This window comes from Lissotriton vulgaris, unplaced genomic scaffold (assembly GCF_964263255.1).
Source record: "Lissotriton vulgaris unplaced genomic scaffold, aLisVul1.2 SCAFFOLD_4143, whole genome shotgun sequence".
NCBI classification, from domain to species: Eukaryota; Metazoa; Chordata; class Amphibia; order Caudata; family Salamandridae; genus Lissotriton; species Lissotriton vulgaris.
Window position 1 is genome coordinate 56,298 of NW_028247276.1, and position 127,153 is coordinate 183,450.

Sequence of the window (127,153 nt, forward strand, 5' to 3'; positions counted from 1 at the left end):
TTTTCGTCGAACATGGCTGCCAAGTCATGGTAAACCTCTGGTACGACTACTTGGGTGACCACCCCTATACCCAGCAAGGGTAAGGAGTGTGCTTGTACCGTACACGCACCGGACGGTTCATCACCTGGATAACAGGAGGCGCTGCAGTGGTCCGAGTCAAGGGTTATGACCCTGGACACCCAATCGATTCGGGGTTGTGGTTTACCAACCAAGGAAGGCCCAATATGACCTTCAATTGAAGAGCATCAATCACGTCGAAGCCAATTGTTTCTTTGTGGTGGTTAGCTCGGACCATGACCATGTCTTCCGTCTGATGCCGGATGAGGCCTGATGTGAGGTCCGTTCCGTTAACCGCCTTGACAGTTTCCGTTTTTTTCTTTGATATTGTGGTCATTCCCAGATCCTGTGAGTATTGAGTGTCGATGAAATTTCCGGTGGCTCCGGAATCCAGAAGAGCGGTCACCCGCCATACCTTGCCCGACTGATTGCTCAACGATACCTCGACACCCACATGATGGCTTCCATCAAACACCACAGGGATCGCCATGTCCCAGGAGGACAAACCCAGTAGACGGACCCCTTCATCTACTGGGTAGCTTTGTTTCCCGTCTTCTCTCCCTTGGACACGGGAAACGCAAAGGGTGTTCTTCCTCTGGTACGTGTAGTTTTTACCAGGCATTCCCTAATGAAGTGACCACTTTTGCCGCAATACAGACACTGGTTTTGTTTCCTCCTCTTTTCCCTTTCCACACTGGTGAGGGGACCCCTTATGCCACCTATCTGCATGGGATCTGGGGTGTTGCTAGAGGCAGTGGTGTCATCTCGGCTCTTCTCTGTGCTTTTGTCCCCGAAGGGCAGGAATCGGTTATCACCTCCTTTTCCTCTTTCAGTCTTCCTTTCTTGTATCTTGTAGTTCACCTTGACTACCAGATTGATAGAAAACCCAATCTCTTCAGGGGGGTCAGGCATTTGTGATATCAGATCCTTAAGCTCGTCACGTAGACCCCTGTAGAAGACCGATACCTTCTTGGTCTCGGGCCAATGGGACTCAATCACAAGCCTGCTAAACGTGGTAAGGTAATGAAGCAAGTCGTTGTTGCCTTGTTTGAGATTGAGTAGCTTGTTGTCAGCGGCCTGAACGAAAGTGTGACGGGCGAACATTCTATGCATCGTTTCCTTGAATACCGGAAGGTTGTATAACATGGGGTCGTCGTTTTCCACCAAAGATATGGACCACTGGGCTGCATCCCCGCCCATGTAGGAAAGGATGAAGGCTGCCTTTGAGGCGTTGTCCGGGAAGGCAGTAGCTCTGGCCATGAAGTGCAGATGGCACTGGTGGATGAACACGCTATACTTGGTGCTGTCGCCATAGAAGCGTTCAGGTGGTGCTAGCTGCACTGGGTGAGGTGTGACCACTTGTATCGCCGTGTCCGGGTTGGAAGCAGACGAGGACCCTCCGAAGGTGAACAGTGGTGGTCGTAACAACCCTTCCTGCCTAACTCTAGTACTCGGGGAGGGACCCCAAGGGCCTGTAGCGCCTGCCACCATTGGCTTTGTTTGGCCGTCATGTAATGGCCCAGGCTAAGGTTCTCAGCCTGCTTACTAGTCAGCATTGCCGCTATGTCTTGCAGGGATATCTCTGTGTCACTTATGTGGTCCAGACGAGATAAAACGTGTGGGCTTCGAATTCTGTCAGGTACCCCACAAGGCTTACCTTTGCTTGTGGAGTATTCTCTCAGAGACGACAAGAGCTACCGCCCCTGCACCCACCTAACCCTGTGGGAGAAATGAAGCACCCAACCGGGATGAGATGGAGCCAGGGGAAGGTAGCCGATAATAATGGGTTGCTGTCTTGGGGCAGACGTGGAACGTCTCTGGATAAGAGTAGAACCGTTGACACCAACTGGAATGGGACAAAGGGACACCCAGTTAGAACGAGAACCACATCTCCCACTCCAACGCACGCCTCTACACACATACAGAAAAACAACTACCTGGTATTGAAGGCGTCCAGCCTCCAGGCGCTGTCTTTAGGGTTTCTAGTAACCCCTCCTTTAGTCTGCGCTCCAGCGTGGAGCGGTACCCCCCAAGGACTGTGTTCCTGAACTGTTAGGTAAACCAAAAATAAAGCGCTCCTGCGCAATGAGGAAATCCCAAAGTATACTGGTAAGCAAGCGTTCCTGCACGATGAGCAAACCCCTCAAAGATAGCTGGCAAAAGGAAAGGAATGTGAAGCACAAGGAAAAGCGCCCCAGCGCAATAGTTATAATCCCTGTACCCAGGCAAATGAAAGCGCTCCTGCGCTATGAAAGAAAACCAAGGAAAGCGCTCCTGCACGGCTACAATACTCAAAGGAAAGCAAGCACTCCAGCGCGATATCAATACGCAAGTACAACGGCAAAGGAAATCGCTCCGGCGCGGCTACAATACTCAAAGGAAAGCAAGCGCTCCAGCGCGATATCAATATGCAAGTACAACGGCAAAGGAAAGCGCTCATGCGCGGCTACGATAAACAAAAGAGAGCAAGTGCTCCAGTGCTCCTGCACGGCTCGAAGGCGTTGCTCGAAGGACGTTCGCTGGACAGCAGAAGTCCTCCAGTACCTGTTTTGATGCGAGTCTCCTAGCAGTTCGCTTCAACAGGAATGTTCAGGATTCGAAGCGCCGATCCGGGCGGAACCGCGGTGGTTATGCGGAGTCCCCCGGAAGCGCATCATCGGAGGAGGCGGACCCTCCGCGAGGCTAGACCGCTACTTGACTTCAGAGCGGAAGTGAGGACGCGGCGTTCTGTAGGTGTGTAGGAGGCGCCGTACGGCAAAAGCCGCGACCTGACACCAACGCTTTCCCTACTGTTGCACTCTCTGGAGTGGGAATAGTAATTTTTACCCCTACGCTATCCAACGCCTTCCCTACTGTTGCATTTTCTGGAGTGGGAATAGTCATTTTAAGTCCTACACTATCCAACGTTTTCATTACTGTAGATTTTTTTGGACTTTGAACAGTAGTTTTATTTATTTAACTATTTAATATTTTTGTATTATTTTAGATAATGTACTATATAATTAATTAAAAAAAATATTGAAAGTATATTACATTTTTTAAATTTATTAAACATAATTATTTACTTTTTATTTATGTTATTGTTTTATGTGTCTAGATGTATTTGTAATTTATAATATTTTTTATCAATTTATAAGTTATTAAAATTATTATTAAAACGTATTAAGTATATATAATATATTTTATGTCTATGTTTAATTAATGTTTTATTATTATATATGTATAATTTATTCATTGTAAACATTATTCAATATTTTTTACTATGTTTATTTTATGTATAAGTATTATTTACTTTATTTTACACATTTTTTTCAACAGAAAAAACCCGATATTGTTAACATCGATATTTTTGTGTCAATATTTTTGCACTTACCATGTTGTAGATAGGATGTCGATATTCTTGCCTTTGATATTCCTGCGTCAATGTTTCTGTAGGTCGATATTTTGTAGGTCGATATTCTGTCAGTGATTCGACTGCAAGAACTCTATTTTTCATTATCAGACAAAACTGAGTTCTGAGATGTGGAAATGAGTAAGATGTATCTTTCAAGTGTTCTTTTCTCCTATGCATTCAATAAAGGATATTTAAAAAAAAAATCAGACAAAACTGAGTCAATACGAATTGGAAAAGGGCAGTCTTGTGCAGATTGATTTAGAATTGAGTTGAATTAACCAAACAGAAAGGAAACAAAATCAGGCTCAAGTCAGATCTTGAATCACTATCAGGAAAAGCCGACAGGGAAAAGGAGCTGTGATCTTTCACAGCTCTCTGGATAGCACATACTCATCGGTGGACCACATACCTATTCGGAGTGTGGTCTGGCCATATTTCAGCCATGTCGAACCTGTACTAAGATTTTATACTCTGTCTTTACTTTATTCTTCCCTTCCATTGCAGAATGTGCTTGTGGGTGGTTCTGTCTTGCTGCCAAATTCCATTTTTGATGCTATCAGCATTTTTGAGATCTCCAGGGAGTAGTACTGCCATATACCAGCAAATATATTGTTCAATGCGGCTTCTCATGCTTTTTAACTATTCATTCTGCTTAACTTCACTATGGATAGTTTCTGAGACCAGGAGTATACTTAAATACGTGTTGATTTTTAGCTAACTGCTTACTCTACCAAATAAATTAGTCCACGACTTTCTGTCCTTCAATGGTGACTCTGGTGACTCTCCTCTCTTGACCTCTAAACATATCAGAGGATCCAAGAAGAGACATGTCTGACCAAAACAAGCACATCCCAATCGTGTAACCAATCTTCCCACTAAGTTCCTCCATATGGATCTAACTGCTGTTAGGCTCTACTTGCACAGGAGCAGGACAGCCACACTACCTGTTCTTTGTGCTCAATGCCATAGGGAAATGACACATTCTGGACTGCAGGCCCAGAAACACACATTTGTCTATCTTTTCACAGTATCCTCTGCCATAGCAAAGTACGATAATGTAGAAACATACCCAGGCAAAGCTGCCCCAAAGATATCGAACTCTCTTCCACCGGAAGTACGAAAAAATATCCTCAACGACGGCTTTCAAAGTGGGAGCTAAAAGATTCTTCATGAATAAATTCCTACCTTAATTGGGCTACGTTCACTTACTCGAAGTCACTCATCCTGCAACCATTGATCATGATTTGATACTGCTCTTCTTTACAGCATATTGTGATCTCCTGCCTAGCTCGCTATATACTTGATTATTGTATTGTCATCATTTTAGTTTAGTATTACTGCCCTGATGTCATTTGTCCCGTAATTGCGATCATTACTGTTTCTTACTCCTACTTGATGTCGATATTGCATTTATGTTCTTCCTTCCATCTTAATGTAAAGCGCTCTGATATCCTTTGGGATCTTGTTCACGCTATGCAAAACCTTATAAATAAAATAAAATAAATGCACTCCAGAATGTCTGGCTCGCGAAGAGGGAACCTATACACAGTCATACTATATCTCATTCTCATGTGCCATAGTGCCCCTGACACTCATATTAGCGTAGTAATTAGATTCCCTCCAAACCTTCTTTTAGGCAGGGACACTGCAACCCTCCCAATGTGGCAGTGACCATACTCGTGTTAGAGGTGCACCCAGCAGTGATTATTATTATTATTATTATTACTTTTATTAAATTTTATAGAGTGCGTAGTCACCCGTGAGTATCCCAGCGCTAGGAACAATTAACCAGAGGGGAGTGAGGGGCAAGGAGGAGTGGTGGGGATTTATGGAAAAAGGAAGGTTTTCAGCCTCTTTCTGAAACGTAGATAGTTGGGTTCTGTTCTGATCTCGCGGGGTAGGGCGTTCCAGCGACGTGCGGTATGAACCGAGAAGCGTCTTCCGCCCGTGCGGGCCTTCTTGACTCTGGGGATGGTGATGAAATGTTCCTGCTCGGAACGAAGAGCTCTTGGGGCTTTGTAAGGTGTGATGAATTTAGCTAGGATCGGAGGTCCTTTGTTTTGCAGGGATTTGTGGGCCAGGCAAAGGGCTTTGAACTGGACTCGTTCCCTGACCGTGAGCAGTGGAGGAGCCTAAGAGCCGGCGTAGCTGAGGCTCTGGCGGGTGTGTTGGTGACGATCCGGGCAGCCACATTTTGGATCCTCTGTAGCCGGTAGCAGTGATGCATTGTGAACCATGAATGCTAAATTTTTCAAGTGAGCAGATTGTGGAGTAATGTCCCCTACAAACTCATTTGGGTGTACAACTATATATTTGACTACTATCAGAGAATATGCCACATTAGTTTGCATGCATTTACAACGCATGCCATTACAACGAGTTGTTATATCGCATACCTTCATAACGCAAGTCGCAACAACGACTTACTGTATGGGGGGCGCTGGATGTTGGAATAGTATAATTTACTATTCCAACTCCAGTCTGTGCAACAGTAGGGAAGGTGTTGGACTTTAACCCCTTCACTGCGGCGGCTATTCCGCCGCAGTGCTAAGGGGGAGGGGCGGCCGCATGCTGGTGACGGAACCGCTCCGTCATCAGCCGCGGTTGGGCTGTGCTCATGACGGAGCGGTTCGGTCATTATTATTATTATTATAGAGACTTTTGTAGCGCGCTCTGTTACTAAGAAAATAGTATCCTGGCGCGAGGTGGGTGAGAAGCAGAGCAGAGTGAATCCGGTGAAAAGAAAGGAGTGAGACCCTATACAGTGATGTTAAAGAGGTGGGTCTTCAGTCCCTTCTTAAACACATTAATGGATGGGGCTGTTCTCAGATGAAGAGGAAGGGTGTTCCAGGCTCTCGCAGCTCTGACAGAGATGGATTGGCCACCAAGTCTGCTATATTTAAACTTTGGTACAGATTAGTTGATCTGAGAGGACGGTTGGGAACATATAAGGAAAATCTTTTCCTCAAATAGACTGGGCCGGTTTGATGGACAGCTCGATAAGCGAGGACAAGGATTTTAAATGAAATCCTGTGAGCAACTGGGAGCCAGTGAAGGGTGCGGAGAGGTTGACGAACACTTGAACTTTTTGGAATGTTAAACAAGAGCCGTACAGCGGCATTTTGGATAACTTGGAGACGGTGGATCAAGAAGGCTGGTAGGCCACAGAAGAGGCCATTCGCGTAATCCAATCTGGATAGTATGAGGGCGCGAATGACAGTCTCCTTGGCCTCTCTCGGGAGGAGCGGGAAGAACCTGCGTAATGTTTTAAGTGTGGAGAAGCAGATCCCCGTGAGTTTTTTTAAGTGATCCTCGAATCTGAGGTCATTGTTAAACCAGACTCCAAGGTTTTTTGCGGGGCCTCCGATGGATTTGGGGCATGGTAGATCGGCAGGCCAAAGAGAGTCGCCAAAGTTGTCTGGGGAAAGAGCCATATAGCAGGATTTCGGATTTGCTTTCGTTACATTTTAGTTGGGCGAGGGCAAGCCAACGAAAGACAGATGATAGGCAGGATTGGGCTCCAGACGTATCCAGGTTGTTTTTAGGCCATGTGAACAGAAGTTGAGTGTCGTCAGCGTAGGCCATTATTTTTGCTCCCAGCTGTTCGGCAAGATAGATGAGCGGGGTCAGATATATATTAAAAAGCAGGGGGCTAAGGGTAGAGCCCTGAGGTACATCTGTTGCAAGTTTCTTGGGAGAGGAGGCAAAGGGCGGCATCCAGACTTGCTGAGATCTATTGTCTAGAAAAGACGTTAGCCAGTCAAGGGCGGAGCCTGAAATGCCTATGGCCGCTAGTCTGGTGAGGAGGAGGGAGTGAGGGAGCTCAATAGAACGCCCAGCGCAGTCGCGGAATCGCCCGCGCAGGCGCGGCGGCCGTGCCATGACGGAACCGCTCCGTCATCAGCACAGCACCACCGCAGCTGATGACGGAGCGGTTCCGTCATCACCATAGAAAGGGTTAAACACCTTCTCCCCCCTACAGCAAGCCATTGTTCCAACTTGCGTTGTAATGGTATGCGATGTAACAACGCGGTCGTTGTAACAACTGCGTTGTAATGGCATGCATTGTCTCGCATACGTGGAAACGATGTTTGCCCTATCAGTGATCTTCAGCTGAACATACAAACTATGAGGCCATATCAATGGGTCAAAGTCTCTGTGAGAATAAGCCAGCCTCTGAAAGTAAGTGCTACCCTCAGTACCCTCATATCACCTATTGGGTGTTGAGCTCTTAGTGTTGACTTGCTGACTATTGCCTTTGTAAGAAGCTCAAGCTTTTATGCCATGTTTCCCACTGATTTGCTTAAGTCTCTGTGTGCATCTGCCTTGTCCTAAACACTGAATGCTTCAACGCTCACCTTTGGAGCAAACCATGTAGTTTGAGCAGTGGAACGGATGTGTAGGATTACAGCCTAGGCCTGGATGCTTAGTATAAATAAAACGGAACAGCTATTAAAATTGAAATGATATAGTTAACAGTGTGTAAGTAAGGCGTGCCTAGAACTTGTCAAAGTTAGGCCCAGTTCAATGCTTGCATGCAACCTAAAATGTCCATTAGCACTTCCTTATATTTGAAAAAGTTGTATAATAAACTGAACTGCTATTTTAAAAGTGAAGCTGCAGCCAGTCTGCATGCTTTGTAAACGTGTGGACTTTCAAAACCTATTTCTTTATACCTTCTGGAATTCTGGCTTGATTTCCCTAGAAAGACTCATCTATTACACTTAAATTCACCTTATAATACCTGATCCAATCACTCTCAAAGATGGGAGTGGATTGGGACTAAGAACAGGTTCAAAGACTACATGATTTAAGAATTCTCTCAGTCTAGTAATGGACTGAGAAGTGGTGACACCTGCTTTATCTTATATCTCTGGACCTGAAAGTTTTTCTGAGGGTCAGGGATGCGACCTGTTGCTGATCCACAAGGGAAAAAAAGGATATAGGATAGGATTAGGAGAAGCTTGTCTCTTGTGAAACCTCTTTCCTAAGAGTTTAGTATAGAAGATGCAAGGAACAGAGACAGCTGTATCTAGCAAAACACAGTGAGGGGAGTGGTGACTGAACATTTCTCTGTGAATTGGACTTTTGATGTGACAGATAAGAAATTACATCCCTCATCATTTAGGTATTTAATAATCAGATACTGTGACATGAAAGGTTTATCTGAGGGTCAGAAAGGCTGGTCTCTCCCTCACCCACAATGACTGAAGGATCCAAGGACTAACTACGGGAAACCTTTCTGTTATGTAAACTCTTTCCTGAGGGAGAAGTATGGAAGATCCAAAAAACAGAGACAGCTGCATCTGTCTGGAAGAAATCCACCAAGACTAACAGTGAATGGACTTTTGGCTGTGGTACTGACTAAACGTGTAGACAGCCTTTTTTCCTAGCAAATAATAATGTAGTTGGCACCCCAAAAATCAAATTCAATGATAGGTGCATATTAGAAATTTGGATTCTGCAGGCAAAGGTATGCACCCTGTCCAAGCAAAAGCCACAATCCTATTCAGGGTAAGCTAGATACACACTAAAAGATAACTTGTGCTCACCCTCTGGTAACTTGGCACAGAGCCGTCATAGTTATCTAAAGAGGCAATGTGTAAAGTACTTGACAACACACACATACAATAACACTATGAATACACCACAAAAAGACTCCACACAGATTTATAAAAATAGGTTATTATATTATAAACAAAACACAACATAGAAGTAGAGATATTTAATTTTAAAAGAATAAATGCAGTAAATCGCTTAGAAGCAAGTAGCGCTAAAAGGTTACTTTAGGTCGCGCTGGACCGGGGTAAAGTCAAAGTTCGGACCGACCTTGTGGAGGCGTAGGCTGGTTACAGGAGCTACGCAGGCCCCGGTGAACAAAGTACCTTTCCTGGTCGCAAGCAACAAGATGCGTCAATCTTCTCCAAGCAGTCAAGGCGATGTGTCAGTTCGGGAACATCCTTTACAACGCAACTTTTACCACGCAGTGCCTTTACGACGCAACTATTACAACGCAAACCATTACAATGCATTGCGCTGGGGGGCGCTCTAAGATAGGGAATAGATTTAATTTACTATCCAACACCTTCCCTAGTGTCCACGGGGACTGGAGTTGGAATAGTAAATTAAACTATTCACTATCCAGCAGCCCAAAGCCCTATGCGTTGTAAAGGTTTTCGTTGTAATACTTGCGTTGTAACAGTATGTGTGGTAAAAGCATGCGTTGTAACGTCATACATCCGTCAGTTCTGAAGACAGGTGCTGGAGTGGAGAGGCGTCAAGTGATGCGCTGGATTCTGCAGGATGCGTCAATCTCGGGAGGCAAAGCATTGGTTCCGATGTGATACGCTGATTTTACTACCCCAACCGGGTCGGTTCTCGGTTCTGTTACACACAAATAGGAGATGCGTTGAAATCCGTGTTGGAAGTATCTGGGCCACTTTCAGTGAGCCTGGCACAGGAGCAGAGGTAGAGACTTTGATTTCTCTGAGTCTCAAGCAACACGAGGCAAGTCAAGAAGCCCTTGGAGTTCATTTGAAGTGAAGGCAGAGTCCAGCTCTTCTTCAGGAGAGTCAGCAGGCAGGAAGGCAACAGACAGAAAAGTAGGCCTTCCAGATCAGCAGTCTAGTTGAGTCCTTTAAGCAGCACAACAGCTCATCTGGCAGGGCTTAAGTTACAAGTCCAGGAGTGTCTACTTTTATGGAGTCAGAGACCCAGTACTTATACACAAAAGTGCCTTTGATGTGGGAGGTGACTTTAAAGCAGCACTCTGAAGTACACAAGTATCTAGTTCAACCAAGTCCTGTCTGCCTGTCTGCCTGGATACCAGGATATTTGGGGGAACCAGTCCTCTCTGGTAGCCCCTCCCATCCATCCTGCCCAGGGAAGGCCATCAGAATGCAGAGATACATAGATGGATACTCAGACACACCTATTGTTCCTGTGTTGTGGCTGTCTAGAGGGAATGCACAAAGTATAGCTGTCATCTGTCCCAGACGTGTAGTGGAGATGGGCTGTCAGGCACACAGAGCAGTAAGTGCAGAGAAATGTCCAATTTCTAAAAGTGCCATTTCTAAAATATTGATGTTAAGTCCAACTTCATCAGTAGATAGGTTTTATCAATACCATTTCCAAACATATAAAACATGAAAAAACGACTCCTCTTTGATCAGGAATTACAGCTTAAACGTGTATTAAGGAATTCCCAATGCTAACCTATGAGAGGAGTAGGCCTCACAGTAGTGAAAGACGAAATAGGCTGTTTGTCACTACCAGTAGTAGTAGCTATCTAACAAACTGCAACGTCCTTTCTAGTAGTTGTGCCTTTGCTGGTCTACCTTGGGTATTAAGGCAGCAGAGTGTGGTAGGACACGACTCTGCGATCCTAGGATTTAGCAAAATGCTGCTGTCACTGTTCAGCTATTCCACCAGAGCGATATCAGGTTGGGTTAAAATTGATCCAGACCCCAAGAGGGCGCAGAGGCTGCCTGGTTCCTCATCATTGCTATAGGACGAGAAGCGTGTGCACTGACATAACAGACATTGATAGCGACAGATACTTAGGGTAGTAGCTCAATGGGTTGAACTCTGTATGTAGGACCACCTCTGCTGATTCAGTCTTTCATATTTCCAAGAGAAGTAACAGGAGTTTCATTGCATAAGTAAAACACCTACTATGCAAGTGCCAAGAGGTGATTAATAATACGGCGTGTCCTGTATAAAAAGGCAGCAGCTCATTCAAACATGCTTATTCCTCTTTGCAAATAGTTAGTCCTCCATGTGTGACTGGTACAAGAAAGAATCTAATGCGAGAGTTGCCATTTGGATGAAATCTAGCTGCAAAACCTCAAACGGATACGTTGGAGGCGAAAAATGACCAGCGGGAGTTGGGGTTCCCCTACCAGGGTTGTATTTCAGGCATACCATACAGTTCTTGACCACATTCTCTGCACATTTAGGGATTCCACCATTTTGTCATACTGGAGCCAACAACTTACAAATCCCTTTCACACTGATATGAGCCATTCCCTGAGCCATTGTCACCACTGCAAGCACATACACATCGGGTGACAACCATCTCTGATGCTCTGACAATTCGATCCAACAACCATTCGCATCCAATTTACCCTTACTTTCTCTCCATTCATTCAACTCTTTCTCTATGGCTTCAGCTTGAATAGACTTCACACTCTCAATCGTATCTTCACACATACCCACAGAGAGCGGCAGCGTGGCCCAGAAGGTCATGCAGCCCCTCAGCCCCCACACGCAGCGCTCTACATTACCCTCGAGTAGGTCCGCAGCCGTGTGATAGATGTGGACCCCAAGGTATTTAATGCAGGTAGGTTCCCAGGCAATCGCCGGCCGATGGTGCGGCCGAGTGGTGCCCTCCCGCAGCGGGAACAGGCTCGTCTTGGTCCAATTACCCTTCAACCCCGATATCCCCCCAAACCGCTCCACATGGCTTCTGCACCCTCTAACTCCGCGACCTCGTTGTTCAGGAAAAGCAGTAAGTCGTCGGCGTACAGTGAGATGAACTGCTGCCCATCCCTCGCTCGCACCCCAGCGAAATACCGTCCCGCTCGGGCTTCAGCCGCTAGGGGCTCAATTGCTAACGCGAACAGAAGTGGGGAAAGGGAGCATCCCTGTCGGGTGCCTCTCTCCACTGGATACTGGTGGGATACCGTTGTCCCGATTCTCACTCTCGCCACTGCCTCCGCGTAAAGAACCTGCGTCCACTGGATATAGCCGGCGCCTAGACCGAAACGTTCCATGACCGTGTATAGATAGTCCCACTCTAGGTTGTCAAATGCCTTTTCTATGTCAACTGAGAGGACCAGCGCGGTCCCGTCCTCCTCACCCAGACCATCCATGAGGCGGAGAAGTCGCCTAATGTTAATCGTGGTGTTGCGGGCTGGTATGAAACCGTTCTGGTCTTCGTGTATCAGACCCGACATGTGCGGTAAGAGCCTCACCGCCAGAATGGAACTCAAGATTTTATAGTCGGTGCTGAGCATGGAAAGCGGCCGGTAAGACGCGGGGCTGTTGCTTTCCCTGCCCGATTTCAGGAGCGGCACCACTATTGCTTCTCGTATAGACTGAGGCAGGCGGCCAACCTCCCTGGCCTCCTTATAAACTGTCTGGAGGCGCGGCGCTAAGATATCCAAGTATTTGCTGTAGAATTAAATGGGCAGCCCGTCTATCCCCGGTGACTTATTGCGGGCCATTTTCTTCACAGCCCTCCTAATCTCACCTAGATCAATGTCCGTCCCCAGTTCCTTCGCCTGCTCCTCCTCCAGCCGCGGCAGGGTTAAGCCGTCCAAAAGGCCTTGGCCGCTCCCCCCCCGGTCACCTAGGGCACTTTTATATAGGCCCTCATAATACTTTTGGAAACCGTCTACTATATCTGCCTGAGTGTAACGCATTTGGCCATCCTCATCCTGCATATGCAATATGGGAGAGCAGCGTTTAGTGGGGTTCGAGAGCCATGCCAATAGGGTGCCTGATTTATCCCCCTCTACATGGGATCGCAGCATGTACGTTCTATAGTCAAAAGCGCAAAGCCTCTCCACCTCGGCCGCCACCGCCTCCCTAGCCGAGCCGACCGCCTCCTGGAGATCTGGACGGCAAGGCCGCCTCCTCTCTGCTTCCCTAAGTCTGGCGTCCGCTCTATCCAAGTCGCCCATCAACACCTTCCTCGTGCCTACGTACTTTGTGATACATAGGCCCCTCATCACTACTTTAAAGGCGTCCCATTCCGTAGCCCTAGAGGCCGTTGACCCCTCGTTGTCAGCGAAATACTGGGTCATCCCCTCCTCCAGGGCCACACCAAGTAGGGGGTCCTCCAGAGTTTCCGGTCTAAGTTTCCAGGTCGGCACCCTGGGCGTCTCAGTCACCCAGGCCAGCCGAACTAGGAGTGGGTTGTGGTCCGAGATCGTTCTCGATAGGTACTCCAACCCGGCAACGGCGGCAGTACGCCCCGAGAACACAGCACCGCATCCAATCGGACGTGGAGGTCGTGGAGCCCGGAGAAGAAAGAATAGTCACGGTCAGTTGGATGCTGCGCCCTCCACACGTTTGTCAGCTCCCAACTCTCCTGCCATTCCCGCCTACCCCTAGTCAGTCGGTGTACCGGGGAGTCCCTCAGTGGCAGGTGGGATCTATCCAGGGTGGCGTCCGCTATGGAGTTAAAGTCCCCCCCAGTAGGATCAGGCCCGCTAGGGAGTGTGCCAGTGTCCCCGACAGTTCCGCAAAGAAAGCCAATTGGTCAACATTCGGGGCGTATAGACTAGCCAGAACAATGTCTCTGCCCCTAAGCTTTGCCTCCACCACCACGTATCTCCCCTCCTAGTCTATCAGCTGGCGTGTGAGTTGGAACGGTGTGCCTGCCCTGATCCAAATCAAAACTCCCCTAGCATAGGCTGAATAACAGGTGTGAAAGAGCTGGCCCCTCCACCTCCTCTGCAGCGCTGCTCACTCCTGCTTCGTGAGATGTGTTTCCTGCAGTAGTGCAATATGCACCCCCCTCCGCAATAAAAAGGCATGCACTTTGTGTCTGCGCTGCATTGTGTGTAACCCCCTCACGTTCCAGGTTATGCAGTTCAAAACGTTCACATTAGTCATTGTCCCATTGGTCAGAACGATGTCTTCCCTCCAATGCAAGTCCCTCACCGATGGTGGTTCCCTCCCAAACAAACCATGACCTCCCAATTGTCCACCCCCAGCTTACCCAGGGTCAATGGTGTTAAAGAGATCAAACAAACCCCAACTGTGCAACCCCCCTCCCCCCCAGAACAGGCCCCAATACCAAGATATCAGCTCGCATCCAAACTCCCGCACCTGATTGACCCAGGTTGCTACTACACAGCCGTAACCGTGGGTGCCTTAAGGGCCTATGGAGCGAGGCCTTGGCCAGAAGGGAGCTACGCCGCCCATCCCCCCGCCCCTTCCCCAATCCCCCATTAACTGTTCCGGCTATGAGCCCAGTGACCTTCCCCAGCCCTCATGTCTGCCAGGCCATGAGCCCCCGTCCAGTATCCCATCCGTTACCCCTCGCCTGCAGTGTGCAAATCAGACATTCAGGATCTCCTCCGACGTCTGCGGCGTCATCAATGGGCCCTTGGCATGATGGATCTCAGACAGGTCCGATTCCGACCCTGAGGCCAAAACATGCGTGTCCGTGTCCGTGCCTTGTTTGGAGCCGGAACCCCCAGCACGCGCCAGCTTCTCCACCTCCAGCAGCGCGGCCCTCCGTTCAGCTTCGGTTTGTGAGGCCGTCGTCTTGCGCGACCCATGCTTCCGTTTTCGCAGTCTCTTCGACTTCCGTAGGCCTGCTGATGAGTGCTCCCGCTCCTTTTCCCTTCCCTCTTGGACCTTGGTTCCATCCGTCCCTGCCTTATAGGTTTCCCACCAGTCCCAAGCGTCCGCTGCCGTACTGAAGAAGAGTGTTTTGTCATCCACCACTATTCGGAGCCTAGCCGGGAAGAGCAAGGAGTAGGAAATGCCCTCGGTGCGCAATTCCCTTTTAATCGTTAAGAAGGAGGCTCTTTGCCTTTGCGTTTCAAAGGTGAAATCAGGAAATAGCGTAACCTTACTGTTCGTGATCTGAAATGGTTCAGCGTCCCGGGCTCTTTGCAGGAGCAGGTCTCTGTCCTTGTAATGTAGCAGCTTGGCTATGATCGGTCTGGGCGGCAGCCCTGGCTTGGGAGGTCCAGACGGGACCCTATGCGCTCGTTCCAATGTGAAAAAGGGCGACAGCCCCTCCGGTGCTACCACAGTCCTGAGCCAATTGTCAAGATAGGCCACCATGTTTTTCTCCCCCTCATTCTCCGGCACGCCTACTATTCGGACGTTGCTGCGTCGGCTCCTATTCTCCGCATCTTCTGCTCGCCTCTCTAAGGCTTGAATGCGGTCTAGGGCATCCGTGAGTTTGCTCTCCAATACTTTCAGAGCGGGCGACAGGTCCTTCAGCGTGTTCTCAGTGTCCTTAACCCTGTCCTTCAGCTTATCGTGGTCTGCCCGGAGTAGGCCCAGCCCAATGCTACCTGCCCAATGTCGTTTTGCAGCGTGCCACGCGTAGCCATTATGGCCTCCAGGATGCGGTCCTGCAGCCGCTGCAGGTCCGTGGGTTCAACAGGGTCACCCTCCGCTGCATCCGAGGTCGCTGTCCCCTCCACCTTGCTTCTCGGTTTCCCCATTGTGCTCAGGGTCTCGCTGCAGGCGTCTGTTCGGTGCCCGGCGCCCCTCTTGGACTTCCGCTGTCCCACGGGCCCCCGATCTGTGGTGCAGTCTCGCTGCGCGGCCGCCGCTGCCCCTCCCGCGTTCGTTGCTGAGTCCCCTAGGGCGGTATCGGGGGTCCCGACTGCCCACCCCGTCTCCTGCCTTCGGGGACCGCTCTCAGCTCGCCCCTCTCCGCTGGACTCGCTGTGTTTGCCTCCTTGCTCCAGGAAGCTGCCACCAGGCAAATTCAGGGTCCCCCCGCAGCTCGCTGGCAGGCCGACGCCGCCTCCCACGGCTTCCCTTGGCCTCAACCGCCCGGACTCCTGAGCGGCTCTTACCCCCTTCGGCTGATCGCTGTCCGCTGGGGGGCGAGGGCGCCGGCCCCTCCTGCTCGGTTTTTTCCGCCCCCGGCCTGCTGTGCGGTCCCCTCCTCTCACCTTCTTTCTCGCCGGGGGGGAGGGGGGTCCCAGGCAGACTCCGGTGTTCGGGGCTCGGTCCACGCTCTCTTCCTCCCGCAAGCACAGGCGCCTCCGGGCAGCCGTCTCCCTCAGCGCGGCCTCCTGCGTCACGGCGATGGCCGGCCCCTCCGACCGAAGCAGTGGCAGTCTCCAGGTCCGCTGGTCCCTCCGGTCTCGAGGGACGCCTATCTCCGGTCGCCTCTCAGACGGCGGCCGTGTCCGACCGCAGAGCCGCGTTGTAGTGGGCAGCTGGGTCAGTCTTAGCGCCCTCTGCTCCACATCGCGGCCGCCATCTTGATCGTCTCCTCCCTCCGGCTCCGGCTGCTTCGGTGTTTGGCGGCCGTACTCGGCCAAGCAGCCCTTGCAGCGGCTCCTTTTGTGCCCCGCAAGCCTCCGCGATACGCCCCCTCTGCTCCGGGGCTCGCCTGGGCTCCTCGCCGTCTTAATCAGGATAAACGAGGGGAAGAGGCACGGAGCTCTGGGCTCACGCCGCCATCACCCTCGGCGTCCAAGCCACGCCCCAAGTTAGTAGTCATCATCATCATCAACTATTCAACTAATTGGTCCATCGACCAAATAGAAGGAAAGTTGATATTAAAGATTAGTTTTTAAAGGGTGTCTCATTTGAAAGAATAAAGAGAATGAATTGTTCTAACATATAAATTGACTCCAGCGCATCAGGGATTCTGGGTGAATGTGTATGGGCCATTGTAGTGTTATGTTGTTGAGTATTGATCCCTGATCTATTATTGGTTTTCGCGCTGGACCACTATACTATACAATTACATGACAGGCCATACCAAACCATACAATGAAAGGCAACACCATGCCATAACTTAACATACTATATAGTGACAGACCATACAATACTATACAATGAATGACAAAACATATTATTCCATACACGGGTAAAAATAAAAATCTGGCTAGACCAATAGATTTCGAATAGTCGCGGCCTTTAGGCTTTGCTACTGCTTGTCAATTTTACAACCTCCTAAAATGCAACCAGCCTCCATCGACTTTAATTCAAACCTTCATCACCCTCCTAAAATAAGTTATCCTTTATCCACGTTACAGGGATGCCGTTAAGCACCGAACTTCACTGTCATTCCCAAGCTGCCGGTGCAAGGTGTTGGCTGGCTGCATTACACAGCTGTCGTATCTGCTGTGACTCGAGGCGGCGGCCTGGTAGAAATACACAAAGCGCCAGCTGCACTGGGCTGCGCGGCCACAAGATGGCGCCGCCGCTGGCGCGCGCGAATGCCTGGGTTGCATCATTGAGTGACGCACTTGACTCCGAAGAATAAAAGGAAGCGTTGGAGACTGGAGCTACCGTTGGTCCATCCCGCAGCGCCGCCCGAGCTGTCATCTCTGTCACCGGCTCTCCCGCTGCTCACTCGCCCTCGCCATGTCGGGCTCACTCAAGAAGCGCCACTCCGGCCCGAGCTCTGAGGAGGGCGACGGGCCGGCTACGGAGAAGATGCTGGGGGAGAACGGCGGCCCCGCAGTCCAAACGCCGGGCACCAACACGGTGGAACTGAAGCGGACCATCACGCTGATGAACGGCGTGGCCATCATCGTGGGCACCATCATCGGCTCGGGCATCTTCGTGACGCCCACGGGCGTGCTGCGCGAGGCGGGCTCGCCGGGGCTGTCGCTGGTGGTGTGGGCCATATGCGGGGTCTTCTCCATCGTGGGCGCCCTCTGCTACGCCGAGCTGGGCACCACCATCTCCAAGTCTGGCGGCGACTATGCCTACATGCTGGAGGTGTACGGGCCGCTGCCCGCCTTCCTCAAGCTCTGGATCGAGCTGCTCATCATCAGGCCCTCCTCGCAGTACATCGTGGCGCTCGTCTTCGCCACCTACCTGCTCAAGCCGCTCTTTCCCAGCTGCCCCGTGCCCGACGACGCTGCCAAGCTGGTGGCCTGCCTCTGTGTCTGTAAGTACCCGGGGTGAGGAGACAGAGGGAGCCACATCATACCTTTAGGCATGAACAATAATGCTTTGAATGAGAATATAGAAGTGCAGATACCCACTATTTAAAGTACCTGCCTGCTCCTAAAAAGTGCTGCCACTCAGGACCGGACAGTACCTGCCCACTGAAAGCACTGGGTATGAAAGGTCATAACTGTGATGTGCACCTCGGGGCCTAGGGAGCAGGAAGGCTACTAGGATGGCACAAAGTGACACACGTGGATTTACACACACTAGTCAGACAGGCACACGGGGTTGTGGTGCTTCATAAGAGGGTATATGTAGAGGCAACTGGGCGAAAAAATGGAGGCACATAGATGGACATAGTGGTACGTACGTAAGTGGGCATGTTGGAATAAAATGCTTGTGCAATTTGGCACACAGTCATGGTCATGATGTGGCCTATCGGGCCAAGGCACCACACAGTGAGCGATGATGGTGCACGTAATGAGAGGTGGTGCTGAAGCACATGGTGGTTTCAGCACCCACTGAGGACGACAGCTGTTGGGTGCAAAGGTGCATAGCAAAGACTGGGGGGCTACATAGTGTTGGCACTGGAGAAAACAGTAGGTTAGAACTAAAGGCTACACAAGGGGGAGAGGCAATGAAAGGTAGCCAAAGCACATGAAGTGGCGGGAGAAGGGTAAGAGAAAATTGAAAAAAACAGCATTACTGAACGCAGGGCAGACTGAGGGTATGGAGGGCATACAGGTGGCATTAAGGGTTACATATGGCGAATGGACATGTACACTGGTTGATTTAAGAGCATCAGCTGGAAGGTGTCTGTATGACTTGTAATCTAAGACATTATCACAGTTGTTGGTGTTTGACTTGATAGATTGAACGGGTTGTTTGCGTTCTGCGTTATTTAGTCTGAATTTGATACTTGTGTTGATACGTTTTTCTTTTAGCTTGACAAGCACTAAGTCTGTGTCATTAATGTGCCACTATTAGCCACACCCACTACTAATAAGCACCGAATGGGATTAACTTTAAACTTGATGATCCCCTCACCAGCTGCCACTCTAAATGACAGCTATGCATCCATCATCCACAGATGGAATCACTAATATATGCGCACAGCACCTAGAGACGTGGCACCCTATATTGTGCTGTAATACTATTATAGCTCACACAAAAGTATCCGCCTTATGACTTTAGAACTCAAGGATGGAGTAGGCTACCACTCGCCTTCCAATTTACACAGCCCATGACCCCCAAAACATCGTTTGTTGTATTTAAATGGGAGGCGAAGAAAGCAGAGAGAAAATTCTTCTGTATTAGCAGGTGTGTCCCCGTTGCCATCGACCCCTCAAAAATCCCTTGGATAAATCCTCTGTAGTCTGTAAATGGGGGACTTTGTATTTAATTACACTTCACTTTAATTAACTCATACATGTACCATAAATCTATCCTGGGGGTAGATTACATTCTGTCTGTACATCGTTCGTTCATGGCGAAGGGGGCTTTTTCTGTGTTTTGGCCGTCGAAAAGAACATTTTAATTGTATTCCCGAAAACAAGAACGCACACACTTGGCACCTGATCTCTTTCCTCGTTAATAAACGCAATCGATTCTACACAGCAGCGCTATGTCTGTTCTTTCAAACAGCACATGGAAGACGCGTGGTTCCTTCTATAATATATTCTTCTGTTCCCTTCCTTGTTCACTCAGGCCCACGTGGACGTGCGCGGCCTCATTTATCACCAATACCATTTATGTGTTGTACTGTAGGAAATCCGGTCTAGGCCGGAAAACCTGCTTTACTGGAAATATGGCCCCGTCTCTTGCGCATTCTCACAGGGGCTGGAACAAAGAAAACGTATCCAAAGCATGGTCTGGGGTGAAAGCATGGAGGGAGATTGCATCACCTACTGTCCTGGAACCCCCTCTGTTTGGTCTGAGAGACTGTATCGCTAGATTCGTCCTATACACAATCTTCCCTCAATAGTGCTTGTTCTTTTGCTACAAAGGCGCTCGCAGGTGCCAACAGAATATATTTCTCATTGTGCTCTGAGTTGAGAGAAACGTGTACTAACTAACGCTGCATATTTCGAGTTATGCAGCTGCCTCAGGCGCGCGCAGGGGCGAGGAAGACATACATAAGAGACATTTTTTGTGTGCAGTCGAATTCTGTCAGGGGTACGTGAGGTAATTCAGAGTCCCGCCGTTTAGGGTATTCTGCCTGTAATGGGATCTGCGGTTCTTTGCAAATAGATTTTTGCCGTGCAGTTGAAAAGTGGATGGAAAGAGAAGTGAATTCCTTTTCTTTCCCGCAGACATTTGAGGTTTCTTTTACCTTTTTCCTAAGTAACTTGCTACCTCCCCCACCTTTTCAAAAAGTGAGGATTTGTGGATGTCGAGATTAGGAAAAATCCTGTACATATAGCTAGTGCTTAAAAGATTTCAGCTTGACAATGCCATAACTATTAGGGGCTTCTCTGTCTAAGCGCTGTTCTTTTGATGTCGAATATCTTGGTAATGCCTGTGCTGTTGCCAAAACAAATCTGACTGTTGTAGTAAAAAAAAATCAGCTGAGATCGACGTGTCTTTTCTCTGTCAGTAATGATGCATGCTATTCGTGGAAAGAATGGTGTACAGGCCATTCCCCAAAATCTTGTAAAAAACATTATTTCCCCTTGTGTGTAATTACCAGGATACCGGTAACGTTAATTCAGTTATGGGGTGCTGTCTAGCATTATACTAGGCTATTGCAAAAAGAACAGAAGATGGACAGAATACTAAACAAATCAAACATTCACCCCAGTCACAGTTCTGTGTTAAATCCATCTCTTTTTGCTCGCCATTCCAGTTTGGACCCAGCCATTTGACCCTGCGGCCCATGTGAACAATGCAGCCTGAACTGCCAAGTCGGGCCCCCCCTGGACCAGAAATAAGCATCCTGGGACCTGTTTCGGGGTATCACCCTTCATCAGCCAGGCAAGCTTCAATCCGGTGGAATAGCGAGCATGGGCCCCATGTCTAAGCATACCCTTCCCACTTGGGGTGCCAATTCATAATTATGCTAAACAAATCAAACATTCACCCCAGTCACAGATCTTGGTTAAATCCATCTTTTTTTGCCTGCCATGGGGGATCATATTTTTGTGCTGCCATTATACTATGCCACAATTCCGATATGGCCCATCAGAATCATATCTGTGGCAGTACCTCAGATCTGCCTTTTCAAGCAGATGTTCTAGTGAGATATTACTGGGATAAGTGAAGAATTCCCTGGAGACTAAGAGCGGAACTAACAATTCCCCTGGAAATTACTCATTTCTAAGGGAAACCTGAGGGTTCCACTTTTAGCTCGCCTCCCGGAGTTGCCAGTTAACCCCCATCCAACCATCAGTAACACCATAAGAAAGCCGAGGACCCATGAGAAGGTAAGACGCCACTTTGAAATCTTCGTATTTCAGGAAGGCTGCAAAGAAGGTGGTTGCAAAGGAGTGCTCTTCTGAAGTGTTTGTTAATTGTTCATCCAGTTTATCTCTTGCTTGGTGACGTTTAGTGGCACGGACATCACGCAGAGTTCACATTAAAGACGCCCCTCTCTTTTTACTGCACTCTTCCCTGGACTGGAAGTGTGAGTTATGATGCAAGTTTTGATATAGATTAGCACGTTTTCTTGTTTGAGAACATTCCACTGATATCAGTGCAGGCCTCTGAAGTGTGGCAGGCTAATCGTGCATATATGATTAATGTGTTTTTTCTTGATTTTGAATACACACTACCCAGTGCAGTGCTTTAAATGGAAATATAGAAGTGTAGGTTCTCACTATTTAAAGTATGTTTGCTCTTGAGAAGTACAGATTCTCTCCCATTCAATGTAGTGCTGAGAAGTGCAGGTACTCTTTCAAATTAAAGAGGTGCAGGCAGGGCTTTAAGTGGTCTGGGTCCTGTGGGTGCTCAGCACCTGTTGTTCTAAAAAGCAGATGCTGAGACGGGTCTCTATCGGGTTCTCCATTTTTGCCCTCACCATCAGGGTGAAAAACAAATCTTAACTCTAAAGCAGCCTCACCCTTCACATAATTTTTTGTAACTTCAAAGAGACTCATTATAGTACTTTCACATTCTCATCATTTCAGAACTGAAGCATGTTCAATCTATACTTATACTTATAATATAATAAAGAGAGAGCCCAAACCTTTGAGGCGGGTAATCTCAGGAACCACAGCACCAATCACAACACCCAATACAGCGTTGGAAAGGGCAGTTGCAGCAGAAGGACATAGGCTATGCAGACGCCCACCATATACATGTAAAAGGTAAAAGAACAGTGTCAGCAAAGTAGTCCCTTGTGGGCGTGTCTGCGTTGTGCTGTGGGCGTGTGCTGGGGGCATGACAAACGCTGGGCGCGTGTGGTACGTTCCGCCCTTCATGCCATGTCTCATATCGTGTGTTTTGGGCGTGTGCTGGGGGCGTGGGCGTGTGCGGGGCGCAGGATTACGGGAAAAAAAACGAGCGTTGTGCCCAATATTTCATTGTTTTTTCTTCCCAGGTTCTGTACATTCCAGCTCCGGGTGTGCTTGCCCCGCGCTCCCCTTTACACCCTAAAAACAAATTCCACCCTGCTCCCTTTAAATACCCCTGCACCCCATAATCATAACCCACCCTTACTCCTTAAAATACCCCAACACCCTTAAACACTAACCCATCTTAACCCTATAAATATACCCTGAACCCCAAAACCCAAACCTATCCCTAAACCCTAAAAATACCCCTGTATCCCAAAACCCAAACCTAGCCCTAAACCCTAAAAATAACCCTGTACCCCAAAACCCAAACCTACCCCTGAACCCTAAAATACCCCTGTACCCCAAAACCCAAACCTAGTCCTGAACCCTTAAAATACCCCTGTACCCCAAAACCCAAACCTACCCCTGAACCCTAAAAATAACCCTGTACCCAAACCTAACCCTTAACCCTAAAATACCCCTGTACCCCAAAACCCAAACCTAGCCCTGAACCCTAAAAATAACCCTGCACCCCAAAACCCATACCTATCCCTAAACCCTAAAACTACCCCTGTACCCCATAACCCCAAACTATATCTGAACCCTTAAAATACCCAAACACCCCAAAACATATACTTCAGTACCCCAAAACCTATACCACCATACCCATACTTACCTTATCCAAACATTTAAAAAAAACATGTTTTTACCATTCATGCATTTACAACGAATTTCGTTGTAAATGTATGCGTGGTAAAAGCATATAAAATGTAATGCCATGCGTTATAATGGAATTGCGGAGTCATGGTACTTTCGTAATGAAAGTATGCAGAGTGATGGTATGCGGAAAGAAAGTTGCGGAATAATGGGTGTTTACCCTCCCCTGGTAAGTACATTGGTGGCACGGCGGCCCACATCTCCAGCAACATACTCATATTTTTTCATCACCCATTTGAAAAATGCACAGGTCTCTCTCATTGATGGCCAGCACCGACATACACTTTTAGACACACCTCCCGCCACAAGTTCTAGAATTGCGAACTTTAGAGCTGGGGAGCTACATTCAAATCTCAGCATCAGCTCAACATCCTGTGATTCCAGGCAAATCGTTTTGTCTCCCCGTGCCTACCACAAATTAATGTGTTCTTCTGTAATGTAAATTGTGCTCATGCCATGTTGTCGAGTTTGCGCTATATAATATTGCAAGGAAAAATAAAGTAGGGAAACTTGAGTTCACACACTACTGAACGCGCACTCTTAAGTGCATCAGCAGTGCACTGTGAATCGGAGCGTTTCACAGGCCTGTCACAGATAAGAAATGCTATCAAAACGAAATCCTACAAAACAATATACTACTGGCCGGCGGCAATTCATACCCGGAGAACGTCGGGACGGGCTGCTAGTACTATATACAATGAAGCTGTTGTTGTTGCTTATTTATCTTATGCAACTAATAACCAATTGACAAAGCTGAGAGTTCTGTCTTGTAGATGTAATGTTACTTGTTGTATTATATGTCTGAATGCAATGACTGATGAAGCAAAATACCAGTGGGTCGGCACACTATGTTAAGCACTGTTTTTTAGCTTAGGTGTTTTTAAGCCACGCCCTTAATTACATCAACCACGCCCCTTTGAGAGACCCCATCAGTTTTTCATTCCACTTACAGTCCTGAGTGCAGGTACTCAGGACCAGACAGTACCTGCTCATTTAAAGCACTGACACTGTGCCTTTCTCCAGAAAAGAGTTATATGCGGCATGGAAGAGCGATTTGGGCCGTTGTGTGTGTTTGTGGGAGGTGGTGGGGGCGGGCGATTTTGTAGCTTCGCTATGGTGTGCTAGGGCGAGAGGGTATTGGAAGAGTATATAATATCAGGCATTATATTATCAATTGTACTACAAACTGTGGCCTATTAAATGCCTGTTTCATAGCGTCTGCGTTTGCAAGCTGGGATGGACTATTGCTGGCCATGTGCCAATAGCAAGCGTTGGGCTCCAGCAAAGAACATCTGCCTTTATTGGTGGGCACTTGAAGCTCCAATGGCACCACTGCGACCACTTCGGGATTACAGATCGTCAGTGGCAAAATGAGCAGTGATTCTTGTGAGGGCGTGTGGCAAACTCTGCCTGTGGGACTTTTAAGCTACGAGACCACCCCAGCATCATTGCAATTACGATTGCAACAATCAAGATACAAGAAGATTGTGAACCAGTGTGTTAAATGCACAAACATAAGAGGGAGGAGCGGTAGGTACGGCATCCGTTGGACACACTCGTACCCTGGCAGTATGTTTTTTTTTTTTATGAAGTCTATTAGTGTTTTTGTTTACGAGTGTGAGCTCCCCGTTGAATCTGACCTTATATGTAGAATGGTGGCAGCTCTTCCGCTGCAGGAGAGAAATCCGATAGCTTAGGTATCCCAAAACAGACAGAAACTTGGCAGCTTATTTCTGAAAACCGTCAGACTGAGTAAGAAATAGAGGCTGGGTGTATAAAAAAGCAGGCAGACACACCATGGTCATGTTGTGGATGACCTGTGCCTCCTAGAACGAGCTGCCCCTGTCAGGCATCGCCATCTGCTCTCAGCTCGCCGCACAAAGCTCCATCCAGACAGACGTGCAGCCATTGGATTGTAAACAGCCACCCGGCCATCTTTTCCGTACTGATAATTCCAAACCCGCACCCCTATCCGCCAGGCCTGTAGGACGTCTGAATTCGATTTGAAATAAAGATTGATTTGGGATTTTTACAACTTGATAGACCTTTAACAAATTTAATGCCACCAGACGGAGTGTCCTGTAAGGGCAGGGGTTATTGTGAAATCACATCAGTGGACTGTAATCAATTATAAATAGCAGAGTATTTTTATCGGGGCAGCTGACTCGTGCCAGCCGTATAAACTTTCTCCAGCGGGTTGATTTATGATGTGTTGTATAGTGATTCATTCGAGAAAACGGCAACAAAAATGTGTGCAGTAATTAATGAGAGTAAGAGTGGCCAGTTCCCCAGGCAGCTAAGAAACGTGTTACCTTATTCTTTAATATGTTGGCTACAAGGATGTTGCTCACCGTGGAATGGGAACAGTCTCTATGTCATTGCTAGTTTAAATCTGGGTGTGATTGTACATGCGCTCCAAGGCACGCGCTACCATCTGTTACACACATCTCTTAGTAATGGCAAAAAACACTGTGTGAAACGTCATTCTTAAAACACCGAGGAACTGACGATATGTAGTTGTAGCCTAAGTGCCTCTATGACGGTGATTGTCGCCGAGACACTGCCCAGCGTGGCAGGTTGGTACTTCGTTAGGGCCACAACACAGTAATACTCTGGCAGCGAGAAAGATTTCTGCGCACCAGTGCCCGTTTAGGGATGGAGGTTCACGGTGGCTTGGAAGAGGGCCTACTCCAGTGGCAACAGTACACCCAGAGTCACTCTGACAGGAGAGGGGGAGTTTCAGGCCCTGTGTGATGAAGAAAATAAGAAAGCTTTTAGTCTCAGAGACAGAGAGAATCTCCAAAAGGGATGTTCTGCTGCATCATGGCGAGGGATACTCCCAAGTATGAGTGAAGGGTCTGTAGCTGGTGTGTGACACGTGACACATCGTGACTCTTGAAGGAGAAGTTGGCGGGGTTCCTCTATGTTCAGGTGTGACGAGAAGCTGCTGCAGTTCTACACGTGTCATGAGAATCATTTCAAGGAAAGAGACTCCTTACTCTTGCGAACTCGCTGCTCTGTATGTGGTGCAGCACCCCGAGGCTGCTTTTAATACAATTGTATGTACAAAGCTTGTGTGTGTTTAGCATATTCTCTGAGGCTAATGTAAATCACACGAGATGTCCCCATTCGCACTTCTCTCTATTTCAGTGTTACAGCGTGTTCTTGTAAAGGGGATTGAACACAAAGAAACACAAATACATAAAGAAGTAGTCACATCAAGAACACGAGAGGCCAGATAATGATTATTCCACGCAACCTGGCCGAGTGGGAAGTGCAGTCTTTACCATGGGTACTAGACCACGTCGCCTCTCGTGGCATTTCACAGGAACTGTATACATTTAATTGACTGGGTGTTGCGAATAGGAATATACACTGAAAGGGCCATCATATGCATCCCTCATATAATCTCAAAACAAGTGCATATAGGATAAACAGTAGGTAGTAAAGCCACCTGACGTCAATAGCATGTAGTAATTTACCAAAAAAGAAAGTAATTTGAAAGAAAATATTAGATCTATGTTTTTCAAGAATTTTCTTCCACTGCCATATAGACAATGTCCAGACACATAGCTGGAGTAGGAGCTCACCTGGTGAACTTGTGCTGTGTAACCTTAAGCCAATTTATTAGAAGTGTACAACTTGTCCTTAGGAGCCCTGTGGTGTAAAAATTATAATTGTGGGTTTTCCCAGTTCTGGAGACGCTTGCCTTATGTGATCAGGTTGTACTTGCTTGGAAGTGGGCTAGCCCAGATTCTGCCGCGTGTTAGTTCTTTTGCAAAGCAAACGTGACTTCTTCCACGCAACTGATGAAACTTAAGTGGAAGGGTAGGAAATGTGTACCTTTCAGATGCCACCATGCTGTGTGTAGTCTAGACAACGGCTTGCTGATGAGAAGTAAACCGAACCCCCAATGTCTCTTCTGTGTAGAGACTGTAATTCTGGAAAGGGTTTTGTGTCCTGGATACCTCACCTGCTGTCGGATGCCCTAGTATACCTTAATCTATACTGGCTGCACACTGCATACAGTTAGCACCAGTTGTAGGTCCTGTTGCAGCAATTGTGTAATATTATGCCGGCAGCAGTGCAAGGGTGACTTTGACTAAACAGTTAATCATAGCGTGAATTTCAGAGATTGTGATGTTTTGTAAGCAAAGTTGACATCCATTCAACTGAAGTATTGCACTGGAATTTGTTGGGACTTTTATCAACATAGGTTAGTATATAAGGCTGGTAGAGAATGGTAGTGTTTGACATTTTAAACAGATGCAATGCCTGATCCAGCTATGGTAGTGGCATCCTGCTCTGTACTTTCCCACACAAAATAGTATCCCGATTGATACTGTGACGATGCTGCAACCTCTGCAGATGTTGCATAACAAAGTACAATCAACGTGTGTGTGCTGTTATGGGGCCATTTTTATGCTTGTATAAAGGATTCGTATGTGTATGGGCGTACAAGTGTGTGTGTGCGCGTATATATATATAAGAAGCGCTGGGGGAGACTTTTGCCTGGTATGCTGTTTCTTAAGGACTTGCTTGTCATATATATATATATATATATATATATATATATATATATATATATATATATATATATATCCTTGAGACTAGATACATCCTGGAACTTAACACCAAAAATCCAAATGGCCTCAATGACAGGGAAGATCTTTACACCTGTCTCTAGGATCAATCAGTATGCCAATGAAGACCTGTCCGGATATATTAGAAACTACATGTTCCCTTTAAGATGTTTCCACATTGTACATATGATGAATTTTTTGAATTTTTTAATATTTGCTTTCAGTATATGACTGGTTCATATTTTAAACTTGGAATTATTTGTTTTTTGCACTTTATTGCCAATTTTGCACTTTCACATTAAGCGCTTTATATGTCTTGGGCAGACATTGTGACCGGCCCACTTGGGCTCTATTCAGAATATACAAAATTATTGTGTCATACCTATGCTGCTAATTAATATTTGAGCTATTGTTTTTAAATTCTTACACAATTGGAAATATTAGATCTCAGCACAAAATAATGTACACAGATAAATTTATTTACCATGTACATATTCTTAAGTGTTCTTTTTCTACCGATTTGTGTATTTCAAACATGCTCTATTTTTTATAAAATCTGTAAATTTGATTTTATTAAATGTGTATAATGATCGGGTAAAAATTTTAGTGTTCCATTTGGGCACTCTCGTTCTGATTACATAAATGCAGCATTACCATGTGTAGTATTTCTTCTGTTGTTATGACACAATTCAAGGCACTGTCACTTTAAAAGTCCTGCTCAATGTTACGCAGTTTGTCATGTGATCAAGCCTCCCTGGAGGCGAAACGCGTCATGGCGGCAGCGCTGGCTTTATTGGATTAAATCACCTTTTCACCAGCACTTCTGGGCCGGCTCTTTGTTACTTTGTATCCGGGCATTTTGTGCTTTGAGTGACAAGTTTCGCTATATATATATATATATATATATATATATATATATATATATATATATATATATATATATATATATATATATATATATATATATATATATATATATATAATTAATTACCTATCGCCAGTAGGTATATATAGTTAGGATTTTTTCCCTATGGGACTTTTGAAAATTCTATGTCTAATAACTTTGGTGTTTGTGGACGGAATCGGCTGAAATTTTCAGGAAAATGGCACATTTTATTTCTGAGCAGCCCCTGAAAATTTGGTGGGGTTTCGTCAAGGGGGGGCTGAGAAAAAAGGGGGGTCCCAAAACGCGTTTTTCCCATTCATTTTTCCATAGGGCGGTTGGACTCACTTTTAGCTCGAACGGCTGAATGGATTTGCACGAAACTTGGCAAAATTGTAGGGACTGTTAGCCCGATGTGCCTTTGCTAGGTCTCAATATATGTGCTCCAGTAGTTTTTGAGAAATTAACGTTCAAACCAAGATATATATCTGTAACAGCGCTCCGGGCAGCGATCCGGTCCGCTTACTTTTCGCGAAACGGAACTATGTTTCCTGAGGGTGGGTGAGGAGGCTGATATATGTTGATACATCTCTTCCAGCGGCTGTGCGTGAGCTTTTTTTTTTTTTTTGCTGCGTGACAGTCCGGAGCGGCCGCCATCTTGTCTCTCGGTAGGATCGAGAGAGAAGAAAAGGTGAAAAACTAAGGGGGAATTTAATGAAAGGGGGCAAGGTATCCCCCTCTTGACCCCCTAGGAATGTTGTTGGGGTTATTAAAGGGTCCCGTGGGGAAAATAAAAAAAAAATGATTTTTCACGGTAGAAGCGCTTCACGGGCCGCGAACTGGGCCGCAAACTGGTAGCGAAACGGGAATTCGCCATTTTGTGCTTCGTTAATTAAAGTACTAGGTATAAGGGGGTGCGGGAGACATATCCTAATCCCCTATGTTTCCTGAGGGTGGCTGAGGAGGCTGATATATGTTGATACATCTCTTCCAGCGGCTGCGCCATCTTGCCTTTTTTCGAATGCCACAATTTTGTCGTGCACGGCAGCCATTTTAGATGCCAGGCTGGTTCCAGGCTATCACCTAACCCTGCGGATGTAGTTTATGGCCCCAGCTGTAGAGAATTCAGACATGCCAATCCTCCTGATTCAGGCGTGTGAGTACTGATTTCAGTGCTAGTCTCCCGCCTCCCGATTTCTGCAAGCAAAAACCCGGGGGCATATTACGAACAACTAGCGATAATTTTTGTCTCTAACTTGTTTAGAGACAAAAATTATCGCCGCACATCGGCGATTTTTATCGCAGATAAACCTTGCTATTATCGCAGAAAAGTCAGCGATATTCATGTATTATCGACCTAATGCTCTTAGCCATGTTATCCACCTCCCATTGGATAACATGGCTAAGAACTGCTCAGGGCAGGTGTTAGATTTTGGAGATATTCGCGCTTAGCGCGAATATCTCCAAAAGTTGGTAATAGAAGGTAGCGATGTTAGGGACTGTTTCCAGTCGCTAACATCTTGGCACGCCACTTTGCATGTCATTAGTGATAAGTATCACTGACATGCAAAGCGGGGCCCAAGATGGTCGCTATCTCCTTTTAGCTGTCACTAACTGGTGTTAGCGACAGCTTGATAATAGGGAAATAATTTTATCTCCGCTTTCATGGTTTTTAAAGCCAAAAAAGCGGAGATAAACCCCCTTGATAATATGCCCCACGATTCCTTGGGGGTTTCAGCTGACAGGGCTTGGTATTGTGTTACATGGTAATTTTTCCATGAAACGTCAGAGGGTCGATGCAGGGGTTCTAGAAGAGGTGATAAACCATTTAAGCCTCATGAACAAGCGCATGGTCTTTTAAAGATTTGTGAAGTACTCAGGGCGGCGGTGTGTGTGTGCCCTCTTTCAGGAGCGGGCGGGGGGGCACTGCCAGCAACTTGCCAGGTCAGGTAGTGTTCAACACGTGCATCACCCTTTCTCTGCCTGCTATTGCGCTCCATGCTTCGGAAAGGTAAGAAAAAGAACGTGCATTTGAGTTTGAAATGTCCGATCCTGCAGCAGCACACTTCCATAGCCCACACATGACAATAACCCGATTCAAGGCCCCATTCACCCGTTTTTAAAAAAATAGATAACACTCCAACAAAGTAAGGTTATAAAACTTTATTAACTACTAACTTTAACAAACGGAACAAAAACTAAAAACATTTAAACATTTCTCAACACAAAAAGCAACAATGGTTAGAAGCTGTCTTTTGTGCGAATAGTCCCAAGGCAGCACAACGTGCAGAGTTCTGGACGGCACCCAGGTGATGTCGCCTGGGTGCCGCACTGGTTTAGGGATCCTACAATGCTGCTCCGAAAATTGGCGTGGGGCGTCCCGGGTGGGGCGGGGGGAGGCCTCGTCAGTAGCGGTCTGTTGTGCGAATAGTCCCAAGGCAGCACAACGTGCAGAGTTCTGGACGGCACCCAGGTGATGTCGCCTGGGTGCCGCACTGGTTTAGGGATCCTACAATGCAGCACAGAAAAACAGCGTGGGGCGTCCCGGGTGGTGCGGGGGGAGGCCTCGTCAGTAGCGGTCTGTGTCCAGTGTCACATGGCTGACACAACATGTACGACAGGCACCCAGGTGATGTCCAGTAAACTGCCGCACTGGTTTTGGTATCCTACAATGCTGCTCCGAAAATTGGCGTGCGGCGGCTCGGGGGGGGAGCGTGGGGGAGCCGGCGTGAACGGGCCTCCCCAGGTGGCGGCCATCTAGCTGAGTTGCGCTCGCTCTTGCGGCCACAGCGTCTCGCTCACCATGTTGTTGAGTTGCTCCCACTCTTGCAGTGCAGCGATAGGCGGCTGCCACATGGCTCTTAAAATGGCGGACAGCTCCTCGGTTTTAGGCCTGGTCCACTGAAATGGCCCTGGGACACTTTGGAACTCGGACGCTTGCCTGCTAGGGCTTGGGCTCCATTCTCGAAAAGCGTCCGCTCAGCCGTGAAGATTGTATAAAAGTCTTGGGGGCCCCCGACTCCCGCAGGCTTCCGGTGGGGAGCGGCTGCCATGATTGCTCGCGGAATGACCACGACGGAGCCACGAGATGGTGGTGCTCTCATGCTGACGCCAGCTTCAGTCTGAATGATCCAGAAACAAGGTGGGGCTTTCATCGTTTGGGAAAAAAAAATGTTCTAAACCAATGAAAAGTGTTATTTTTAGGTCATATGACCAAGCCTTCCATCTTTAGGAAACCAAAAGTAAAATGAACCAATGAAAAGTTTTATAAACAAGTCACATGACCTGTTATGCGACATAGGGCTACAAAAAGCGTAGAAAATCCGTTGGCACGTGAGGCGGCGTCAGTAGCGGACCGATGTGCGAATAGGCCGAAGGCAGCACAACGGGCCGAGATCCGGATGGTACCGAGGTGGTGTCCAGCAAATTGCCGCACTGGTGTGGCCATCCTACAATGCTGCGCCGAAAGACGGCGTGTCCAGCTGAATTGCGGTCACTGTTGCGGTACAGTGACTCGAACGCGCCGAGATCCGGATGGCGCCGAGGTGGTGTCCAGCAAATTGCCGCACTGGTGTGGCCATCCTACAATGCTGCGCCGAAAGACGGCGTGTCCAGCTGAATTGCGGTCACTGTTGCGGTACAGTGACTCGAACGCGCCGAGATCCGGATGGCGCCGAGGTGGTGTCCAGCAAATTGCCGTACTGGTGTGGCCATCCTACAATGCTGCGCCGAAAGACGGCGTGTTCAGCTGAGTTCCGGTCACTCTTCCGGCACAGTGACTCGAACGCGCCGAGATCCGGATGGCACCGAGGTGGTGTCCAGCAAGTGGCTGCACTGGTGTGGCCATCCTACAATGCTGCGCCGAAAGTCGGCGTGGGGTGCCCCGTTGGCTTATGAGGTGATGTCAGTAGTGGACTGATGTGTGAATAGGTCGGAACCAGCACAAGGCGCCAAGATCCGAATGGCAAGTCCTGGATGTTGAGTGCCTCAGTTGAGATTTCTGAGCAGTGCTTGTAGGACTGTCTGAAGCTTATTTGCACCTGCTGCAGCTTCACTAGGTCCGGCGGAACTTTTTGCCTTTTCCTTTCTGCTTCTTTTCCTACAATGCGTTTCATCTGAAGACACGACCAGGTCCCTGAATGTGTGCAGGGGGACGCTATTGATTGAATGAACGCGCCGAGATCTGGATGGCACCGAGGTGGTGTCCAGCAAATTGCCGCACTGGTGTGGCCATCCTACAATGCTGCGCCTAAAGTCGGCATGGGGTGCCCCGTTGGTTTATGAGGTGATGTCAGTAGTGGACCGATGTGTGAATAGGTCGGAACCAGCACAAGGCGCCCTGCACTGTTGAGCCTTTTTCAATGCCTGTTTTTTGTTGTTTCCCCTCCATCAAAAACAAAACAAAAATACAAGGCGCCAAGATCCGAATGGCAAGTCCTGGATGTTGAGTGCCTCAGTTGAGAGTTCTGAGCAGTGCTTGTAAGACTGTCTGAAGCTTATTTGCACCTGCTGCAGCTTCACTAGGTCCGGCGGAACTTTTTTCCTTTTCCTTTCTGCTTCTTTTCCTACAATGCGTTTCATCTGAAGACACGACCAGGTCCCTGAATGTGTGCAGGGGGACGCTATTGATTGAATGAAAATGGCGGCTTGACACAAAGCTGACTCAAGCGTTACTGTTGGTGCTATACAGACAAAAATTGGTTTTCAGTTTGTACATTCTTCAGGTTTTTTTTTTCCATCCAAGTCTGATTGAGAGTTTGTAGAAAAATGGCTTCAGATTTTCCACATACTACTCTTCAACATTCTTCCTAAATGTAACAATGTGAAACTCACTAGGAGAACGGCTGTTTCTGTTTCCTTTCAAAATGCTGCCACCAATATTTTCTGAATGGAAGACACCATCTTGTAGCATAAAGGGCCGAAAGGGGTTCTGGTCTGGCCGATGGTTGGTGGAGACATTTTGACTATATCTTGGACCTGCCCGGCCTCGCCCAAAATGGCGCCGGTATAAATGGGACTCGTAACTCTTTGCCCGCAAATGTATATCTAGAAAATGTTATTGTAAGTGGCCCTGTCGTATTTTAATTACAAAATGTACGTCCACCGATTCCGCAACTGTTAGACACCTTTGTTCTTGTCACCTAATGGCCCGCTCGTTACGTTCTTCTACAGTGTAAATGTCTCCTCATCATATACGATTTCAGTTTGCTCCGTGGCCGGCCCACGTGGTTATAGGCCCGTATTTGTATACTGACATTTTCACAATAAAGGTTTTTAAAACAAAACACGGTAGTAGTATTTTCATTTGTAAAGTTTTTACTTTTAGTGACTGTTTTCGAATCAGTAAAAGGCAAGTGAAATAAAGCAGTCCAATTACATGACGGATAAAAGGTATAATATGTAGGAACGCAGTAAAGATAAATGGTCAAGGGCAGTTGTGTTTTTCATGTCTGCAACATAAAGTGATCGATAAGAATCTGATAATCAGGCGTATCGGCGACTAAGACAGCAGGCCGAATCTCTTTTACTCAACGGCTCCGTCATGGAAGGAAGAAACGCCCTTTTTCTCGAAAAAGGAATATATTTTACTTGCAAGACAGTTGTAAATTTTCCGGGAAAGTACATTAGCCTGGAATATTATAACATATGTTTGAAAAAAAAATATTGTTCGAAAATAATAAAAAGCGTAATTTTTAGGTCATATGACCAAGCTTTTCATCATTAAATTAACAAAAGTAAAATGAACCAATGAAAAGTTTTATTAACAAGTCACATGACCTGTTATGCTTACGTTACGCGCTGCGCGCCGCGCCTCGGATCACTTCCGGGTGCGCTAACGCGGCGTGTCATAAAACGCATTACGCGACAACGTAGGTCAAGAATATAGTCTAAATGTCTCCACCAACCAGCGTTCAGAACACAACCCCTTTCAGCAGTCCAAAAAGTTCTGTTAAATGACAACAGAGGGGACAGGCAACAAGAACCATCAGTCAAAGAGGGGAGGGCAAGTTCTTCTCTTCCGGGTCATGTTGGGGCGCTACCGGAACTGATCGAATTGGTAGTCTACAGTGTTTCTGGATGTTTCAGACTAAAGCTGGCGTCAGCATGAGACCACTACCATCTCGTAGCTCCGTCGTGGCCATTCCACGAGCAATCATGGCAGCCGCTCCCCACCAGAAGCCTGCGGGAGTCGGAGGCCCCCAAGACTTTTGTAGAATCTTCACGGCTGAGGGTACGCTTTTCGAGAATGGGACCCAAGCCCTAGCAGACAAGCGTCCGAGTTCCAAGGTGTCCCAGGGCCATTTTAGTGGACCAGGCCCAAAACCGAAGAGCCGGCCGCCATTTTGAGAGTCCTGTGGCAGCCGCCTATCGCTGCACCGCAAGAGCGGGCGCATCTCAACTACATGGTGAGCGAGACGCTGTAGTCGCAAGAGCGGGCGGTAAACAGCTGAATGGCGGAAGAGGCACAGTGTAGCAAAAGCGGGCGGAATGGCAACTAAAACGATAAAGGGGCGCCCCACTACAGCTTGTCTTCAGGTCAAACGGATTGTGGGACAAGGTCCAGAATTGAAGAGTCATCAAAAGGCAAAAAGTTCCGCCGGACCCCGGGAGCCGGCCGCCTATGTCGGGGGCGATCTCTGGCTACACCAGTGCTATAAGACTTGGGGAGGGTGTCGGAGCCAAGCGTCTTCTCCGAGTCCATGGCCATCACACCGCCCCTCAGGGGCCTCCGTCAAGCTGTTTAGGAAGGTAACATATCACATTGTTTTCTAATGCAGTCAGGTCCACAAACGACACTCACTTACTTTGAGAATAGTGAAGCTGCAGTAGGTGGAAATAAGCTTCAGACAGTGTTACAAACACTGCTCAGAACTCTTAACTATGGCACCCAACATCCAGAACTTATGCTATTTGAGAATGGTAGTGACATCGAAGCATCTCAGGGACCAAAACCATTAACGTACTTTCACGTATGAAAATCTTACTTGGGGAGGGGGCAGGAGCGAAGCGCCCCCTCCCAGTCAGCGCCACCACACCGTATGTTGAAAATCTGAAGCCATCGTTCTACAAAGTCAACCAAACTTGGATTGAAAAATCTAGAAAAATGTACAAACTGAAAACCAGTTTTGGTCTGCATAGCATCAGTAACAACGCTTGAGTCAGCTTTGTGTCAAGCCGCCATTTTGATTCAACAAAGCACAGGCATTGAAAAAGGCTGAAATTCAGAACTCTAAACTATGGCACCCAACATCCAGGAGCTTGCTATCCGGATCTTGGAGCGAATGGCGAATAAAAGAATGGATATGAAAACATCGAATATTACTAGGAAGGAGTGGGAAGCAATAAAAGCATTGCGTGATGACAAAACAATTGAAATTAAGCCCTCAGATAAGGGCGGGAACATTGTCGTTTTCAGCAAAGAGAACTATGAAAAGGAATCACTCAGACAATTGGGAGACAAGGAATGCTATTCCATGGTAAAGAGAGAACAATATCTAAAAAGTACAGTGGAATACAGCAAACTATTAGATCAAAGGAAAAAGGATGGCATGATCAGCCATGATGAGTACTCCTTCCTTGTATGTGATTCCCCGGTTCTTCCCACCTTCTATCATCTGCCAAAGATACACAAGAATGCCAAAAGACCACCAGGGAGGCCGATTGTCTCGGCAATCGGCAGCCTACTTGAGAACACCTCTTGCTTCATCGATGCATTTTTGGCTCCAATTGTGAAGGATCTACCTTCATTTGTGAGAGACACCCAGGATTTCCTGCGTATTATGGACAATGTGACCTGGGAAAGTGATATGTTATTAATAACACTTGATATTGTAAATCTGTACACGTGCATAGATCATGAGCAAGGACTGTTGGCGACAAAATGGTTCTTGGACAAGAAACATGAAAAATACCGCACACATAGTGACATGATTTTATGCATGATTCGCTTTTGCCTATACAATAATTTTTTCTTATTCTCTGGTCAACTCTACAGGCAAACAAGGGTAACTTCCATGGGATCGTGCTTCTCCCCCAGCTACGCAAATTTATTCGTGGGTTGGTGGAAGAAGCACGAGGCCTGGGGAGGGAACAATGAAAAGTGGCAGGACAGAATATTGATGTGGACTAGATACATCGACGATCTTTTTATTGCATGGCGCGGAGATAGGACCTCGGCCGAGGATTACATCTCCGCTCTTAACAATAACAATCTGAACCTGAAATTCACAAGTACAATAAGTGAAGAAAGTGTATGTTACTTGGACTTAGAAGTGTTTGTGGATAAAAATCATCTCCACACCAGACTTTACAGAAAGCCGACGGCCGGCAATGCTATTCTGCATGCGGCCAGCCACCATCCTAAAAGTCTGGTTAGTAACGTACCTTATGGCGAATTCTTGCGCCTAAAAAGGAACTTTTCAGCGGATACAGATTATAGAAAGGCCCAGAGTGATGCGAGAAGCAGATTTCAAGTGAGAGGCTACTCAAACCACTTATTAAATCAGGCAGCCGCTAAAGCAGATACCATCGGGACCTTCTGTTGGTTAAGGAAACGCAAGAGGAAAGCGATCAGGTCAGAATGATCACCACCTTTAATGAAAAATCAGGTGATCTGATGCAGGCTTTCAAAAGAAACTGGCACATATTAAAAGCAGAACACCTTAAAAAGATCTATTTCCGAGAGACCTTTGATAACATATCGGAAGTGCCAGACACTATCAGATCACCTAGTCCATAGCCACTACACCCCCTTGAAAACAACTGTAACCTCAAATAATGTCACTGGATTTTTCCCGTGCTTACGATGTAAGGCCTGTAAGCATAGCCAAAAAGTGAAAGAATATCCTGGTAGAACAGGAGAGAGTACACCCAACAGAAAAATTATGAAACATCTCAACTGTAATTCTGAGTATACAATATACTGCTTGGAATGTCCTTGTAAAAAACGATATATAGGCAGCACCATTAAACCAACAAAGCTCAGAATTCTGGAGCATATGCGGGCTATCGCGAACAATGACAAGACCTACCCGGTAGTCCGCCATTTTGCCGAATTCCACAAAAGCAATAGAGATCTGCTTAAGTTCTACTGCCTTGATCAGGTCATGAAATCAGAACGCGGTGGTAACAGGGAGAAGACACTGCGTATAACCGAGTCGAGGTACATCTTGGACCTTAAAACGAAGGCGCCATGGGGCCTGAACAATGATGAAGAAATGTGGGTTCATTTGTAGAAAAGATTGAAATATATTCTGAAAGGTAATAGTGTACATATGAAAAAAGAACTCTCTCCATACACCAATTATGAAAATACATCTGTTCATATTTGTCTATGCTAGCGCGATCCCGTATGGGAACCATACCAATATGTAAACACCTGTATCATAGGTGATCATAGCCCATACAGGGCCTCACAACACAATGGGAAATTAGAAACAACTGATGTAAAAATGTAAATATTCAAACTAATAATAGGGGATATACCCCCAAATAGTTGATTTTGAAAAGCAGAAAATAATTTCCCTGTTTCTAAAATGTAAATAGAAAAAATGATCATGATACAATATATGAGTGCACACCATAATATTTGGAAGTTTGTCAAAGTCACTGTTTTTAACTTTGCACTTTAAGCACTTTATTTACAGCCATTTGTTCCAAATGTAAATAGTTGTAAATACTACACTATAAGATGGCCGCCATTTCCGTGTTGAACACCATCATTTATGTTCATGAAATGAATTGTAGCGGCTGGTTTAAAATGGCTTTGGAATTACTGCACAAACTGACACTGACGAAGCCAACCGGCGAAACGCGTCTGTCAGGGGTGAAGGGGGGTTTGGAATGAATACATTTTGAAAAAACATCTGAAACATCGGAGTGCTTGCCGTTCTTCAAACCTGCATTGGTTCGATTGTGTGAATATATATATATATATATATATATATATATATATATATATAGAGAGAGAGAGAGAGAGAGAGAAGGAGAGGTTTGTATTTGCGGATAACAAAGTTCTAAAACAATGTGGTGGTCCAGAACAAAGTGAAGAGTCTCTTTGGAGTTTATGACTGAACATTGCATGTCATAGGAGTGAGTCAAATAAGCATTGTTATTCACCCATTAGCAAATACAGTGCTTTATTTTATTTATAAGGATTTATTTAAAGGGGAATGCTATTGATGGATAGAAGCTTTTACCAAGGCGCTGGCTTGTATTTTATTGGAAGCTGATGCATAGAGGTTTGGTGGCTCTCCTTTCATTATCTGTTTCTAACTTTCCTCTTTTATTCTTGAAACTTTAGGGGATGAATGTTGGCCTAATCTGTTTCATGCAGGCATCTCAAAAGCTGATGTCTGCTTGAGCAACCAGCAATCTTTTCAACCATGAGGGCTCCCAGGAATCCAATGCAAATCGGAACACTTTGCCACTCAGTCAAGATGATCCTGATGTCACTTGCACACCCCTTTTCCTCCCTACGTTCATTGTACATATTTTGACACTTTAATCAACCTATGACCCCCTTCCCCTGTTAGGAACTGCATACTCACTGTGTTTTGACTTGCATACTGCTGTCTTTAGCCCACATACGTGTGAGCATAAAAAGTACTTTCCCAATTCAGTCATAGTTCATTGGCACATGAAAGGGTGGGCGACAGGTACAAAAAGTTATTTAATATTTAGCACAGCTGTGTTGCTCACTCAGCCTTTTGTCACTTTGGTGGCCATTCTATTTATGTAGACATCTTAATTTTCAAGAGATAATGTGTTTTGTTTTAGGTTTTTTTTAATGACCTTTTTCTAGTTAAGTTGATTTTGTAAAGTGCATTGCTCCACAACCAGATTTTGAAATATTGGGAGCCATTAAAGGCTCAAGCAAGTACCGATTTAGGAGTCTGTATACTTGGGCACAGTATAAATATAGCAGCAAAGCACTGGAACGGTGTACATCGTCAAAGGCAGAGATACAGTGAACCAATGGTTGATAGGGTAGCTGAGTTCTGACAGCAGAAATGGACTGTTACTGCTTTGTGATGTAGTATTCTTTAAAGCGTTATATCTTCTGCTATTTCCTAAATTGTGGTAGTCCTGATGGATAAGGAGATGTCATTTCCGGGTCCTGGAGAAGGGCTGTTGTCTTATTTTTTTCTTTGTTGCATTTCTTAGTCTGTAGTCTCATGGTGTCGTGACTGTTCGTGTTCCGAGAGGTATTCAGATTGTCTGCCAGAGAGGCAATGGCATCAATCTTGATGGCATTGTAGATGATGCAGCTGTTTCTGACGATGGTGCAGGACAGAAAGGGGAACCACTTGAGTTTCGTCATGTTGGGGTTGCATGGTCCTATTTTCCCATCTTTTCAGTCCTCCGGCTGCGACATTTGGCCCTTTGACGATACCTTGACGAAATCCTGACATTTTAATATAGGCTGCAGGTATTGAACTTGGCCACATAATTCAAAGAAACGTGTGAGGGATACGACTTGGGTCGACTATTAAATCTGCAGTGACCCATGATGTTACCCTTAATGCTGTTTTCATACTGGGACAATAATCTGACTTACAAATGCCATACGTTGTGACTTACTCAAGCCGTTGTGATCCATTGTATATTCGCTGGCATGTTCCCTTATGATAAGGAACATTCAGATTTCAGATTATATCTAATTATAATATGGACCGCCCCTTATGAGAGTTTCGGTATACATCTTCGCAGTTAACTATTATTCTTATTGTATTAATTTGATATTCCACAAATCCATATCTTCTTGCTTCCCCATTACCTAGAGGAAGTTGGTGTGTACGTTTTGATATGGAATAACCCCATTGCAGATGGGAAACAACTTATAGACTACAGACCTGGCTATCTACTGGCCCCTTGCCTATTGAGATCGACTTTCCCCACATTTTTAGCGCCCTGAAGAGGTCCGCTTCAAGGACGAAACGTGTCGGCTGTGTCGTTGTGAACAAGTGATGATCGTGACTTTGTTTTTTAAAAGTTATTGATTTTGGAATAAAACGAATTTTGGAAGAACATCCGTGTTGGAAATAGACTTTATAATTGTTATTCCCTGATACTTATATGTGGTGCACTTGTGCTTTAGTTTTAAATTGTTAGGTCCCCTTTGGGACTTGCATTGTGACAGTGGGTGCGATCCAGTGTGCACACATAGCCCCGCAAGTATAGATGGGGTTAGAATAACAGGGATAGCAGCTCAGGTGCTGCTGATTAGAGGGTTCCACTGTCGGGCGTATCCGTTTACATCTTGTTTCTTCAGCCCCTTGAGGCATATGGTGGCGTGTAGGACACCCTTAGGTTGACAATCTTGGAGTCAGGAAAGCCACAGAGCAAGGTGTTACTGCCATCCAAATACAAGCTTATGAGGACATGAAGGGCAGTTCTGAAGTCATTTTGTAATAGAAAGATTTTCACTTTCTTTAATGGGAAAGCTTGCTCACGCTGTTTTATTTCTTCATGATGTATTACTTCAATGTGAGATCTGTGTCCAGGGTCAAGTGACTTTGCATAGGACAAAAAATGGATTTCTAAACCCATCCAGGTTTAGACATGGAGTTACTTGTTTGTCGTAGCAAATAGCAGGAATTCTGTTTACATGGGGATTGAGCTCCAGGTAAGACCTGGATGTCCAGGTCTGGACAAAGCAGAGACAGTGTTTGAGACATGAAGTGAATAAGACTATGATGTAGAGTTGAGTGTAGTTAGCATGTTGGTGAATGTTGATGCTTGTATTGGTGAGTAGAGTCTAAACTAAAGGATCTCTGTGTAGATGTTGAAGATGACTTGTGACAGGATGGAACTCTTGAGGGTGCGGCAGGTAATAAGGAGCTTCATGTACCTGTAGGGGCCCATGTGAACAAACTAGTGTTAGTTGATTAGGTGGGAGGAGACTACTGAAGAACGTTGCAATTGAATCCCATTTGAGAGTTTGTAGTGAGGGTGTAGGTTGTTAACAGTAGCAAAGGAGGCTGACAGATCCAGTAGTGTCAAAAGACATGCCATCTTTATCTATTGTCAAGAGGGTGGTAAACATATTCCTTTGTGTGGTAGCCCATCTATATTTACCTGGAGTAAAGGCTTAGAAACGTAAGTATAGCCCACCCTCCCCCCAACTAAAGCTCACTTTTGTGGCAGACTTTGTGGTGCGCAAGCTCTAACTGGACGGTTCCAAGAGATAGCGTCAGATGCCGACATTGTGATACTCCAGTACCACAAAATATAATATGGCACATTTGAAATCTTTCTCTGCTTCACCTATAGAATTTCAAAATATTTTGATTTTAGAAATAAATAATACTACAAAAATGTTTTTGAAGCTACAGTTGGATTTTAACGGTGCATTAAAACAAATAACACAGCACAATACAGATCATAAAACACAATTTTCTTGTTGCTTCATGCTTGGAACACGTCCACTCATTGAAAAAACCCACAAATTGGCATTTTTGGGTATGGAAGAATGGAAATCTGCAAAACACAACTAGGTTACTGCTGTGATCACCATCTCAGGTTAACCTTTTTTGCCATATTTTATAGAACATATTATTGGGTGGTTCATGCACTTGCGCTGCTACACATAAAAATAGATGCAAGCATAACTTCTTCTGCTGTAATCTGGTGACTGGACTACGGCCTGTGGGCACGAGACTATGAGACTCTGACTGTAACTGCAAGATAGAATACACCAAATTTGACATTCAGATGACCATGTGTAACTGAGCAGAGAACATTGTTTAAGAAATGACTTACTTTTAGCTTACTAAACAGTGTAAGCTATTATAGCACAGACTTTTCAAACTATATCACTACATATTTTTGTCCATTTCTTCTATAAAGTTATATGGCCTTGCACACTTTGAAACATTTGTGGTGGTGTCAGCCCCTTGTGTGCTGTGCTGGTAGACCAGTGTAACTGCAACAAATGATGGACGGAATGCTGACTGAATCAAACTTTCTTCCCCAGTCAAGAGATCTGGGTCAAATCCATTGTTACCTTGCCCACAACGCCACCCCAGTTTGGACCCAGCCATATACAAATCAGTTTTGACCCTGTGCCTCATGGGAAAAGTCCAGACCGCCAAGCCAGGTCCTCCCTGGATCGGAAACATGGACCGGTTGTGGGGTATGTCAACCTTCATCAGCGAGGCACCGTCTTTGATATGCATCTTTGGTTTGCTACTTCTTTCCTACCCAGCTGTGGCATGCTCAGCTCCTCTCGAGTACTTGTTCTGTAGGTGGTTATTTTATTTCCATTCTTCTTTCCCTCCATTCTGCCACTTCGCCCCCATGAACTCATAGGCCTATTGCCCATTCCAGTGATCCACCCTCCCATCTCAGACTCCAACACAAACTAGTGCGCCATCTTCTGGGGTCTGGTAAATAGAGGATGCCCTGTGGGTGAAAACGTGGGGCTCTCACATTGACTGCAATCTGGAGCACACCACAGTCGACATCCAGATGACCATTGTCAACAGTATACTAATCGGCTACTGTGATATCTGGGGTTGCACTATATCCACTACTGGGTGTGACCATGGTTATCTTTGTTTTCTGCTGTAGCTTCTTGTGAGTGGACACCATAGACCCTCTACCATGGTACTCTGATCATCTAAGGGATGTGCCATCTCTCTCTGTGGGTGAACCCCGTTATACCCACTGCTGTCATACCTATGATGATCCTTGGTCTGTCCCTTAGCTGCTTAGAGATTGACTCTATCACCATACAGCCATGCTGTTGTTGTCCTGATTCAGAGGTTACACTGCCTCCACTTCTGTTTCTCCCGTTATTGCCATGCCTCAGGTTATCCTTGGGCTGTGCACTCTCCACTTCTCAGTGTGCACTTCAGGCCCACAACTGCCGTTCCCGGATGGATCCGCCCCTGTTGAAGCAGCCAAGAAGTAAGAAACTCAGTAAGGTAGTTATGATTTGTATTTGTAAATGTGACTCTATCCCTCTCACATTTTTAAATCACACACCGTGCCTTAGTGGGTAACGCTCTCAGTACACTTGTGAGGTGCATGCAAATCAACATTCTTTCCACAAAGATAACCTGAAAAAACAAAAGTCCTACCATCTGAAGAGCACTCTTGACCTCAGAAAGGGCATGCACAATACAGTAGAACTAGTATTCAGTTTAAATATTTACTTCGTATCCCATAACATGGGGTTGCATGATTCTGTTACAAATCTCACAGTAACAAGATGTAAAAGTAATAATAAAGGTTCCCTTTGTGAGGTAACGAGGCGTGTGTAGTACAGTTCTTTCAGTGCTGGGGGAAGCTGTCCCTTGTCAGTGAGGAAGTTAAAGAAGGCCGCAGCGTTCATTCTCTCTAAATCTGTATCTCATTTCCCAGCCCCTGTTTCATTGTGATCACCCCGCCTCTTGGATCTGGCCATATCCCTGCTGCTGTTCGTGCGTGCGAGTTAATCAGTCCCATTCATGCCTGTGCGGCCTTATCTCCCCATAGCAGAGTGTCTGGCCTCGGAGCCTAGGGTGGGAAGACTGGCACATCAGGTTTCACGGGCTTGGTCCACGCCTGTGTCCTAGGCCGTGCTGCGTCGAGCATTACAATCATACACCCATTCAAGTCGTATACTTACATTTTATCTCACTTAATTGTTCATTTACAGCTTATTAATTATAAACCAAATAAATATTCGTAACAAAATGTTTACATAATAAACACGAGTTTAGTGTAGTAGATGAAGTCTTCTAGCGAATTAGTGGAGGGGTTTGTGTTTGACTTCTAAAGGCCATCTTTTACCACTAGACTTCATGCACGTCGAACAGAACATACACGTTAGTTGCAATGCTCTTGCTTAATATTTAATAGTGCAGGAGTGCTGTGAAAGCGGTCTTTATCTTTCTATCCGTCTTGCTATAAGCTTGGTCAATATTTAAAACAGTTTTACGGACTGGCTAACCTGCCTATCAGTGCTACGTAAACAAATTCGTGCTCCGTGTATTTTGCAAGCCACCAATAAAAACGGACAGGGTTTACATGCCTTTTCTCGTCGGTACCATAGATGTCTGTCCAATGCTTTGAATGGAAATATAGAAGTGCAGGTACTCTCTATTTAGAGTGCCTTTCTGCTCATGAGAAGTGCAGGCATTCTCTCATTAAATGCATTGCAGTGGTGCTGGGAGTGCAGGCACTCTCCCTTTCAAATTAAAGAGGTGCAGGTGCTCAGTGCCAGACAGCACCTGCCTATTTGAAGCCCTGGTTCTGTCACAGTTTGAAATGGCTGGTCCTGCCGATCCCCGGTTCAGGCGTGTGCAGCTTCCTCCCTCTTCGTCATTCGACAGGGCTCGCCAGCCAGAGAAGCACCTATTCGCCTCCTCCCTGCCCTCCCCTCACACACCCCTCAATCCTGCTGATGCAATCTGCTCCTGCTCTTTCTGCATGGTGAGTCACGGCAGTGAGAGTAGCGTCGGTGATTCACGCATGCAAACTACACGGTGTCGGCAAATACGAGATGCAGGAAGTGCCCCAGGCAACCACTTCTGAAGGGCCGAGGAATGCCAGAGGACGCTCTACCCACGAGAAAACTAACCAGGCGAGGACGAGTGCGTTGTCAGTACAGCAGCAGACCCGACAACGCCCCGAAACCGCAGCGGCAGCGTGGTTTTAGACTGTTTCGTCAAATTTTTCTGGGCCTAAGAAGGAAGCTTCTGTGTGGCCTTGGCCAGTGGTTCACACTCCAGTGGTGAGGTAACTAACTGGCTGTATAGAACAGTTGCACATTTTAGCTGCAAATCTCAGTGACCTGGCATGTTAGAACGGATTACGTTTTAAGTCCCTCTGGTAACTACAAGGATGTGTGCCTTTTTGAGAGAAACCTGAATCACGTGGTTTTGTCTGTTTTTTTTTTTAAAGGTACCTTGTGAGTACATAGTGGTGTACATAGTATATTTGATGCCTCGTTATGGTCATCTGCAATCTTTAAATGTCTATTACCTTACATGAACTGCGCCACGACCTGTTTAAGAGCTTTCCCTCCCTAGGGAAGCCTTACTTTACAAATTAATGAAGAAACTAGGAGTGGCCCAAACTGGCTCTGGGAGTGGCCCATAGTGGCTCTCGTGAATGGTATGGCCATGAAATGTGTGTTAAAATATCTGATCTCTCGGCCTGTTGGCAGTATTTGTGCGCTGACGTTCATACCCAACATCATGCACATCCCCAAACTCCAGCCTTCCCTGGACTCATATTTCTAGCTTTGGCCTCGGTCAGCATCCCTTGTTCGAATTTCATGACACTGCCAAACGCCACTACAAATGCGTCCTCTAAGTGCTGTGCTCGCCCAGTGCACGTGTAAAGGTTACCACCTCCATCACCCCATCCCAACATAACACGGGCTGCCCTCTATATATCAATCTTTTGCTTTCTGAGCTAGGTCTACGTTATAAAAAAGAAATAGACCAAGAAAGCAACGCATGGAAACAGGGTTAAAGCTGAATTTCTGAAAGTGACAGTCTTATCTTAAAATGTACACGGCACTTGTGCTTGTTTCTCTACATTCTTACTCGAAGAGGTGAGTTCAAAAAACAACATCAAAACAAAGACCCACATTTGAATCCTTTGAAATGTCTTATTAATATTTCTCTTTGTGGGCCAATGCTGTTACTTACATGCTTGTTTATAGTTAAACGTGCAGGGCTATTGGTTGTCTTTGAGGTGTAGTTGAAGATCTTACAAATCTTTATTGCCACTAGAACATTTTGTGAGGTCGTCTTTCAGAAGTCCAGAGTTAGCTAGGTGAGTAGGTATAGCACCCGCTTCATAGATAGATCTTTTTGTAGCCTGGCACTCCCTGGTTGAACGCCAGCAGCAGCCTCCAAGACTTGGCTGTCCAAAATCTATAAAGCAAGTAGCACAGATTTGTGCACTAATTGATAGTGGACCACAAACCGCTACAAGATTACCAGTTTACAACAGTTAAGGGGATTTAGGGTATTGGGCAGTTTGGATGGAATCTCACCTGTTTCTCCAGTTCACCAGTGGAGTGAGTCTGGGTGATTTTTGTAGCCAACTCACGCTCTGCAGGTGAACCAGAAAAAGGATGGATTTCATCCGATTCTTTTTTCTGCAGTTGTCTTCACCCAGTCATTATATATATGTGTGTGTTTTGGTTTCAGATGGCCTTTTTGTGCCCTAGGTGGTAGAATCAGGTATCAATAAGGAATCCCTGGATTCCCTGGACTGTCCAAACCCCAGACCAGCTACCACGGTGTGCAGAGAGAAGTGATACACCCCTTTCAGTATTTTCTTTTCAGACTCTCATGCTTTCCTCATAATTTGAGCAGAAATCTTTCAGTCTGATGGCATCTCTAAAGAATGGATCATGGCAATGCTTTATAGTTCCAAGCCCCCCCAATCCTTATTTTCCCAACCTCGAATTAATAGACGTATCACAGATTGCATCAATAATGAAAATCGTCATGGCTTGTAGACTGAGTGCAGGAGAGTAAGTTCATCCTATACGTAAGTGAGAGAAGTTTACTCCCAATACGTCCTAATATTACAAAGCAATGAGTGTGTGCAGGCGGACATGGATTATCACCAGAGTTATTGTCCATTGATTTCAGTAGGATGGACCATTGTAAATTAGTACCATAATGACTTCTGTTTAACCCTTTTTTTTTAACCGTTATGTTTGTTGCCCAATCTAGGTAGCCTGCATATTGCAATGTCTTCATTTTTCCCCTGACATTGTCCTTGTAGTGAAAGGCTAGAATTTTTAATTGTTAAGCAATTCAAATCTGTTTAACTGAGTGTGTGAAGCTACAGCTGGTCTTATTCCTGACATCTGTGTAATGATGGCTAACTTGTCCATCTGTCTAAAACGCATTAAATTGTTAACTGTCTAGAGAGAACTGTGCAACATCTTTTCGGTCTGAATGTTCTTTTTCGTCATTGCGATGGAAGATGAATATTGATGTAAACAAGAACATGTTTTGCTGCAGGTCTTACATTGCCAGTGGCCTTGGCAGATATACCAGTTCTGGCCTTGAGAAAGGCTACTTCGACGTTTAAGCAGAGCCATCGCTTGCTTCCAGCCCTCGATGTGCTACAGCATTACACACATGTCGTTCCTTCGAGATCCTTTTTATCAGGTCTTTTATTATCAGCGGGCTCTTCTTTTCACTCCAGGCTGTAATTGCTACAATTCATTTATGGGAAACAAAGTCCGCAAGATAATGGTATGGTTACAAAAACATTTCTCTATGCCCATTTAAATGTCGAGTGTCTAATTTGAAAGCGTAAGCATTTTTAGTTTTAAATGCTGCATAATTTAACTCATCACGTTCCTGTGGTAGAAGACCTAAGAAAGGAGAGATTAACTTAAGCAAAGTGTTCGAACTTTGTTCCCTAAGCTGAGGGTGATGGCCGATCAGCTGAGAAAGATCAGCCACTCATCCCATGAAGACACATCTATGGAATGTTAAGCTGGAAAGTGTGCTTAGGGTCTTTCGGGAGGTGTGGATGCAGAAACATCTGTCGGAATTCACCCTCCACAGACACTGGTGGTGACAAGAACTTCAATATTTTGCAACAGAAAAAAATTGAGCATTTTACAGAAATTATGCAAAAACAAGCCTCGAAATACATTTGTTTTTCCTAGCATCTAGTTGATCAGCAAGCAGTGATGCAGTGTTTGTGGGACTTTTCTACAGTGTAAATGGTTTCACAAAGTTCAGGTTTGTTCAATACCACCTGTGTTCTAACCTATGGAAGGGCAATAATGGAAATTAAAGATGATCAAGCAGAGGTAACAACATAGAGTGCCGAGTCAAGGGTGTGGCCTCACTCTAAGTGCCTGTTTTCACCAGCAAAGCCATTAAAATGTTTAGTATGTAATTAATGTCAGAAATGTCATTCAAAATTCGATTCAAGATTTAAAAAAAGTATTTCTTTAACATGCAGACGTGTGTCACCTTAGATTATATCATTGCCTTGAGTCATTTATTAAAAGTCATAGTTTTTATGAAATATAAACGTAGAAACATTCACTCTTACCCACTCACTGATTGGAATGCTATTTGGGCACTAAGAGGCAAGTCTGCTGTTTTACACCCTACATGTGTAGACGAGTTTCTTATTATATATGGAGGAACTTTATATTGTGTTAAATCAAACACAAAGTTTTTTGTACAGCACAAATCCCGAACTCACACATTTGAAACTGTTCTTATACTCAGTAATGAAGAAAAAGGCAGGAGCAGCCCATGCAGGTAAGAGCGGTGGGGCCTGGTTTGGGGGGGATTCGACTGACTACCATGAGGGAAAATTAAATAAATAATTAAATTTCCCTCATCGGCGTCTTTCAACCCCCCACCCACCTGGCCCCACCGCTCTTACTGCATGGGCTGCTGCTGGTAAAAGGAGGCACTGTAAAATAAAATGTTTATTTAGGATTACACAGTTTGGTCAAGCAGGGAACTGGTGACTGATTCTGTTTTTTACGGTTTCAAGTTGTGCAGCTCACCTAATAGATGGGTATCTGTTTCCCCCTTTCTTGTTTTACATCAAAGGTTGAGACTTTGTCTTTTTCATTATTTGCCCCTGAGGTTAAATGGGTGGCAGGTAGGAACCGCATGAAAGATTGGCTCATTTTGGTTTCACAGCTCAAGAGGACCTCGAGCTGAGGCAGTACCATATATCTAACTCAAGCCTTCACAAGCTCCCCCCCCTAATGAAAATCCCACCAAAACAGGGGATTCTCGTCCACTCTACTCTTTCTCACTGCCCTTTAATATTGACGACTAAAGACGGACACCCCACAGGGTGATCCTCATCTGGCTGGTCTGGCATGCAGTGGTGGCAATGCTTCCTGAACTTGTGGTGGAGTGGCAGCCCGTTCTGATGACTGGCCTGCCAACATATTTGACAATGTTGCACCCAAAAAAGAATGTCATAGCAATGATTTTAGGGAGATCCGCAAAGTTGGTTCTAACAATTTACCTTTACTTTGCAGATATAGGGCCAGTGTCGTGTTATGCTGGCAAAACGTCACCCTCCACCATGTTTCTGGTCGAATATCTGACAGTGATTTCTCCCCCTATAGTGGCTCCTCGAGTGGAGAGCCAGCCCCTTAGTGGAGAAAATTACCACTGAAATAGTTGAAAACGTGTGATTCCTCATCCATATTGACCAACATTAGTTTTGTCATGTAAGCCTAAATCGGACTGTTAGCCTCACACCTTCATTTTGATCGATTCATCTTGCAGCATTATAACCCAATCTGATTATCAATGGCAGTGGCGTCCTGTGTGGCCACAATATTAAAAGAGGCTGTGATGATTTGTGTATAATAAGCCGTCAAGAGGCCTTCTCGAGATCTTGTGTCCTTGCTCCTTTTTTCATTACTAACCAATTTGTTTTAATTTTTGTTTTCTCCCTTTAGTGACGCTTACAGCGATCAATTGCTTTAGTGTGAAAGCCGCCACCCGTGTTCAAGACGCCTTTGCAGCAGCAAAACTGCTGGCCCTCGCCCTCATCATTATCCTAGGCTTCGTTCAAATCGGCAAAGGTAAGAATTACTAATTTCTTACATGAAATAGTTGCAGGATACACATTTAGTGTTTCTTATTATCAGTATTTGAACTGTGGTGATCTTCAATGCAAATCTCAGAATGGATTACTTTGTTATATAAAAACCTGGAAACACAGAGTCCTGGAGACATGACTTTAGCCGTGTGTTCACCCTATCAACTTATGCAGTTCTCCAGAATCAGCTGTCCCCTTTATAGGTTCGAGATCACCTCATTAGCAAGAGCCTTAATTTATTACCTTCTGCCTTTATCTCAGTCTCACCTCGAAAGGAATGTCACGTTAGCATTGACAAGACTGCTAAACACATTTAAATACCCGTCCAAAGGCTCTTTGTTAGAAAGCTTTGACATATTAGAAGCATCAGTAGGGCTACAAAACACTGCATGCTTATTGGAGCCAGACGCTACACATGGGGTATGGGGAAAGAAAAGATGTTGAAAGATAAAATAGCTGATAAATTGTGACTAAAAACTTTGGAGGAGCTGTGCTATTATGTCGTAAAGGTCTTATAATGGCGATGATTGTTAATCAAAGACACACCAGTTTGATAAGTGTCCTTCTCGTTTAGACACCTGCAAGATGGTACATACAGTTGGATGTTATGAGAAGGCGTGGTGTTTAATCTGTCAGATAACTCTTACATTCTTGGATACATCAAAGAAGGTGTCCTGCTTTGTCACTAGTGATTATTTTGTATTGTTTGTATATAGCTCCCACACTGACTTAAGGTGGCTTCTGACCGAAAGATGAGGTCCAGGTAACAACAGAAACAAATCTAAAACATTTACGTGTTCATAATCACATTATCAAAAAGTAAAGGTTAGCAATTGAATAGTAGGCCAGTGTTTTATTCTTCCAGATAACAGACCAGGATGTCACAGAAAGCTTTGGTTGAAAAATATGCGTTCTGTGATCTTCTTTTTGAGTATCACTGAAGAAACCTCCAAGGTAAGTAAAAGAAGGTGAAGGAAATGGGTGGAAAAGGAAAGAAAGAAGAAAGGTTGCTCCATTACTCTTCTACTCTTATTCACTAATTATGTAATGCAACATTTACTCTCCCTTAAACTACCTCTGGCAAAAACTTAATAACATAACATCAGTGTAAGGAAGGAGTTGTGAAAAGCAGCGAGTCTCCTAAGACCCTCAATGCTGCCCGGCGCAGGATCACCTTTAATTCACCTTGGATTGGCTATCAAAATAATGAGGCAGGCACTGGAAACTGGAAGACAAGAAAAAGGTTTCTTTCTCATGCGGAAACCACGTCAACTGAAGACACCGGGATGTCTCAGGGAGGTGTTCTGCTGGAAACTGCTTTGGCTCTTCCTTTTATACAGGTTTGACACAATGTATTTGTTTCATTTATCATGGTTACAAGCTTGGAGTCTCCGCTCCGGGCAAGTTGTCACACAAGCCCAACATTGTTTCATGAACATGGTTACACAAACCCAACATTAATTCTCCTCCCACCCAGGTCAAAACAGACAATTTAATCTTGCAGCTGGACCTTGCTTCAGGGTCTAAAACACGTGAGACCGGCCAGATCTAAGAGTCCGTTCTGTTGATAAAAACAGGTCCCATTGTTGGCAAAAACAAGTCTTGCTGTGTGCAGTGCAATAAACCATGTTTGCAAGAGTCTGTTTGGTATTTGGAACCTGTTTGTGTAGGAGTGTCCATGGGTTTGCCTGTAAACTGAGATGAGAGGAAAAACGAGTTTGTGGCAGAAAGTGGTGTTGATGTTTGTCGTGGCAATAGTTTATAGCTCCCAGCTCACATACAAGGTTGGTCAGAGGGATGCTAGTAAAGGCAGGGTGAAACAAAGGTGACCAACGGAATACAAAATGGCTGCGGTCGGTCAGAATGACTGCAGTTTATGTCCACGTAGGAACTTCCATCCATCAGACAAGATGGCGCAGATAATGTTCATGAATGTCGTTTTGCTTTTAACAGAGTGATGAACCAGCATTTGACAACTTTAGTCTGTTAAATCTCTGACACGCAATAGCCTCTACACACTCCCTGAAACTACCTCGGGCAAAAACCTAATGACATCACAATTACATAACATTAATGATTAGAAGGAGTAAGGTTAACCCTCTGACATGGGCTAGCCACTACACATTTTGTCACCCACTGAACCACAACCACAGCCATTGATATATCTTAATATTTACACTCTCAAACAGCCTTCCCAAAATATTGCAATTTTGCAAAAAAATTGTGAAATTGGCACGTTTGTAAAAATACTGCTATTTTTACAAAAGTGCCTGCAAAAGTGGTGGGGAAAAAACTGACCCTCTCTTTACTTGCTCTACACTGACGGTGAGACAGTAAAAGGAGTGTGAGGCAATAGTCTAGCAGAGGTGTTAGCTTCCTCTACTGTGTGCCTTTGAAATGTACAGAGCCTCTCTCTCTCTCTCTCTCTCTCTCTCTCTCTCTCTCTCTCTCTCCCTCTCTCTCTCTCTCTCTCTCTCTCTCATATATATAAGAAAAAAGAACATTAAAACGGAGCAGTCACGTTATCGGACAGTTCATATTATTGCAGCAGACGCTTTTCAGCAAGATAGCCTTTTTCAATGCTAGTCATTTTTTTTTCATAGACCACAAATTAAACACTCATGTCCAGCTTCCCATTGGACAGTTTACTTTCAGGCGAGTAGGAAACAGACTATTTCTTCTTTTACTCTCTTGTAATAATGTCCGCCATCTTGGTAAGTCTCCATACCCCAGTCTCTCAGTGAGGGTAGCTGCACACCTTTATAGACCTTTTAGTAAAGTCAGTTACTTTAGTAGAAACAAGCTTGCAGTTGCAATCATTTTATAAATGTTCACTCATGAATTGTGGAAAATGTGTCTGTTTCTTTCCCTGCCGTGCTCTGACGTTTCACAGGTAAGTAACCGTAGGAACTGGTTTGGTAACCAAGAACCTTACATTTGGTAAGTGTGACCTCGTGCCAACAGGCACTTAATCCATGAGAGTCGGTGGCGGTTCTGACGGATTCATAACAGTTTCTCATCAAGTGCCACTTCATCCTGCCGAACATCTTGCGGGCGGGTGCATCCTTTCATGGTAGTGACCACCATGAAAAACACAGGAACACCAAATCGGAGCACTCATGGTATCTGACAGTTCTTTTTATAGTTCTTTTTATTGCGGCAGACGCATTTCAGCAAAATGGCCTTTTTTCAAAGCCATTCATTTTTTGTTTTGCATGGATCACAATTTACACTCATGCCCAGCTTCCCATTGGACAATTTACTTTCAGGTGATAGGAAACTGACTATTTTCACTTTTACTCTCTAGTAATATTGTCCGCCATCTTGGTATGTCACCATTGGCATTGAAAAAGGCTATTTTCCTGAAACGTGTTGTAGGAGAGTAGGGTCTGCTTCCTATGGTCACCCCCACCTTTTGCTGTGATTTTCTGTTTTTTCGACTTTAGTGTGGCTGTGGGCCTGCTAATCAGACCCACAGCCCAGCTTTTCTCTCTCTAAATTGATACCATTTACCAGATTGGGTCACCTTTGTGAGTTCCTGTATAGTGTACCGTAGGTACCCAGTGCATAGGTGCATCCAAGGCCTACCAGGGGCTGCAGCATGTATTATGCCACCCCTCGCTGGCCTACCAAACTGACACCACAGGCTGATCACTCAGCTGGGGTAAGGTGGTGTAATCACCCCTTACTTAGATATAGTATACCTATATCTATCTTATATATAGACACATATGCACCTATAAGTCACTCCTATGGTAGGCCTCGACAATCCTGGAGGCAGAGTGCTTGGTTTTATGTGAGAGGGTGCCCTAGCACGAGCTGAGCCCCTCTGCAGATTTCGGAACCATCTCCTTATAGCTGTTCTATGATATAGCCATACCATATACTCTTACGTGCATTATAATCCTTGCGGTTAATGCTAACTTTGGTTTGGCTTTATCAAAACATGTTGTGTAAGGTGTCAAACACTTTGGAATACTACCCCCCCCCTGCCAATTCTGGTGGCGGGGGTAGCATTCCACACTTCTAGAGGGAAAATACATGTATGTTACTGCTTACCCGGTTAAAGTTAAACAGAGCCCCAGCATCACAAAATGGATGCTGCTGCCATAGACACAAGTCTGACCTCCTGCTGCTGGACGAAACTCTGGCAATCGAAGCCTTGACAATAGATTTCCTGTCCAGGGAGGTGCCAGCACCTCCCCAGGCAGGCAGATGTGCATTGGGACAGGGAGGGCTGCATCAGCAGATGCTTTTTGAGACACTGCCTGAGGCACACAAGGTGCTTCAAGCATAGCCCGGTTAAAACTAGTTGCTGGGGCACTCCAGCCCCAGCTCTGGCGTGAAACTGGACAAAGGGAAAGTGGTGTAACCACCCCCTTCCCAGGTCCACCCATAGGAGGGACATAGGCAGGTAATCCAGCCCCTTAGCTTAGTATAATTATAGGAGCTGTGTCCCCAGGACTTTAGATTATCCTGGAAAGAAACTTTGATACAGAACTCTTGGACCTTCGACATTCTATTCTGACTAGAAGACCGAAGACATCTCCCTTGTGGTCAAGGAGTAACCACCCTGTGCAAACAGGCACCACCAGTAACTTGCCGGTCTGCTTTGTCGACGCTCCCGCCGGAACCCGAAGACTCAGCGACACAGGAACTGGACTCTCAGACTTCTCTAACTCCGATCCACAGCAAAGCTAAGACCCTTGGCGGACCCGAGAGACGTGGGACCGGACACCCTGGACATTCTGCATTTTGCTAACTGCTCAACTACCAAGGTACCCTCGCAGTTGTGCATTGGGGTACGAGAAGCCCCAGACCCGAGCGCCATTTGCACCGAAGCCCAGCCCTCCACACTCCACGAGTGCCGCGTGGGGCCTGCTCTTGCATTTCAGCTTGACGCGTCTTCCCGGTTCCTTGCCCGTTGGCTAGTGAGCCCCCTGAAGACTTTTCTTTTGAACTAAACTGCTTTCCTGGTTGCGCCAGGCTTGCTCCAGCTTCCCTCCAAAGGAGAAGCGCCACAGACCTTGCTGGTCTGCAACAGAGCCAAACTCGACATCCTGCGTGGGTTGCGTTTGCCAAGGCTTGTTGGGTCCAATCCGGATACCGACACCGCAGTCAACTAGATCCTTTGTGGGACAGCTCTAATCCAGCGCCTGGTCATCGTAGATGCCTCCTGGACCTCGTGGCTGAAGAGACAAGCTCACCTTCTTCACCTGAGATCATCGTGACATCGCCTGGTTCCTTCTTGGTTCCTTACTGGTCACTGGTTAGTGACCCAGACTCTGTCCCCTCTGCTTTCAGGTTCTTCACATTACCGATCCACCCTTGGATCCACCCGGACACATTTCCTCTGGGCGCCTGCAGCACTTCTTTGCAGATCTCCATAAAAAATGACGACGAAACCCGACACGAAAAGACACCTATGCACCCGGCTTCCCTGGGTGAGGTAACACGAGTACTCCAGTGCTCCCATGGGTCTTGACTCTCGAAGTGTCCTAGTTTAAAAGGGTTCCATCCTAGTCCATCCGGAATGGTCCGTAAACAGTAACTTTGTAACTTCTTCGTTTCCCATTATAAGTCAATGGTAACTTGCTACTGTGTTTTTACACTGCATGCGTCTCCTGTGGGCCTCCTACTTCCTAGCCTTTGGTTGTTTAGTGTAGTCCCAGCGATTCTACAGGCCCCAGGCCTGCTGTCTAACTCTCACGCAGTTCTTATACTACTTCCTTAGTATATGGTTTGTGAGGCCCCTAGGGCATACCTGTATTTGTGCAACTTATCGAATGCTAATTAAGTAACTTGTGATGTAATTTGACCTCTGACCTCATAAAGAGTGCAGAGGGGTCATGTTAGAAATAAATACATATATATTTGATATATACCTTGTGTGGTGTCCTTTCATTTGGTACTCAAGGGATTATAATTGGTAAAACAGCTTGCTTCACATGTTCTCTGAAGTCTTAGCCTATGACTGCTGGTCCATACTACCACTAGGATAGCTTGTCTATAAGGTTGACTTTACAACCACCATCAATAAGGGTCGATTAGACTGGTGCAAGGTGCCCACTAGAATAGTGGACATCATATGCCAGGCTAACTTCTCACACATGTCTGCAGCAATAAAAAGAAATGTCAGATACAGTGAGTGCTTCAAATCAACATCCAACCTTGAGAAATACAGAGTCTTAGCACATGATCCATAGCCCTTGACGTTAGCAAATCCGCATTCTATCAAAGCCTCAAGACATAACTTCAAAACAAAATCACCCACAATTTCTTGCACGCACATTAAACAACATACTCCTCCCTCCACTATCAACCATTCACCTTATTAAAGCATCCAACACATCTTGCACACTATTTTGGCCTCACACCAGGTGTTCTGCTTTGCCTACTATTTCTTTTTAGGTTTTGCCTAGCCAATGCGTACGAAGTACGCATGCGCTAGGAAAAACAATGATATCTGTGTGTGGGGACTGGACCGTCCCCACTCTCGCATTGGCTAGCTCCATAAATGGAGGCTAGCCATTGGGAGAAGGCTCTGTCCGTCAATCTCGGACCAGATTCGGGGGCGTTCCCGAGAATTTTTGGCTTTTGGCTACGTCACGCTACGTCAGCCGAAAGCTGATTCTCGGGAACGCCCCCGAATCTGGTAAGGCACTAGTGGCACCCCGAGCGCTCTGCCGCCTCCTACTACGGTGCAAACGCTGCCTCCCTGATTGCCGCCGCTGCACGGGGCCGAGAATAACTTGAGGACCTCGCCGGGGCCGCGGAGAGCAAGAACGAAGGAGCTGCCCTCCCATTGGCTGAGGCGGTCGAGCCCCCTCAGTGCAGATTCGGAGGCGTTCCCGGAGGCGTTTTTGTGTTTTCTTCCGTGGGCGTGGTGTTCGTCTTCAAGATCGTCATCAGCGATCCGCGAGGGAGCCCACTCCTCGGGAAACTTCGCCGCCCGCCTGCCTGAGCTAGAGACGGGCCGCCGCGCTGCCCGTGGCGACCCGGAAGTGACTAGCCGGCCAATCCTAGCGCGGCCGGCCGGAAGTACCCCCCCCCCGACCCCCCCTCCCCCCCCCCCCCGCAGCCCGGGGGAAGATGAAGACGGCAGCCCAGGAGAAGAAGTATGGCGGGGCTCCCGTGGCCTGGAGGGAGCCCCAGGAGAAGCTGAGGACGTTGCCGGTCTCCCATGCTGAAGAGGGAGACCGGAGAAGTGCCAAAGAGATTGCCGCCGTCGCAAGGAGCCCCCGCCAGGACGGTGGCCCACACGGGGCTCCAGTGGCCTGGAGGGAGCCCCGGGAGAAGCGGAGGACGTTGCCGGTCTCCCATGCCGAAGAGGGAGACCGGAGAAGTGCCCAAGAGATTGCCGCCGTCGCAAGGAGCCCCCGCCAGAGTGCCCGGTAAGTTAAATGGGCTACAGAGCGCAGCAGCACCACCACCAGAGGCTTGGGGCTCGGAGCCGCACCATGATGGACCTGGGCGGCTGCCGCAGGAGACACCTCTGCGAGCCCCTGCTGCCCCCCGCCCTGCTCTGCTGGGCCCTGCTGCTGCTCTGCGCCCCGGAGAGCTCCGCGCTGGCAGACTTCTCAGGTAAGACCCTCTCTGCTTCCCAGCCTGTCCTCTCCCAGCCTGCCGTCTCCCAGCCTGCCCTCTCCCAGCCTGCCCTCTCCCAGCCTGCCCTCTCGCAGCCTGTCCTCTCGCAGCCTGTCCACTCCCAGCCTGCCCTCTCCCAGCCTGTCCTCTCGCAGCCTGTCCTCTCGCAGCCTGCCCTCTCGCAGCCTGCCCTCTCGCAGCCTGCCCTCTCGCAGCCTGCCCTCTCGCAGCCTGTCCTCTCGCAGCCTGTCCTCTCGCAGCCTGCCCTCTCCCAGCCTGCCCACTCCCAGCCTGCCCACTCCCAGCCTGCCCACTCCCAGCCTGCCCTCTCCCAGCCTGCCCTCTCCCAGCCTGCCCACTCCCAGCCTGCCCACTCCCAGCCTGCCCTCTCCCAGCCTGCCCACTCCCAGCCTGCCCTCTCCCAGCCTGCCCTCTCCCAGCCTGTCCTCTCGCAGCCTGTCCTCTCGCAGCCTGTCCTCTCGCAGCCTGTCCTCTCGCGGCCTGCCCTCTCCCAGCCTGCCCACTCCCAGCCTGCCCACTCCCAGCCTGCCCTCTCCCAGCCTGCCCACTCCCAGCCTGCCCTCTCCCAGCCTGCCCTCTCCCAGCCTGTCCTCTCGCAGCCTGTCCTCTCGCAGCCTGTCCTCTCGCAGCCTGTCCTCTCGCGGCCTGCCCTCTCCCAGCCTGCCCACTCCCAGCCTGCCCACTCCCAGCCTGCCCTCTCCCAGCCTGCCCACTCCCAGCCTGCCCTCTCCCAGCCTGCCCTCTCCCAGCCTGCCCTCTCGCAGCCTGTCCTCTCGCAGCCTGTCCGCTCGCAGCCTGTCCTCTCGCGGCCTGCCCACTCCCAGCCTGCCCTCTCCCAGCCTGTCCCCTCCCTGCCCTTTCCCAGCCTGTCCTCTTCCAGCCTGTCCACTTCCAGCCTGCCCTCTCCCAGCCTGTCCCCTCCATGACCTTTCCAAGCCTGTCCTCTCCCAGCGTGTCCACTTCCAGCCTGCCCTCTCCCAACCTGCCCTCTCCCAGCCTGTCCCCTCCCTGCCCTCTCCCAGCCTGTCCTCTCCCTGCCTGTTGTCGTGTCAAGGTGGCAGCAGGCAGCAGGCAAGAGCGTGCACTTCGTCCCCGAAGTAACAGCCCTAAAGCAAGAAAGAAGTACGCCCCCCTCCCACCAATCCCTGTTAGGTAGTGGAAACTGTCCAAACTGGGGTGCAGACAGCCCCTCTCACCTTTCGGCCTGGTACCACTGCACCAGCCGCACTACTTCCCTACTGACCGTTCTCCACTTCAGCCCCGTCTAAATTACAATTCCTGCTTGTGACCCTTTTGCCTGCTTGTGCTTGTTTTCGTGACCCTGTTGCCTGCTTGTGCCTCTGTGTGCCCCTGTTGCCTGCTTGTGCCTCTGTGTGCCCCTGTTGCCTGCTTGTGCCTCAGTTTTCGTGCCCCTGTTGCCTGCTTGTGCCTCAGTTTTCGTGCCCCTGTCGCCTGCTTGTGCCTCCGTGTGCCGCTGTTGCCTGCTTGTGCCTCTGTGTGCCCCTGTTGCCTGCTTGTGCCTCCGTGTGCCCCTGTTGCCTGCTTGTGCCTCCGTGTGCCCCTGTTGCCTGCTTGTGCCTCCGTGTGTCCCTGTTGCCTGCTTGTGCCTCCGTGTGCCCCTGTTGCCTGCTTGTGCCTCCGTGTGCCCCTGTTGCCTGCTTGTGCCTCCGTTTTCGTGCCCCTGTTGCCTGCTTGTGCTTCCGTGTGCCCCTGTTGCCTGCTTGTGCCTCTGTGTGCCCCTGTTGCCTGCTTGTGCCTCCGTGTGCCCCTGTTGCCTGCTTGTGCCTCCGTGTGCCCCTGTTGCCTGCTTGTGCTGTGTGGGTGTCTGTGGAAGGCTCTGTGTGGGTGTGTGGAGGGCTCTGTGTGGCTGTGTGTGTGGGGAGCTTTGTGTGGCTGTGTGTGTGGGGAGCTTTGTGTGGCTGTGTGTGTGGGGGGCTTTGTGTGGCTGTGTGTGTGTGGGGGCTGTGTGTGGCTGTGTGTGTGGGGGGCTCTGTGTGGGTGTGTGTGTGGGGGGGCTCTGTGTGTGTTTGTGTGTGTCATTTGCGAGAGATAAAGCTAGTGGCATTGTAAATGACAATGCCATTTATTTATGTTAAAAAAAAACATAAATAAAAATAATGTCAAGAGCAATCCCAATAGCTCTAACTTTAACAAAGGCAAAACCATTGCATTGTAAATGCTTGTTTACTATTCCCTCACTCATCGGCATATACCCACCCAGCTTCAAATCTGCAGTGGTTCTACCTCTGCTTAGAAAACCTACAGCTGATCCTTTCTCCCCACAAGGTACCATCCAGTACCTCAACTAATTGTTTCCTCTATATACCAGAACAATGTTCTTCAACTGCGTGGATTTTTATCTTTCCTACCACAATCTTCTAAACACTCTTCAATCTGGCTTACATAACTTTCATTCAACTAGATCAGCACTATGACATGTAACTAACTTTATAACCACTGCTCACCACAACCTACTAACTTACATCGTAATTCTTTTCTACTTTTCTTAAGCATTCAACACCTACTCTTCTGTCCTCTTTATGTTCACCTAGTAATGCTGACAAGGCACACAACTGGCCCACTTCGTACTTCTTTGATCGATCATTTTCTGTTACACTGAGCTCACAGGCATCAACACCCAGCTCCCTACCAGACCTAGTCCTATTTTCGTCTCTAGGTGATGCATTCTCCTCATTTGACTTCTTTTATCACATTTACTCTGATACCTAAATGTTTTTCTCCTTTCCTGAGTTGCATACCACCTCCTGTCGAGCATCACTGACTCCCTCACTGCAATCAGACAGTAGGTATCAATATGATCATGAATGTAAAGCTGTCAGTTACTAAGGTCATCCGGTTTCCCTCTTTAACAGCACAAATCTTTCTTACAAGCCCCATCTTTATTCCTACTTCCTTCAAACTCCCAACTTTCCATCTCCTAGGTATGTTGCACTTAATTCTGTGCTACATAATATCTAGTCCTCTTCCTATGGTGCGTTAAAATTGCACTGAAATTCACCTGTTGCAACTTGAGAGAAAACGGTGATCACTCCCCACCTTGTTTGCAAATAAGTTTATTCTCATATCAGAACATAGTACTCCGCCGCCCTACTCCTATTGATTAGCGCACACTCCTAGGATACTATGGCTAGTTCTGTCTTAGTAGTAGTCAATGCCTATGTTACTGTCAATGTTGATCTTATGAATTAGCGCAATTCCCACAAACTACAACTGTTATTGTACGTAAACTATGGTAACTATTCCGTCCTAACTCGTCTACATACTGCCGCCAATGCGGTCTAAAACTGTTCTGATCTAAATGTTGATGCTATAAAACCCTTAAAAAATCAATATAATAACACAAAGAGACACAACAAGGAAGACAAGACTCAAAAACGTTGTTAGGTAAAGAAAATACAATTAAAAATCAAGGAAGGGTGGAACTAAATGGGAAAATAATATAGAAGGAAGGAATTAAAAAAGAAATAAAGACAGAAAATAGGAAAGATAATGAAGATCGAATCGAACTGTAATGGTTAAGCGGACGGACAAAGGGCCAATGTTTTGGGAACCTTGTCGGTATGTGCTCTAATAGTTGAATAGTTTGAAACATATTTCCAACCCTTCTCATGCCCTCCAATAACAAACCCCTGAATCGGGGCACTGTATTCACTGGGCTAACTTAATTGCATAGTCAGCAAAAACTGATAGAACGATGGACCCTTTGTTCAACGAGATTATGTTATTAGTGAGCCAGGATAAACTAGGTAAAAGAAGGGGAAAGTCCGTGGGAAAAGAACGCCAACATTGGGGTTCCTTCCACTCACTGTCAGCAATGTAAAGCTGACACAAAACATAAATGATTTTAAACACTTGCATAGGTCAGTAACGAGGGCTTACCATCGGCCTTTTTGAACTGAAGCATAACGGCCAACGTATTTTGTTGGGAAGGAAAAAGTTGCTACCCTGCATAGTATAAGTCTGTGCTGTTGCAAACCTGCAGATATGGTCTGGTTTGAGAGTGCAGCTGTCGCCAGACACTTAGATGAGAATCACCAGTAGAAGGGCTTTGGCACCTGTCGCATGTTAGGAGTGCGGAGTACAAGATTTGATTGTGCAGAAGTTGTGCACTTGCTCTGACAAAAAAAACTGCTTCTTGCTCCCAACGGATTTCTCCTCCCTCAAGATGGACACTGAATCAAACGTAATAACTTAGTAACACCTTGGAGGAAACATGTCATTAAATATTTTTTTTCCCAAATCAAAAGTACGGATACCTCAGTCTGGGTTGACTTCTAGTGTTCTTGTGATAGACTGCTTTGCATGACATGTTTGCTGAGAGCACACAGACTGTGTCACCCAAACTCACAGCCACCACATCAGACCTGTGCTGCTCTCCATCCCTGGAGCTACATCACAGTGCAACCCATGGGTCCTCAAATATACTTCCTCCTAGCTGTGCTGTCTGCAGTGGGAACTAGGATAGTGTCATCAGTACACAAGTGTGGCTGCTGATCAGCATGGCTAAAAGTTTATGGCATAGAGGAGAGTGGGGCAGAGTGTCATAGAGTGGTGTGTCGCTGCACCATAGATTGCAGTGGTGTAGATTAGAGTGGTTCAGAGTAGACTAGAGTTACCTAGAGTGCAGTGGCATACAGTGCAGTGATGTAGAATAGCACAGACAGTTGTGATGCAGAGTAGAGTGGAGTAGGGTAGAGTGGAGTAGGGTAGGGTAGGGTAGAGTGGAGAGGGGCCGAGAGGAGTGGTGCAGAGTGGAGTGGTGCAGGGTAGAGTGCAGTGGTGTAGAGTACAGTGGTACAAAGTAGATTAGAGTGACGTACAGTTGCATAGAGTGGAGTGGTACAGAGTAGAGTGTTTTGACATAGAATGCAGTGGCGAGGAGTGCCATGTTGCAGAGCAGAGTGCTGTAGAGTAGTGTGGAGTGGAGCAGCATGGAGTGGCATAGAGTGGCTTGTAGTGGAGTGGCACAGAGTGGATTGGCGTAAATAGATTGTTACAGAGTAGAGTGAAGTGGCATAGAGTGCAGTGGTACAGAGTAGAGTGGCATAGAGTAGACTGATGTAGATTTCAGGGGTAGAGTGCAGGTAGAGCACGGGCATAGAGTGCAATGTTGCAGAGTAGTGTGGCTTAGACTGGAGTGGTGTAGAGTGCAGTGGTGCGAAGTAGAGTAGAGAGGAGTGGAGTGGTGCAGAGTAACGTAGAGTGCTTTGACATAGAGTTGTAATAAGAAACAATGTCCCACTGGGTATCAATGAAGAAGGCAGTTCAAAATTATGCATACAATACGTATTACAAAGGAAGGACAACAGGGAGTCTCAGTACATTTTGTGATAGGGTTATTAATTATCAATTGCATCAAACACGGGAAGCACAGTTAAAAGCAGCACTGTACATGAAAAGACATCATGAAACAACCCAAAGAACACTTGGTGAAAATGTGATGACGTAGTGATGGTGACGACGCAAGTGAAAGTGAGAAAAACAGCGTGGTCGGCGCAAAGTGATAAAAACAATCAATTAAAGGCTTTCACATTAAGTATGTGCAATCAGACAGGTTGAATTTGAAATGGTGATAAGCCTATTGGTAGTGCGCCGTGAGATTGCGCTGTTGTAGTCGACGGCGTTTCGATCCTCTGTAAATCGGGATCCTCTTCAGGACAGGGTTGGCGTTGAATTAAGGTGCTGCATAAGGAGATAATTTAAGATTAGGGGAAGGCAAGAACCGGAGGCTAAATTGGACGGTGGGAGTGTGCCGTGTGAATTGGCATTTTTATGGTTGTCACGAAATTAGAAGGAGAGGGGGGGGGGGAAAGGAAAAATTATATCAACTAATTAATTAGGTGAGGCCTGTGCGGGATGGCATGCTGTAATACGTGCTTAAGGAGGGTGGTATTCGAGCGGAGGTAGTGAGGGGGACGGGAGGGGGGGGGGGGGGGGGCGGGGAGGAAATGGGGGGGGCGAAGGTTAGATGAGACCAACCTGGTAGATAGGTGCATCGACAGGATCCAGGGATAAATAGTGGGTCCAGGACCTAATACACACTGGAGGTGTATAGTGATTGCAGCGCCTGAAATTACACAAGAGGGTGCATCGATCAGTCTTCGGGTTTTAGACCATCGGTTGGAGCAGGATGACACTGAGTGTCTGATGCCGGCGAGTTTAGGGTCGGTTAAATGAGTACCTGAATCGCTGGAGGCAGAGGGCTCGATTCCGATCCGGTAAAATGCGCTCCGAATCGTCGTACGGAGCAATTTTCCCCGTACGATTCGTACCCGTACACGTCCCCGTACGTACGACGAAGTACGATCCGTACCAGGAGCCAAAGACCGTACGAGTCGTACAGGACTCCGTACGACTAAAATATCCGTACGAGTCTCACTCGGAACCCGCTGTACGTGACATCGCTACGGTTCGCGGCTGGTTTTTACGACCCAGCAAGTACGATTCGTGTCGGGTACGCAACGTACAACCCTTTTTTTTACGGGAGCTGGAAACAGCCGTAAACGCATAGTTCGCGCCGAAACAAGTACAGAACGCCCCCCCCCCCGGGGACGCCGCGTACCCCACATGTGCGCCGGGGTACGCGCCGTACCCCTGCGATCATGTGGGGTACGCGGCGTACACCCAGCGTACATGGGGTACGCACCGTACCCCATGTACGGTGGGTGTACGGTGCGCACACCATGTACGCTGGTTGTACGCCGCATACCCCACATGATCGCAGGGGTACGGCGCGTACCCCGGCGATCATGTGGGGTACGCGGCGTACGGTGTGTATGTGAATGAGCGCTTTTCCGTACGAATCGCCCTTACCTGACGCCGACCGTACGAATAGCGTCCTGATCACCCGGTCCGGATCGTACTCGCTGGGTCGTACTGTGTGTTTACGAGTCGTACGGCTACGAATACGAATCGTACGGGGGATTTATTTTACCGGATCGGAATCGGCGCCAGAGTGTATGCAGAGGGGAATGGTGTAGGATAGAGTGGAGTCATATAAGGTGGAGTATGCACCATTTCAATTGGAATAGAGTGGAGGGGCTAGTGGGGGTCATAGGGGAACAGGAGGACGGATGGATGACAGAAACACATAAAATACTTTTACCCCTTGGCTGCTGGGGTAATTCCCCCGCTGTGCTGGGGGGAGTGCGCACAGCACCCCAGTGCTCGTGTTGAGCTCAGCTCGTCATGCAGCACGGTGTAGCTGTGCTCATGACGAGTTGAGCTCGTCACGGCCACACCTGTTTCTTTGAAACGCTCAGCACAGCGGGGGAATTAGCCCCGTGTGCGAGCGTTTGGGCCGTTATGACGAGCTCAGCTCGTCATGAGCACACGGCCACCGTGGCTCATGATTAGCTGAGCTCGTCATGAGCATGGGAGGGGTTAAAAAAATGTACCTGCTCATCACCCCCCTCTTCACTGCAGGCACAGGCTCCTAGAGTCCACTACGGCCAATCCTGATGCTGGTTTCATGCTGCTAAAAGCAGCGTTGGGATTGGTCTGAGTGAGGATGATTTGCGCTCACATTTAGACTTCGAGCCTGTGCCTGCTCTCTCCCACCCGGCAACGCAGCAGGTTGGAGAGAGCTTCAGTCCGCATGAAGGTTTGGCCAGCCAGACTCTCATGCGCCCAGAATAGCAGTGCAGAACACTCATCTACCAGCCTGTCATCCCCCTAACCCCACACCCAAGATTCGGCTCTGAGACCAAAAATAAAACGCTAATTAACAAGGGTTCATTATCGTTTTATTTGACATTTTTTTGGCTGCTGGCAGGTGGGGCAACTCTCTGCCATTTTTGTTTCATGGGGCTTTGGACATAGGAATTTAGAAGCTCTAAATGTATCCTTCGCTGGTAGGGAGGTGCACGGAAAAGGGGAAACAGGCATCCTATTGCCTTGTCTTTGCCTCTGAACATTAGCAGCCAATAAAATGACAGACACATTCACAGTAGAAAGAAAAGTCTTTCTGACACAAACGTAGAGAAAATTACTTGATAGCTGAGTTATGTCTCCACCTGCCAGGGACACAATCATGTAAACTGTGACACACAACAGACAAGGTGCTGCAACCTGACTGCAGAGGATAGAAATTTCGGCACCAGCAGTAAAAAGAGACGCCTCTCTCCAACTGAAAAAAACATACCATGAAGTCGAAGAGCGGCTACAAAATGGCCGCCGACCATTTGACCATATAGACAGTGATAGCAAGAGATGTGCCTTTTAAATGACTACACCAATACAAACATACACAAGAGAGGCGCCTAGAACTAACCATAGAAATATAGTTAGTAACAACGAAAGTGATGCCTCGACATGACCATAGAAGTTATAAAGAACATTGATACAACAAGTATTGGCAAAGCCAGTACATTCGGCTATAAAGAGCCAACTCATTTAAATGCAGTCATGCACATCTGATGTTTATGTGCGCTCGCCCATTAAAGCCAGATCTATTGGCTTGCCAAGTCTTGTTAAAATTCAGAAACATTTTCGCCAATTTCTAATTTTTGAGGGAGAGACCCTTCAGATTGTAATAAACATTCACCTCAGTCCGCAGACATTTGCGGCTCTAAAGAGTATTCTTTCCATCAACGATTGTTGCTACAAATCATGGATTCCTCCATGTGGACCTTGTACTAGATGAGCTATAAAATTGAGCTTTAAGCACTATCCTTCCCGTAAGACTTTAGGGCACTTTATGTTTAAAGAAGTAACCTTTTTCTCAAAGGGACGTCTGAGAACAGGTAACCTCGCCTTGGCATAGTCTTTGGAAGTAAAACCCAGTCAATGATGCCTCCAGCTTGCTTATTTGCAAATGTTAGTATGGGTAACCTTTACCAGAACTGAGGCAGTAACCATGCTTTCCTTTTTGTGAAATGAGCTTTGATTTTCATCTTTTGTAGAACAGCTACTTTGTGAGAGCAGAATTTGGTATCATAAATTGCACACTCTGACAGGCCGCCATTTTCAAAGACCGTTTCTTCTTAACATTACAGTTGAAAGCTACCAGCGCTTTGTACTGCTTCTGTCTGGACGTCCCCACCCTAGGGTGCCAGTTGATAGACTTTAGCAGAATCAGAGCTGAGAGGCTGCAGGGTGTCTGTTCTAGGGTCTTATGAATGGTCTGGAGATTGGCCGTGGAGTTCTCAGGAAAGAGATACTCTGTTATTTCGCAATCTTTGAAAACGCAGTCTAAGGTTTGATCTTGGGCTTCTTGGAATGTTTGTCCCGGACAATGTACCTCACCGAGGTATATTCACTGACATATGGCTTGTGTTCCATTTCTAGACCACCATAAGAATATCAGTGACAGATCTGTGAATTAATCTGCACATTGCTCGTGCTGCATTACAAGGTTCCTCTACTGCAGGAGAATGTGCAGTTAACAAGAACAGAAAGAATCTATTACATCTTTCTTTCTGTCACCATGGTGTGGATTAACCATGGCATGCAGTTCGAAGGCCAATTAAAGCCAGCTTATTAGAGAAGAACGTGGTTGTAAATCTGGTTAAAAAAAGCTTCTCATCTATGTGGCGGCGAGCTTGTTTCTTTAATGCTAATCTTGGAGTCTCATGTTTTGTTCTTTCTAAAAAAAACAGCAGGTAAGCTTGACAAGAAAAGCTTTGAACTCACTGATCCTTACTAACCCGACGCCAAATATACCCTCCTGAACATAAGGACAACTTCTGTGTGACCACTCCGAGTGTAAATGAAATAAACGTTCAATGTAAACTATTTAGGCTCAAGAAAATGTGAACAGTATTTTGGAGCATTTTCGTACATATAGAAGGACTGTGAACACGAGGTTGTCAGTGCTAGAATTCGAAGTCTTCTTCTATTGTTATAGACCAGAGTAAGAAAAGAATTGCTTGAAACAGCTTACGGAGTGTCAGTGCTTAATTTGTAAAATAATAAGTGCAGGTGCCCATAGTTTTGCTCAGAAACCCGCACAGGTGCTATCGCAGGTCGAGGTTGCACATATCAAGGATGCACAGTCTTAATTCCAATTTATGCCTCTTTAATCCACCATCAGTCACTCCCTGCCTCATTTTCTTAACCCTGGAGGTTCTTTTTCATCTGTTTTCTTCTCTTGTCATTGTTTTTCAGTCTTTCTCATCCTTTCACACTTTAGAGTTTTTCCGCCTCTTGCTCTGAACCAAAACAAAGCCTGTTGAGGAAAAATAAGTGCTGGGCCCCAAAAATGAGTGCCAGGGGGCCCCAACTGCAACCACCCGCCCATATTAAGCACTGAGTATGATATTGTATTGCATCGTTTAGCACTTATTTCCCCTAGGTGGGACACTGAAGCGCTTGCCTACATGGGTAGCATGCTACACCATTAAAGGGTATGTGGTTTGAAGGGTTTTACTTTGTTCGATCCTGATTGGCTTCAGTTTCTCTCCATTTTTCCAAATATCTTTGTTTCTAGACTAAGAGCATTTCATTCCCATTTACCACTCAGTCCATTACACTACATGCTCAATCTGCCAATTTGTATGCTGGGGTTGATGCAAACACTTGCATATTTCTTTCAATTCGAAAATGTGTTAACACATTGATAGTGGAGAGCCATAACCTAAAATGTACTGGTGAGTGCTTAGTCATGATTTCACCCACCATGAAGTACTGGCTGATGTTTATTTCTCCTCCAGAGAATCTTTATTTATTTCTCATAAGCACTGAATTGCCCCGTACGTATGCTCGTATGAGGAATTGTCCTGTATATGTGCATTGTGCCTGTTTTTATGAAATATTTATTTAATGTACTCCTCTTTTTGAAAGACTATAAAAGGATATATTGGACAGTTTTCACTTTCTGTACCTAAAAAAAGTCCATAAACCTGAAACTCACATTTTCATCAAGTGACAGCAAAAATGTTTCACAAACCTTTTTGTAGTGGTAGAATTAAGGATAATATGAGACAATGTTGCTCAACAAGCTGCAGCCTAAAATGCTTACAGACCTGTCACTGTTGTAAGTGCTTAGATATAAACACATTCAATCTGAAGGCCAAGACTTTTCAGTGAGAGAGGCCTTGCCGTGGAATAAGCTTCAGACCGTTCTCAGACTGTCTCCCAGTCTCCTTCAGTTTTGAAAGGTCTTAAAGACATGGCTTTTTAAGTTCGGAAATTGCTAATAGAGAGTTAAGATCCTCTCAACAATGATGCACTTTTATCTGTATGTTTCTTTATTTGTAGCTCCAGGACGAATATGTCTCATTACAACGAATACGTTTTTCACGCATTCCATTACAAAGCGAACCATTACATCGCAAGTTGTTACAACGCCTTGCTGTAGGGGGTGCGCTGGACTTAGGAATAGCATTATTTACTATTCTTACTCAAGTTTGTGCAGCAACAGGGAAGGTGTTGGATTGTCCCAGTGCACCCCCTACAGCAAGCCTTTGAAACGACTTGCTATGTAATAGTTCGCGTTGTAACACCGCGTTCGTTGTAACAACCATGTTGTAATGGAATGCGTTTTATCGCATTCGATGTAAAGGCTGTTTCCCCGCCAGGACACCCCTAGGGGTAATCACAGCGCTCTATAAATTCTGTGAAATTACACCATTCTCGCCTGATTGTGGCGGCTGATCAACCTGCTGAAAGGGTTTTATTCCATCAGGACATTCTGAGCAGTTAGGTTTGCATTCCAATCTTTTCTGTCCAGTATCAGATCAAACTCTCTCTGCTTGTTCAAACGGACAACACAATAATGTTGCATTACTTCTTACTTCTCATCGCAAGGATGAATCTGTTCCAGAGTTCTGCCATTAGATTTGGCAGTTTTAATCCTGATCTTTTGCAATATGTATATTTAAATCTTCCAAAAGATTGGATCAACATTTTGACGAAAGCTAAGTGTCCATCCACCAGAATGTCCTATGCTTTCATGTGGAAGAGGTTCTGCTTTTGGTGCATCCTAAAGACCATCTACTCAATTAGATGCCAAAAAGAAGTGATACAGCCATATCTTCTTCAGTTGGTAAAATATGGCCCGCAGTTCTCCTCAGTAAAGGCACAATTCACAGACATTACAGCTAAAAAAAAAATCCTTCACAAACCTTATTTTTAATACCTGTGTTGTAAAAGATGTTTTACAAGAAATTACAATAGCCTTTCCTCCTTTAAACAGACTTCCGTCGCATGCTAGCTTAATGTTGAACTTTCGAAATTAATGCACCCTTTTTGGAACCTATTTGTATGGCTGATATACAACATATCTCATGGAAGGGAGCTTTCCTAGTGGGCATTACTTCAGCCCAAAGGGTTACGGAAATTCAAGCTCTTTGCTCTAAAGAACCATTTACAGTTTTTCCTAAATATAAAGATTTAATGATAACTCTTCCTAGTTTTCTTCCCAGAGTAGTTTCAGACTTCTTTCTCCACTTTTTATAGGAAAAGGCTTGCTACACTATCTGGTGCTTTTGACTATTAATGAAGATCTTTTAGAGGTGAAGTCAATGACGGACGTTTCCTGAGCCAAATAAGCCAGTGGCTGGAGGAGTCTAAACTAGCCCTTAAACTATAAAAAATAAATTCGCCATAAATGGCGTTGGAGCTATTAAAAGTCAGACCTAAGGAGAGTTGACTGCTAAATGTTTTGGTTACATTCCAAGGAAACTAACAGTTTTAGGGGCACATAATTAAGATAAAGATCGACAAAAGGATTATGTTCACATACTGTCAACACAACGCTTTGTGTTGTGTGGGTGAAATAATATTCTCCTCAATGGGGAGTCTTCATTATATTCATAAGCAACCTTTCCTCCTCGGGGGAAAAAAGTCAAAGTAATTCACTACTATTTTCTCTGATTCTTGACTCAAGTGCCACTAACAGAGCATGATGGGATACTCTATAGTTTGCTCTTCCTTAAAGGAGCAGTGCCAGTTTTTCCTTTCTTTAGGTCTACAGCCTGTTGAGCAATCTTGCCCCTTATTTCCCCTCATTCTTCCTTAAAAAAATATTTCTGTTTTGGTGTCACTTTCTGAAACTAGAGACTGTGGTTTTTTAATTGTTTTTAGGTAAATAAGTGAAAATTGGCTCGTATAGCCTGTTGTAGACTCAAAATATTTAGTTTTAAAACAATAGCTTTTCAAAAAAGAAAAATGTATTGAATGCATTAAAATAATATACATTTTTATAAACGAAAGTGCTTTGAGATTCTGTCTGTCACGGGGACACTTCCCAGGATCCTGCACGAGGCATGGCCCTATCCTGTGCTCATGACTATAATTAAGATATCCCTGGAGGAGAACTAGAAGCACAGTTAATTATTCCGCCCCTAATACTTTCGCCTACACCCACATGACTCAAAGGTATGTGCTAAGACTACATTAACACAACCCTTTTGTCTATCTTTATCTTAATTATGTGCTCCTTAAAAGTGTTAGGTTCTTTGAAATTAACCAAGATGTTTAGATTTCAACTCATTTTAGATTTGGTGTGTAATGGCGCTTACCATCCATGACAAACTTATTTTATTCTAATATACTTGGGCTTTGGCTCAGCAATTTTCTGTTTCTTTGCCCCTTCCTGGATCTTTTTTGTATATTAGTTTGATTCTTCATCCCTCGTTTCCATTGCTGAAGTTAGATCCTACTGCCGAACATAGCAGCTTATTTACTTTTGGGCACACTTGAGAACCTAACGATCACAACATGGACGGTAGAAATATTCAGCTCGTAGGCAGTATGAAGTAAGCAAATTATGTAAATTATTTGAATGCATTATTGAACTGTATTTCATATTTGGCCTCTACAGATTTCAAAGTGGACTTCTGTAAAAATTGCTTGTCTGCAATGGAAGCAAACTTAAACACTCCTGTTGACACATGTTCTTTTCAAAATTAGACTGGGAAGTCTAACTTCAATTGCCTTCTCGGTGACTTGCACCTGCTTCAGAACTTTCTCATCGATAGGATGTTATCAAGCCTTGGCCTCGCACATGCATATCCCATCTAGATCCACGGTCTTTTGTCATAAAGTCTAATTATCATGAAATCATAAAGTTCGGTAGCTATAATGTAGCTTAATTAGAAAGAGGTAGGACATTTTTGCTCTGAAGAACACACCTTGTTTTCCACAAGGTCGATATTTTAATTTATTTTCCTTTACATCAAGAGAATCCCGCTGTTGCATCCTACACTCTTGTCTTCACTTGAAGTGACTTTGCACAATTTTCAGCGCTCCAAAGCATTACTTAGAAAGGACAATCCCTTTCAGACTCTTTGTGCATCTCTAAGTCACATACGGTGGCCTCACTCCAGTGCTCCATGCATAATATGATTGTTCTAATGAGTTGTTTGGTAAGATAGCAAAGAGCTGCTTGAATAATATTGAAAAGGATAATTTGTGCACATTGATACTGCTACTTGAACAAGTGGTATTGCAGCCGATGTCTACGACCAGTTAAAACTTATAGTGCTACAACACCATGTAAGAGGTATTCCCCAATCCTGAAGTATGATGCTTACATACTTGTCTCAAAAAGTAGTCACAGAGCTGGCGATCCCATTTGCCATATCGGATCCCTGTCACATTTTCTTACATCTTCCGCAAGAACGTAGTTGTGCCCATGTTTGTGTTTGTACACTTTCATGTACATGAAATACAGTAAAGCACCATTCTCATCCATATCCCCAGGAAATGTGGCGTACATGGTGTTCAGATTTATTGAACGGTCGAACCACAAAGTCACAGTGTTTCAGATTGCACTTAACTAAGGGTCCCTAGCATGAATTAAATTGAGAGTGAAAAGTGGCCCAGTAACTCTCAATTTGCCAGGAAGTCTTGCTAGAACTCTCAACTCCCAAAACGATCAGACAGTAAGAGCATATCTAGAAAACGCAGACTTGTTTATTCATGCAACTATAAGATTAAATTCAACAGGAAATATAAGGGTTATGTCCAAAGGATGACCTCCATGTGATATGATTGGGAGATTTAGGAGAATCATATGGTCGGAGAACTGATCAGATTATTGGCAATTTTCCCACTTCTTCATGTTTCATGGCAGTCTTGCTTTAAGAAAAATTCTTGGGGCTTATCAGAGGCAATAAAAAAGATTCCCACTGTGTAACGGGCACAAGAAAGGGGGGCGCATTCCAGTGGTGCTTTTGGAATGCCACATTCTCTAGGGAGCCAGTCATTTCCTATCTCATATTTTGATAGATCAAGAGCTCAATTTGTTATTGCCCGAAGTAAAAAATGTACTCCTTCCAGACCGCATGTATAAAGTTTTTTTTTTTAAAAGAAAGTTACAAGTGAGGGTCATGCTGCAATCTCTACTGAAATAGGGCATATGCACACTTTTTGTCTATGTATTGTGGATAACCTGAAAACCCTTTTGAGAATTCAGCCCTAACTAGGTATCAGATCTCTGCAATACCACCTCTTGAAGATACTTTTTCTATATTCCCGGCATTAGTCCCAATGAAATAGCACACATGTATATGCAACACATCTTTAAGACCTTCAACCATATAGTAAAAAAAAATCCTACCAATAACTAGATAAGTGAATCCAGTCTAAAGACATCTTTCCACCTCCTAGTCACTATCTCTGTTATTGGATGCACTTTTCTATTAGTCTCCTGTTTTGTTCAATAAAATCTATAGGAGAAAATCTATGTAACGAAAAATGAGAAAACAAGGACCTTAAACCTAAATCTTTACTTTAAGTTTATGAATAACACTTGAAATAAAATGAAACCACTCCATGTAGCTAGCTATAAAGCTTTTTTTGTTTAAAACTTATGAAGCACTGTTAATAAAAAGATTCGCATATCTAATTGTTGGTAAGAAATTGACTATATGGTTGAATATCTTATATATGTGTACTTTATTCTTTGGTATTAATAATATTTAACTATAGCTGTTGTATCTTTGATAGAGGCTATTGCAGAGTTCTGATACCTAGATTGGGCAAATAGATGGGACAGACGCTAAATTATCATCTGTATAGTGTTACAACTGTGGTTAATTTTGGAAACCAAGCAGCTAAGCCCAAGCTTATCTGCATGACGTATCAGTTTGTATTCCAAATATGGAAAGAAAGAAAATCTGGAGTGTGAGCTATAGGGAGCCCCCTTCACTACCTGTAAATAAAAGATATACAATTCAAGGTTTGAACATATTTTGCAACCTCGAAGCTGGGAAACCAGGTTTGAGTCCCCCCAGAGACGCTCAACATCCTGTGATTATGGGCAAATCATTTAATCTTCCAGTGCCTAACAAAATAAATGTGTCCCTCTGTAACGCAATTGGTGCTCATGTAAAGCGCTCTGATCCCTTCGGTTTGAGTTTGCGCTATATGAAACTCCCCCCACCTCCCCCAACCCAAAAAAAATTGTTATTCCAGTCACCTCCTGGGCTTGCCCAAATACTTGATCCAACGGCTGCAAACCATCCAAAATGCGGCTGCGAGGCTGATAAAGTTTATCCCGTTCAAGCAGCATGTCTCTCCGCATTTGCGTGCACTCCACTGGCTGCCAGTAGCTAGTAGGATAACATTTAAGGTTATGACTTTGGCTTTCAGAGCCTTACATGGGAGAAGCCCTAAGTACTTAAAAGCTCGATTCCCCAGAAATTCACAGGCGAGACTCCTACGCTCCAGCTACTCCAACTACTCGTTCCGCGAGTAAGAAGGGCACGTCTGGGTAGCAGGACGTTCTCGGCCAATACAGCAAGGCTGTGGAACACCCTGCCTCCTGGCATTCAGCTAGCCCCTTCCGAGGCTGGTTTTAGAAAGGACTTAAAAACTTGGCTCTTTACCCATTAGATCAGAGCCATGGACTTCCCCTCACTACTTTCATCTCCCGTACTGCACGCTTAGCGCCGGGACACTTCTTATGAGGTAACCGTACGCGCTTTACAAAACTCTGTATTATTATTATTATTATTGGACAGCTTTACCAACAGGCTGAATCCGGAGATTCCAGGAAGAAAAAAGATAAATGAGGAAGAGTGAGAGGTAAGTAGCAAGAGCACAAAGATTCCTGCCTAAAAAGGAATGTAAGAAAACAACGAAAATGCAAACCTGAGTGGATCTGGGAGCAAGCTGGAATGAGAAGCAAGTAAGCCCACCAACACAAACATTTGCCAGGCAAAAACTGATGAGGAATGAAGCCCTTAAATACTGCTCTGCCTATTGTGGAATGAGAAGAAAGTAAGCCCACCAACACAAACATTTGCCAGGCGAAGACTGATTAGGAATGAAGGCCTTAAATACTGCTCTGCCTATTGTGACCCGAGTGGAGATCCTGGTCACAATCTTGGTTTAGTCTGACCCGTAATCCCTACACTGAGAATCTCTGCCATATTGAAGTGGGTAAGACTTCAATACTGTCTTCATGACTCTTCAACTTCTGTCTCTCTGGCGGCCACGAGCGTCATGTCGCCCTTTGGTTTCTGAATCTTCTGTGGATCTGGAAACCCCTTAGACCTGCTCTTGAGTAAGCCATGTAGTTACTGAATGACTGTATCAGAAGAAATGATTGTTCAAAGGATGATTTTTACTCTAGCATGTTGCCAATATTATATATTCAATGTGAAAAGTTCACATAAATTGACAATTCTTAGCATAGGTATAGTTGCAAACATGCTTCAAAGGAATATATCATATGATAATATTAAAACGTTAATAATACTATCTATCATTTGAGATGCCTAAGAAATCAGAGCTTCAGAATTTAGCCATCAGGCAATCACTTGAAACTCGCCCATGCCAACTCAGCCCTACACCCTCTCTAACGTGGTAATTTCAGTACCGTTAAATTGTATAGTACTAACACTTACTGTTATATTACTTAGTTAATATTATTGTTATGTACAAAGATTTCAAAAGAGAAGTTGGAGGTATCCAAAAGACTACCTTCAATCCTGATTAGAGTTTGCTCAGATTGATTTTAGTTTATGGTAAAAGGCCCAAGCTTCATAGTATTTTCAAACATCATAACAGTCATATAAAAGTCATCCAAGGAAAGATACGGATATTCATGAATTTACTCTAGCATGTTGCCAATATTATATATTCAATGTGAAAAGTTAACATAAATTGGCAATGCTTAGTATAGGTATAGTTGCAAATATGCTTCAAAGCAATATCATATGATAATATTAAAACGTTAATAATACTATCTATCATTTGAGATGTCTAAGAAACCAGAGCTTTAGAATTTAGCCATCAGGCAATCACTTGAAACTCGCCCATGCCAACTCAGCCCTACACCCTCTCTAACGTGGTAATTTCAGTACCGTTAAATTGTATAGTACTAACACTTACTGTTATATTACTTAGTTAACATTATTGTTATGTACAAAGATTACAAAAGAGAAGTTGGAGGTATCCAAAAGACTACCTTCAATCCAGATTAGAGTTTGCGCAGATTGATTTTAGTTTATGGTAAAAGGCCCAAGCTTCATAGTATTTTCAAACATCATAACAGTCATTAAAAAGTCATCCAAGGAAATATACGGATATGAATTTCGTATAAATAAGTCCAGCCAACTGGTCTTTTGCAGACGTTCGATTGCTTTCTCAAAGCTTTCCAAAAGCAGCATTTTATTCCAACATCTTACTCCTTAAAGCATCAATAGTACTCAATACAAATTTGCATGAAGGGTCCATGATAAGGCATTCATAGAGCACAGTGACAACCTGTGCCTACAGGCAGTACCCTTTGGGTTCTCAAATGCCAAACCATAAACAGTAAGCATTCATCTACACACATCTTACTTGTATAGAATAAACAGTCAAATCCAGAGGCAGCAAGTTGCAACATATATCAGACCATGGTAGTCAAAGTTGAAAATGACCCCTGAGATAAATATCAATATAAAAGAAGAGCAGGGCCTCAAGTTAATAATATAAACTCACCCTTTGAGAAGCAAAGATATATTCCAGTATTTTACTCTTTCAAACATCATTTTCTATTAACAATTTGCATGAAGACCCTCAATAAGGCATTCATTGTAAATTGAAAAACAAAAACATGTAATAGGCCAAAAGTAAAGCCTACAAATAACAACATCAACTTACGTTTTGGCTGAAAAACATGCAAATCACCAGAACACTGTGGCGCTGCCTAAAGGCAACTATTAATTTCTGAAAATGCTGTCGCCATCTTAATTTACCTTGAAATAGTCCCTCACCTCAACCATGTGGTCTACCCAGAAGGGAACAGCTACCATATGACAGCACTTCTTGGCCAGTCCAGAGAAACACCGTAGTGGTGCATCAGGCTGCAAACTGAAAATAAAACATGAAAGAAGGACACCAGCACAGCAGCCAAATTCAACCACTAAATCAATACACTATATTGGGTTATGTACGGTGGCATACCCGCTCAGACACACTCCAGCCTGTCTCACATTCTAAAAGTGAATCTAAAATTGTTGAATGAAATAGACATAGGAAATATATACAGACAAGCAACAATATAGGAACTGGGATTGATTCACAAGATCTTAAATAATGCAATGTTGTGCTACAGAATAGTCACTTGCATAGTGTCCGGGAACTGATCTCAAGTCCTCTTCTACTGTTCCTACTCACATTCATACCACTAGCATTCAAATGCAAGAGCTAAGCTTGTGATGCTATTCAAACCATGTTCCACAAGGTATGAGTCCATAAATATAAAACTCTGCTAAAGCTCTGTTCTATTTACCTCACATTCTCAAGTTTGCTGCACTTAATGTCAGATAATTGGACCAGTTTCAGATCTTTATGCTCCTGCTGTTCCTTGAAGTGTGCAGTCATAGGCTATTTCTAAGCAATGTTTTTCAGAGCTGTGATATGTTCCTTCCATCTAATATTTAAAGGTCTGATTGTTGGTTTTACATTTTCTCACACAATGATAAACAAATGCATACAGTTCTGTGTTGTAGTTGATGAATTCATGAGTATTGTGCCTATTCCTAACGCGAGCTTCTGTAATATAAGCAGTTTTATTTGGCGTGTGTTTACAGCAAAAGCCATTTTGTAATTTGTAATGCCTTTTAGGTAATTGGAAGAGCCAAGTATGATCTTTTGAAGAGAAAATGTAATATGAGCACTAGGGCTCACATGGTCTTGAGTGTACGCCCATGTCTGTATGGAGTGGTAGGACTAATATATTCATTTCACAAGGTTCTGTCATGTGTTTTTGATTTAGTATTTGGTTTCAGCTGATGCCCTTCCACAGCTTCTTCTTTAAGTGAAACTAGCAACGTCTAATTGTGTAAAGGTATTTAAGCTGCTCCAAATTTTTTTCTGCTTTGTTGTCAAGTTTGTTCAATTCTTAAAAGTTCTTTGCTGAACAAAGGTCTGCGGAGCAACATGCGGGTTTCCTGTTAATTACTGAATTGAAAAACTATGGGGAAGGATAATAGAATCAAAGTGATGTAGAATAGGATGTGACTCCAGTGACAACTGGGCAATCTTAATTAAGAGGGCCTGTTTTTCTGAGATGTTTTAGCAATATTTAGTTTGTATTTCTTAGTGAATTTTAGCAGTTGTAAAGAAAATGACTTTTACGTTTCATAGTTTCTAAGAAGTTACAGTTTTTGTCTTCATATATGTTAGATTGCTTATCTAGTGTACACTTGCTGAGATGATATTCTTTGGTTCTACTAAAGGGATTTATCACATAGGTTTCATTCTCATTGGACATTTGTTGGTCTGAGTAAAAGCCCTTTATTTTGATTTCATCCGCTAAGTTTCTGGGTGATTAGTCTCAGTGTTACTTAATATGAATGTAGTATATGGGATCGTATATAATACATACTGCGACTGATGAAAATTGAGATGGTGCATTTTTGCAACGTGATCTCCCCTCTCTTGCACCAATGTTGGCAGCTATACTGAGGTATATTGCTCTGAGAAATAAATCAGGACTTGACGATTCACTGACCCTGATTTCTCTAGAGAGCTTCATGAAAGTATTCACTCTCAATTCAGAACTTAAATAATCTTTACGATGATAGCAGAACAGTGCCAAATACTGTGTTTCACTTGTAAATATTTTGTGATCATTTGTTAACAGTTATTTTTTCCTTTTAGGAGACGTGGTAAATCTTACTCCTGAACACTCCTTTGACGGCACCAGCACAGACGTTGGGAAATGGGTGCTGGCATTGTATAGTGGGCTTTTTGCCTACGGAGGCTGGTAAGTAGCAAAACATTTACAGCACCTCACAGCCTGAGACTTCCGAGCACTGGACTCTCAAATGAGACGCACTTGGTTATCGTACTAGAATAAAGCCTTCAGTGCTTTCTGAAGCGAAAGACGTGGTCCTCTAGCCTCATGTTTGTGTGGAAGTTTGTTGCGCAGGTTCTGCACCTGATCTTTGCATTACATGAATCTAGTTCATTGTATTAGATCTAAAAGATGTGGTGGGAAGATATGGTTTAAAATGCTCTTCCGTAAGGGGCTATGCAAAAAAGTGATAGTGTGCCCGGAGTCCGTGGTTTGAATTTAACTCCTGCTGGCTAGATATTTATTTCAATTGCAAATAAAAGATTAAAATCTAGACAGTTTTGCCATCTTCTTTTACTTTCTTTCCCATGAGAACTCATAAAAACACATACCGGCAGGACTGATTTTCTTTATTTTTAAAGTTGTTCAGCTTTCCCCTTTTTCAGAATTTGTAGTTTAGTCTATAGGGTCCTTCTACCTGAAGCCACTTTCAGAGGATCTTGAGTCTCGCTGAATTTCAAACCCTCCCATCATGAAACCCACTGAGGTGGTGATGTCCTTTCAGGATCAGAGTCTGCAATTTGTGTACCATATCCATGACTGGCTGGTGGGCACAGTGTCAGTGTTTCAATGACCGGCTGAATAATATGCATTTCATATTTACACTTTTTTTGGACCAAAATCTACAGAATGCCCCCTTTAAGATCTGAGGCCAAATTCCTCTCTGAGAGCATGAATCTTTTCTCAAATTATACTGTTAGGTCACCGCTACAACATTACAGTTGAGATCTGCTCCCAACTCTACCTTTCTTAATGGGCGTGGAATCATTTTAATTTATTTTACTTTTCAAAGAGTATGCTCTTAATTTATATTACAAAACACCCTTGAAAATACAGCTATCCTTTTGGTCATAAAATGAAGAAAAGAAAATTAGAACGTTTCAGCTTTTATTCGGTGCATCTGTTTTAGTGCTTTCGTTTCTGTTTAGCAATGAACATGTTAACTGAATGTTATCAATACCAAAATTGTTACAATGTTCGTCATCTTTATTCAATGTTTTATTTGTATTAAATGTTAGCTATTATCCTTATTCAGTGTTTTATATGTGTTAAAAATTAGTCATGATCTTCTTTATTCAGTGTTTTATTAGTAAGTGTCTTATTACACCTTTTTACGTTGCAGGAACTACTTGAATTTTGTCACTGAGGAAATGATTGAGCCCTACAAGTAAGTAACTGTAGCCATTTTAAATATTAGTTGTACACTTTAAGAAGCAGCAGGTTGACAGACAACAATCATATGCACCCACTCTCTCTCTATCTCTCTCCAGCATTGTCAGCTTTATTCAACCCTTTAATTTCTCTATTTTGTTTCTGTGGTAACTGTCCACTGATATTACGACTCCTCTCTTCTTGTTAAATTCAACTGTGTGACAGCACTAAATGTGTGTGGTGGGATTTGAATAAGAAGTTAGAGGACAGGAGAGGAAAGGAAAGGGTGGAATTCAGTGGAGAAGGAATATAATACCATGGACAGTTGAGGTAAAAGGATAGGATAGGTGAGGAGAAGTGAGACAATGTGAAGATAGGAGTGTTGGTAGCTAGAGTAAAGGAAGTAGAAGAGTATGTTGTAGAGCATTTAAGATGAAAACTAGTGCTTTAAGTAAAAGAAGGGAATCGAGAATTGCATTTGGTACCTCAGCCGTAACAAGTGAGTGAGAAACATATGTACGCTTGATGAAAATAGCATGATTTGTTTCCAAATAAAATCATGAAATTATATTCTGCTGTGTTCGATTGTGCTCATTTTCTGTCATTGGATTCTCTCTGATCTCCATAAACATTTTGAATAGCGTTGTGCACATGCGAGACCAGCGGAACACCATTTAAAATTTTAGTGAAACATGCCTATAAGAGGCAACATATTCTATTACCTTATTTTCATTTTTAAAAAGTAGTTCCACTTAGTCAAATTTTTAAAAAAGAACTATATATTTGGCTGAAAGCACTTCTGTGCTCCCCCCTTTTAAAATCCACAAACTAGGTAAAATGTAGTCTGTAATAGGCTATGCCCTGTAAATTCCAGAGCCAGGCAGACTTTTCCTCGTGTAGTGCAGGTTGCGTAACTTGTAACAAAATAAGTGCCAGGGCCCCAGTCAGGAGGCCAATGTAGTTTGCTCCAGCTGAGGCCCCTACCAGCGCTGCTAATGACAGTACCAACACAACTACTAATCATCAAACTCCGAAAATTGTGACAATCAAACAATTCCACACCCCTTAAGCTGTAAGAATGGCTTGGGTGACGGGTATTAATTATTTTTTAATGTATACTGATTTAATAAACAACTCTTTTTGCACTCATTTCTAAATTAGACAGGCAGTGCCACCATGTGGCAGACTGTCATAAGCACCAGTGTTGACAATTAAGGGCTGGTGCCGGGCACCCAAAACCACTGGCTCAAATTAAGCACCCTTTGAGGCAGTTTATTTTTTCGGCTCACCAGAGAAAAATACTTTAATAATGTTGCTTTTCTCAGGCTGTTTTATGGCAGACACCTAAGTTTTTATTGGTATTTATTTAGAGCTGATAAAGGCTGGTTTTACTTATCCACTCAACTATCCACATAAACTACAGATCTAAACACAAATTACAAGATGCAGCCAAGGGATACGAAGTTGCACTGGCTGATATGTCACAATAGTTTAAAAGAGAATTTGTAAAGATCAATGTTGCCCAGCTCAATGGCCTCCTGCTCATAGACCATACATTATAGACAATACATTCATGATGCAGAGGCAGTAAACATGTAAAAGTAATAAGAAAATATGCTCTTTAGTCTTCAGTGTAGAAGCTGAAATTTGTCTTTAATATATATTTTCATACAAACGCAGCCAACGCGTTTCACCTTCAAAAAGACTTCATCAGGGTCATACAAGTCCGCCTTCGTTCACACACCAAGGTTCTAGGGTCCCTTGATCTATGATAGATTTGCAAAAAACACATAAAGTTAGAAAACACATATATATCTTGTGTGTTATATCAGGTCGACACGTCTAATTCCCGATTGATCCACTGAGTCGCTGTAAATAGAGTGAGAATTTTTGTTTACTGAACCACTTGACGCTTCTGGCAAGACTTTGCCTTTGTATCAATCGGGAACTAGATGTGATTACCTGATATAACACACTAAGTATTTTCGAACTTTATGTGTTTTTCGCTAATGTAACATAGTTCTTTGCAGCAGGCTACTTTATGGCGAGTCAAAACCGCCACTAGACAAACCCTGATCTCTCTCTCTAGCAGGAGCATTAATCACAAGAGTTATCTTGACATATTTATTGCTGCCTGAAAGCTGGACACATCAGGAACTCTGCAGCAGATGCTTTTAAATGGTAAGTTCTCCAGTATTGGATCTTTCATAAATTCACATGCTTTAATCATTCCCCACCATCGAAGTGGGAGTCCCAACCGATTCAAGCATGTGAATCTATGAAAGATACCAATACTGGAGTACTACATTTACAGGTAAGTCACTTAGGGCTAGATGTAGGTGGCTAAATACCGGTCGGTAACGTCAAAATTCGGTACATTTCAGCATTACGGACGGTATTTAGTCATGTGCGATGTTGGTAAGGAATCGGTAAATAAGGAATCGGTACTGCATTTAAGGAATCCGTAATACCGATTCCTTGAATATTTTGTAGGTGACACTTAAAACAGTGCACCTCAGCCTTAAGGAATCGCTATTTTCCACCAACTCCAAGTTGGTGGTAAATAGTGATTTCCTTACAAAAAGCCCTTTTTTGCTTTTTTTAATGTGCCATGTGGCCCACATCCATGTCCTTAGGGCATGTATGTGCGCCACATGTGCACACATGCACATTTCAGGGGTGCAACAGGGTGTCCTTTGGACACCCTGGCACCCTTGAAATACCTCCAGCTATTAACGATTCGGTAATACCGAATCACTAATAGTGAATGCCTTCCAAGTCATTCCTATGGGCCAGGAATGGCCAGGTATTCCTTTATTAAGGAATGTTAAGGAATTGCTAATATTTTAGCAATTCCTACCTACATTGCATTTACCGATTCCTTAATAGCGATTCAGTAATAATCTCTGTTAAGGAATTGGTAAATGGCAGTTACCTACATCTGGCCCTTATTTTCTTCTCCAGTATTGGATCTTTGGAATTCTTAAAGATGCAGTGACTTAATTTGGCACTGTGTAGCCTGGCTAAAAAAGGCTAAATTTCCCTAGCTTTGTGGTTTAAAAAATGGGTAGAATAGTAGTATTTTCAAAAAAATATATAACGTTTTAATTTGGCTAATTGAAACTACTGTTCAAAACTGAAAATGGTAGTAGAAAAAGTCTTGCTTTTTTAGTTGTGATTTGGGGATCCCCCACATGCGGGATATTCAAACTGTTTATTGTTCCAAAGAGAATATCCATGCAGAGAAGCATATGGAGACTCATTATTCCAGCAATGGCTGTTCTTTCATTATTGCATGCAAAAGGTCCCTCTCTGATTGGCCTCTGGCCTCTGGCTATCCATCAGCAAATGGGGAATGCAAACAAAGAACGTTTGTTTACTTTTAATACTATGGCTTTTCTGAAGGCATGCAAGGTGCAACATAGTCACAAGAAACCTTATTCTTAAATTGTAAACTAGGCATACACTCGAATTAAATATAATGTATTATTACAAACAATTGGTATACAATCGATCAATATATATTCCAGATTAAGAAATGAATCGCAAACAATTCTGAAAAGAATACTAAAAAGTATTCTAAGTAAGCAGAATATTGCCTTATAGCACCCAAGTGGCAGCAAAAGGAAGACAACTGTCAATATACTTCATGGTAAGCTTTTCACTGCTGCGAGACAGATCAAAAAAGGATCCTTACGCCTGTCACCTGTTGAGTGTGCAGGGTAAGGTGGAAAGACAGGAGAATCTCATACCATTGGAGAGGTAGAGACATTTAGGCCCTGATTACGAGTGGGAGGGATTTTCTGACTCTTGCATAAATCCCTGTTTGCCAAGGGGCCGGATTTACAAGTTGAGTGGCATTTGCTCATTCAGTATTTGCCGGGTGCGTTAAAGAACTCGCCCTTCGTTAAACTTTAGCAGGTCAAACCTGCTCGAATTTAACAGAGGAAAAGTGCAAGTTTTTTTGTCAAAGGCATAGGTAATACTAAATGCACTCTTTCAATGGGAGAACATTGGCTAGAGGTCTTGTAGACATGTACTGATTAATTGAAGTAATGTGGTTAAACTGTTATTTATCCACTGATCAAGGTTATATCTATCAATTATCATGATTTTTTCTGCATGCCTGGATATTCAAAAGGAGACGAAGCATTGTGTTTATGATCCCTGAAATGTGATTAACAAAGCAATGAACACTAATCTGCTATTTGTTTTGTGCAGTACATTTCCCAAGCTCTGCTTGCTTAAAATAGTCATCAAAAAACAAATGTTGCATTTGTACCCCTCATGGAGCCAAAGTGACCATTATTTTAATCATAATTGGACATACACTAGTTTCTTTTTGTACCCAAAATCTCAGAATTTTTGCTTCTAACTTAGTATTTATAATTTTCTTATTTTCCAGAAATCTGCCCCGTGCAATCATCATCTCATTGCCCATTGTGACAGTAGTCTATGTGCTGACCAATTTGGCATATTTTACGACCCTGACACCAGATCAAATGTTGAGTTCTGAAGCTGTTGCAGTGGTGAGTCTGTGTGCCGTGCTGGGTTCATGACATCTATGAGCTATTTAAGCATAAATGATTTCAAACTACATTCTTCAGCGGATATCTGACCCCATTTGATAAAGTTCATAAAAAACCAAGTATTAACAGTTACGTCTATACAGCAGACTAAAATCACAGGTCACATTTTTGCTTATTGCTGGTTGCACGAATACAGAATTCTTGCTGTTTTTCTCTGCAGTTTTGTGTAGTAAGATTTTAAGTCATATGTTCGCTTTTTAGGTGTGCCTAGAAATATATAGAGGGAGCGAAAGAAGAACAAGTTAATTACCTTCGGTAATGCCTTATCAGGCAGAGATCCTCGCCATCAAATTGAGAGATGTCCGTTGGTCCTGCGGACATCTCTCTACATTGACAGGAATCGCTGTCACAGCTGTTCCTGTCAATGAAGGAAAAGTTTGATGGGCGGTTGCCATTGGTGTTGAAAGATTCACCAAGAAGATGTACGCTGGTAACATTCTGACTGTGATCATTGTGATCACATTGATTATCCTTGTGACATTGAGAAGGACTTTGTTTTAAATACTTAACATCGAACGCCATCAAATTGAGACATACCACAACATTAAAGTACTCAAAGTCTAGCTTTCAGCATTCAGACAATTCCCATTAACAACTGACCCTGACCGATGAACACTCTCCTCCAAGAAACGAAGCTTTGCTCGCCATTATTCTAGACCTTCCATGTGACCCACTTCCAACCGTATTGCTAGTATTCTTCTAAAGCGGCTCTGCAGATTTAAACTCCATAGCAATATGTCAGTTTATCAGAGTCAAGAAGACACTGAATCGTGACTGCTCCTAGGAGATAAAATGCTCCAAGGTCAGTACGTCAAAGCAAGACAAGACTAGGAGAGGAAACTGTACTCTTAAAAGGACATGAACGCCTAAAGAAAATGCACACCGAGGCAGGTTGAAACTCCCAAGGAGAACACATGCACTTTGTTGAGAGGACAACCCTTGAGACACTGCACTAGACACAAACACCTTGATTGGTGCACTTATTCGCCTGCTTCACCCAAAGTGTCTCGATCAAACTTCTCTGGTTGATGGCATCACCATTTTTAGGGATTTCTTGGAGAGGGGCCCATCTAGTCTCAGTATCCAGGTGATACTTCTGTAACCCAAAACCATGATAATAATTGAAACTCTCTTATCCTCGATTCCAGCAGAATCTTCCACTGATTCTGGAGCTGGTAGAAACAGGAATGGAGAAAGGTAGGTGTATCACAGATGACCAAAAGTACTTGTAGAAGCTAATCCTAATTCAGCTATAACAGTTGCTGTACTTATTCCTCATCTCATTAGCTACACTCCCATCGGACAAAGAAAGGAAATGGTTGGATGCGGCTGCAAAGAAAGTATATGGATATTCTGCCACTCCCTTGAAGGCTGCCAGTGCCTAAAGCATTTATGGATCACTATGATATATCCTTTTGGAAGTTTATAGAAAGAGCCGCAGAAAAAATACTTAAAGACAAGTATGATGATTATGGAGAGGTGTTCATTTAAAGTCCGCTGTTGTCAAATGAGGTAATGAAGGCAACTACTGTTAATTCCGATCTTACAATAATTGGATATTGTCAAGGCTTAGCCTAAAGAAATGTTTTGTGAAAGGAGCTGACAGGTCTCAAACCTAATGTGGAGGAAAAATCACAAACTTTGCAATTTTTAGCTCTTTTCTTTTTAATCTATAAACTACTGATGAGATGCATCATATGAAGATGTAAATGTATTTGAGCTTATATAGCGCACAGCTACCCGCAGTGGGTTTCCTGGCGCTTGCTTAGGGAACCTGTCCTGGTATTCCCCTGTGAGATAACCCCGGCAGGGTATCCACAAGGTGAAAGCCAGGCATCCCGCCGCGAGGGGCCGTTGTGTATCGAGTCCGTGGAATTTATAGCCCAAGACCCGCCGAGGCGGGGAATTGAACCCTGGTCCAGGGCCGATCTCAGCTTCCGGGTCTGCCGCCTCTAACCCCTGAGCCACACTTCTCCACAAGATGGAGGCAGAAACACTGAAAACAATTGAATTGAAAGATAAAGTAAACACCAAAGATCTCCGTATAGATCTCAAAATAAGAAGTAGTATAAGCATCATCGGGTTCAAACCATGCATTTGCAACAACAACAACTTCATCAGAGATAATACTTACATCAGGGAACTGTCGTGTGTTAGAAGATGGCAATCATCTTCTGTAGGCATGGGGGAAACGCTTACGCCTGGAAACAGTGCCTCCCATCATCCCCCTCTACTGTCACTCACACATGGAAGGGAGGCATTTCTAATGAAATCAGTGATAGGCAGAATATAGCAGATACAGATGGGTTCTGAATAGTGTCTAGAATTGCTACGTGTTATGAATCAAAATGCCTAAATTTGCCATTCCACCAAAAGAGGCGTCTCTCTACTAATCGGACTGCCTGTTCCATCAGGACTGTTTTCAAGCAGAAACAACACTTTACTGCACAAACAGGCAGTGGAATCTATTCCATCTTGTCAGAAAGGAAAAAAAACTGTCTTCAATATTTTCTAATATGAGAGAAAGACCAGCAGCTATAGGCATGAGCCATTCTCGACTTACAAACTACGCACAAACAAATCACTTAGGAAAAATTCAGAATGTAGTTTCCTTGCCACATTATTCACCTATTCCATCAGGGCGACTGGATGGTGTAACTTGTAGAATGTGTTTTTTAATATACCTGCTGCAAAAAAAATAACGAGAATTCCAAAGGTTTGTGGTCCAGAAAGACCACTGCCGCTATAAGTTTTTGCTTTTGGCCTAAAACCAGCACTATGTGATTTCAAAAAGTGCATGGCAGTATTTGTAGCACATTAAAGAAAGACAGAGGTCTTCATCTGACTGCACATCGGTGATTGACAGATAAAACCAGCATCATCCCAAAAAGTCGAGCTAGACATCCATATACCAGTGTTTCTATTCCGATTTCACTGACTTGATTTCAGGCCATTCATTGCCTAGGAGCAGCCATGGACATCCAAAAGGCAGAAATTCTTCATTTGGTGGCGAGGCTATAATCTTCCAAACAAAAAATCGTATTTCCTTTTAAGATGCATTTCCCAATATCGGGCCAGACATCTTTGTTGCTGCCTCTCCAAAAGCTCCAATAAGGAGAGGTGAGTTGACCAACCGCCTGTATGAACATTCTACATTCTAAAGGAGGCAAAACAATTTTCCACCATCAAATGGCAGGATATCAAGTGGAATCAGTTATTCATGGTGTGGGTGAACTCAATTAACCCCATGACCTAGCAAGAAGAAATAGTGCCTTATCTTGTATATTTGGCAACATATGGTTGTCCGTTTCTTCATTTCAATGTCAGGGCTGTCACCATATGTAGAAAGACCTTTCCAAATTTCCATTATGCATTTTTCTTTGGTGGTACTTAAAGTCCCGGATTAGACAGCCTGCTCGCTATTTGGAGTTGGATATTGTTTTATTGATGCTTAGGGGCTGACTATCTTTGTCCTTACACGAGTTTTTAGCACCTTTTGTGGTACGTTCTATTCCTAATGGCCATCGCAACAGCAAGTAGAGCTAGTGAGATGCTAGCTGTCTACTCTAATGGGACTCACAGTATTTATTCTGAATTAGATTGTTTCGTTTGTTTTGAACAGGCATATTGTATTGAATTACATGTAAATCAGACTATACCAGTTTCATCCATTTTCAAAAATGTGTCTGTAGTGACTGGACGGTTTTCTTCTCGCTCTTAATATTAACACGTCCTCTGCTACTGCTTAGATGCATCAAAAGAAATGTGAATAACCAAACAGTTGTTAATTAGTTTTGGACGTATCTGTTGGTGACATCCAAGCTGTCAATAGCTTGAAGGATTGTATCCTGTATATTACCGATTACCAGATAACCAACTACTTCTTCTAGGACAGCCAGTGGTCCATTTAAACTGAGTGTCAAGAGTCACTGGAATTCCTTCATATACAATATCCACATTGATGTGATCTGTAAGGCAGCTAGCTACCTGGACACCATTCCACACGTAAGGCAGGACTGCAAAGACTCTAACTCAAAGACCAACCCAAGACAGCCAATCGATATGAAACCTGTTTGGTTTGCTTGTGTTCTCTGCACTGGCACCCTCATTTCACTCGTACAGCGTTTCTAATTTATAATCCAAGTTTTCCATAATTGCTGAATTCATGTATTACCTTTCTGTGTCCTTTGCAAGTCATACGAATGGACATAATGGTCATTTTATGATCACGCTGCACATCCTACACTTCAGAGTAAACTGTCTTCTAACTGCCACAACTTTGAACTCTAGGACAGAGGGTTTGCTTGGCTGCTTACAGGAACAAGGCAGTGTTTCACGCTGTAAGGCTTTTCTACACACCTGCTTACCTACTATGTTTTCTTTTTAAAATAAGGGTGTAAAGGGGGCTTCATAATTTAAGGCCTCTAAACTGCTCTTTAAGATTTAATACAGGTTTCTCTATAAAGTGTGTTCATTGATCCTGCACATGGGTAAAGATAGTCAGTATTGATACATACCAAAATACACATTACACATGATAATAAACATGTCACCTTAAAAAATAGACACATCATTACACACCACTTCTACTTTACTGTCTTGCCAGAAATGTCAGTTTTTAAGACGTAATTCACCTCGGAGCTTTTAGTTTTCCTTGGACTGTAATCTTGTTTCTGAACCACCACACGGCCTTCCTTTACTTAGCAGTTTGTAATGAAATAATTTTTTTCTTTAAAAAAACTTGAGTTTAATTCATGTAATTCATGTAATCTGCTGTGCTGTTTGTTTATGTCTCTTTAAATATAAACCACATATATCTTTGCACTTATTTGTGCTGGCTCCTGGGAGATTTAAAAAACAAGTTACTAGATTCATCATAAGGTTTAGTGATGTTTAAGCTGAAATCATAAAACATTTATCTTTAGCATTTACTTTTCCCTGTGACTTAGTCTTGCTTGCAGAGAATAGATTTAGGTTCCACCTTCAATAATTAGTTTCTGGAAAACATCTGGGACTACTCCTAACTCATTTGCACCTTCAAAGATGTTAAAGTGAAATATACATGTTTTTTTTTACATTATCTCCTCAACGTCTACTTTTTAGTCAGTTAGAGAATAAGTCCGCATGTGCTTGACTGGGAGCTTGTTTCATTACAGGATTTTGGGAACTATCATTTGGGTGTTATGGCCTGGATCATCCCAGTATTTGTTGGACTATCATGTTTTGGGTCGGTCAACGGATCCCTCTTTACTTCTTCCAGGTAAATATTTCTGATTCTTTTGAAGCACCTACATAAGTTATTTTTTTAAGGGTTTGGTATTTTAGGTCTTGGTATATTTCATGTTATTATTTTTGATACCTGCGGCATACAGCTATAGAAACCATTTTAACCTGTTTATTAAAGCAAACGGTCAGCTGTCATCATTATTGATTTGTCTTTAGTGACTGCAAATGTGAACTGTAGATTGTGCTTAGGTGTCCTATGCCTCAGGATAGAGTTTGTCCCTGTCTCTAATACTAATCTATATCTAAGCATTTACAAATACAAATAGATGTTATGCGGTCCTATAATAATGCCCTCATTTAGTCTGGGATGGTATTAGGTCCGTAATATTGCCAGAGTAAACATAGAAACTGAGTTTGGTTTTTGCCTGGTACGGTATAAACCTCCCTTCCCCATTCCTATTTGCACAGAACAAAATGGGGAATGATACGGTAAGAAGCATCTCTCTCCTCGAGGACACTTTCATTAATATCAAACACACAAAAGATAGTGGGAGGAATACTTGCAAATTCTCTAACCACTGACAATTGCGAAGTGTAGCATCCCAACCTATTATTCTTTTGTCCACTATGCCACCTCAGATGTCATTCTCAAATAGGAACAGTCCAGCCCAGATTTCAAGTCCGGTCCTCTTCGAACCGAAACACAAGCATCCCAAAAAGGGTTTCAGCTACTCAGACCTCTGCAGTCAGATGCAGTGTGGTACCTGTGATACAATGTGCATGGGGTCCACATTTGAGGATATCCTTGACCACTTAAGGCATTACATCAAACACAAAAAAGGTAATGGGGAAATGCTTGAAAATACTCTAACTACTGGCATTTACTTGGTGTTGCATTCCAACTCATATTTTTTTGCCCACTATACCACCTCAGATTAGAAACAGCGGTATGTATATAAACCTTGCTCCTCCTCCAGTAGGAACAATCCAGCCCAAACTGCCAAGCCAGAACCTCTGTGAACTGAAAGGCGGAATTCTCTCTGAACTGGAACACAAGCAACTCAAGACCAGTTTCGGCGGTAAACCACGTTTAAAACGCATCGTTTGCAACGCAAGTCGTTACAACAACGCGTTGTTACATTGCATGCCATTACAACACAAGTCGTTATGACGATTTGCTGTAGGGGGCAGAAGGTGTTGGATTTTCATTCCAACACCTTCCCTACTGTTGCACACACTGGAGTTGGAATAGTAAATTATACTATTCCAAACTCCAGCACCCCCCTACAGCAAGTCATTGCAATAACTTACTTTGTAACCCCTTAAGTGCTGCTGACGGCCAATGGTCGTCAGCAGCGCTACCTCCCCAGTGCTGCGCACGACCATTGAACGTCCATTCAGCACTAGTTCTAATGGACAGCGCAGCACTGGGGAGGAATGTGTAATAGCAGCTATGAGGGTAATGGCATGCGATGTAACAACGCATCGTTGTAACAACTTGCATTGTAATGGCATGCGTTGTAAACAAATGCGTTGTAACAAGGGCCATTCAGTTTCGGTATAGTGGGGTCGTTTCGATTGGGTGCATCTTGCTTCCACTGGCACAGTGCACACAGTAGCCACGTCTGGGCTACCCTGAGAACATTACATCAAAATAGACATGGGTCACAAGCAAATCCCTAAATAGTCCCAGCAAAAATCCTACCGCAACACAAAAGGTCTCTCCTGCATCAAACTTCAGCAAAGGGGATAATTGGTCACCAAACTCCTGCGGCTGCTGGAAAACCTCTGGCAAAGCAGTGACTTTTTTTTGCCCCTCTATTTGTCACTCCGAATGAAACATCTAGAATCCTCTCAAAGGGTGGCTGTTGTTTACTGAAAAAATTAGGGTACTGAATAGTGTACCAGTGGCTATTCTCATAGGTTTAAGTCTTCTCCTCCAGCCATACCAAAACAGTTGGTGCAATATCAATGAGACATCCAGGCCAGGAGATCTGCTATTTTATGCTCAAGGAGGCTGTAAGGACAGTGCCTCAAACCCTTAAAGGAAACAGAATTTATTTGTGATACTTTCTGTTTTTTAAGAAACAACACTGTTGAGTGGTCAGGCCAATTCTTGTCCGAAATACAGCAAACAAAGGGAGAAGGAGAGCGAACGTAACAGTCAGGAGACCCCCTAATTCATGAGAGCTGAACGTTATGCTCTCAAAATGTATGTGCCCACGTTTCAACCATAAACCATCCTTACAGCATTTGATTTGGACATTTGACTTAGAAGACTGTGATCCTTAAATCTATTACCTTGACTCACAGAGTTAGTGAGATACAATCTATTTGCTGCCATGGGCCTTGCACTGTGTTCCAGAAGAACGTAGTGGTCCTGATTACTCATCCAAGTGTTGCTACTGAAAGTAGTGTACAATTTAATTGTAGATTAGACCATTTCATTTTCAGCCTCTCTAGCAGAAACATCTCTCCACACTCTAGATGTTAAGAGTTCTCTCTCAAGGGATCTCCATTGGTAATCTAGATATGTCTAAAGATCTCAGGCAGTCAGAACATGTCTTTGTAAATTTGCCAGTCCTTGTCTTCTGACTTTCTTTTAAAAAATTGTTTCTTCCTACTTCCGATATGGTTTTCTAATCCCCTTAGATGAATAATTGGCTTGTTATTGTTCTTTGTTTAATTAAATGCAACCAGCGTAGCCTACTTGTAGGCTGCAAACAACATACATATATTCTCTTAAAATTTGTTTTTTCTGTTATAAAAGTTAATGTAAACATGTATGTGTGTATTTGTGTGTGTGAGCTTGTGCTCTTTAAATCTAGCGCGAGGGCAGGGACAATTCATTGCTTATGTCTTTAATAACGATTTCTTTAAAGGAGAACTAGAGTTAAAGGTAAGTAACGTTTCCTTCTCCCCATAACCTCTTTCAAATGTGAAGCTCAGAATATAGCATTTTTTCTTCATATAAATATTTTATCTGGGTTTATCTGTGGAAATGTGTGCAGGCCAAACCATTGGGGCTCTGCGTTAGTTTCTTACAAGTTGCAATCCCGATTTTGGCACAAACTCCTGTTTGCTTCCAGATTGCACACTGATGTGAAAGTATGTGGATAAATGGATTCAGGCATTGTCACACAGATATGAGTGTTATAATGTCCCTTGAAATATTAATTTCTACCTTATGCATTTGTGACTTTAAGAAAAGTGCTTGTCTTTACGGGGGTCTAAATTCATCATAATAAACAATGAATATCTCTGCATGGATCGAAAAAACACCTTATAAAGTCAATACATCTATGTTTAATTTACGTCTATTTAAAGATACTTTTTATTTTTATTTAAATAGCACCTAGAAATGCTGCAGCTCATGATCCTTTTTGAGTCCTCTCTGCTGGCAGCACAGCCCCAAAGAGAGGAAAAGCTTCGTACAGCTCTAGTTCGAAAAACTATATTTTTTGTTTACAGTGTGAGCCCCAATACTATTTACAAATGTTTCTTGAATGGATTTATTTTTTGATTTTGTTTTCTACCTTCACACAAAACCATTCCTTCACTCTAGTTAAATTCCTATACTGAGGGGAAAAGGTACAAATGGATCACAATAAACTTTTGTGGTTGCCTCAGTCGTATTTTGAAGACTGTTCTGTCAGAAAATGTCAGACTGTAGTAAGAGACAGAAGGAATCTAGTTTCCTCCTTTAGAGTCTTCTGTGATGTATCAATATTTTAATAGTGATTGGTCAGCTCTTGCCCCCTCCATACCACACTGTCAGACCTCACCGGACCTCTTCTTCAGGGAAGATATGGTGCAATGGTTGTTCCTGCAATTTCAGATAAATGTTGACTTGTATGGCATTTAAAACTCATCAGTTTAAGAGCCAGCTAGAGCCTCCCCAATCGTTTGCTCCCCTTAAAGTTGTTGTCAGGCATTTAACATCAAAGTGGTCTTTCGAGTTGTTCAACGCTGTTACACATTCTGCCAAGATGATGGGTACCAGGCAGGCATATCCTTTTCAAAGATGAAGGAAATGCCTTTGAAATAACTTCATAAGAAGTCTGGGTCCACTACTCTGTGAAACACTTGTGTGTGTCATCTCTGCTTGATTTTTCTGATAAAATGTATGCTCTAGGTATCTGTACTAAGGCATACACCACTGAGGTCTCTACAACAGAAGAAACTATTCCTTTTAGACCGGGTAGCTCTAAAAGAAATTATATGTTGTGAAGACACAACAGCCAAGAAAAGAGGACAATCCAGTCAAGTATCCTCATCAGTCAGCTTTTGCACCCCAAATAAATACCAAATACTTTGTAAAAAAAAAGTCACTTTGGCATCAACTTGGTGGACATTATCTCTGATGTCTGCAAAAAATGTATGTCTGTTGTTTCACTTGGCGACAGAATCTTCATAGTTCATGAACGTCTGAATGGGGGCAGCACAGCTGATTATTCCTTTCTCTAAATTTCAGGCTACGTCGTTTATGATCATTCAGATTTTACATTAGCTGAGCTGTTATGTGTTGGGTTTGTATGGTACACAAACCTACCATAGACAATTCTAAGACCACTAACGATAAATGTGGCAACTTCAGATATCCGTCTTCCAGAACATGTTTTGCTATTCTCCAGATTATATGAACACATGGATTCAGTTACTGTCTCCCCTGTGAGTAACAAATACCAGATTCTTCCATATCTGAAATCTAACTAAACAAGGACAATAGGGACATTAAAGCACTGGACCTGAAAATGTATGGCGCCTCTCGTGAAACCAAGAAAAGTGGAAATGCCCTGCCTTCAAGCAGAGGTATGATAGTTATGCATCGTAGGATTTTCAATGAAAATCATAAATTCTTGAATAATTCCCCAGTGCTAGGGTGAATCCTGGACCATGTTTGTGTGTGTATATATATCCAACAAGAAAAAAAGGCACCATTTTTCAGGTTCAAAGTGGCAGCATGCATTTTTGTAAGATAAACCTCCTTTCTATCGCGTTTCAGCTCATTTGCGAGCCTTGATCACAGGTGAGACAGGTTTTCCAGGTCAAGTAACCACTTGCCTTTAAATGCTGGCTCCGATGTGCCACAGTAGTCAGAAAATACAACACCCAGCATGGATCTGAAATATTCAATTTTATCAGCATATTTGCGCTGAATCACATCCAGGGTAAACGCCACCAAACATTGCAATAACTTTTAATATTCAAATTCAATCATGCTGGAAAATAAAAGTGACTTTGTGCATTTAGTGGTTTAAAAAAATCGATTTCTTAGCACCTTGTGCCAAATAATGAAATAGGGGCAGATGTATCATCCGTTTTTTTGGTCGCAAACGCTGCGATTCGGAAAATAGCAGCGTTTGCGACAAAAAAAACAGGATTTGGAATGTATCATGCAAAAAGCCTCGCAATATTAAGGAATCGCTAATTTAGCGATTCCTTAATATTGCGAGGCTTTTAAGAAATAGCAAATTGCGATTTAAGATTTGAAATGTATCAAGCATTTCAGTGTTGCGATTTTTGACTAAGAATTCGCAAATTACCATCAACTTGTAGTTGGTGGTAATTTGCGAATTCTTTTCAAAAAGCACTTTTTTTAAATTCTAAAGGTACCATATGACGCTCATACATGCCCTTAGGGCATGTATGTGCGCCATATGCAAATACATGTCAAATTCAGGGGTGCAGCAGGGTGTCCTTAAGACACCCTTGCACCCTTGAAATTATTCTCAATTTGCGATTAGCTAATTGCTAATCGCAAATTGAGTATAATTTTACATTCATTCCTATGGGCCTCCTGGCCCATAGAAATGAATGGGAAATTATTCCTTAATTGCGATTAGCAATTTGCTAATCGCAATTGAGGAATTCTAAGGAATCGCTAATAAATAGCGAAATTCTACATACATACCATTTTGCACTTCTCAAATAGCGATTCCTTAACAATCGCTATTTGAGAAGTGCAAAATGATATCTTGATACATCTGCCCCTTAGTCCCTAAAACACAAGATCGCAGCCGCATACTGCCTCTTCCTCCCTTACTCACCTCATACTGTCGTAATTTTAGGAAAATCCTGTGTTGACACAAGGGCAAGGTGGATCATGCTCCCAAGTCTGTGCAAGCAGCAACACACATCCTTCCATTAGGGGAGCCGACCCATACTGAGCTGCTTCAGAAACGGGATTGGAACACCCGTACTTAAATCCTACAAGAACAAAGGGCAACGAAGCCTTAGTGCGGAGTTTTATTTTCAAGTTGAAAGAGGCAGCATGCATTTTCTTTTTACGATAATATACTCATTGCTTAACACGTTTCAGCTCAGTTGTGAGCTTAATCACAGTGTATCCATTATCGATATTGGGGTAGCCCCTAAAGTCAACCGGACCTGGGAGCAGTACTTGAATGAGAACAGTGGTCCGTGACCAAAATGGACAAATTCGCATTTAAATTGCATGAACCAGTGCAATTAAATTAATGAATAACCTCAATTGAGAAAAAATGGTGCATTTAAAAATACCTATTTATGCATCCAAACAATTAAGCGGACCACACATGAACACAATTACCACAATATCTGATAAATTTCAAGATATTTATTATCAAGCAACTCAATTGCTAGTATAATGAACATATGTTGCGCGCAAAAGGAGAAGTGAAAGGATTGAATAGTGGTGTTGAGAGGTAAGCTGGTGAGTCAAAGAATAAGATATCAACAATTTAACACATTTTCAAATACTGATACCAAAGATCAGTTTCAGCAAGCGTGTCCAACGAGAGTTTACAAGTAATCTGTAAAACGTCAATATGCATTCAATGCAAATTACAATATCATAGTACGGTGAGTAGTAGGTACAGGTCTTGATCAAGGAAAGGCGTCGACGTTTCAACTCGACTAAGCACTCAGGGGTTTAGACCTTTGCTGCGAGTCTTCATCAGGACTGTATAAGAGAGCAACCTAGTCCTGCAGCCAAGCCTGGCTAGACAGGTAAGATTGGTGAGATTGTGAACATTCTCGATGAAGTATATAGTCTATGAACACACAACCATCATCCTTCTTTGTTTCTGCTGCTCATACAGATAAGTGCCACCTTCACTCGTGTATGCTTATGTCTGTATCTACCTGATTTTGTGTCCATTCTAGCATACTGGGGTCCACTTGACCCTACAATGCGCTCTAATGTTGTTTCCTATACCTTGACGCTTTACATGCCTTTGTGGCCAAACAGACTCTCCAGAAGGCAGCACAAGATGTTCAATCCTTAGTAAACATACTGTGAAAACATCAATCCGGCTCACTGTGCCACTGGATTCAAGCTATCCTGGCTGATGAGGGGTGAAACCCTGAAACCGGTCCTAGGATGCTTTTTTCCGGTCCAAGGAGGACCTGGCTTGGCAGTTCGGGCTGGACTGTTCCCATGAGGCACAGGGTCAAGACTGATTTGCATATGGCCAGTTCTAAACTAGGGTGGCATGGTGAGCAAAAGAATGATGGATTTAACCCAGATCCCTTGACTAGGGGTGAATGTTTTAATTTGTTCTGCATTCCGTCCATCAGTTGTGTCTTTGTAAACATCAGCCTACAAAAATTGATCACCAAACCAGTCCAAAGTGTTACCTTCTTAGGAGCAAAGATGGACACAAAAACAGAAAAAGTGTATCCTTCGGAGGAAAGAGCCTCATTTATGCCAAAGAAATGCTTTGATCTGAAAAATTGTGCCAGGTTGCTTCTCTCCTAGGATCCATGGCATATTGCATTACATAGTCGCGAATGCAAGACTATTAATGAGACCTCTTTAACAGTTTCTCAAGGATCAATGGTCTCAGAGGAAATATAGTTAAGAGGACATTACATCCTTAATTAGTCACCAACAAGGTATTGCAATACTTTGAGTCTCATGAAAGGAGTACACATTCAAAATAAAACTCTGAAACAAATCACAGTTACGCATGCCTCATTCACAAGATGGTAAGCCCAGCCCACTTCAATCAACTGACAGTCCAAGTTCTTTGGCCAGCCCAAAGAAAAACCGTACAATGTCAATCATCAGAACTGAAAGTCGGTCACCTCACTCACTAGACCTTTCGACCTTTGCTGGAATCAAACAACATCATGATTCAAACAGACAAAACCACTACCATGCATTGTGTAAACAAGCAAGGTGGAACACAATTAAGACAACTGTCTCTTCTAACTAAAGCTAAAGGGATCACTCCCAACAGCAATACAAATCAATGGAAGCCAAAGTCACGAACTGGGTTTTCTCAGCTGACATCACAAGGAAAGTCACAAATGTGCCCTAAACAACAAAGTTGCAACAAACATCTCTCTCGAAAGGGGATTCCCAACAATAAATGTAGTTCCCCACAAAGAAATAAAAATTGCGGGGCCTTTGCGAAAAGGGCACATGAACTCAGTGTTCATTTTGATCAAATGGTTTGTCTACACTTTTCATCCAATCCCACTAATTCCTATGGTGATTGTCAAACTATGTAAATCCAAGATCAAGATGATCTTAATAGCTCCAGATTGGCAAAGACAGTGGTGGTTCTGGACTTTCTGGATCTGACAATCATATGACATAAGAGATGTCCTTGCAGACCATAACCAATGACCAGACTTCAGAGTCAGATTTAGCACTCAAGCCTGCAGTCATTAGATTTAGCTGCATGGCTCCTGATGGCAGGCAGTACAAACATCTAAATATTCTTCATGCATGCATGGACATATTTAAAGTAGAAAAATGTCCATCAATAAGATGATTTTAAGCATCAAAATGGAAGAGATTCTTAATCTGGTGTCAAGATAAAGGTTTCAGTCCAATTTCTTGCCAGAAAGAAGAGCTCTTCCTTACTCCTTTTAGTTTCAATTCTCTTTAATAACAGTCCACTTGGAGGCTATAATGGCATATAGAAAATATTGCATCACGTTTAAGTCATCAAAGACTTCCTTGAAGGACTTAAAGCTGTCCCAGCTGTGAATAATCCCTCTCCACCATGGGCACTTAACCTCATACTTTCAAAATTGATAAGCTCTCTTTTTGAGACCATTCATAGAGCAAAATTGACTTACCTTTCATGGAAAACGGTCTCTTATTTACTGTCACTTCAGCTAGGAGAGTCAGCGAACTACAAACATTATCAGTAGTAGAACCTTTTTCTGCTTTTCATTCAAATAGGGTTGTTTTAAGAATTCATCCTTCTTTATGAAAGTGGTGCCTGCTTTCCCCATTAATTAGACCATTACCTTACCAATGTTCTTTCCTACGCTTCCTACACCAGCTAAAAGAATTCTCCATTCCCTGGGCATCAGACTAGTCCTTCGTTTCTGTGTTATTATTTTCACAAAACCAGTGACAGAAGACACGCTAAACAGTTTGTTAATTATGGTCACATTAGATAAAGGTTGGACACTTCAAGACAGTCCATGGTAAAGTGAATAGTGACTTTTATTTAATTAGGTTACCAACTGTTGAACACATTTTTGCTAGGGAAACCCAGAGCCCACTCTATAAGAGGAAAAGCAGCTGCTACCGCATGGAAAGGAAAGTCTCAGTTGCAAATATTTGTAAAGCAGCAACATGGAAATCCACACTTCCAGGAGGCGCTATTGTCTAGAAAATTGTGCCCAAGAAGAAGCCAAAAGAGGGTAGGAAACTCCTAGGAACCTTTTTAAATAAAAAGCTGTATATATATTTATAGATCGATTTAGATATAGAGGTCGCCACTAGGTAGTTATAGTTAGATCAGCTGTTCCACAGGAAAAGCTTTTTGTGTGCTGCTAATGACTATATACATATATATACGAATTCACTAAAACAAAACCAAAGGTTACAGGGATATTATGTTTAGGTTCAGATTTTACACACACAAATCCATAGAAATTCGGGTATTTATAGTTGTCTCAAGTAACTATAACTCGCACCCCATCATGCACAGTTTTTTCATCAAATGTTGCAGTGATATTGTCAATGATGTCATAGAAGATGTCATGACTGATGTAACAAGTGGGGTAATTAGCATTGCAATGGTTACCTTCGGGCACCCACTACATAATTGCAGGGACCCGCCAGGGGAACCTCAATGCCCCCATGGCCCCAGCCAGCTCCTTGCCTTCATCGGCAGCTGGCATTGCTTCCGCCTGCAAGGAGCAGCTAAAAATGCTGCTCCCTGTAGGTGGGAGCAATATTTTCATCTGCTTCCCTGCCCAGTTTGGTGGGTTCAGGGAAACAGATAAAACTCCACTTCCAGCGGGCGGGAGCATTTTTCATGCTCGCACCTGCTGGGAAAGGACTTAGGGGCTCATTAGGATTGCGGTTTTTCCGCATCCTCGGGGCCGGCGGAAGCCACCGCCGGCCCAGAGGATGCGGAAAAACCGCAGCGGACTGACCAAAGACCCACCGCCACATTAGGATGGCTGGTGGGTCCTGGTTTCCGTCCGCAGCTTTTCCGCCGCGGTTGGCTTACAACCGCGGCGGAAAAGCTCTAATCTGGTGACGGTGTCTCTCAGACACCTTCAGGCAGATTAGGATGGGATGTAAAACATGCTTTTCCGCGGCGGCTTTTCCGCCATGGAACAGCATGTGTAACTTCATTGCGGGGGCCCGTTGCGGGCCCCCTAGGTGAAGGGGGGGTGGGGGGTGCACATGGGGGGTACCTATGGTACCCCCCTGCATTTGTATGCAGAAAGCGCCTGCCTCTTTCTGCATGCAAATGCAATGACTGCATTTTTAACATTGCCGCGGGTGCAGCTTGAAGCCGCACCCGCCGCAATGTTAAAAATAGAGGATGTGACCGCCAGGGTGGCGGTCACATCCTAATCGCACAGGAGGGGACTCCGCAGCCCTTGCGGACGTCCCCTCCTCCTCAGTGATCGCGGACGGACACAAGTCCATCCGCGATCATAATCGGCTCCTTAGTGTTTATTCTCGCTTGGCAGGAGCTTTGAAATTGCTCCTGCCAAGCAAGAGCAAACACAGGCTTCCCTGCCTGCACCAACCGCTATGTCCAGAGGGGGGACACTCTGGGACATAGCTGGAGCCGGCCGGGGGATGGAGTCTCTAGGGCCATTAATGTCTTGAGAGACACAGTGCATGGCCGGGCCCCGGCAGTTGGTGTCCCGATGACACGTGTGTGAGTACCAATCTGCAGAGAACGATCTCTTTAACCAGTGGTTCAGTTGTGGTTAGTCATCAATGGAACACCATGTGCCAAATATCGCCAATGTGAATAGCTTCACACACCAAGTCAGTCACCCAAGGAAGCGTCCTGTGTGCCATGTACTACCTTAAATGTGAACAAGCAACTTCCCTTGGGAATGTCTATAACTCTCACTCGATTGATGAGACTATTACAAATGGCAAGGTGCTGTCCGTATGCCCAACTTGCATACTGCTGGCCTATATCGCATGCAGTATCCCTCTCCATAGTGATATACATCGTAAGCCCAAAATGTCAGCAATCATATGGCCCATACTGATTAAAATGCCAGTGTGTGGTCCACGGTCATACTAAACTTTTTCTCATCATATAGTTCTGAGTCTGAAAACAAATAGACCCAGGTGAATGTTGAACATATTCATGCATGACCCATGTGGTCTGAAATAAGACCATATTTAAACCTTACTTGGCTTTGTGTGCTTGTTCAAAATGAGAACATTGTCTGCTTCTTTTTAAATTCATTACAAGCCATTTAAAGATGGATTGTGTGGTGTCGGCGCATTAGACAGTATGCAGAATTGTACTCACACATTGGTGAGTGGTTTAGAGACATATGGCCCTCGGAATATGGTACAATATTTTTTCTATGAGATGCAATTGACTGATGATTGGTTCTGGATTACTGTCTCCATTTATATGCAGGTTGCTTAGCCAGATGACTTTGTCCTGAAGAGACCCCTTCATTTAAGCAGGGTGGAAATGTTAACTCCTGCCCTCCCCCTTTCATTTCCCAGATTCAGTGTAATCGCCTGCAGATTGCTCCACATCGTCCTTATATGCATATTTGAACATTCTGTACAGATTCAGGGGAATTTTACAGTGTCTTATTTATATGATATATATAGTTGTTCACCATTTAGAGCACTTTTCTTCAGTTTTACTGACCACTGTGTATGAACTGTGACTATATACTAGTGGCAATAACCTCTATCAGTCTTGTGTTTGCTTCTTTAATTTCAAGTAATAAAATATTCCTGGGAAAGTATGATATGACTTTAATTGGTCGAGACCCCAAAATTTGTTAAGAGGTGTCCCACAGTTTGAATGAGTCACACGGGACACTGCGCATACTGTCATGGAATAGCCATATGATGAACTTCATGATTAAGACTTGCTGGCCTACAACCAGAAGCACAACAGCGTATTGTGAACCTGCCATTTTCTGGCACTACCCTTTTTGGTTTTCACACTGATAAAGAAATGTAGTAAATGTAGAACGAGATAAAGAACTTCTAGGCTTTAGTTCTAGGAAAGAAACCAGAATAGAGGAAGCATTATAGGTCTTACAATCACCAATACATCCATCTAAGGGCTCAAATACTTCAGTGTTCACAACATCAGCACACACAGCAACAAAACCTTTATCAACATAAGAGGTCTTTAAGAGACACATGAGGCCGGCAACTATCGGCCGCTGCAGGAACCACTCCTACAAGAGGGAAACAGTGACTTTTCCCTTCCTACAGTCCATACACATGTCCGGTGGGAAGAAGTAACATGGAACATCTGCAAGAGTTACAGAATATCACAGAGGACAGATGAATATTGAATATTGTGCAACACAGCTGTTCTCTGATGTTCATGTCATCTCATCCAGCCACTTCTGCAAAGAAACTTGCCCATTCTCAACTGAAAAAACGTAAACATCATCCTTCTAGATAGAGAAGCTGTAGAAGCACCGCCATCTTTCCAAAAAGGAAGGAAAATGTATTCCTGTTACTTTCTGGTTTACAAAAAAGGGGCCAAAACAAGAATTCAAGAACAATTGTAGATTTGAAAATGATCAACAAATATATTAGGAGGGGAACATTCCACAAGTTCACTCGTCACCAAATCTGTTCTCAATTCACACAAGGGTTCTTCAGGGCATATATACTCATACTCCAATAAAACAGACACATCGAAAGTGCCTGAGGTTTGTTGTTGGAAACCATTATTACTAATTAAAAAGTTCTTCCATTCGGCCTCAAGTCCATGCCAAGGACATTCTCAAAATGCAAGGCGGTACTCTTATCTCATTTCCAGACAACACTAGACATTTGAAACAAGCTGTGGCTGCGACTCAAACATACGAAGTCTACTTCGAAGTCATTTCAGTCCATTAACCACTGGATACGCAGACGGCAAACGTGTATCCTTCTGAGGATGACTGTTAGATATAGTTTCATTGTAGAAATCTTCTGAAGGTCTCCCTATTAACAGCTCGCCAGATTGCGTTACTATTGGGATCCATGATATCCTGCATTTTTTCAGTACCTCATGCTTATATTCCAGTGAGGCCCCTTCACTGTCTTGATGATCACAGTTGCCAGCAGTAATCAAATTAACTCTTACTCCAGCTGCAATTTATTCACTTCCATGGTAGTATAAGGCAGAAAATCAGTCCACCTGGCTCTCCAGCCGTTTCTTCCAGCAATAAAGACCAACTGTTTGTTGAAATGGACAATGTGTCGGTCATGCATTACCTGAACAAAAAGGGGGGGGGACCAGATCCAGACTATTCTTTTTTTGAAGAACGAATGATTTATAAATGGCTCTTGGCCAGAGACCTGTAAATCTCAGTGGTTCACCTCCCAGGTGTTCAGGAGTTGGAAGCAGACTCACTCAGAAGGTTTATTCAAGAAAACCACAAATGGTTTATAATTATAAACAGCGATGTGCTTCACTTCATCTTCGATGCACAGGGGTATCCACCACTAAATCTATTTGCTGATGTGCCGAAAAAGGAAATGCTGAGACTTCACTTCTAGATACTGCCAACCAAGGGAATGTTCTTTTGATAAACTGGTGAGGGAAGTTTCTGTTCGCATTTCCACCAATATCCCTGATTTCATCACTATTCCTCAAACTGACCTACTCCGGAATAAGAATGATAGTCATGGCACCAGAGTGGCCACGCCAGTTATGGTTTAACAGTGTTCATCTGTCAGAGAGATGAATATGAAACAGATCAGGCCTTCAGTTCTCTTCTTTAATGGTAAATTAAATGCTTACATTTAATGGTAAAGGATGCTGTTATTGCAGTGTTCAGAAAAAATTCTTCACAAACCTCTTTTGTCAGGGTCCCTGTTGCGGAAGACTCCCTTTAAGGCATTAAAAACTGTTCCCACCAGTTAGAAGACCTCCTGAGGGATCAGTTTGGTTATTTAGAAACAAATGGATCCTCGTTTTGAACCTATTCATAGGTCCTTCTTCAAGTGCACTTAGTGCAAGGCTGGATGCTGTCTTCTTAGTGGTAATCGCATCTGAACGCAGGGTTAGCAAAATTCAGGCCTTTTACCTCATATGACATACACAGTCTTGCACAGGGCAAGGTCATATGAGACTTTAATGTTTTCTTCCCAATGTGGATTCTGATTTTCAGTTAAATCGGACTATTTCCCTTCCTTCTGTTTTTTCAGAATTCATCCACGCCTTCAGAAAGGTCCATGCACACTTTGGATGTTAGGCAGATTCTTAAGTTTTATCTTGATAAAATGAAAGACATCCAAACGTCTGACATGTTTGAACTGTTAGAAGAGACTTAATCACCTAAAATCAGTCAATTTCTAGATGGATTATTTCTTCTATTCTCTTTGTATCAGAAAGCAAATAAGTCCTTGGCAGATAAGCCTAAGGCTCTTTCTACCAAGGGTAAAGCTACAAATACTAATTTGTTAAGGCATACCTATAACAGAGCTTTGTATGGTGGCAACTTAGTACCCGGCCAATACAGAGCAGATGCCCAAATTAGGCAAAGTTTTTCGTGAAATCCTTTTGCTTAGATCTAAATATATATATATATATATATATATATATATATATATATATATATATATATATATGTCCCTTCACCACCAGATGTGTAATAGGCTTTCTATTCTATTCATTGCTTATGATTATCAAGGGAGACTTCCCCTGAGGAGAAAGAAAAGTTGGATATTTGTACTCCTTGCTCTTTTTCAAGGAAATTTCCATTGAAACCATAAGAAGCCCTCTATCCTCCGCAGTAGTAGAACAGATCAAAGAATAAACAGCTTGCAGGATCCAAAGTCTCCATGCAAAAGAACTGGACCAACGGTCATTGACAAGGCAAGATGGGAGATTGTTAGCTTGTGCCCACTCAAAGGAGCAATGACGTTTTTCCAGCTTCATCAGGTTGCTGCCTATTTAGCTAAATGTTCCTCTTTTTCTATTTAGTGACCTGTCTAATTGTCTAAATTTGAATTGGCTGCTATTTTAAGACAATTAAACAAAATATATCCAATTTTGCCGTCAATGGACTGTCAAAAATGTTTTCTTTTAAAAAGAAAAGATTGGCTTTTTTAGAGAAAAGTTTATATTTTTAAATTTAAAAGTGCTCCTGGATCCCACCCTCGGGAAGGACTATTTAGTGCTTATGATTTCAATTGGGATTCACCTAAAGAAGAACCAGGATTAGAGGTAAGCCACCTTTACTTCCATTAAAATCAGCTTTCTTCAGTGTAGACGTTTATGAGGTCATTGTATTATTCCAGTGAAAAAACTGAATAAGCTTCCAAGTTCATAGAACTGTTAATCGTGGCTCCATCTGTGTGTGGTATGAGCAGCTACAACCACTGATGATTTTCGCTTTGTGAGACGCTTTCTGAGATGTATACATAGCCAGAGAATATCCAGATTTTATGACTTAATTGAAAGGTTTTAGGATGAAAACTATTTAATTACAAGTAATTTTTCCATCTCAATTATGAATGTAAATACACATTATCCTATACCTGACTAAATGTTAAATTGGCATTTTCACGGCTGATAACCTCTGTGTTTGTTACACAAATACCAAAAACATTTAAATTGCATGGTATAGGAGAACCCCATGGCCTCACTCTAGAAGATTAATTCACCCAAGTGCAAAGATTCGGCATTTTTTGCTTTCTGTAAAACCGGATGAGAGTCTCTTAAAGGTGGACCGTATCACTGTGTATGGCAGATGTTATACGTTTTTGGAATCAGTTCATATTCACCCTTTTTCCCTGATATAATAATATTTTAGCATGATTTGTATTTTAATCTCTAGCCATTAGACACTTGGGTTTTCCTCTCATTCTAGGCTATTTTTTGTTGGATCCCGTGAAGGTCACCTACCCACTCTCCTGTCCATGATCAATCCCAGACTAATGACCCCTGTGCCATCTCTCATTTTTACGGTAAGCATCCGAATGTCATTTTTATTCTTTTAATATTTTCCTGTTGAGTCGCAAAGGTTTTGCATCAAAGAATATGTATGGAGTCATTTCTTAGAAATCAACAATTACATTTTCCTAGAGCATGTGCGGATCTTTGACCAGTTTTATAACATATTAAGAATAGCACTAAATGATGAGCATCCAGTATTTTCTAACTACAGATACTAATACAGCAGAATATATTAAGCAAAATTTCCCAAAACTGGAAATGCTTTCTTTTCTATTTCAGAATGAAACAACACAGCAGCATAATTTCTAAAATTCTTTTTACTTGAAAAGGACAAAAAATGGCTAAAAAGTAGGGAAAACAGCTACATTTATAGCTTCCACAGAGAAGCCTGAAACAGGCACTGCCTTAATGAGTCAACAGCTTCCATATACCAGTATACCTTGTACTGGCAACTGCCATTTCCTGTATAGAGTCAGTTTAAGAAAAGAAATTAAACTTGTGTGAGAATGAGATGTCATGTGCCTCAAAGGAAAACTGGAAAATATTAGCTGCAAGGAGGTGCAAAAAGAAAGTGATAGAGCAACCGGAATAGGGACCTCTACCACTGTAACCCATTGCTCACCCAAGGTCTCCTATACAGGAAGATCAGGAGAAAGAATGAAGCACAACAACACTGTCTCCTCACAACACTCGGACCGCTCCCAATCAATGTTGAACACCTGTATAGTGGCGACTGTTCATGAGCAAGAAGTGATACAGTGTCTGGTGTGACATCCAAGAGTAGGAGGCATTTCACCTCAAGAAAGCCAGTGAAATAGATCCACATGCTGGTGTCTGTTCATTCGATGTCATACCGTTCATGGTCATACTACTTAGCGTGACACTACTCAGTATCACACCACACAGCATTGACACCACTCAGTATCATACCACTCAGCATTGACAGAGACGAAACTTCAGAATTGATACCAAAAGATTCAAGTCGAGAAGATTTGTACCATTTTCATTATTCCTCTCGGCTTCTCCTGCGTGTCTTCAACTGCCTGTAATGGTGATTCCCTCTGAAGCCTCAATACAGTCAGTGTTATACCTCAGAATCAGTCAACTCGGTTTGTGACATCTGTTTGTCCTGTACCTAGTTGTGTTACACCTTGGCATACAGCTCCAGCTTCTACAACAGTACATGTGAACCTGTCAGCTCCTCTGCCTGTACAGCCTCCATGGATCTCTCGATCTGACTCCAGTCACCCAATGTTGGTTGAGCTTCCTTCCGCATAAAGAACAAAGAGAACTCCAGCTCCTTCTTTGATAAGAGAGGCTGACAGAGATACCACCTCAATCACACACTCTTCCTTATTCCCCCCTATGTCTTCACCTTTCTTGTTATATAGAGTTTTGCCTTTTGATAATAACACCACGTTCCATAGGGTATTATGAAGCCGGGTCACTGTGTTCAATATGCCATTAGAAACACAACAGACTTCAGTGTCTGTCATAGTGGAGACTTTGCAGCATGGGGGTACAAGCAAGACCACTCCTATGACTGGTTCCGGGTTTTGCAAGTGTAGCAGACGAGAATGTTTTGGCTTTAGAATAAATACTGTTGTTCAAGCAAGTTCTGCTGTTTCTGTTGTCTGATCCTACACCTGATTTGCTGATTAGTCTCACCTGTAAAGAACAGCCATGCTTTAACTCTTGAGACTTTCATGCCTCCTCAAAATGAGGGAAATACAAGGCTTAATTGAGAGAAATGTTTGTGGAACAGTAGAGACAGAAAATCTGTCGAATAGCCGAGAATGGGGGAAGAGGTCAAAAGCTGCACTTAAATCGACAAAGGCCGCATAAAGGCTGCCCTTGCCCAATGTCACAGTCTTCCAATATAAAAGAATAAAACTAAAGACTTGATCAATGGTGCTAGTGTATTTACGGAAACCCGCTTGGAAAGGGGACAATATACTATTCTCTTCAATCCAGTCTACAATTTTATTCAGGATCAACCTCCCAACTACCTTCTGGATCCTATCTATCAAACTGATAGGTCTGTAGTTCCCCGGTTGAGTTTTATCTTCTTTTTTATATACTGGAATTATCACGGCCCCTTTCCACGAAACCAGGATCGGGGCACCCTGGGCCGTTGCATTTGCCATCAACAAGATGTATCTACCCCATCGTGTTTTGTCGTAGAGAAACACATCCGCAGGGACACCATCGGGTCCCGGCGCTCTACCTCCAGCAACTGCACTAAGAGCTGCTAAAACCTCTTTGTTATTAAAAGCCTCTTCAGTATAAAAACCATAACTTAACTTCTTCCATTTGTTCATCTAAGAAGTAATGCGCATATTGGGGCCTAAAGTAGTCAACCCATCCTTCTTTAGGGACATGGTTTATGGGCTGATCAGGTTGTCCCCCTCTGCCCCACTTAATAATATTCCAGAATAATTTGGTATTATTCTGCAAACTAGCTTCTTTTAGGTCCTGCCATCTAAGCTCATCCCAAAGACACTTGCCTTTATGGATAGCTTTTTTGTATTCTTATCTTGCAGTACCCACAGTACCCATTTCCACAACCCTGATAGCATTACCAAGGGCAATTCTTGCGTGCCTACATTCATTATTATACCACGAAAGGGTTCGGAGTCCGCTAGTTGCTGGCTTCTATAGTGCATAATAAATTGGCTACTTGTATGGGTAAAAAAACTATTGTGTGTCTTTGTCACGTGCCCTAAATCACCACCAGTACCCAGGGCTGGCTCAATCTCTAGGACAGTGTAATCAACATCTTCCGTAATGTTTGCCATAACCTCCAGTTTTTTTGGTTAGATGTCGCCACACGCAGTGGATTATGGGCGATCCATAACCACCATATCAATAATCATGTGCTAGACTTTCATGCTACAGAGGATGTAGTCAATCCTACTTCTACTATGTCCGTTATTAAACGTATTAGCCCAAACCTATCCTGTGATGTCCTACCATTAAGGGCCCTAAGTCCCCTTTCGTAACAGATACTATTAATCTGAATGACGACTTCTGTCCATTTTTTTACGGGCTCGAGTTCCAATTTTGGTACTCCCAAAGGCAATCCTCGTCATCAGTGAGGTGCCAATCGGGAGTAGCAAGCGGCTCGAAGGTGGAATTTAAATTGCCCGCAACAATCACACCACTGTCCATTGAGTAACACTCGAGGACGCCGTCCAAAGCCGCTAAAACTTGGGACTTTCCTCCCCGAACTCCCCTCACATAGACATTATATATGTCCAGAAGTCCTAAGGGCCCCAAATCTAGCCTTAACACCTGAATGTCACTACTCTCTGAAGGCAATTCTTTAATATTCAATGCCAGTGCTTGGCGAACCCATATCGTAAGCCCACCGATTGGGCGACCTTTGGCGCCTTTGATTGTGGGAACAAAAAAGTTTAGATAACCTGCACAAAATTGTGGCTCAAGGAGCCAAGTCTCTTGGAAAGTACAGATCTCGAACTCAGTAACGAATACAAGCCAATCCGGTAATGATATTTTGGAACCCAAACTTGCAGTGTTCCATGACATAAATGAACCCCTGGTAGGAACATAGCCTGTATCCAATGATGACATGCCTTGCCTTTGTTTAATGGTAATAGGATAACTCTGTGGACCAAGGCCAGGGGCATCGCTATATTGAGTTGTAGTGGGTGATTTCCCCTCAGAAAAACCACTAGAAATATCAATATTGTCTGCCTGGGAATTACCAAAACAAACGGCCAGACCATCACCTGTACAAGCGCACATCCCTAGCGAATGTATCGTTTCTGTGAGCAAACTGCCAATATCACTAATATCCGCTTGACCCTTTGCACCATCAATACACGGCCCTTGCGTATGTACACCAGGGAGTCAATCGATATTTTCTACCCCAGAGCTTCCAACACACCGCCGTGGACACTGCCCAGAATAGTAGTGTACCCGGGGACCAGGTGGAGCCTTCCTTAACTGGATGCTTGAATGGGCAGGGGGACTAGATCTAAAATCAAGGGCAAATAGATTTGCAGCCATTTCCTCAGACCCAATTGTCCGTTCAATACAATCAAATTGCTCAGTGTCCGAAGTCAGTCTTCTCGCCTTGGAAATATCCTCCCTAATTATCAACCAACACCCTCAGTGACTTCCTAACAATTCTCTCCCACTGTTCCACACCTTTCGGAGGAAGACCAAGACTTTCTCCCCATTTGGAAATCATTAACAACCGACAAATGGGTGCTTGGAAGTATCCAACATGGTTATTGCCTGGTGCTTATCAAAAAGCCTCCAAACATTCCTCCTCGATCTCACAAAATGGCACCAGACCACCAGTATTTGCTTCAACGAGAAGTGCAATTTTTATTACTCAAAGGGACTATAGAACCAGTCCCACTTCACTACCAAGGGTTAGGGGTTTATTCCCTTTATTTTCTGACTCCCAAAAGGGATGGCTCCTTGAGACCTAACTCAAAGCTCTCGCCTCTCCCAATGTAGCCAGGATTCACAATATTCAAGCCACAATATTACAATTTCAACCCAATCAATCATTACCAGCCAGAGTCTTCATGCAGATGCTGGGAACAATGGCATCCTGCATTCCAGTCGTACCTCATGCAAGGCTTCACATGCGTCCACTGCAAAAATGTCTAGCATGTCAGTGTAATCTAGCACATTGTCTATTAACCGATCTAGTGTTGGTAGACAGCCGCACCCATAACTCTCTGCAGTGGTGGAACCGTCAAAACTTAGCAAAAGGGCGGCCCTTCATAGACCCAATTCCACAGACTACACTGATGGCAGATGCACTGTTAGCAGGTTGGGGTGCCCACCTTCAACATTTCACAGTACAGGGGCTGTGGTCGCACAATCATAAACGTCTCCACATCAACTATCTGGAACTTCAAGCAGTGTTCCTAGCACTCAAAGCTTTTCTCACCCAACTTGTAGACAAGACTGTCTTAATTTGCACGGAAAACATGACAGCTATGTACTACCTACAGAAACAGGGAGGAACACACTCTCTCCAGCTGTCACGCCTTGCACAAATCACTTGGAATTGGGCGATTCGCCACAAAATCTATCTCCTAGCAGAACACCTTCCAGGAATAGACAATCAGATTGCAGACCTGCTCAGCAGACACAGACAGCAAGTACCCAAGTGGGAACTTCATCCCCAAGTTCTTCTTTCCTCCTTTCAAAAATGGGGATTTCCACAGATAGATCTATTTGCCACAGTACACAACGCAAAATGCCCAAACTTCGCATCCACGTTCCCACACTGAGCATGGAAAGGCAATGCTCTATGGATGAATTGGTCAGGGATATTTGCTTACGCTTTTCCGCCTCTCCCACTATTTCCATTACTGGTTTGGAAGCTCAGGCAAACGTCCCTTACACTGATCTTAGTAGCCCCCCACATGGGCTTGTCAACCTTGGTACACCACCCTGTTAGAACTCTCGGTAGTTACACATCAAAAGCTACATCTCACACCCTGTCTCCTCACTCAGAGCCATGAAGAAATCAGGCATCCAAATCCCAGAGAACTCAACCTAGCGATTTGGCTCCTGAAGTCTTAGAGTTTGGTTATTTATAACTACCACCAGACTGTATAAATGCATGTTATGCAGAAAAATGAAAACTGTTTGTCGCCTATTGTAACAACTCAACAACACAAAAGGAGCACCAGGGAGAGAGAAACAGTCAGGCCGCCCCCAACTCAACAGACTATCAACAGCAAAGGGCCTGACTTAAAATGAATACCATCCATTAAATTAAAGACACTGGAGGAGTCTTTAACATTTTTCAGACACTCCCTCACAGGAGCAACTCACTGTTGCTAATCCAAGTGTCCTGTGTTCTGTTTATAACAAGAAATATCAATACACCATAGGAAAGACTCCGAACCAATTACAGGAAAAATGTGAGGAAGGACAGAAAGCACCTCATGGTTGCTACACCAAGGGGGGGTTGCTGGTTGGTACTCACTAGCACACCCACTTCTCATCATCGGTTGCTTTCTCCCCGTAAAGAAAAAGTGTGTGTTCCATCTTGAAATTCGCAGGCAGTGAAAAAACAAATATGAATGCAATGTCAGTGCAAAGTGTCACTGAAGTGCCCACTGGACCCCCGTGAGAATAGAGATGCAATTCCCCCATTTAAAATGAGGTACTGCTTAGTGGCTTGACATAACTTTATTCAGTGCTGTAAGCGTCCCCAATTAAAAAAAATTGTTTGAATCAGACCATTTTCAATTCCAAAGAGCCGACATGTTTTGTTGCCAACAGTTTGCGCAACTTCATCAGGGCTGCAGGGGTTACCAGTTTTCACTTCATTCAAGATTAACACCAAACCCGGTGGTTGCGAACATTCCTTATACCTGCAACCACCTCCTCACGGCATAAGCGTCAAAGGATCACGTGTCCATTGGGTGACTGCACACATTGACGTCACTGGTACCGAGTCCTGCCTTCTCTTCGGTACCCTCAGCAGTGTTTGTTAAACTCCCTATCATAAAGGACTTTTTAAGGGTTTTTAAAATGTCCCTTATGCTCCCTTAAAACTTTGGAAGCTGTCTCCTCCTTTGTAACCTTATTTAGTCTTGTCTTATATAAGGACTCATTCATATATGTAAGGGCTTGTTACAACACTTACATTGGTAAAAGGCATTCTTAGTTGATTAGTTACATCAGACAGTGAACGTGTGGTACTTTTAGTACTTCAAACTTGTACTACTTTTCCCTTAAGCAGTGAGTACATGCCCCTCATTCCACCCCAAGGACTTTTCATATTTTCACATTAATCAGCAAATGTATTTGGCAGTATTCTTTGTTAGAATGACCATAGGATTTTACTTAGACATGACAACAACAAAATGTAGTCAACTCTTTATCAGCTATGGCTCAGCTTGAAGAGCGTTCCCAAAAGTAGAATTTGTCCGGATGGATTGCGTCCTTTATAATACTTTGTAATTAGTTAACTGATAAGGTGCTAACAGAGAAAACTAAATCTCATTACCCAAGAGGCGAAGGGGCTACTGATGCGCAGATGAAAAATGTTCCACTTAATAATATCTGCAAAGCGGTTATGTGGAGATCCATCAATGCCTTCCCAAAGCACTATTGTTTAAATCCAAATGCCAAAGCAGACTTCATAGTGTGTTAGTAGAACATAGTTAACTGAATATTATTGCCTCCAATCATTTTTTCTTTCCTTACCATCCTTTATGTTTAAATTGTGATTTGGTATGGATCTGCTTGTTAGTGTTTTCTGCTGTATATAATTATCAATAAAAATCTTTGATGCAGAAAGAAAGGTTTCTTCATCCTGGTAATCCCAGTTCTGCTTCATTGGGAATCTCCATTGAAGTCATAAACACCACTCCCACGTTCAGAGCATCGGCCTTTATTTGGTAAAATATCTCTCAGTAGCGATCTATCCAGACTTGGCACAAGGACCGTATCCTGTCCTGCAACGGCCAGTAAAGGACATGATAGAATGTGGAAGTTACTAGCTTCTTAAAGGAGTAGTGTTTACTGCTTCGCTGTGGGTGCTGCCTAGCTTGCTGTTTTCCCTTTGTCCCACATCTCCTCCTTTTTCCTAGGCAACAATGTTAGGGGTTGTGCTGCACTGTTGTTTTATGTCTGCATTTCATTCTGAGTAAAAAGGCAAACATTTGTAAATTTAGAAAAGCCTCAGATAGGCTCCTGCATGTGTACCGATTTGTTTTTTTTTAAATGCCATATTTCCACCATTTAGAGTTTCAGTTTTTTAGTATAAAAGTGCCCCGCAAATATTCTACTGTTTGACTTCAATCAAGATTTTTACAATGCAAATATGTTATATTCAAAATTCAGAACTAGAGCTGGCACAGCAATGGTTAAGCTAATTGTCAGAAGCATGCAGAGGAGACCAGCTACTAAGTATGTGTAAGGGCCATTATGTTTATTTAAAAAGTCCATATATTTAATAATTCGCTAAGTGGGAATCATTTCACTGACCATAATTCTTTTTGTCTTGGGTTTTAACTTTTTCATTGTCATTGTTCAAAGTTTAGACCTACACAGCATAGGAAGTGAATGAAATATAGAATAATTATATTCCGAAAATTCTTCCCCATTCTAAGCAATGAAATCACATCCAATATTGCTTCTGTTTAAAAAAAAAGCCTCATCATGTTCAAACATAAGTCTAGAAATATATATTATGAGTCTCACTTAATCCCATTAAGGTTCAAGGACCAAGAAAAGAAAAACCTGAAAAAGAGAGAGAGGATCCTAACCTGATAATTACGGGCTGCTGCAGGGGTAGGGACTGTTGGCAGCATTACAGCCCGCCTGGCATGACTCATGCACCAATACTGTGAGAGCAGACAATGCTCACCATCACAGGCAAAAGCCTGCTGTGCACCCCTGATCATCCAACCTATACCCCCCAACCCCCGCTACCCCCACTCCCACTGATTACCCCCGCCTGCTCATAGCAGGTAGTAAATGTCAGCGTTTTCCCTCTGGAATGAGCGAACTGCCTGGAAAACGGAGCAATTATTACTGTGTCTGAGTATTTATTCCCCCTTCTTGGCAAAAACATGCAATCATCTAATGTGTTATGGGAATCTCATTCGATGGGTATCCCTATTAACCGGCACCAGATTCCTCGTTACCCGTAAGTGGAGCCGAAATGGCAGAGTTTGTGAGGGCACCCCTATGACGATCAATTAGATTCCGTTCCCTGGGGTTTACACAGCTTGCTAATGTTGCCTAGATGTTGTTCATTCACTAATATATATTGGGATGTAAATGAGTATTTTCTTAAGAATGTACGATTAACATTTGAGCTGCGATTTTAATATTGCCATACCTTTTCATTTTTGCAGTGTGCAATGACTCTATTGTATGCCTTCTCCAATGACATATTCTCCGTAATCAACTTCTTCAGTTTTTTCAATTGGCTGTGTGTTGCGCTAGCAATTATCGGTATGATGTGGCTTCGCTACAAGAAACCTGAACTGACAAGGCCCATCAAGGTGAGTAAGAAATATGGTCAACAACCTCGCTAATTGAATCACTTCCAGGTTCTACTCGTGCTATAGAATTCTGAGTTATTTGTGATAAGATATAGTTCCACGAATTACAAGTGACAGATCTGTAGGATGGTAGCAGGTTCTAATAAATATGGACCATTAAATGTACAACCTCCGGTGATCTCTAATGGTACCTTGATCATGCAGGCTGCTTCCAGCAGCTCATTTCAAGGATTTCAGGATGTGACAAATACTAAAAGGTTTTGATATAAAAACAGACATTTTAAACAGTGGTACATGCATAGAAGTGTATGTTTAAATGTCGTTAATGTGATGCATTATAATGTTTAGTCAAAATCACCAGGTAGGGAGGAGGAAATTCATTTGTACGTTCTGTTTCCTCGTGTAAGTACTCAGTAATCAAAAAAGGGGGGGGGGAATGGACAACTTGTAACTGCGTTGGCGAGGTCATACTGTGCCTCTTAAGCCCTTCACACTTGCTTCAGCGGGGGAGCGGAATAATATTCCGGAGCCGCTCTTCACATATGGCTTTCTTGTGCTGACTCTGCCCCCGCTGAAGCAAATGTGAAGGGTTTAAGAGGCACAATATAACCTCGCCCAGATTAAAGTGGAACACAAGACCCACTGTAAGTTACTGCACAAAAGTGTAAGTACCATTTTTTTCAGTCCTGATGAATGCCTCATAGACCCGGCTGGGCACAATGGGACAGAAACATGTCGACTAAAAGATTAATAGAAGTATAGTGGATCCAGTAACACGATCCTCATATATACACACTATAATTTTTAATAACTTTCCTCATCCACGTCTGAATTAAAGTTTTTTATTTTGGGATGAGCGATTGTTTTTTACTCACTTCACGTATGAGTTTATCATCTATCCCTGGACACTACTGCGTTTTCCAGTGGTTACCTCAGGCTTGAGGCATGCATACGACACACAAAAAAACCCAATGATGATGCGATAACGCATTAGTGTAGGCGGAGAATCAAGATATACCGCCATCTTTCCTATAATGCGCGTATGAGGGTTTTTTATTAAGAGAGATAGAGAACCTCGGTAACGCAGTTACAAGTTGTCCATTCCCCCCCTTTTTTTGATTACTGAGCATTAAAATGTTTGACTCTATATTTTTTAAAGAAGCAGCACCACTCTTCTGTAACAACATAAACGTACTTTGACTTTCAGGTGTGGCCCATTTAGGGTTGCCTTTCACTGCGTGAGTCAAGTAATTCCTATGGGCTAGATGTAGGTAAATGGCATTTACCGATTCGTAAATAACGAATTTTACCGATTCGGTATTTACAAATCGGTAAATGCCATGAAGGTAAATATTCAGTAACAATTACCGAATCGTTAAGATTCGGTAATTACTGAATCAGTATTTACCGATTCGGTAAAATTACCGAATAGTCAAGGGTGGCAGGGTGTCACTTTGACACCCTGTTACACCCCTGATTCAGGCTTGTGTGCCATGTGACACACATACATGCTCTTAGGGCATGTATGTGTGCCACATGGCACAGGTGTACATGCACAGGTGTACATGCACAGATTTGCATGTACACAGGTATTCGTCATTTACCACCAACTAATAGTTGGTGGTAAATAACGAATCCTTAGGCCCTGTGGCACTGTTTTCAGTGCTACCTACATCTCATATTACCGATTCGGTAAATTTACTGAATCGGTAATTTTTAAGGCCCCCTACATCTAAAACTCAAAATACTGGTCGGTATCAACCGGTATTTGGCCACCTACATCTGGCCCTTAGTCGGGTGTTTATCCCTATTTTCCCTGATATATGTTCTGGTCCGTAAACCAGCATTGTTGTTTTATTTTTCCAGTTAATTGTGTCAATTCCATCATAACATTTCTGCCAGATATACTTACACGCAGGTTGTTAAATAATGTACTATAATTTTCAAAAAAGGCGTTTTCGGGTCTATTGATTAAAACAAACTAGAGTAAAAATTTAAACTGGAAAACTGTATCTTTTTTTAACTTCCTACTAGTACTAGAATTTGTATTACAAACTGGCAGTCAATGCTTCTGATGATGTGAAGAAAACACTTTTTATTTTAATAGAACTGTCTTTTGAACATATACACATAGCCGCCCTATTGTGTTGTCTTTTGCTATATCCGAGGTGTCTTTAGAAGCATTCCATTTCCTACATTGATAAATTGTACCATTTCTAAGTTTTAATGTCTAGAAGTTGGCCACATATCTTCACACATGCACTATAATAAATGGCTGTCTTGCTCAATCAGGGCATTCCAAGGAATTACTGTTGTCCTTGCAGTGATGAATACATTCAGAACCCAATCTTTTTCTCTAGCTAGCTTATCGCTATCCAGATTCAGGCACATCATTTTTATTTTAAAGGTTTATCAAGCCATACTATATGCTGTCTGTGGAATTCAAACCACACCACCATCTGAGAAGGTGACTTGGGTTGCCAAACCTTTGGGTAGAAAGAGCAAAAAGCAGTCCTTTAAAGGATGTGTACATTGAAGAAAGCCATAATTTCCTCAATGTTGTGCCACGTTCAGTATTGAATGACAAACAGGAAGAGATGTAGTACAGGACAAGCGGTTACTACTAGCAATAAATATGTACTGTCTTCTTGAATATTCCAGCATGACGTAAATTGGTTTTGTTAAAGGCCTGAATCTGTCCTCTTCTGTTTCTGCAGGTTAACCTTCTTTTGCCCATATTCTTCGTCCTCGCTTGCGTATTCTTAATCGTGGTTTCCTTTTGGATGACGCCCGTGGAGTGCGGGATTGGTTTCTTAATCATCCTTTCTGGGGTGCCAGTATACTATTTTGGAGTCTGGTGGCAGAATAAACCCAAATGGGTGCTTCAAGGCATTTGTAAGTATATGAGCCTTCCTCAAATAATGGTTCTTAATGTTTATACCCAGTGATTCTATTATTTAACTGTAGCATGTAGCGCTGCTGAAGGCAAGGTTTAACTCAAGGAATCCAATGCAGTCGGCCTACAAATGTTTCCAGACAAGACCCTGATGATTCGATAAACATTAAATTGCTTTTCTGATCCATACACCATTTTGGACAGATAACGGTTTTCATTTGGCAAAGGTCATTTTTGCCAGTTGCCACTGTCACTTTTTGTTTGTGCAGTATTCACCTATTGTAAAAACTCGAGTTCCGGTTCCTTGTGTCCACACTGATGCAGTCAGCATTTTTGTGGTAAAGATTTCGAATAACCACAACTCACACTGAAAGTTAACATTTCATGTTAGAACGCTTAATATCTCTATTTCATACAGTAATCTTCATTACACTAAGTCCAACTCTTCCTCATCTCAGTCCTTAGGTTACGAGGTGACCCACCTCTTGAGAAATGGAACCCCGCTGCCTTCTACAGTTTTATTTGTATAGCACACAGAATGTTAACCTCTCTTCATCCTAGAGGATTCAGGATCTAAAGTATTTGATACAAATTCATAAGCAATTCGACTTCCCATGATGGTCAGAAAGTATTCGAGAAAGGAGCAAAGAATAGAATATGGTGTTGAGATCAATACTCCTCTTCCAAAAGCTGCAGTACAAGAATCAACATCGAAATGCTAATATCTGATGAAGGTGTTGTGGGACTTTTAGATGGCAGAGCTAAAAATGTCAGCCATTGGGATACTGCTGTAGTCCGCATCTTCCCTCTTATGGAGCATCCAAGAATGAACAATTTCCTAGCTAACGTAACGGAAAGTTTCAATTCTATTAAGGACTCGGAGGCGAGGATTATGCCTTCTTTCTTCACTTTAATGCATAGCAGCGAAGAGATAACAGAAGACTACATTTCCCATGAAACAAAGGGAACATGTATTCAAAACAAAACAAACGTGGTAACAACCAATCAAAGCACATAAATCCAATGTCCAATCAGGGCCCAGGCAGCCTAACATAGTCCATCAACAGTTCTTTCTGAGCGCGTAGACAGCCTCCCTCCGCTCTTCAGGAGTCCTGTTTGTTGGAGTCCGAGCCTGAGGGCAAGAGAAAACATATTACCGGAGGAACCATTGAGAAACTATTAAAAAAAAGTCATACACAGTGCAGAATAAGCAGAGTCAAAAGCATCTGAATTAACAACATTACTTACTGTAGTACGGGGAGGGATCTTCTCCAGGAATCAAGGGCGGGATAATCCTCGCCTCCGAGTCCTTAAGAGAATTGAAACTTTCTGTTCCGTTAGCTAGGAAATTTTTCATTCTATGTCAGGACTGGAGGTGAAGATTATGCTTGTTTAAAGCTTGCCCACAACCAAATGAGCTATATTTAGAATCGGTTTGAAATAAAACCGCTTGAATGTGGAGTCTGAAGACCAGTCTGCCGCATTGAAAATATCCTCTAGACGCGCCCCTAGACTGAAGGCCTTTGAAGCCATGGCACCCCTTGCGTTGTGTGCCCCAAACTGGCTTAGGCTGATGCTTGCTTCCTGCATCACCCAACGAACCCACCTCGCAACAGTGGGTGAAGAAACCGCCTTAAAGGTGAAATGAGGAGATGGCTCTCCCCTGGGGGACGGAACTCCTCCATCATCTCCTCATAAGCTTTGAGGCAACAAATCACACAAAGCTTTGGGGAATCAGGAAACTGTGGGTAAAAAATTGATCTGGTATGGCACTTAGTGCGTCTGAGCAAAGTAAACGTTACACCATCAGGAGTAAAAATTCTGCTAGAAATGTCTAAAGCCCGTACATCTGACAATCGCCTACAAGAAATGAGGCACAGAAGCATGGCCAATTTTGCCGACAATTCCTTCCTGGAGAGGTAGGGACAGGCGTATGCCCCTCGACTGACGACAAACCAAGGGGTTTTCACCCACCGGAACGCCATCCACTGGGACGTGGCCAGAAGAAACAGCCAACCTGAAGGTATTAATAGACCGATAAGCCAAACCCTCGGAGGCCAGTTGGGCTAAAAAATTCACTATGTGGACCAAGGGATCAAAACCCCGTCGCAAACACCAACGGGTCCATCTGTTCCTTGCGGACATGTACCTCTTGACAGTTCTGTCCGCCCACGCTTTAGAGATAAAGGACTCAGCCTCTCACGAAAGGCCAGAGGCTTCCCATCTACTCCGGAAATCTGCCACACCATGTGCCTCTGAGTTTGTGGAGACTAGAGGATGAGGAGACCCGTCCGGACTCATGAGGAGAGTCAGAAACTGGGGGAGTAGGATTGGAAGCTCCCAAGAAAGTTCCAGTAGAACTGGAAACCACACTTGAGACTTCCACAGCGGGGAGATCACAACCAGATCTGCCGCTTGCCTGTGAACTTACGCAGTTACCCTCGTGATCATTGCGAAGGGCGGGAACGAGTAACCCAGTTCCGCACTCCAACTCTGGAGGAAAGCATCCGTCGCTGCTGACAGAGGGTCCGGCCGCCAGCTGAAAAAACGCAGGACCTGGTGATCCAGTCTGGACGTAAACAGGTCCACCGAGAAAGGCTCCCAAAGGTCGCTCAGCCTCGCAAAAACTGACTGGTCCAAGCGCCAGAGACTGGAATCCCTGAAGTGGCAAGATTGGAAATCGGCTTACTGATTGTCTCGGCCAGGGAGATACTCCGCCGTGACGGAGACCTGATTGTCGAGGCAATACTGCCAAAAACTTGCCGCCAGATCCGACAGGGCCTTTGACCTGGTACCCCCCAGATGATTCACGTAACGGACCGCTGAGATGTTGTCCATTTTCAGGAGCACACAAGACTGTACTGAATCTTTTGTCCAGCAACGTACTGCAAAGGACCCTGCCAGAAGCTCCAAACAGTTTATGTGTAACTTCTGTTCGTCGGGTGACCACAACCCTCTTATAGAGAGGTCTCTGCATCTGGCACCCCAACGAGCCTGCTGGCATCCGAATCTATAGCCATGTCCGGGGCGGAACCGAAGATTGCCCTTCCGTTCCAAGCCTCCATGTGGTCCAACCACCACTGTTTATGTGTAACTTCTGTTCGTCGGGTGACCACAACCCTCTTATAGAGAGGTCTCTGCATCTGGCACCCCAACGAGCCTGCTGGCATCCGAATCTATAGCCATGTCCGGGGCGGAACCGAAGATTGCCCTTCCGTTCCAAGCCTCCATGTGGTCCAACCACCACTGTATTTCCGACCTTGCCTCGACGGACAAGAGGACTTTGTGTGAATACGCATACCCTTTGCGAAGGAAGAAGCCTTTGAGGCGTTGCAGAGCTCTGTAATGGAGCGGACCCGGGAAGATGGCTTGTATGGATGCAGAAAAAAAGAGCCACCACCCGAGCCAACTGGCGAAGGGAAATCCGTTGTTTGGCAAAAACATGACACAACTCGTGACGGATTTTGGTCACTTTCCTGCCGGGAAGATGGAGGCAGTGGAGTCTATGACGAATCCCAAGAATGTGATGCTCTGGGTAGGCTGCAACAGATTTCTTCTCGGTGATCACAAACCCTAGATCCTGAAGAAGCGATACCGCCATCTGAAGCTGTTGCAACAGGCGGCGGGGGCAAGCCGCTGTCAAGAGAAGATCGTCGAGATATACGATCATCCTGACACCCCTGGACCATAGGAATTCCACTACCGGTTTGAAAACCTTGCTGAAACACCAAGGAGCCGACGAGAGGCTTAAAGGGAAAGACGTGAACTCGTAAGTGCGGTGACCCCAGAGGAATTGGGGAAACCGAAGGTGGGGCTGGAAGATTGGAACCACCAGATAGGCATCCTTGAGGTCTGAACGGACCATCCAATCGAGAGGCCGGAGAACATCCCTTAGAAGATGGATCCCCTCCATCTTGAAATGGCGATAAACCAGCCATTGATAGAAGTTGCTCAAGTTTATCACCGGTCTCTTGCAGCCATCGGTCTTGTCAACCAGAAAAATGTTGCTCAATGATCCCTGGGCATGCTGGATAGTAAGGGAGATAGCGCCCTTCCTGAGAAGAGAAGAAACCTCTTCGTCCACCAGGAGGGCGTCCTGACAGAGAACTGGATAGGGCAAGGAGGGGATTTTTGCACTGGGGTCCCTTCGAACTCTATGTGAAAACCCCTCACAGTTTGCAGAACCCATGCATCGTGCGTGATGGTTAACCAAACCTGAAAACATCTTGCCAACCGCCCTCCTATGTCTTGTGGGGAAGAAGGGAGAACTCTCACCTGGGCTAGAGGCTGCAGCTCCTCCACGGTATCCTCTCCCTTCACCTCTCTTTCCTCGTGTGTGGTAAATGATTTCAAACCTGGACTAGTCCTGATATTGTCCGGATCCTCTCTGGTTGGTCTGGTGTTGCTGACGACTGGCTGAGCGGCCCCTTCCTTGGCCGGCCCTGCGAAAAACACGGGGGAACACCTTTTAAATCGTAGACTGAGCTCAGTCTAGCGAGGTGAAGGTGTTAACAAATTTACAGAGCTCCATCACTAAGGGCTCGCCAAATAGACCACCTTGGGCGATAGCACCCGTTTCAGAATCCGCCAGGTCCCCTAACTTTGGGTTAATCTTAATAAGAAGAGACCGGCGGCGCTCTGTGGAAAGGGCACAATTAGCAGTGCCCATGAAGATCACGACGTTGTGCCTAGCCTGATAGGGTCTCGGGGAAAATAATAGAGCCTGACTCCTTTGCCTCTTCCGCCATATCCCGTATTTTTGTGATCGGGCCTAGGGCATCCAGAAGGTTATCCTGGCAGACCCTCCAGGATCTGTCTATCCCCTTTTTGGGGTGCCTAATAAATTTCTGGAGGAAGGTGCAGATCTGCAGGTCAATTTCAGGTGTCAAAGCTACTTTACCTTCTAGGGTGGGGCGGGGGCACTCCACCCGCAGACAGTTGCGGGCTTCGTTCTCGAGAGGAACGTTTAGGTGGTGAGGAGCCAAGAGGATCCTTAGATGAAGTGGCTGAAGTCTGGAGGGGAGGGAAATCTGTTGCAAAAGTTTGGAAAAAGCCTGCTCTATTTGGCGTGAGAGCCTATCCTCTAGAGGGGAAATGGCATGGTCAACCGCCCTATAAATAAAGGTATTCAATGCCTCATAAAAGGCGTCACCCCAGGGCATGTCAGCCGGAGGTCTTCCTCCTCCTGATAATCGTCATAGTATTCCTTGATGACAAACGCAGACTAGACTCGTGAAATTAACCAAAGTGGATTCCCACTGGGCCTGCAGGCAGGCTGGGTGGCAGCCTAAGTATTCTTTGTAGTGCGGAGAAACCGCAAAATAGACGGGTTCAAGCCCAGGGACAAAATGCTCGCAAAGCAAAATCAAATAAGCCCTTTAGCAGGGCAAGCTGGTCTGGGTAGCGTCCCTTTACATGTACCCCCAAATAATACTGGACCTCAAGAGGCATTCAACAGCCGCAAGCTGCACATACAGGCTCTGCCTTTATCAGGATTTTGGAGCTAAGGCACAGAGCGGGAGGCACAAGAGAAGCGGCAGGCAATTAACGATGTACCACCGCGCTACAACCGCTTAGGTGTCTCCCTCAGACCAGGGCTCCTCCTCAACGCGGGCGCGATGTTTGAAACTCTCTGAAGAGAGATTAAACGGGGCGCCGCGCCCGCACTGCCTCCCGTGCCCTTTGGCGGCGGGAGGACCGGAACCACCGACAGCAATGAGCCGCGTAAGGACAGAGAACCGTGCCCGCGGCTTACTCCCCTCAGCGTAGCCCACACGTTGCGGGAGATTAAGAAAGTGAAACGCTTTTCCGGCAAAGAATACCACACACACCAAGAAAACAAAGCAGTGCGTGCGAACACACAAAGCTGACAAGCGGAAACGACGTTCATGAAAAGGTACCTCATACAAGTTCAGAAATAGTAATAACTACTGCGTGAAGCACCGCCAGCTAAAGTACAATCAAAAAACCTGAAGAGTACTTATCTTGCTGCGTAGCAGCGGAGGAAGAGAGGACACTGTTGATGGACTATGTTGGGCTGCCTGGGCCCTGATTGGATATTGGATTTATGTGCAGTGATTGGTTGTTGCCATGTATTTCTTGTTTTGACTACATGTTACCTTTGTTTCATGGGAAATGTAGTCTTCTGTTATCTCTTCGCTGCTATGCATTAAAGTGAAGAAAGAAGGCTTAATCTTAGCCTCCAGTCCTGACATAGAATTCTAGAGGGCAGAGGAACACCATTCTGGTAAGAGGCTAAAGAAGTGTAAAGCTGGATCTATTTGCTGATTGTGGCCGGAGAAATAGTAACCTCTTTCTCTATAATTGCTTCATTATTTTCTTTGAATACTGATTAGTTACAATCTTGTGTTTTATGCAGTTTTATATAGCGTGAATATGGCCCAGAGTTATCACAGCAGTTTGCAAAGTAACATGTACTTGCAGAAATGTTACCCTGATACAAGGGAAGGGCTATGATAGTTATTGTAGGATTTATGTCGTTACTACGCATGCTTTTACAACACATGCCTTTACCACGCAACTTTTACAACGCAAGTCGTTACAACGACTTGCTTTGGGGGGCGCTGGATAGTGAATAGTTTAATTTACTATTCCAACTCCAGTCCCTGTAGATAGTAGGGAAGGTTTTGGATAGTAAATTAAACCATTCCCTATCCTACAGCGCCCCCCAGCGCAAGTCGTTGTAACGACTTGCGTTGTAAAAGTTGCGTGGTAAAGGTAGTGCGTGGTAAAAGTTGCGTTGTAAACGCTGTTCCCCGCTATTGTATAAGCAATACAAAAAATAATAAAAACATTGCAAATAAAATATGTCAAACAAGGGTACATCATTGGAATAAGGTAGAGAAGACATGTACACTAACTTATAGTAACAATTGTAAAAAAATTTTTTTTTAAAGGAAACAGAAAAGTTATAGATATGAGTCTGAAGGTGTAGTATAGTATGACATTGTGGAGGAACTTTGTTATTTTTAGAAATTGTGAGCCTGAAATGCCTGTGCATCATAACCTTTTAGGTAGCACTTATATGTATGGTGCCAGGAGTCCAGCATCCCATTTTTTCTGTTTGCCTTATTTTGATGCATATTGTAAGCATAACTACCCAATAGTTTCAAGACATCAACACCCATTGACATTGGCAGCCTTCAATGTCATATTCCCCTACCCCTCTTGACCATGAACGTGTCCCCTTTAACATCCTGGAATCCCCTTGATGTTGAGAACCTATTTATCATTACGGCTTGTTGCAAAGTACCCTCCTCAGTTTCAAGGATCCTTCTTAAAGTCCAGGACATCTACCAGGCATCAGTGACCCCTTACAAGCATCAGTGGAATACAGCTGACACAGGACTCTTGATATCGAGGCCCATGAGGCAACGGCCTTAAATTGACTGGCTTCAGTTTTTAACTTTGCATAAACAGATGTTCAGTGTTTATCTTGGACAGTACTGCGCCTGGTAACTACTACGTCAGTCAGTACAGTGAGTGTCTGTGCACAGAAGGGCATTACATGGTTCTCCATGTAAGTAAGGTTGCCTTAAGAACACACTCATCCTTTTTCCCCAAAGAAAATCAGAATTCCTTCTCAACCAATTTCCTTTCCAGCTTAATTGCAAACTCATCTTCTGAAAAGGCTTGAAATATTACTCAGAACAACAAAAGACTTAAGGCAATTCAAACAATTGTCTGGCAGTTATGAGGTTGCCCCACAAGTATGCCCTCAACAAAGTAGATCAGTGCTTTATGGATAGCATAACATTCTATCAAAAGGTGAAAAGTTCCTTACCGGTTAAACCTAGGGCTTGTTCTATTTGTTACCTGTCCTCAAGGAGAATACCCATATTCCAGAAATGTGTAAGTTGACCACCTACAAGTGAATTTACACCTAAGCACTATTGTATTGACTGTCACACCAGACAGAGAAGATAGTGGGTAAAGCCTCTATTAGTAATCTGTTGCTTAGTTTAGTTTATTCCTCTTCTTTCTGTGTTTTTGCTCCCTCCCCTTGAGGCCAGATTTATTCTTCAGCCTGGTTTACTATTTTGTTGCTTTTGGATGTTAGAGAAAATCTTTGGCAGCTAAAGTTATCATCTTATTCTTTATTATCTAAATTAATATACCTCTCACTCACCTCCCTGTGGACTGCAAGCATAATTGTAAACTTTAGTACTGTCAAGGTCCTTTCACTGTTTTACCTTCAGAAACGAGAGCACCCCTAAACTTGATAGGAAGCCATCAGGTCTGGAATTCTTAAAGCAGCAATATCAGTTTGCCATTATGGGCCCGATTACGACTTTGGGTGGTGCGGCCCCGGATCTGCCCCGTTGTCACACCGCCAAAGCCGTGGTCAGACCACCCCCAGATTAGGAGTTTCCTCCTGTCTGGTGGGCTAGGTTCAGCATTCCTATAGCAGTGCCTCTAAAAACAGCACAGCAGTGGGAACGCCAAAAAGAGTTCCTGCACAGCATGGACTAAAAAGGGACCACTGCAACACCCCCCGGGAACAGGGTTCCCTGGCAGCAGTGGCGGGGCTCTGAAAGTCCCACTGCCAGAGTCCTAATTGGGCAGTTGGAAGACCGACAAGACCCCCCCCCCACCCGAGTCTAATGTGAGAAATTATGAAAACGGTGATGTTTTCAAATGTACCCCTGAAGAGAATGTGACTGCACACCTCAACTTTGTCAGTATAAACC

General features: G+C 44.1%; 1 protein-coding gene across 1 annotated transcript; it reads left to right on the forward strand.

Moving 5' to 3' along the window:
* The first annotated feature begins 17,432 nt into the window (after positions 1-17,432).
* Positions 17,433-118,509, forward strand: SLC7A5 (solute carrier family 7 member 5). Its single transcript, XM_086949683.1, has 9 exons — positions 17,433-18,068; positions 50,171-50,296; positions 78,988-79,093; positions 80,307-80,351; positions 84,741-84,864; positions 90,081-90,184; positions 106,441-106,537; positions 115,397-115,546; positions 118,264-118,509. The coding sequence occupies exons 1-9, from the start codon at positions 17,537-17,539 to the stop codon at positions 118,492-118,494; spliced, it is 1,515 nt and encodes a 504-aa protein (XP_086805809.1). The 5' UTR covers positions 17,433-17,536; the 3' UTR covers positions 118,495-118,509.
* The last annotated feature ends 8,644 nt before the right edge of the window (positions 118,510-127,153 follow it).

Excerpts from the sequence above, each read along its gene's own strand:
- SLC7A5 (XM_086949683.1), top strand. The coding sequence starts at position 17,537 with ATGTCGGGCTCACTCAAGAAGCGCCACTCCGGCCCGAGCTCTGAGGAG. Across the intron at positions 50,297-78,987 it reads CTTCGTTCAAATCGGCAAAG|GAGACGTGGTAAATCTTACT; the intron begins GTAAGAATTACT and ends TTTTCCTTTTAG. Across the intron at positions 79,094-80,306 it reads CTTTTTGCCTACGGAGGCTG|GAACTACTTGAATTTTGTCA; the intron begins GTAAGTAGCAAA and ends TTTACGTTGCAG.